General features: G+C 38.5%; 2 protein-coding genes across 3 annotated transcripts; one reads left to right on the forward strand and one right to left on the reverse strand.

The window, feature by feature from the left end:
• Window positions 1-6,529: 6,529 nt before the first annotated feature.
• Window positions 6,530-19,205, reverse strand: IDO1 (indoleamine 2,3-dioxygenase 1; the record flags this gene model as incomplete). 2 transcript variants are annotated; one of them, XM_081220760.1, is made up of 10 exons in its annotated part: window positions 6,530-7,594; window positions 8,549-8,697; window positions 9,137-9,188; window positions 10,231-10,348; window positions 10,899-10,998; window positions 13,120-13,134; window positions 13,792-13,910; window positions 14,373-14,492; window positions 14,604-14,699; window positions 19,107-19,205. In XM_081220760.1, 10 exons carry the CDS (start codon window positions 19,203-19,205, stop codon window positions 7,230-7,232), a joined length of 1,233 nt encoding a protein of 410 aa, XP_081076886.1. In that variant the 3' UTR covers window positions 6,530-7,229. The 2 variants fall into 2 exon arrangements, with proteins under 2 accessions (XP_081076886.1, XP_081076887.1); XM_081220761.1 differs by lacking the exon at window positions 19,107-19,205 and adding an exon at window positions 14,820-14,963.
• Window positions 19,206-40,398: 21,193 nt separating this feature from the next.
• Window positions 40,399-111,249, forward strand: LOC308608211 (A disintegrin and metallopeptidase domain 3-like). Its single transcript, XM_081220944.1, has 13 exons — window positions 40,399-40,466; window positions 41,004-41,086; window positions 44,776-44,831; window positions 51,223-51,301; window positions 63,041-63,117; window positions 63,583-63,760; window positions 73,058-73,120; window positions 81,460-81,626; window positions 82,727-82,808; window positions 92,444-92,583; window positions 99,475-99,660; window positions 108,514-108,707; window positions 111,166-111,249. The coding sequence occupies exons 1-13, from the start codon at window positions 40,409-40,411 to the stop codon at window positions 111,171-111,173; spliced, it is 1,371 nt and encodes a 456-aa protein (XP_081077070.1). The 5' UTR covers window positions 40,399-40,408; the 3' UTR covers window positions 111,174-111,249.
• Window positions 111,250-113,021: the final 1,772 nt, after the last annotated feature.

Raw genomic sequence — 113,021 nt, forward strand, 5'->3', positions numbered from 1 at the left:
CTGCACGTATTTGAACAGTGTGTTGTAAAGATTATTATCGCTTCGATTTACCTTAAGAAATATTATTGTTTTTGAAAGCTTCCATGACATTAAAGGAGAATATATACTTTTGTGAAATTTAACAAATGAGGTACAGCAGAGACTAATGAATTTGAGAAAAGCCTAACAGATCATTGGATTTAACCTTCTACTTTTTAAAAAAATATTTATTTATTTTTGGCTGTGTTGGGTCTTTGTCTCTGCGTAAGGGTTTTCTCCAGTTGCAGCGAGCAGGGGCCACTCTTCATGGCGGTGCACAGGCGGGCCTCTCACTTTCGCGGCCTCTCCTGTTGCGGAGCACAGGCTCCAGACGCTCAGGCTCAGTAGTTGTGGCTCACGGGCCCAGCCGCTCTGCGGCATGTGGGATCCTCCCAGACCAGGGCTCGAAACCGTGTCCCCTGCATTGGCAGGCAGACTCTCAACCACTGCGCCACCAGGGAAGCCCTAACCTTCTACTTTTATTAAACATCGTTTGAGAACTGACCACTAAAATGGGAGACTTTACCTATGAACCAGGTACAGATTAGTAAACTGAGGCATACGCATGTGAATAATCCCGTCCACTGTCACTCCACTAATTATGTACTAGAGCTGAGGTAGCTTGATCTCCAAGCCATTCCTTTGTTCACTCCATCAGGCTGCCAGGCTGTCTGTCAAAGGCGCCATCATGGTTTGAATTCACATCAATATGGGGCTCATTGATAAGTTCCCGGCCATAGATCTGCACTGTGAAAATTCCAAAGACTCTACCTTTTGCCCAGTCGGACCCTGAACTTAGGTCGTCAGGTTGTCATCAAATTTATTTGGAAGCTGATTTGTCTACACACATCTTCTCCTCCCTCCCCTTCTCTAAGGTAAGTATAAAAGCTAAAGCAGGAAGTGCTCTGATAACTCCTGTAACTGTTCCCATGGAGCATTCAACTTTGAAGGTAGTATGTCAAAAGTAACCTAATGGATTTATGGTTCATTAGACCCTAAGAGCCATCCTCAATTATCCACTTCCTCTTAGCCCAGTACCCAACCAGTTTTGAAGATTAGTTTCTTATGCCTCCTAAAGGCAGTTTGTCAAACTTAATTTGTTGAATCATCTTCTTGTTTTTTCCTTCAATCTCAAGTGAAAAGAAGGCACAGTTATTTTTGTTTCTGCTAGTCCTGTTATTTTTCATCCATTCCCTATGCAGCTCTTAAGAATTTACTGTAACGTTATAAGAGTGTGGCATCAAAATACCAAAACTAAAAAGAGCATGACAGAATAAGTGATCTAGTTCAATGCTCTCAGTAAAATACGAAAAACCTGAGGCTTATTCGAGTGAAATGACTTACCAAATGTCACCCTGGGTGTTACCATCAGAATTGGACTAGAATTTGGACTTCTCAGCCCAGAACTTTCCACTCAGCCTGCTCAGCTTGGCCTACCTGAGTGTGAATTTCTACTCCATCTCCTATTAGCTATGTGGCTTTTTAAACAAGTGGCTTAAAATTCTAAGCTTCTGTTTCCACATCTACAGGAAATAGTAGTGTTTATCCCAGTGAATAAATGAGGAACATTAAGTAAAGCATTTATCAAATAGGTAACAGTAAATACTATTTTTCTCATGTTCTTTTCCCCTCAATCTGGAAATACATTTTTAATATCTTATTTTTTCTGATACTATTCTGAATTCTGAATCATTCTGAATATATCTTTTCTGTTACAGTCACTGACTCCTTTCCCTACTTCAGACCTAAATATATAGATATTTGCAGCATTATTATAACCATTTCCCCACCTCAGTATTCTTATGTATTTCCACCTGATCTTAACCATCAATTCTATGCTCAGGTACCCAAGCCTGCATATTCAGCCTTGACTTTTCTTACTTCCAAGGTCGAGGTCCATGGAACTTGTGGGTCAGTGAACATCTCAGATTCTGCCACAAAATCATTAAGAACTCCTCCCTGTAAATTAAATAAAGTTCAAATTTCCCTGCCCTGACATTCAAGGATGTCCATCACCTGACCTCTAAACACCCTCTAGCTGTGCAAAATTCTTCTATCACCTTGAACCTGTTTTACATCGTGTTTCAAGTTCTACCTAGTTGACTGTTACTAACACTCAAACATTGTATTTATCTAATCTTTTCTCTTTTTTTAATAAATTTATTGATTGATTTTTGACTGCGTTGGATCTTTGTTGCTGTGCGCGGGCTTTTCTCTAGTTGCAGTGAGCGGGGCCTGCTCTTCGTTGCGGTGAGCAGGCTTCTCATTGTGGTGGCTTCTCTTGTTGCGGAACACAGGCTTCAGTAGTTGTGGCACGCAGGCTCAGTAGTTGTAGCTCGCGGGCTCTAGAGCACAGGCTCAGTAGTTGTGCATGGGTTAGTTGCTCCGTGGCCTGTGGGATCTCCCTGGACCAGGGCTCAAACCCATGTCCCCTGCATTGGCAGGCAGATTCTTAACCACTGCGCCACCAGGGAAGCCCCTCTAACCCTTTCTATTAGATTCTAAGTTCCTTGACGAACCCATATTTAATGCAACTTTGTATTTTCCTTTATCAGCAAATTCAGTGTCTGAAGTTCAATAAATGTTGGTTAAACGAATGATGTCTCTCAGCATCTCATTTTTAGATTTGGTGTCTTGATGCCAGGTAGAAGTTTGTGCTGTTCTCTGTTGCACCATTGTAGCCCTAGTCCCAGAGACATATTCTGAAGTAGGGAACACAGTGGTCTCATGAAGCTTTGCTTGGCATCTTTCTTATTTACCAAGAGGAAGTTGGTTAAACATAATTGTGCCCAAGAACTTCCTCTCCTAATAGTAATGTTTGTCATTTCAGAGTCCTGGGTTCTATAATCAGCTTTCCCATGGATTATTGTAGTTTCAGTATACAACAAAGGTTCCCCATCTCTTAAACTGGGCATTAGGGCCTTTTGGAAATGCACCAAGAAATATTCCAAAAAGAAAGAAAAACATTCACAATGGAAATTTTTCTGTGTGTGATTTCAGATATACTCAGCTTTAGTTTCAAATTGTTGAAGTCCCAAATCTGAATTGTCAAAAGCAATCAGCCCAGACAGCACTGGTACACTGAGGTTAATCTGGTACAGCTCATTAATTACACCTTTGTTCATAAATTCAATGGGAATTTCTAGTCCTTTCTAATTGTTCAAGCATCTGGCATTTTGCTTTTTTTTTAAACTCTCTTCTGTTTTTGACCTTTCCTATGACACGTATTCCTTCTGGTTGGACTATACTTAAAACTAGTAAGATAAAACTGATACTTAACACTCACTGATTTTTTTCCTCTGTGCCAAGTCCTACAGTAAGCATCTTCCATGGAGCAACTTAGCAACTTGTTTGTTTGTTTGTTTGTTTTGCGGTACGCGGGCCTCTCACTGTTGTGGCCCCTCTCGTTGCGGAGCACAGGCTCCGGACGGGCAGGCTCAGCGGCCATGGCTCATGGGCCCACCCGCTCCGCGGCATGTGGGATCTTCCTGGATCGGGGCATGAACCCGCGTCCCCTGCATCAGCAGGCGGACTCTCAACCACTGCGCCACCAGGGCAGCCCACAACTTAGCAACTTACTTAATGTTCACAACAGCCCTGTGAGTTAGGTGCTATTATTATCCCCATGATTCAACTGAGGAAACTGCAGCTTGGGAAAGTTAAGTAAGAGCCCAAGGTCATACTTTTTGTAAGTGGTAGAGTCAGGGCTGGAGCCATTTGACTTGAAAGTCATCACTTTTAACCACTAGAGGCATGGCTTCCCTTCTTTGGTTTTTCTCTCTCATTGTTCTGGTTACAGTTTACCATTGGTGCGCTCCCTAGTTCAGGTCCTGACTTCCCTCTCGCTGGGTGATTGCCTCTGTTCGAAGACTTTAGCCATCATCTCTAGGCTAAGGACTCCCAACATTTTGTTTGTAGTTGGGTCTCTCCTACCATCTACTAGACATCCTTACTCAACTGCTCTGTAGAGGCTTCATAAGAAAAACCTTAACACATCAGTCATAGACTAGACACCTTCCATTAAGACCAGGGCAAATGCTTACAAAACCTCCAGCAACTAGTTCAAGCTCTTGAGCAGAGAGCCCACTGCCAAGCAACAAATCCAAGGCTCCCTTATTACTTATTCTCTGATAACAAGAACCAAGTTCATCTCCCCCATCGATGCCGTGTCTTGGTGAATGGTATCTTTTCGGAACTGGCAATATAATTTGTGGGGCACAGAGAAGAATAAACATGTAAGAGCACTTGTTCAAACTTCTTCAGAATTTCAAGACTGTGACAATAGAGTATGAAGCCAAGTGTGGGCCCTTCTGCACGCAAGACCCTACCCGACAGCACGGGCTGGTCCTAGTAACTCTGTTGACGTCGCTGATCGTTAGAGACCTAAAAATCATCCCTTATCACATCCAACAGAACACCAGTCTTGCCACTCCTACTGCCATGATATTTCTTATGTTTCCATGATCTCCAATGCCACTGCCATTGTTTTCAATTCCTCACCATTTACTATTGGAAGAGTATATATTCCAATCCTAAACTGATCTCTTTGCCTCAAATCTAAGCCCATGATACTTTCCCATCGTCGCAGGCTTGGATTCCTTTTACAACCTCCCAACGCATCCCCCTGCCTTCATTATCACTCTCCATTTTATCCCACCCCTACTATTTTTTCCCCAAATACTACCAGTCATTTAAATGCATATGTCTTTACAATGGGCAATGCTTCATTTAAATATGATTCAAATATACGAATATAATAAAGTCATTTCTCTGCTTAAAAACATTCCCTCTGTTTTTAGGATAAATTGAAACTCCTTTATTGCATGACCCTTTTTATTCTTTAATGCTTCAGCCATATTGAGGTGTGTGTACTTCCTCAATAGACCTTGTTAAGCTGCTAGTCTTTGAACACCCTTCTTTCTCTTCCTGGGATTTTCTAGCCTTTGGTTTGCATATCGTACACTAATCACCCTTTAAAACTCATCTCATGTATTGCCTCATCTAGGAAAATCTATTCTTACCATGTACTTTTTTCAGGACCCTCCCCTTCCCTGTTTTGTCCATGGAAAGCCCCACCCCCTCTGCTGCCCTCTAGTCTGGGTTGGGGACTCTATACTTCTAAACTGTCTGCTTATGTTTATATAGTCCTTATTTCATTGTGTTGAAACAATCCATTTGTCCATTTCTCCACTAGTGAGCTCCTTGAAGGTAGGGTTGGTGCCCTTAATCTTTCTACTATCTAGCTCAAGAGGTAGCATCCTAGGTTTGCTTATTAAATGGTTATTGAACAAATGAGTCATTAGAGCAGAGATTCTGGTGCTTACAGGGTTAGGTCTAACCCGGTTAATGAAACAATACTTGAGTCAATGCAGTATTCATCTACAAATGATCCTTGAACAACATGGGTTTGGACTGCATGGGTCCACTTACACGTGGATTTTTTTCCATATTAAATACGGCAGTGCTACAGTGTTCCGCAGTTAGGGTTAGGATTAGGGTTAGGGTTAGGGTTGAATCCCAGGATGCGAATTTCAAATACTGAGGAACCACATATACGGAGGCCTGATCAAAAGTTATATGCGGATTTTTCACTGTGGGGAAGGTTGGTGTCCCTAACCCCCAAGTTGTTCAGGGGTCAAATGTATTTCTTCTCTTAACGGATGATATTTTAAGTACACTGCTAAGTGCTGTAATGTCAACATGAGAAAGCCATGGATCTTTTCTACAGGGAACTGACAAATTAGCAAGTGAACTAAGACACACACACACACACACAGCCATGATCACTACATAAGAGAAAAGCAACATGTACGAAAAGAGAATAAAACATCTGTGGGGACAGAGTTGAGAGAGAATTCCCTACCTTCAGGTGGTTTGGGTAATGGCCTGAACTAGTGGGTCTCTAATAGATATGGGTGGGAAGTGACTGTTTTGGCATGATCATTGGAGATCTTCCCAGGATCCATGAGGCTTTGACTATCCTTGGAGAATTAGACAGCCTGTCATGTGTACTCTTCAAATGACCCTCTCTTCAAAGGACAAGTTTTCCTGGTGTTGCCCTTTACTCACTCACCGTGCCTCCACCACGTTAGAAAACCACCAGCAAAAAATAAGAAACATAATTCCTGTTCTGACTTACCGACAGTGTTATAGACAGGGAAAAAAATGCCATGGAGGGAAAACCCGTTGTAAACTTTTAAAAATTATAGATATATAAAATAATTGTGACATCAAAATCATTGTCTTTATGGTCTGGAAGAAACAGAAGAGTTATTCTACGTTTGAACGCATGTTGTTTAAAATTTCCATAGATTCACGTAGCCTATCAATTGATTTTTTTTTGTGGATGAATTTGCAGATCACATACAGGATTGAATCATAGCTGGAAAGCATCTTAATCTATTTATCTCTGATTATTTTTAGATGTGTGAAAACAGACGAGAGAGGTTAAGTGAATTATTGAAGGCCACAGAGCAGTTTTCTTTTTAACAGACTTTATTTTTTTGGAGCAGTTTTAGTCCATAGCAAAATTGAACAGAAAGTACAGAGTCCCCATGTATCTTCTACCCAACACATGCACAGCTCTGCACACCAGAATGGTACCCTTGTTACAACTGATAAACCTACATTGACACAGGATGAGCATCCAAAGTTCACAATTTACATTAAGGCTCACTTCTGGTGGTGTACATTCTATGGGTTTTGGGAAATGTATGCCATGTATCCACCATTATACTCTCATACAGAATAGTTTCACTGCCCTAAACATCCTCTGTGCTTCTCCTGCTCATCACTCCCTCTGCCCTAACCCCTGGCAATCACTGATCCTTTTACTGCCTCCATGGTTTTACCTTTTTCCAGAATGTCACATAGTTAGAATCACACAGTCTGTAGCCTTTTCAGAGTGACGTCTTTCACTTGATAACATGCATGTCATGTTTCTGCAGGTCTTTACATGGCTTGATCACTCATTTCTTTTTAGCCCTGAATAATATTCTACTGTAAGGATAGGTACCTTGGTTTATTTCATGCTTCCAATTTTTGGCAATTATGAATCAAGTTGCTATAAACACTCATGTGCAGGGTTTTTTTTTAATGGACATTAGTTTTATTTTCCTCTCCTCAAGTTATGAATGTTAATGCTATTTCTGATATAATGAGCAGTGACATTACCACATGTGGTAGCAATATAAGCACTTTCTTGGATTACGTTAATCTTCCTTCAACAAGGAATTCTCAGTTGTACGTCTTACAGTCTTTAGAAAATCCATGATATCGGTGCCTCCAGTTCCTTTACTTTTTGGTTCTGAAGGCTCTTCCGAGGTTTGTTTTCTCTTGGATAGCTGGCTTTCAGGAATCACAATGTACTTAGCTACTATTTGCAAATGGTAGTTTCTCAGAGAGACCATAGCTTGCACACATTCATTATAAATGTCCTGCAGGGTAGCATCACCTTTTGAAAGGACAAACTTACGGACCGAGGGGCCTGACTCTAACCAGCGAAGAAAGTTCTGGTGAGCTGATGGCATATATGTTCTCATTTCCTGGAGGAATTTAGCAGCAGAGTCTGAAGGAACTAAAGACAAAGATGGATGAATAAGGAGGCCAAAGCATTCTCCAATCCAGGGAAGAAGGGCACAGTGAGGTCGGAGTGGGTGGCCATGAACTTACAACCATCTTGTTAGCATCCTAATAGTCTTGCTACTAGTAATGGTAATTATTGGAAAATATACTTAATTCTGAAAACCACATGAACCAAACTCATAATATTTTCATTTTGCTTCCTTTCTCACTTTCCTACTGGATTTGATCCTTCTAAGAAGGGCAGAGTATATGTACTATACGTGACAGATCATGATACTGAATCCAAGAGAATATAAGGGATCATTTTTAAAGAAGTGAATGAGCTCAGGAAAAAGCGTATTATCATGCAGCCCAAAGCTTTCCCCCTTTGACTCTTCAATAGAAGTTTAGGAAGACAAAGAAAAGTAGAAAGAAGTTCTTCCTGGAGCTTCTTCCTCTGCCCCCTTAATCCTCTAGAAGGAATATAATGAGTGTGGCTCATCTTTAAACTTTGGTGCAGGCATTGCCCCGGGACCCCCAAGGCAGTAGGACAGCAGAACTAGACAGTGCCAAGCCTCTTCACTCCCCAGTTTCAACTCATGGTCTTATCTCATTTGCAGGAGACTTTCTTTTTCTGAATCTGGTCTTACATTTTCAGAACATGTGATATTGGCTTCACCACAGTCCATCAGACCTCATAGACATGTTCAAAGGTCAAGATCAAGACAGTGTTGAACTTGGTCTAAGTTCTGGCTTCACTGCTTTCTAGCTCGTTAACAGGGAGCCTGGCTATTATCCTCTTTAAGTTTCTGCTTCTTCATCTGTGAAATGGGATGATTGCAATAAAGTCTCTACTATTCTCCTAAAAGCATCAGATAAGCTCAGATAAGATGCTCATGGGAAAGTACTTTTTAGATACTATTCTATTAGCATAAGAGATGATGATTATTTGTCATTTGCCACTCACCTCCACCAACAGTATGCTGAATGCCCAGCAGAATATCGAAGCACTGAAAGATGCTGCTTTGGGCTGCACTGCCCCCAGCAAACTTCTTTGGGGTGTCCCAGACACCTTCATACAGCAGACCCTCTGGCAGCAAAGAGTTGCCTTTCCAACTAAACCAGGAAGGAAAGAATAATTGTTATTTTATGAATTGCCAAATTTTCATATGTCAAATCTTGCAATAGAGGATGAATGGAAGGTGAAATGAGATAGATTTCATTATACTTCTTCCACATTCTCCCTTCTACTCATGTTCATGCATGAGAATAATAAATAATACGGTTCTGAACAAATCTGGCATAAGTATTCTATGCGTGAAACCTACCAAAGATTATTCTACTCTCTTTAAAATGGCTAGCTTCCCTGTCCATACTCCAGCGTATGCCTGGCCAAGTAATAACCCAGAGAATAGTCTATTGTTTCTTACAATGTGTATTTTAGGATATAAATGGATTCTTAAACTGGATTGATAGTAGAGACCATCAGTGCAAACGTGGTCTTCTTTATGTGAATTGTCTAAGAGAAAACAGATTCAAGCATAAGGCTACATACCCAGACAAGTATATGCGAAGAACATTGAAAAATAGGTTTGGGTCCACATATTCTGAAAAAAAGATGAGATATGTTTAATTAAGTAGCATCAGATAGATTGGGAAAAATCAAGGTGTTATAAACAACTGATCATGGATTTCAGCATAGGATATGAGAAAGGCGTTAGGTCAACCTGTGCAGAGAAATTCCCTGAGGACAAGCTCTCTCTCACCTGCCCATTCTCATCGCCTGTGTCCACTGAACGGGGTCTACCTTGGGGCTAACACACAGCTTGTACCAAAGAGCCTGGGCCCGCCCACCACTCATCCTCAGAATACCAATTCAGCTGCCAATATTTACTTAAGGCGACTTCATGTGTTTACTGATACAACAGATAAATTACTTACATAAAGGAAGCAACAAGCCGAAACCAAAAGAAGACTGAAAACAAAACCTCCAGGAGCCCTGTGGACAATGGGTGTCCCTCCCCAAAGGTTGCTAATGTCTTTGGTTTGAAGGTCAATCTTCTTGCCCAAGCCCAGCGATACACAGTCACATATTTGTTACGAGCATCCCAGTAGGGCACATTTCCTTTTGCAAATCCTTGTTTCCATACTCTTTTGGTTATTGTTGGTTTTTAGCTGTTAATTTGCAATAACTTTTGAGCTCAAAGGCTTTTCTATTTTTCTTTTTTTTTTTCATTTTTTATTTAGCTTGTGAAAAAGCAGAATTCGCACATGGTTCCTATCAAGCAAAAGCTAAGTTTTTCAGAACTTAAAACATCCTGTACTTTTGGTAAGTTTCTCCACGGTTTTTAGTGAGAGACAAGGATGTTCCTTAGAGGTAAATAGCCCTAGCTTGGAATTTGGCTTCACGATTTACTACTTATGTAATCTTGGGTCATTTATCTTATCCCTCCAAGTTTGGTTTCCCTTATAAGTAAAATGGACATAATAAAACCTGCCATATAGAAAGTATAATGATTTAGTGAGATAAAATAAAGCGCAAACACACCCACTATGTGAGAGTTGGTTTTGCTTCTATTTTCTCTACATCTTAGATAACTAGAAACATTTGACCATGGCCTGGCATGTTGTAAGGCATACAATACTTGCCATGAATTTGGTGAAACATTTCAAGGGCTCTGTGCAAACTAGAAGTTATATCAAGCAATGCCTTTTGCAAAGTGTGTGGGTCTTCACGTTGTATTGCATTAAATATAATGGGGATCACCTTTAAAAAAAAAAAAGAAAACAAACACTTAAGATTTCCTAACACTAAATATTGGCATAGAATAAAATTCTCCTAAATCTTAATCCTCCAATTAAATTTCATATTTCCCTTTCTTTCTTGGGCTGAGTACCCTTTGATTGTTTGACTAATTTCCATATATTTAATTAAGCTTGGATTTGTCTTTATTCACTTATCACTTAGAGATAAGTTTATATAATTCTATATATTTCTATTTCTGAGGGACAAAACCATTAGATTTATGTCACTGTGTGATAGAGTTCCAATGCCAAGTTGCATTGAAAATACTTCTCTCTTACTGGGTTTCAAATTTTATTCTAAATATATGGCTCCTACATTTTATCTTTTAGGTAATACACAAAACCAGATAAAGTATTTATTTCTTCCAGATGATCCCTTGTCTCCAATTCAGTCATCAAATGCTCTATTCAGTCAGGATAAAGTTATTTCATGCAGAATATAGTTCAGCTACTAAGTGATTGCTCTGCTTATGTGAATCAAGATACACATTTTCCAGGACGGACTGACATACTTTGATTGCAGAAGCAGCTGCTGTTTCCACCACCAGAGAGACCAGGAAGAACCCTTTACCACAGTCCCCGCCAGGAAACGAGAATAGGATGTCCATGTTCCTAAGAAAAGTAATCCAGGAAGTCAAGAATTTAGAAAAATATAAAACAGAAACACTGAAAAGAAAAGAATTTAACAAAAATATTTATATATTTGTTGAATATTTATTAGTTTTCAAGCCTTTTATTTATCCTACATTTTCAAAATAATCTTGTGAGATAAGTATGGCAGGTTTTACTATATCCATTATGTAGTTAGGAGTAGTAGTGTTAGGTCTATTGTCTAAGGTCATATAATTAACAGTAGATTAAGCTGAGACTTGAAATTCCTTTCTAGAACTTGAAACTAAAAACTTTAAGACTAGTTCTTTCTCTATTATCCCATCAATTTTTCACATGCACATGTATTACTGTATATATATACACACATACATATATATATATATAAGCTCAATGTTTATAGAGATATCTGTGAGGTATGGTTTTTAAAAGTAGAATTTTGGCTTAAATAAGTGTATTCATATCCATATTTTTATCTATGAGACTGATTCAATTTCTCAGTGATTTATCTGCCTAACAAGGGAATTGACTGGGAAATCCAAATAACTGATTACCCCCTATTTTCTTTTTCACTGAAGTTTTGCATTGATGCAAACATGGTCTCAGTATCTGTATATCTCTGAGTTTCATGGCAGTTAAATTTATGGTCTCAACCCAGACCACTTCCTTACTAGCTGTGTGACCTTGAATAAGATTATTTCATCAGTTTTAGCCTCATCTGTCAAATGGGAATGGTGATATCATTCTCCCACTTGAAAACCTTCCATAACTTCCCATTTAAGATACTGTTTAAACCCCATATCAGAGCCAAAGTCCTACATAATATTTTTAAGTTTATTTTTTCATCCGTTTCCTGTACTGTTACTTCCGTCATTTATTATTTATCAGCGACACTAGCCTTCCTTCGGTTCTGAAATGCATCAAGGTTTTTGTTACTTCAAAGCCCTCACTCTTGCTGTTTTCTCCACTGTGAACATGCTCAGCTTTTCCTTCTTCTAACTGATGCCTAGTCATTCTTCAGGACTCAGCTTCAATAACTTGCTATAAGGATTCTTCCCTCATGCCTTTTGTTTGGTTAGAACTCTTAGCATTTTACTTTCTTAATCCTTCTCTTAATCATATAGTAATTTACATAATTTTCATATATCTTCTTTCCTCCACATTAGCCCAGGTTCATCAGGGCAGGCTTATTCCAATGATACTGACTTTTGTTTCCTTAGCTCTTAGCCTCTATTTAGTACACAGGCCAAAAATAGTAAGAATTGAGTCAAAAAGAATAGATTTATATTTCTGGCCTCTGAAGTCATTGAGTCATAGATACATAGGTGTATGTGTATTTTGTATATATGCATATTAATTAAACTTATTGACAGATCTTCCTCAACTTATGATGGTGTTACATCTCAATAAACCCATCTTAAGGTGAAAATATTTTCAGTTGAAAATTCATTTAGTTCACCTAACCTACCAAACATCATAGCTTAGCCTAGCCCACCTTAAATGTGCTCAGCACACTTACATGAGCCTACAGTTGGGCAAAGTCATCTAACACAAAGCCTATTTTATAATGAAGTGTGGAATATCTCACATAATTTACTGAATAATGAAAGTGAAAAACAGAATGGTTGTCTGGGTGCAGAATGGTTGTAATTGTATCAGTTGTTTACCCTTGTGATCGCGGGGCTGCTGGGGAGCAGTGACCACTGCCCAGCATCACAAGAGACTATGTACTGCGTATCTATCTCAGGAAAAGATCAAAATTCAAAGTACGGTTTCTAGTGAATGCGTACTGCTTTTGCACCATCTTGAAGTCAAAAAAATCTTAAGTCAAACCATCCTTAAGTGGGGTATCATCTGCATATGCAAGTATATATATTAATAGCTATAATATCAAACAGACATAGTCTCATCACAGTCATAGTCCTTAATATGTATTATAGTCCTTAATATAGTCCTTAATATTTATTAAGGACCAGAACTACTTGCTTTTTCAACAATTATTTGAATTACTTTTTGCCTAAAATCATTTGGTGCTTCAAAAGAACACATTTGGAGGGTATTGATACACCTACGTTTACTCTGAGTAACAAATAATTCCTAGAATAAAAAAGATTGAATACTCACTCATAAGTCATGGGCCTTAGGAAAACAGCCATGAAGCAGTGGATCAATTGGAAGAGAGAAAGGAAACCAGGGTTAAAATTAAATGCTTTTGAGTTATTGTTATTCCATTTAATACTACAGATCTAGCAAAGGTAAAAACAATAGATAAAAAATAGAAAAAATATGTTTTCTGATATTTATCAAGTAGGCATCACAAACGCCTAACTTAGGACTTTTATAAGTGAAATAAAAAATTAAATATGCAAGGAGCACACGTGGAGAGTCAAAACTAGTTGTTACTCATAAGAAAGTTTTCTAGATCAAATAATTTCCTTTTGTGGTATTTCCCACATCTAGAATACTCCTCTGCAGATGCACACTGAGAGCCTCTGACCCTTAATTGCAGCGGGTTCCATTACTCAGTGCTTAGGAAGTGCCTAGTTTCAAGCAGGCTGCTTTGAAAGCCCAGACATTGCCATCTATCCAGCCAGTCAAATTAATCAAACTGAACACTTAAGATGTGTGCATTTCACTGTATGCTAATTAGACACCTCTCTCTCACATGCATATGCATTTTACACCCTAACAGCAGAAAAGAAAGCCCTGCTGCCAAAGATTAAATCAATGACTAACTCCCCTTGATTCAAATAGTGTGCACTCCTTTCATTGCTGTTATAATCACTGTTTACTTACCCACTGGGATCCTTTTTCTTCCAGTTTGCCAAGACACAATCTGCATAAACCAGAATAGGGGGCAGTCCTAGCTTCTCAGATACCTTGCAGTAAGGAACAGCAATATTGCTTGGCAAGACCTAATTAAAACACGATATTTAGTGTTCACATTTGAAACGTCTCACCTTTTCTTCTGCTTTCTGGGTGTCAAAACATTAACTGTTACACCTAAGGGCACAGTGAAACCAAACAAATGTCATTTTCTCTTCCTCATTTTGTAACTTAATCCCAGTACTTGTTAAACCCTTACGTTTTAGATTTGTGACGATGCAGACCTAATCTGGGCATAGAGAGAACAAAACAGTAGAGGGCGAGAGGAAACAAAGGCTGTGTCTTGATTTTCTAACGGCCTGTGAACCATTTGCTCATGCATCCATCCATCCCACAAATATTCGTTAGGCAACTCCTCTGTGCAAGGTACTCATTCTGTTTCCCAAGCTTCACAAAATGCAGTTACAATGCTTTTAGAATTTTTTACATTAACTGTAAACTGGATATAAATCTGTCGTGTTAGCATAAGAAATATGAGAAAATCTCCAAACCTTCCGGACATCTCCATCACCTTCACCCCACACGTACGCCATGGTGATATACCCCAGAACCAGATGTGCAAGGCGCTGTGACTTGTGTCCTTGGAGGCCGTCAGTGCTGAAGGTTGTTAACTGAGAATAAACAGAGAGGTTGACCCAACTCAAAATGCATGTTGTGATAGCTGCAAAACCGCGTTAACACTTTGAAGACGCTAAAACGGAAAATGTCATGTTTTTTCAAACCTTCTCAACTTCTGCACGTAGTTGGCCATTGTTAATCAGTTCAGGCAGATTTTTAGCAATGGAAATCCAGGCATCATAAGGGTGAGGTAGCTCCTCCTTGAAAAGAAGAAATAGGACTTTGATTTACTAGTGGAAGGTATCATAAAATAGTTTTGCCTCCGCTGATGGTCCGTCTTGCCTCTTTCTCAGTGCTGTGCGATGCTGACACTCTCTTACCTGTGGAGTGACACCAGCCCATGCATTGTCATCGGCACACTCAGGGCTCAGGACCTTCTCTGGGCTCTTCTTCTTCCTCTTATCTACTTCTTTTTCAAAGGTCGCTTCAAAAGTTTCACTGAAATCTTCCTGACTATTCCATTCTATTCTTATACCTCCAATGAGGAATCCTATGGATTATACGTTTTCACATTAAGTAATTTATTGCTCTCTGCTATTATTTTTTCTCTTCTCAGCTAGATTTTAAGGTTTTTTGAATGGAAGAGAAATGAGATTTATTAAATGTCAGTAGGAGACTAGGCAGTTTTACTCAGTAACTTCTCATTTAATTATAATAATGGCCCCAAAAGTTGATTGTTATCTCCATGTCATAAATAAGAAAAGCAAGTGTTGGGCAGTTTTTGTAACTTGTTTTGTACATACAGTTTATTGTGATTCAAACATGAGGGTTTCCAGCTTTTAAAAAATCTTGCTCTTTTTACATCTCACTACCTGATGGCAAGGATTTTATCATGCTTTTTTTTTTTTTTTTTTTTTTTGGTACGCGGGCCTCTCACTGTTGTGGCATCTCCCGTTGCGGAACACAGGCTCCGGACGTGCAGGCTCAGCGGCCATGGCTCACGGGCCCAGCCGCTCCGCGGCATGTGGGATCTTCCCGGACCAGGGCATGAATCCATGTCCCCTGCATCGGCAGGCGGACTCTCAACCACTGCGCCACCAGGGAAGCCCTTTATCATGCTTTTAATCCTATTTTTCTTAGCACAGTACTGGACATGTACGAGGTGCTGTATATGTACATGTATACATGTTGATTGCTTCCTTTGCTACTACAGGCTAATTTTTTGCCCAGTAAGTAAAAATGAAATCCAAATAAAAGAGTGTTAAAAACAAGACAACAGGCCCAAAATGGAGTAACTTAAGTCCCATGTCACCAAATCAAGACAATACTTATTACAGTTTCTGCCTCTCCCAAAATGGAATCCTAAACCAGTCAATCCAGAATTAACCTGGCCAATAAGTAGTGAGGTCATCTGCTCATAGGCCGCTGCTATTCCCTAAAGGAACATGACCTTGACACACCAATCCACTTTTTGCTGGTGTAACTTCCTTGTTCCTGCTCTCTTCTGCCTAGAGAAGTCTTTCATTGTTGCGCAGCTCCTGAGACCCCCTTTCTTTCTGCTAGTTGGGATGCTGCCTGATTCATGAATCCCTGAAGGAAGCCAATGACATCTTTAAAATTTACTCAGTTGGGTTTTGTCTTTTAACACGTGTCTCCCTGGATCTTATATTTATAATCACATCTCAAGGGAAAACATAAAAATCAAAGGCCTAGGCCACACCCTGAAATGAGATTCAGATCCCTGAACAACTCGCCTAGGCCTTCTTCATTCAGCTGCTTCCAGACATGCTCTTAGCAGCACCAATACTGAACTATGGGGACGGAGGACACATCAAGAGTTTACCTGAAACCAAGGTGAGTGAGGCTTTAAGCTTCAAAACCAAGTTAATATTATAAAGAAGCTATAAAACACGAAGACAAATGTAACATAAACTTCAAACATGTTCAGGGGCTGCAGATAATTGGCCAGACTTAATCTGTCAGGGCAGATTTTTAGGAATGAAAGATCCAGGCAGTATATTCACTAGATAGGCACCTTTCTTGTTTGCTCTGAATTTTTCTCCCTAACCACACAAATACTGTGCTCTGGTGTTTTTAGTAATACATATACATTTTCTTTGTTGTGTGTTTCACTGTGTAGTATGCCTGACTTTTAGATTATTGCTATTTCCCCAAAATAACAGAGATACTTTATTATGTGTCAAGATGAGTGTCTTATTGGACAGAACTTTCAATACATGTAAAATTCAATCAGTAACATCCTTCTGGTTCACAGGATGCCTAAATGACAGAATATAAATTAATAAAGAGTAACACAGAGGGCCATTCAACTCCTGCTAGATTAGAGAATGTATTTTGCATCTACATGGAATCAGAAGACATATTATTTTCCTTTAGAATAGGAAGCTGAGAGATTATAAGAGATGAAATAGAGTTTTTTTTTTTTTTTTTTTTGCAGTATGCGGGCCTCTCACTGTTGTGGCCTCTCCCGTTGTGGAGCACAGGCTACGGACGCGCAGGCTCAGCGGCCATGGCTCACTGGCCCAGCCGCTCCGCGGCACGTGGGATCTTCCCGAACCGGGGCACGAGCCCATGTGCCCTGCATCGGCAGGCGGACTCTCAACCACTGCGCCACCAGGGAAGCCCGAAATAGACATTTTTGAACACATAATTTCCAGGAAAGATCTTCAGTGAGGAAATAAAAGCAACCTCTTTTTTTTTTTTCATGCTGTTTCAGAATATTGAATCTAACTTCCTAAGCATCTCAAGTAGCAGCATTATTTTTTAAGTAGCTCAGGAAGAGTTTTGTTTTGTTTTCATTTTCAGGTTTTGCTTTAACGCTTGGGATCTGTTTTAGAGGTCTACATAATTACTGTGATTTTTTTATTTTCTGAAAGAACCAACTTTTTAGGAAAAAAAAAAGAATAAATTTGATATGAGGCTTTGCAGTTTCTGAAAAAGTTTTTTTTGGGGTACCATTGATAAATACATCCTTGAAATATCCAATCCTGGCACTGTGGCACTTGTGTGCTTGTATGAAGGGGAAGTAAGTCTGAATATTATTGATTTGCAAATATAAAGTAAACCAGTGCTTTTAGCAAAAAAATTAAAACATACTTCATTTTCTTCAATTAACTTAATTATGGGAAGAGGAAGATTAGATTGGGGAAAAAAAATTGTTTGAGATTTGCCTGAATTACCCAAAGTAGTTACAGGATGTGATTTCTAAGTACAGTTAGATTGGAATCTCTGACTGAATTATATATAGGCTGCCTTTAAAGTTTCCCTCTAGAGTGTGCACTCATCCATTTGAGCCACAAACAAATAGAGACATCCTGATATACAGCATTGTCACAACATGTAACTGGTTCCTAGAAATCCTCTCCTGGAATCTCATGTACCTTGCTAAACCCAAGAGTAGGGAAAAAAACCAACAAAACAATGCCTTGTGATCTCTCTTCCTCTTGAGTGAAGCTGTGTAGCATAATTAACGGTTTTAAGATCACAGGCTCTGCTGTCATACAGAGCTAAGTAAGTCAGAAAGAGAAAAACAAATACCGTACGCTAACACATATATATGGAATCTAAAAAAAAATGGTTCTGAAGAACCTAGGGGCAGGACAGGAATAAAGACGCAGACATAGAGGATGGACTTGAGAACACGGGGAGGGGGAAGGGCAAGCTGGGACGAAGTGAGAGAGTGGCACGGACATATATACACTACCAAACGTAAAACAGATAGCGAGTGGGAAGCAGCCGCATAGCACAGGGAGATCTCCTGTGACCACCTGGAGGGGTGGGATAGGGAGGGTGGGAGGGAGATGCAAGAGGGAGGAGATATGGGGATATATGTATGATTAGGCTCACATCTTATCTCTGCTCTTACTAGCTGTGTGTGTTTGGATAATTACTTAAATTCTTGCATTCTACATTTCTCATCAGGGAAACAAGATTAATAACGTACATACCTCTCAGGATGACTGTAAAGATGGAGTAAGTTAACATTTGTAAATTTGCTAAAAAAATGCAATGTTAGGTGTTTGATGATTACAATATTAATGATAAGATGCTTTTCCTGACACTCTTGGGGAGATAACTTAGGAAAATGTAGTTTTAAGGCACCCATTCACTCTAATGCTTGCCCTTTGTAGGCAAAACTTGTGGAAATAAAAAGGTAGCTCTAATTCTCTCTAAGCCTGAATCTTAGGCTCAGTTAACACCGAGCAATATTAATACAACACAAAGGTGCTTGGTGCCCCACCTCAAAAACATTATCAAAGCAGGAACACATACTTTATACAATCGAAGGTATATCAGCTGAGAAAGGGGGTTCTTTGACTCATGGGTCATTTATTACTTCTTTTTTTTTCAAAATACCCTCTGAAATGCAATTGCCTTAAACCAAAATACTTCTGTAGTCTCCTTAACTCATCACACTCTGTGCCTGTGTAAGATAAGTAAGAAGTGCCTCTAAGGCTAAGTTTCTAGGTAGAAAATTTTAAGAAAGTTGAGACCCCTTTTTTCAAGCTCTGCTTCCAATTTTGGTACTGCTTTATCCACTTGTTCAATAGAAATTACTGAACCACATTTGTTCAATTGAAGCTAACTTGTCCAGGTAAATCATGATAAGAAAATATTTTTGCCCAGATTTCAGTGCCCTCTCTTACCAATGGATTGGGCAGAGCAAAGCCCACATCTTCATCTATGTGGTATTCTTCAAAGATCTTCCAAGAATTTTCCACAGGAGATGACTTGTCAGGTGCCATTCTTATAGCCTGCTCCTCAGGTACTTCTCAGTCTCTTGAGTAGTTTCAGATCATCTATTTATTACAGAGGTTGCCATAGCCAATGACCACAACTCACCGCGTAGGCAGGAAGAAATGACTTCCACTTTTAGAATAGTTTCATTTTCTACTTTCTTTACTTGTACTCTGATGAAAAATAAAACTACAAAAGCCTCACTATTCATCATATGAAGAAACTGGAAGTTTATATTCCTGGCAAACATTTATTACTGGGAACATCTACTGACTTAAGGAAATCAGAAAGGGCCTGAAACAACAAAAACCATGAAAATAGGTGACGAGAAAGAACATTTTTATTTTATGGGAACTTTTGAAACTTTGAATTAAAATAATGAATTCAATCATGGCTAACATCCTAAACCATCACTTAGTTATTACAGTCACTGGCTTTCTTTAAACCCCCAGGGTTCTTTGAACATATTAGTGTCTTGTTTCAGTAGCCATGAAAGAAAATCTCTCGTACCCAGAGTCAGTGCCTCTGAAATAGAAAAAAAAAAAAGAAAAGAAAAAAGCAAGCACATGAAGAATTTAGAAACACAGCATCTCTTCACCCCCTAGCTCCATTTTTCTTACCGAGTATTTTGTGAATTCACAATGATACTGTCTTTCTTCTTCGTATTCCTAATGAGTCATTTTTAAGGAAGATTTTCCTGCATCTCTACTTTACCTGATCTCTAAGGGACTGATAAGGAAACAGTCCACATTTGGAGATTCTGGAATATGTTCATAGTTGAAAGAAAGGATAAAACACCTTGAAAATGGTTCTTTCAAAATGCAATTAAGATTGCATTTGGTAAAGGTTTTCAGGGTTTCTGCAGGTCTGTGGTCACTTATAGGCATCATGTGATCTTATAATCTCATACAAGAAGCTGAAGCAAGAGAAGAAGCCATGTTATTCCTTATGATGGTCAAAAGGAAAAGAAAGGAGTTAGTGTTCAGTATATTAAAAGACAATGCAGTGCTGCCATCCAGCTTGTCAGTACTTAAAATACATTTCAATAGTACATTATATTGGAATGACTACATTATAGAATGGTTTTCACACTATTCTTCCCTATTACATTATGGCTTTTTTTTTTTTTAAGATGTAGTTTTGCAAGAATAGGCTCCCTTTACGGTAAAGATAGAAGAAACTGAAACTAAAATTACACAACCAAGAGAACACAATGATGACGCTTTTTAAAATGAATTATTCATCCTCCTACACTGTTGGTGGGAATGTAAGTTGATACAGCTACTGTGGAAAACAGTATGCAGGTTCCTCAGAAGACTAAACATAGAATTACCATATGATTCAGTAATCCCACTTCTGGGCATATATCCAGACAAAACTCTAATTCAAAAAGATACATGCACCCCTATGTTCATAGAAGCACTATTCACAATAGCCAAGACATGGAAACAACCTAAATGTCCATTGACAGAGGAATGGATAAAGAAGATGTGGTACATATATAATGGAATACTACTCATCCATAAAGAAGAACAAAATAATGCCACTTGCAGCAACATGGATGCAACTAGAGATTATCATACTAAGTGAAGTCAGAAAGAGAAAGAAAAACACTATATGATATCACTTCCATGTGGAATCTAAAATATGACACAAATGAACCTATCTACAAAACAGAAACAGACTCACGGACATAGAGAACAGACTTGTGGTTGCCAAGGGAGAGTAGGTTGGGGGAGGGATGGAGTGGGAGGTTGGGATTAGCAGATGTAAGCTATTATATGTAGAATGGATAAACAACAAGGTTCTACTGTGCAGCACAGAGAACTATATTCAATATCCTATGATAAACCATAATGGAAAAGAATACAAAAAATGTGTGTGTGTGTGTATATATATATATATATATATATACACACACATACATACATATATATATAAAACTGAATCACTTTGCTTTACAGAAGAAATTAGTACAACATTGTAAACCGACTATAATTCAAAAAAAGATTAAAAAAAAATGAATGGTTCATGAGGCTAAAACTGCTGAAATCAGGCCCAAGGGAGAATACAAAAAATATGATGTTGGCCTATCCATATGGAAGCCAAAAATACCAGCAAATTTTTATTTATTTATTTAGATAGATACATGATAGATATAATTAAAATATGTCACAACAATAGCATGAATATGAGAATAGATATAAATGCTATTAAGATTCTTGCATTTTCTGGAACGATAAATGAGAACTAATTTATAAGGGTTTTGAAAAGTTACAGATGTTTGTTCTAATCTTTAGGGTAATCAGTAGGTAAATGCTGTTACAATTATAAGCAATAAGCCAATAGATGGAAAAACTGATTAATAAGTAAATCTTAATCAATACAAGAGAAGACATAAAAAGAGAAAAATGGATGCTAAACAGAGCTATCACAAAGAAAATAGTTCAATGGTAGATTTAAAATCATGTATATCAATAAATACATCATATGTAACTTGACTAAGCATTCCAATTTAAAACTACAAAGATTGTCAGACTGGGCTTTTAAAAACATCATATTTATATGTTATTTAAAATGTAAAAATCCAAAATATAAGGATGCAGAAATGTTGAAAAGTAAAATGATAAAAATATACATCACAGAAAACAAATATTTTTATTTGTAGCATAGCTACAAATAAGCATAGCTATAAGTAGCATAGCTGTGTAAATATTTAGTGTAGACTTTAAGGCAAAAAGTATCATTAGATACTGTGGTATGCTTCCATCTCATGATTTTGGAAAAATAAACACCACATTAAGCTCAAAGAATGTAAAAGGAAGAAAATAATGTAAGAGGAAGTAAATAAGTGAAGATATTAGTGGAATAGAAAAGTATATACCTATATTTGAAAACAAAAATTCTAAGCCCCTAATAAGACTAATAAAGAAAAAATAAAGGAGCAAATACCTAATGTCAAGAATGAAAACGGGCACATCACTGCAATGCTACAGTAATTACAAATATATTAATATTCCTGTGAGAGTCTGAGCCACTTTTTTGTTGTTGCAAGCTTTAACCAAAAAGAAGTGCAAGGTATTTAGAGTAAATATATTTTCCTTAATAACTACATTTCCCTAATTTGTCTTTGAAAGAATGCCACACACACCAAATAATTATCAACATTTTAATTATCAAACACTTAAATAGCATTTTACTAAACAATTTACAAATGTTAACCCATTCCTTTCTTGCACACATCCTAAAAGGTATATATGTTTTCCTTATTTTCCTTATGATAAATGTAAGACATGTAGAATTTAAGTAATTGTCCAATCTCACAGTTAGCAAGTGGGAAGACAGGATTTCAGCCTAAGCAGTCTGGTTCAAGAATCATGATCTTAAGATCATTATGATGGGCAGCCTTTCTTAAGAGATTAAAAAAGCACTGCTTTTTTTTTTTTTTCTTCTCTTTTTCTTTCTTTTACTCTTGGGTTTAACAAGGAACATGAGTTTCCGGAAGAGGATTTCTACAAACTAGTTACACATTGTGACAATTCTGTGAATTTTATGCTAGTATATCTTTATTTGTTTATAGTTCAGATAGTCCACACTCTACAGAGCACTTTCAAAATCAGCAAATAGATTTTTAGTCAAAGAACCCAACATAACTGTACTTAGAAATCTCAGCATATTACATAGCAAAAGGAAAGGTGAAAAGCAACATGCAATAAGAACAAAACAGGGAAAGAGAATAGGAACAAAGCACAAATGTGCTCAGGTCCCATAGTCAGCCTTCCACTTCTGTGGTTCTACATCTGCAGATTCAACCAACCAACCAACCAACATAGTTTAGTATTGTATGTATTTACTGAAAAAAAATCTGTGTATAAGTGGACCCATGCAGTTCAAACCTGTGTTGTTCACAGAAAAAGAAAACTACAGGACAATATTCTTGATTGAATATAGGTGCAGAAATCCTCAACAAAATACAAGCAAATCAAATTCAACAGCACATTAAAAACATCATAAACCATGACCAAGTGGGATTTATCCCAAGGATGCAAGGATGGTTTAATATATGAAATAAGCTAACATGATACACCACATTAAGAGAATGAAGAACAAAAATCAAATGATCAACTGAACTGATGCAGAAAAATAATTTGACAAACTTCAACACGTATTTCATTATAAAAAGACACAGCAAATTAGGAATTTCAGGAAATTATCTCAACAAAATAAAGGCACCGGTGAAAAGCTCACTGATGACATTATAGTCCATGGTATAAAACTGAAAGTACTTCCTCTAAGATCAAGAGCAAGGCAAAGTTGCCCACACTTGCCCCTTCTGTTCAATGTAGTACCAGAAGTCTAAGCCAGAGAAACTAGTTAAGAAAAAGATAAAAGGCATCCAAATAAGATATAAGGAAGCAAAATTTTTGCTCACAGATGACATGATTTTATACATAGAAAACCCTACAGATTCCACACACACACACACATACACACACACACACACACACACAAACCTGTCAGAAATAATAAATGAATTGACCAAAGTTTCACAATAGGATATCAATATACCAAAATCAGCTGAACTTCTATATATTCATAGAGAACAATCTAAAAAGGAAATTAAGGAAATAGTTTCATTTTTAATACATCAAAGAGAATAAAATACATAGAAATGAACTTAACTAGGGAGGTGAAAGTCTTATACATTGAAAACTACAAACATTGCTGTAGAGATTTTTAAAAGACACAAATGGAAAGATGTCCTGTTTTCATGATTAGAAGACTTAATATTGCTAAAATGTCTATAATACCCAAGCAATCTACAGATCCAATGCAATCCCTACAAAAATTTCAACAGCAGTTTTTACAGAAACAGAAAAAAAAACCCAACCCTAACATTTGTATGCAACCACAAAGGAATAGCCAAGAATGTTCTTGAAAAAGAAAAACAATTCTGGAGGCCTCACATTTCCTGCTTTCAAAACATATTACAAAGCTACAGTAATTAAAACAGTATGGTCCTGACATAAAGATAGACTTGTAGAGCAATAGAATGGAAGAAATAGCCTAGAAATAAATCCACACATATCACCTGATCTTGATAAGGATGCCAAAAATACAGAATGAGGAAAGGAAAACCTCTTCAACAAATGGTGTTTTGAAAACTGGATATCCACATGCAAAAGAATGAAATTCGGTGCTTATTTTACATTTTCTGTTTCTATTCATCCACAGATGGACATTTAGTTTGTTTCTGCCTCTAGTTATTGTGAATAATGCTGCAAAGAACGTGGGTGTGCATGTTCATGGGAGACCCTGATTTCCATTCTTTTGGCTAAATGCATGGAAGTGGGATTGCTAGATCATATAGTATTTTTTTAATTTTTTGAGCAACCTCCATACTATTTTCCATAGTGGCTGCCCCATTTTACATTCCCACCAACAGTTTACAAGCAGCTAATTAGCAGCTAATTCTCCAATGTTGAACCTCTAAAGACACAAGACATAGGTACAAACCTCTCCTGGCTGATCCACAAGTTTACAGACTGAATTAAACCCATTCCAGGCAATCCACAGTCACAGGAACTAGAAATGAAACATTGTTTCTGAGTTTTGGGTCTGTTTTGTGATATTATTGTAACAGCTCACTGATACATACACTATGACCCATCAAGTTAATTTCTTTGTACTTTCCCAAGAGAAATGCATGTAAATATCCAGCAAAAGACATGAATTAGAATGTCCACAGTGTCACTGGTTTCCATAGGAAACTACCCAAAAGTCCATAAATAGATAAATGGACAAATAAATGTTGAGCAAAAGATGCCAGATACAAAACGATAGATACATCATCGTCACATTACAAATGTAGCAACATAAGAAAAACTAATATATAGTGATAGAAGTGAAGTTAGTGGTTACTTCTGAGGGTAATGAATAGAAGTGAGCATTATGGTGGGATTCTAGGGGTGATGGCAATGTTCTATTTCTTTCTCTGAGCTCTATTTTTACAGCTAAGCTTTGTGAGTAAAAACTGATTGATAGTGATGTCAGCATAATGGCAGACTGACTAATTTTTTCTCTCCCCTTTGATTTACAGCTAAGTAAACATCCATAACCAAATCTAAGTACCTCTGTACATTACACCAGGAGGCCAAGGAAGTTTCAACTCCTCTGTGCATCTCAAGTGGGAAGACAGGACTTCAGTGGTGGCTGCAGAGCCAAGGGAGCTGGTGAGCCTGCCCCACCCCCACTTGCCATGATCAGAGGAAAAAGGAAACCTATAGAGAGCAAAACTGGGCAGATACCCACAGCCAATAGAGAATTTAGAGAATTTGTGGAGGTCCAGGTTGGCTGGACAGTGGGATCTGGCACACCATCAGAGTGGGATAGAAATGCATTTTGAGGCTGAAGAGGTGGAGGAGCCCTCCAAGTATGTCCCTGCTCCAGAGTGCCACTGCAAGGAGTGGGTTTGGGGTAGCATCAGAGGTGACCACGCCTGGCTGAGGAGGTGTAAGGTGAAAGTAGTGAGGGACCACTCAGCTGCCCAGTAGTGTGAGTTGCAGCTGCAGGGACCTGTTTCTCTCCAGCAGCACCCAGATTTCTGATGAGGGGCCTCAGTGACTGGTGGGGGGAGAAGAAACAGGAGGGGCACACAGGAATATCAATGGGCATTGATATTCCTAAACAGATTTCCTGCTGTCCACTTTGAGATTTCAGCAGGGGGCCCACCCACAAAGTGTCCCAATTGAAGTTCAAGCATCTCCAGAGCCTGAGGTGCTAGCCCAAACCTCCTCCCACTCTGATGACAGCTCCTTGTGCACAATCCCCAGTACATCCCAAAGAGACAGCTCCTGTAGGAGAAACCACAAACTTGACCTGCAGTGCCACCTCCTGGAATAAATAAAGAGTTCTAATTGCCAGTCTGTTGAATCTTGAGAAGCAAAGTAAACATAAATTCTTAATTAGGGAAGGTGTCAGGCTACATCAAATGAGGAAGGACAAGCTCATATCATCACACATTATGAAAAATCAAGGAAATATGGTATCACAAAAACGAATTAATAATTCTCCAGCAACTGAACTCAAAGACAATGGAATACTGTGATCTAGCTGATAAAGAATTGAAAAGAGCTGTCATGAAGAAATTCAGTGAGTTGCAAGAAAATTTAGAAAAACAACTTATTGAACTTAGGAATAAAATTAATGAAGAAAAGGAGTTATTTACTAAAAATTAAAATTATGAAAGAGGACCAAATGGAAATTCTCAAGCTGAAGAATTCAATAAATGAGATGAAGAATGCAATAGAGAGCATAGGTAACAGGGCAGATCACATGGAAGACAGAATAAGTAACTGGAAGAATAGAAACAGAGAAATAATGCAGTTAGAAGAGGGTAGAGAACTTAGATTTTTTAAAAAGTGAAGAAACCCTGTGAGAGCTGTTGGATCCAGTCAGAATGGCAGATACAAAAATAACTGGTGGGCTTCCCTGGTGGCGCAGTGGTTGAGAGTCTGTCTGCCGATGCAGGGGACACAGGTTCGTGCCCCGGTCCGGGAAGATCCCACATGCCGCGGAGCGGCTGGGCCCGTGAGCCATGGCCGCTGAGCCTGTGCGTCCGGAGCCTGTGCTCTGCAACTGGAGAGGTCACAACAGTGAGACGCCCACGTACCGCAAACAAACAAACAAACAAACAACTGGTGTACCAGAAGGGAAAAAAAAGGGGGAGAAGGGGGCAAATAGTTTATTTAAAGAAGGAAAAGCTGAAAACTCCCCAAATTTGAAATAGAAATTGGACATACAAGTCCATGAAGCTAATAAAACACGCTATTGTATCAATGCAAAAAGCCCTTCTCTAAGACTTATTGTATGAAACTGTCAAAAATCAATGATAAAGAATCTTAAATGCAGAAAAAAGTAAGCAACTTACAAAGAAACCCCAGTCAGGCTATAAGCAGATTTCTCAGCAGAAACTACAGACCTGGAGAGAGTGCAATGACATATTCAAAGGGTTGAAATATAAAAATTGCCAGTCAGTGTATTCAGCAAATTCCTCCCTCAGATATGAAGAAGAAATAAAGGCTTTCCCAGACAAATAAAAGCTAAAAAAGTTCATCACCATTAGACTGGCCTTGCAAGAAGTGCTACAAGAAGTTCAAGCTTAAATAAAAAGATGCTACTCAGTAACAACAAAGCATGTGAAAATACACAACACTCATTCATCTATTTTTCACCTTTTGAGACTCTAAATCTCAAAAATAAAGAGACTTAGAAAATGTAACTCTGTATTAAAATGGTGTGTCAACCACTTAACTATAGTATAAGGGTTAAAGGAAAAAAGTATTTAAAATAGGTATAGCTACAATATTTTGTTAAATAAAAAACAAATTGTGACATCAAAATATAAAAGGAAAGGAGTAAAAGGGTGGAGCCTTTATGGGTGAACAAAGATACGCTGCTATCAGCATAAAATGGACTGTCTTATCTATGAGGTGTTTTATGTAAGCCTCATGGTAACCACAAAGCAAAAATCTAGAGTGGATTCACGGAATATTAAAAAAAAAGGGGAGACTGATCATGTCACCAGATGCAATACTTTCTCTGTTTCTTTGAAGACCTTATGGATAATTTCTTTCTCTCCTTTCTTCCTTCAGCTCTGCAGATGGTCTTTCTTTCACTTAAGCTTCTTTTTTGTCTTGGTCTCTTTTTGTCATAATCAATGCTTTCCTCAGATGTCTTGTCATTCCTAATTGTCTGCTTGTGATAAAAAATGAGTCATTACAAATCTGCTTGGAAGCTCTGTTCACATAGTTGAAGCTTGCTAATTTGACACCTCACCATGGAGTAATTTTTCTGGATTCTTTCATTGGATAATCTCTGAAGTCTCTGTCTTAACATCTTTTCTCTTGGACTATAAAGTTAACAAAAGAACATTCTTTTCATATCTCACTTGAAAAGTAGATCTGGATGTAGTGTAGGGGAATAAGACATTTTAAAACTTAATTTCTGTGTTTTCGATATGATACTCTAGTCTTCAAGGGTCCCTGAGTCCTGAGAATCCTCATTTTCCCTTCCCAGAGAATGGTTCTCCAAGTGTTCATTTAGACCAAAGAAGGGGCATGTGTGTGTGTGTGTGTGTGTGTTGGTCGGAGGAGAGGGTATAACTACTTTTAAAACAGGTTTTCAAACAATCTTCTATTTTTAGTTCCACGTTTACTTCTACTTCCAATGTAATAAATGTTATCAAATCCCTTAACATTTCATGGTTCTCCAAGTTGTTTGACTGCTTCTACAGGCTCCTGATGCAAATTTTTGTATTTACTATATCATTCATCTATTTTTCACCTTTCAAATTTTGCTGCTTTTGTCTTCATCTTGGTTTTTTGTCCTTGTGAGGTTTTTGCTTTTATATAAATACCTTTGTCATCAAGAACATGAAAAGACATCTATAGAGTGGCAGAAAAAATATATACACATACTGTATTTATATAGTATACAGAATATACAAAAAACTTGCAATTCAACAACAAAAAACCCTACTAAAAATGTGTAAAGAACTTGAATAGACAATTTTCCAAAGAAGATATAAAAATGCCTAAATATGCACATGAAAAGATGCTCAGTATCTTACTCATTAGGGAAATGCTACTCAGAACCATATGAGGTACCAATTCACATCCACCAGAATAGCTATAATAAAAGAATAAAAGAAGCACGTGTTGGCCAGATTGGAACCCTCATACATTGCCATTGAGGATGTAAAATGGTTCAGTCACTGCGGAAAAGAGTTTGGGTGTTCCTGAAAAAGGTAAACATGGAATTACCATATGACCCAACAATTCCATTCGTAGGTATATACCCAAAAGAATTAAAAACAGGTCCTCAAACATATACATATAAACACATATTCATAGCAGCATTATTCTCAATAGCCAGAAGGTAGAAACAGTTCAAATGCCTATCAACGGACAAATGGATCAACAAATTATGGCATATATATGTGGTATAAGTGGAGCATTAATCAGTCATAAAAAATAAATGAAATTCTGATACATGTTATAAAGTGGGTGAACCTCTAAAACATTATGCTAAGTGAAAGAAACCAGACACAAAAGGTATTTTTAATTCTATTTTTATTACTTATCTGGAATAATTTTATTTATAGAAACAGAATGCAGATTAGTGGTTGCCAGGTGCTGGTGGGAGGATGAAAGGGGATGAGATTGTTTAATGGACATGGGGTTTTGTTTTTGGAGTGATGGAAAGGTTCTGGAACTTCGTAGAAGTAGTGCTTATACAGCATTGTGAATGTCCTAGATGCCACAGAATTGTTCACTTAGAAATGATTTTATGTTATATGACTTCCACCTTAACAAATAAAAAACAACAATTGAGTGTACAATTAGCCTCACATCTGTACAGCAGTCAGAACACTACTCTGAACTGGAACTGTAAGTAACAGATAGACCACATTTTATTGGTGTGATTTAGTGATTGGTACATATTTTCAAGGACCTATTCCTTTTTATCAGTAGCTACATTATTCTTTTCTTATGTTGTAACAGTATGACATCAACAATTAATCCTTTTAATCAGGAAAATTATATTTTGGAAATAAGTTGGTATAACTGTGTCACGAAAGTGTGTTGCATTTTGTCAAATGCTGTTTTTGCATCTTTGACGTGCTCATGTGGTTCTTTTCTTTCATTCTGTTCGTGTGGTGTACTACACTGATTGCTTTTGTATGTTGAACTTCATGATGGAATTTATATTTGCTACAAACTCTATAGGAAACAAACCAATAAAATATTTCTTTTAGTATCTGTCGTGGGCCAAGCGCAGGTTGGAAGAAGAATTTCCAGACACGAAGTATTTTAGAAAAAAGTGAGTTTATTGAGAGAGAACAAAGAGCAGAGTTAGTGAGGGGCACTGCGAATCCAGCGGGTCCACTTCCTGATAGACCAGGGAGAGCCGACCCCCTTTGTGTGCTACTAGCCAACTTTTTTTTTTTTTTTTTTTTGCGGTACACAGGCCTCTCACTGTTGTGGCCTCTCCCCTTGCGGAGCACAGGCTCCGGACGCACAGGCTCAGCGGCCATGGCTCACGGGCCCAGCCGCTCCGCGGCATGTGGGATTCTCCCGGACCGGGGCACGAACCCGTGTCCCCTGCATCGGCAGGCGGACTCTCAACCACTGCCCCACCAGGGAAGCCCTAGTAGCCAACTTTTATAGCCTCAAGACAAAGAAAATTCTTGCTGGCAGGATGGCATTAGGTGATTGGTCAGGATGCTTCAAGGTTACTACATGGTGATTATTTTGCCTAATATGGAGTCGGGGGGCTGTCCGGTTTAGGTCAGGAGAGCCCATGGCAACAGTTGCTATGGGAGCTCCGTTAATCCCAGGATTTTTGTCCTGTGTCCTTGATGTAGGGTGTCCTTGATGTAGGGCTCCACATCCCTCCCCCCTTTTTATTTATGGGCCAAATCTTTGGCCCCTTGACACCCTGCTCATGACTATCTGCCTATCCCCATCTCGGGCCATAGGAACCCAGGTCACTGCGGAAAGGGGCCATGATGGTTCCTAGCTTCTTCCTGCTGGACAGGGCAACGTGGCTCCCTGGGTCCCAATGCCCGCTCTCTGTCAGGGTGTATTTACGGAGGGAGATGAGAGCCTGTGGAATGGTAAGGCAGCTTGTTCCCACGTAGTCCCTGTGCCAACTGGCTGGTATCCTTGTTGTAGCACCATCTGGAATTGAATCTTTTGAACCTGCCGGGAGATGAACTTAGATAATGTGTTAATAATTCAGGAGCCAAGCACAAAACAAAGGCTATCAGGATTAATGGTCCCAACAAGGGCAATAGCCATGTCCATATCTGGATCCCCAGAGAGGAGAGGAGGCTGGAAATCCAGCTGGGGCCCTGTCTTGCTCTCTCTTTTAAATCTTCTATTAATTTGATGTTTTTCTTTAGAATCTGAACGTCTTCTTCATTGTGGGCGGAGGTATTAATATAGAAGCAGCATGTCTCATTTAGTAGGGCACAGACACCCCCCCCCCGTCTCAGCTGTTACAACATTAAGGGCCCTCCTATTTTGTAAAACCACTTCGGCCAGGGAGCCTAGGGCTGACTGCTGTTCCTCAGTCGCTACTACAGCAGCCTTCCAAGGTTCCTGGACCATGATGGTGAGACGAAGAACACTCCTCTTTAAAAGGGGTACGCCTGCAAACCACAAGAGCCCTCTAAAGACACTGTGTATTATTTTGGGGCCGATCAAGAATTGGGTTATCATAAGCATGTCCCCGCCAAACAGCAGTTCGTTTTTGTCTCTCCTGGACAGGTCTTAAGACCTCCTCGAGGAAGGACCTAAGGTTGGGAATGCCTCCTGAGGAAGCTAAATCCTTTGTAGTCTTAATGGTAGCCTCTGGGACCACAGCAATAAGTGTGCAGGAGCCCCTCCAAAGTGTGGGAAGATCCAGATAGACCCCGTTACCGCATAGAGATGAAAATCCGGTGCCCCTCAAGAATACCCCTGTGTGGGTCCCCAGAGCCAGGCCCTGACCTTTTGGGAGTTTTCCCCCTTGAAATAGACTGGGGTCCCATGACCTAGGATTATATTAGGGAGGCCAAGCTTCGAGGAAGTAATCATCTACACGTAAAGGGGAGAATCCAGGCTCTGACTGATGATGAGTGTGACGGGGGGAATTGGCATAACAAATTTCTGAATATTAGTTGAATTATGTTGTATTTTGGAGGAGAGTCTTGTCGGAGGTTAAACTAAGTAAGTGTCCAGTGGTCACACCAATTCCCACATATTTAGTTCCCAGGGCCGAGCTGTTTATGGGGATGTGGTCTTCATTAACATATTTCTTAGTCGCAGCATTTTTCCTTGAATTTCCCCAACGCAAAGTGAAATTATCTTCATGTACATCATATTCATCCTCCTTCGACCAGCGATCCCACTCCAGGCTAGTCTGATTAAAATTTAGGGTGTAGTTACAAAGAAAGTCATTTAGCCAGCCCCAAATGGATCCCCATCCATCCAGGTTGGAGACAGTCCTTTAAATTATGTCTCTTCCAGTATGCATAATCCTCATTGTAGGTCGTGGGTATCTGATCTTCATCTGAAAATAGATTACTAAGATTAGCTTTAGAAAAGAGTATCCTTTAATAATCGAATTAAACTTTTTAGCAATATAACATAACAGCAAGGAACTATCTGGGAAGTGAGTCTTGGTAACACAGACCTTAAATAACAAAACCAGAATTTAATATTCAGTGAAACGTAATTTTTTTTTTCATTGTGAGGGCATTAACCCTGTAGCCAGGGAAGCCTTATCCCATCAAATTAAAAAAATGAGCTTTGTCAGGGAGCCAGAAAAAGCCAAGTGGCCATCTTGGATTTCCCACAGCCCCGACTCTTAGATTTACAGCTATTGTTTACCCATTTTAAATTCCCTGATTTAGGAGTAGACTGTTGCCATGTTTTAAGGACATCAGGATGGCAAAAGTCTGGCAATGAGGGGTTAATTTTTGTAAAAGCAGAATGAACTTTATCTACATGCGCCATAATCTTCATAGATCATTGTGAAATACTACTTATTTACTCAACCAAAGTAACAAAAGGATTTTAAAAGCAAATATAAATCACTTAAATGCAAGGTAATTCACACAGTCTGTTATCAAAAGCAGCATTCCAAAAAAACTTTGTTCTCTTACCAGAGAGACAGAACCAAGTTCCAGTCTGGTACCAGCTTACTGTTAATAACAAAATTTATTTACCTAATTAATTTTAATTCAATCTTAGAAAGTCCTTTCTCTAAATCTTGAAGAGGTAGTATTTTTGCAAAGGCAGTTCAACATCTTAAGAAAACTTGTACCATGTATAAAACTCTTTTCTCGGGGTCCATTTTCCACAAAGCTTTTATATCACTTTCTGTATCCATCACTTTATTTTCCCATTCAGAAACAGCCACATGTAGGTCAGTCCTACTCTTCCTTTTTCCTTAATAAAATGCAATTCCATTCCTCATACTTTTTTTACTGAAAACATGCATCCTACTTTCCTTAAGCAACCATGAACTGTCCTTTATATCAGCACTCTGTAGATTGGTAAACGTACATCCAAATAATTTTTGAAGAATGTGCTTTCTTATAGAAAATATCTCAGTGTGGCACCAAACACATTTTTTAAATAGTTCCAAACCTTTTGTTTCTCTGTAAAAGGGAGCCAATGTTTAGTAATTAATGTTTCAGTATCTTATTTTATTTGGAAATGGACTAGTTATTTAATAAACTTCCATCCTCTAACTTAATTTAGCACAACTCTAAACGTTTTAAGTTGTTGAGTATCTGGAGAGATTATTCTTAAGTAGACATTCCTAAAACATAATTATTCCTAAAAAGTTCACCCAAAGCTCTTATCTCATTTGTATTTTCTTTTCTTAAAAGTTTCTTCACATTGAGTTGTTTTTATTGCAGACAAATTTGACAAATATAATAAGATCTTATTTAGTTTGTATTAAACCTAGGCACAATAAAAGTATTATACTTAATGTTGATGGCTCGAAAGACATGTCTATATTAATTAGATGAAGAAATGTAAACATTAACATAGGTATTAATTTAATATTGAATATTTCCCAGTTCACGTGAATCTGAAATTTATTTAGCTTAATTTTTCTTGTATTTAGAACTGTTTGATCTGTAAGCGCTTACTTTTCTGTTAAGCCAATTAAATAGAGCTCATTTACAAATTAGCCCCAGCAATATTATCCAAAGACAAAGACACATACTGAGACATAAACATATATCCAGACCGTCAGAGATCTCATAGTTTCCACCTGAGATTTAAAATGTCTCCTTGCCTCTTTTTTTTTTTTTTTTTCCCTTGGCTTGAAGTTCTACTGATTAATCCAAGGCTGAAGTCTCGGGCAAAGTGGGTTGTGTTTGTAGCTCAAGGACATGGTAAGAGTTAACTTCAAGCTTTCTCCTAGGCATATTTTTGTTCTCTCAGGGTCAGAATTCTGAAAAAGATATTTCAACAAGCTAGCTTTCTCTAATTGCATATGCAAAAAGAACCAGTTTTGCAATTTCAAAAAAATTTTTATCTTAACCAATTTTCTCTGGAGTCTAAAGAATATTGTGGCCATCCTGACTGGAGGAACCTAACTTATTTTGAATTTGGGAAACGTCAGACATGGGAAAGGGAATATGGACTCTAATAGTGCCCATGTCTCCATTTGCTACTTCCTGGCGTTGGGCAGTCCTCGATCTTGTGTGGGGAGGGGAGGGGGGCTTTCGCCCTGATAAGGAGGTACCTGTTGGAGAGCTGTGGGTTGAGGTGGGGTCGGGGGCTGAAGCAGGGGGTTCATGGGGAGGGGGACAGGAAAGGTCGTGTAGAGAGTCGCCTAGGAGATCTGATAGAGAGGGAGACAGAGAGGGTCTGGAGGATAAGGCGGCAACAGAAAGACACATGCGGCATGAGTCCCTCAGCTCCGGATTCTGACTAAGGGCCATAAAGGTCTGGACTTAAGGAACCTCTGAGTCCTTTCCTTGTTTCCGGCAAAAGAGATCAAGTTGGAGGATCGTGTTATAATTTAGTGTGCCATTAAGAGGCCACTGTTCTCGGTCCCTCAGTTTATACTGAGGCCAAGCTGTGTTACAAAAGAAAATAAGCCCCTTCTTTTTGAGATTTTCAGGGTCAAATTTTCCCAGTTCCTGAGGATACAGCCGAGGGGTGAGTCCGAGGGAGGCTCCCGAGACGAACCAGAACCCATTCTTAGCCTGTACGCCGTGGAATGGGCGTACTGAGAGTCGTCACCGGCTGACAGAGAGGCGTCCGTCCCCTTTGTCCCAGTGATCTCTCATTGCGACTAAGGCACAAAATGGGCCGACTGTCCCAACAATCGCGTCTGACCGTGAGAGGTGACCCCGAGCGTGCGACTGAGGCACCATGCGACTCGGGCAGGGAAAGAAAGAGAAGAGAGAGAGATTCCCTGGACCCACCGGGTGACTCACCGCTTGGCGATGCCCTGAAACGTGAAAGGCACTCCTGGGATGGCTCAGAGGCAACGCCTAGGCTCCTGTAAGTCAATCCGGACCGAGAAAAAGGTGAAAGTAACAGAGGAGAGAGGCTGAGGAATCGGCCTCGTAGTCCTGCCGGGAAGGTGGCGGCCAAGGGGAGGGGGCTCAGTGTTCTGCTTGAACCAGTGTGTGCCTCATGGTGCACGGAAGTTGCCTTGCTGGGGGCAGATGCTCTAACAGCCTGGTCCGTTCCGTGACCCCCTTATCCTTTCAGGGGAGTCTTCAGGCGGCAGGCGCCCTGATGGCCTTTTTTTTTTTTTTTTTTGCGGTACGCGGGCCTCTCACTGCCGTGGCCTCTCCCGTTGCGGAGCACAGGCTCCGGACGCGCAGGCTCAGCGGCCATGGCTCACGGGCCCAGCCGCTCCGCGGCATGTGGGATCTTCCCGGACCGGGGCACGAACCCGTGTCCCCTGCATCGGCAGGCGGACTCCCAACCACTGCGCCACCAGGGAAGCCCCCTGATGGCTTTTAAATGCCTGACCCGTGCCCACACGATACCAATCGGCCCAGTCTGCAGTCAGGAGGAAGACAGAGGGACCCTCACCCGTTCTGGGCGGCAGTTACTGAGGCAAAGCGAGCCGTGGAGCCTTCGGAACACACCAGGGTGTGTGTGTGTGTGTGTGGCCAGAGTCCTCTGTTGCTTCCCTGGCAGCTTGCCTGTGCACAGAGGGTCCCAAGAAATGAGGAGAGGAGGTCGGGGGAGGAGATCCCCCCGGAGATGTCCCCGTACGGGCCACCAAAATGTCGTGGTCCGAGCGCGGGTTGGAAGAAGAATTTCCGGACACGAAGTATTTTAGAAAAGAGTGAGTTTATTCAGAGCAAAGGGCAGAGTTAGTGAGGGGCGCTGCGAATCCAGCGGGCCCACTTCCTGATAAACCAGGGAGAGCCGACCCCCTTTGTGGGCTAGTAGCCAACTTTTATAGCCTCAAGACAAAGAAAATGTCTGCTGGCAGGATGGCATTAGGTGATTGGTCAGGATGCTTCAAGGTTACTGCATGGTGATTATTTTGCCTAATATGGAGTCGGGGAGGAGGGCTGTCCGGTATAGATTAGGAGAGCCCATGGCAACAGTTGCTATGGGGGCTCCGTTAATTCGTTAATTCTGGGATTTTTGTCCTGTGTCCTTGATGTAGGGTGTCCTTGATGTAGGGCCCCACAGTATCCTTCCCTTCCTTTATTCTATTGTTTGAGAGTAAAAATGTAGCGTTTGCCTTCCACATTCTGCATATCACATAATGGTACCACCATATACCATTATTTGAGGCAGACATGTGTTTCAACAACAAAATATACCTGTACCTTCTTGGTAAAAATGAAATGTAAAAAATATGTTCTTTGCATTATGGCTAAGCATTCTTTAAATTACCTCACAATATACTTATGAGCGAGGTATGGTTCTATTATACCCATTTTACAGTTAAGGAAACTGAAGAACTATTTTGGCACCGAGCTAGTGTGTGATGGAGACTTGGAAGCATCACCTCCCTCAACACCTTGCAGCTTTTTCATAAGTATTACAGTATTACACATACTAATCCATTTTTCAGTGCCCAGTTATCCTTTGTTAAACTTTCTAATTAATTCTGAGAATTTGTATGTAAAATTGTAGCAGGGAAGAACAAATCTGACTCTGATTTAGGTCTGTTTCTTGCTTTAGTCTTGGTGCTCTGTTGACTGTGCTTAGTTATGCTGGCTCTGTGCCTTTTGTAAAAGAATGTTGCCTGTAGCCTGAAATATACAGGAGAGCCTATTTTCAAGGCTCTGACCTTGAAGAGTCTATTCATAGAGAGAGAAAAAGTTGCAGAACAGAGAATAATATTTGTTTTGTTGGAGGTTTACAGGAGCATGTGACCTGACCTACGTGGACAGCTGCAAAGAGGTTTGTAACAACCAACCTCGCCCCTCCTTCATCTTGCCTTTAAAAGTGCTTTGCTGAAACCCTTCGAGGAGTTCAGGGTTTTTTTGGGCAGGAGCCACCTGTCTCCCTACAGGGCTCTGCAATAAACTTTTCTCTGCTCCAAACTCCTACGTTTTGGTTTGTTTGGCCTCACTGTGCGTTGGGCACAGGAACTTGTGTTCAGTAACAAAATGTCTCAAGCTTTCAATCTAAATAACAATACAATCTGCAAAAAAAACTAGCTGGTATATATATTACCTTTCAAATCTTATTGAGTTTATATTTATTTTTAAATTATGTTACAAAGTATAGTCAATCATCATTATTCAATTATTCCATACCTGCAAATTTGCCTATTTGCTCAGATTTATTTGTAAGCCCCGAAATCAATATTTGTAGCTCTTTTTGGATCATTTGAGCTTACGAAATGGCCAAAAATTCATTTGTAACAAGGCTCACACTCCCAGCTGAGATTGAACAGCTGATACTCTGCCTTCTTATTGCAGCTCTGCTGCAGAGACGACCAGAAGATGGAGTTGGCACTGTATTGAAGAAGCTTGGGTTCTGAGGCCAGTTGCAGGGTGTTTGAATCTCAGCTATGGTACCTATTGCTGACATGGCCCCAGGCAAGTCACTTTTCACTTCTCCTTTGTAAATTAGGGAAAATAGAATCTTCCAGGGTGAGATGTTTTCAGGATTTAAGATCACAATCTCTGTGAGATACATACATATTTCCCCTTGAAATGTTGATTCAGCAACAGCTAATTCAGCGTTTGGGGCTTTATAGAACATAGTTATCACAAGAATTAAATGTATTAGTATGATCTCACTAATATAAGAAGAAATATTAAAACTACATTTTTTTTTAGAGATAAAAGGTCCAGTATACTTTTTGTGAAATAGAAACTTGGTCAGTTATTTTTTTTCCCTGAGTCTGTAATTTAAAAATATGTGTGTGTGTGTATGTATGTTTATGTATGTTACAATATTTATGTATTGCTTGTGACATAACGAAAAAAATTAAATATTAAAACATTTGCTCTTATTCAGACAAAATGGCTATTTAACAAAATAAACACAAAAATAACTTTACAAATGATATGTATGAATTGATTTCGGCCATGTAGTCCAGAAAGAATAAAAAACCCATAAAACACAGAGAATGATTTCTTAATGACAGGAGCTTCTGAGACCTTTGTCCCAGTCTTCTGTGGCACTGTAATTTGTATAAGCGATGTTTCAGAATCTACAGTGAGCAAAACAGGTGTGAGCGTTCCCCAGCGCAGGGCAGCACCCTTATCCTTCTCTTATTTGTCCTCTCCTACCACATCACTCGTGGATCTTCCAAGCCCCAGCGCGCGCGCGCGCACACACACACACACACACACACACACACACACACAATCATCCTGCGCAGGGTTCCAGGAAGAGGCTCCTCTAGAAGCGGGAGTGTTACTACCCCACCACCGTCCAGAGACCCTCGGGGCTGGCTGACCTCAGCCCTGGGTAGGTGAAGAAGGGCTGCTCCCAGGACCCCATCCAGGTTCCCTCCTCCCCCCACCTCCCTGGAAGACAGGCGCCCCCTCCTGCGGTGCAGGGTCCCGGAGTGAGGGACAACTAACCCAGTCCTGCTCGGAACCCTCCGACCAGCGGGCCCGCCAGGACCCTGAAACTGGGCGGGCTCGGACCCGACGGCGGGCTCTCCCCAGCCTGGCCTGGGCTTCTGCAGCAAGGAGGGCGACGCCCCCCGCGCCAAGGGACCCTGCGACGACGGGCCACCCTCCTTTCCAGCAGGGTCCCCACTTACGATGGCCCACGGAGGTCAGCCGGCCCAGCCCTGAGAGGAGCAGCAAGAGAGACAGCATTGCGTGGCTGGCCGGCCTCGCCACCGCGATGGCGATTGACTGGAAACGGTGCAGCGAGCGCGCGGGGCCCTGCGCTCTAGGTCCTGTCGGGGAGGGGCGGGAGCGGAGGGGCGGGGAGGGAGGGCAGAGAGGGCGGAGGGGTGGGGCTGGGAGGGAGGGCAGAGCATAGGGGCGGGGCGGGGCGGGGCGGGGCGGGGCGGGGCGGGAGCGGAGGGGCGGGGAAGGATTGGAGCTGTCTGACCGGGCTGGAGGGCTATGTACTGTTCTATGTATAGTATGATGTCATTTGCAAAGTTATGTATTCAGTTCAAATTCTAGGGATCCAGACTTTTATTTCCAACAACCTGTTGAATACCTGAGAGTCCACAAATGCCTGAAATTCAACATATCTTCAACCAAACTTATTATCTCCCAACTCCTGTACAAATCTGCTTCTTGTAAATGTGTTGCCACTATAATTTCAGTTGCCTAGTCATTAACAATTTCAGTAACCTTCATATAAAGTAGTCAACAAACCTGTCTTTTCTATATCTATTATAAGGGTAAACACAAATCTATAAAATAAAACATTAATTTTCTCTGGTACCAGAAATGAAAAAGGATTCTTTCTCTCTCTCTCTCTCTCTCACACACACACACACACGCACAGGCACAGGCACACAGACACTCCCTTTTCTTAGACAACTTCCTTTAAAAACATGTAATTGTTAATCCTTTCTCTGTCTCTTGAAGGTGTAAATCTTTTTTTTTTTTTTTTTTTTTTTTTTTGCTGTACGCGGGCCTCTCACTGCTGTGGCCTCTCCCGTTGCGGAGCACAGGCTCCGGACACACAGGCTCCGCGGCCATGGCTCGCGGGCCCAGCCGCTCCGCGGCATGTGGGATCTTCCGGGATAGGGGCACGAACCCGTGTCCCCTGCATCGGCAGGCGGACTCTCAACCACTGCGCCACCAGGGAAGCCCTGTAAATCTTTTTGAAAATTAAGTGCGACTCTTGCCAGCTTTACATTCCAGGGATGTTTTTCTTAAGGACTTTGTAGTCATCTGTTGCAATCATAAGCATTATGGAAAATAACTCTCTGTATCCCTGGCACCTCGGGATTTAGTCTCCAGCCCGGCCCCTCAGCTCCCTCCCAGCCCCTCTGCTCCAGGCTTCCAGTCCCGCCCGCCCCGCCCCGCCCCGCCCTTCCCCTCCGCTCGGCCTTCCTTCCCCGCCCCGCCCCGCCCCGCCCCTCTGCTCTGCCCTCCCCCCCAGCCCCGCCGCTCCGCTCCCGCCCCTCCCCGACGGGACCTAGAGCGCAGGGCCTCGCGCGCTCGCTGCACCATTTCCAGTCAATCGCCATCGCGGTGGCGAGGCCGGCCAGCCACGCAATGCTGTCTCTCTTGCTGCTCCTCTCAGGGCTGGGCCGGCTGACCTCCGCGGGCCATCGTAAGTGAGTACCCTGCTGGATAGGAGGGTGGCCCGTCGTCGCAGGGTCCCTTGGCGCGGGGGGCTTCGCCCTCCTTGCTGCAGAAGCCCAGGCCAGGCTGGGGAGAGCCCGCCGTCGGGTCCGAGCCCGCCCAGTTTCAGGGTCCTGGCGGGCCCGCTGGTCGGAGGGCTCCGAGCAGGACTGGGATAGTTGTCCCTCACTCCGGGACCCTGCACCGCAGGAGGGGGCGCCTGTCTTCCAGGGAGGTGGGGGGAGGAGGGAACCTGGATGGGGTCCTGGGAGCAGCCCTTCTTCACCTACCCAGGGCTGAGGTCAGCCAGCCCCGAGGGTCTCTGGACGGTGGTGGGGTAGTAACACTCCCGCTTCTAGAGGAGCCTCTTCCTGGAACCCTGCGCAGGATGATTGCGTGCGTGCGTGCGTGCGCGCGCGCGCTGGGGCTTGGAAGATCCACGAGTGATGTGGTAGGAGAGGACAAGAGAAGGGTAAGGATGCAGCTGTGCGCTGGGGAAGGCTCACACCTGGTTTCCTTACTGCAGACACTGAAACATCACTTCTACAAATTACAGTGCCACAGAAGACTGGGACAAACACCAATGACGGCGGTGTTTCAGAAACGCATGTAAGTAAGAAATCACTTAAAACATATGAGTATTTTAGTTTTACTGGACTGCAAGACCCAAATCAATTCATGCATACCCCTTCATGAAATTATGTGTCCTAATGACAGTGTTCAAGAGACGTTTTGGTCTTGTCTGAGGGAGAGCAAGTGCTTTGTTTTCATTTCCCAAGTAATATATGAACGTTACGAAACAATTTAAAAACACAGACTCAGAGAAAAGAAATGCCCCGAATTCCTATCCCACAAAATGGCGTCTACAGTTTACTGTAGACTGTTTTCTAGAAAAGATGTACGTTTAAAAACACTTTCTGGGCTTCCCTGGTGGCGCAGTGTTTGGGAGTCCGCCTGCCGATGCAGGGGACGCGGGTTCGTGCCCCGGTCCGGGAGGATCCCGCGTGCCGCGGAGCGGCTGGGCCCGTGAGCCATGGCCGCTGAGCCTGCGCGTCCGGAGCCTGTGCTCCGCAACGGGAGAGGCCACGGCAGTGAGAGGCCCGCGTACCGCAAAAAACAAAAACAAAAACAAAAAAAAATAACTTTCTAAAAAATAAATTTAAAAAAATACTTTCTACATTTAAAATACCTTCTATGTAAGTGAGGCCATACTAATATTTAGCTTGTAGCATGATTTTAAAATGACAGTATATAAAGCGTATCTTCATGCCTGTATTTACATACATAGGCATATATAAAGCTTTGTAAAAAGTAAAAGTAATGTTATTTCTGATCTGCTTAGAATAGTAAAACGTGTACATTATGTACGTTATAAAATTAAATCTAGACAGTACAGAGACGTTAAGAAAGTTAATGGCTGCCTCACTTTCTAAAGGCAGTAAGTTTGAAGGAAATGAAGTTTTAGAGACATACATACACACATGCACATATACTTTTAATGATCATTTATGAGATTTGTAATTGGGTTTTTCATTTATGTGTAGAGTTAGGATTTATTTTTATGATAATAAATCCAGCCCTGTCACTATTTTTCCTAACTTCATGATAACTTATGTGTAACATCATATAGTATTTCAAATTTTATATATGCAGATAGTTTCATAAACCTTCCTGAATAGTCAATAGGACCAACAGGCAAGCCACTATAAAAAATTTTGATAAGCATTGCAAAATGTCTACCGGAAAAGTTGCATTATATTTGACTCCCATTAACAGAAATAGTGACGCCTATCTTCCTGAGGCCTCTCCAGGTCTCTTCAGTCTTCTCATCTTTGCTCTTGTGTACATCCTAGTGAATGCTTCACTTTTAACAGGTATTTTTTGGTTAAACCTTAACAAGAGATGTCTTTCTGTATATTGACTATTTGAATCATTTGGTTAGTTGTCAGTTTCTTTCTGGTTTTGACTTCTTTTTTAATAAGAATTAGTAGCTTTGGATAGGACACTTTGTTTTCAAGAAGGAAGAAGTGTTGATGTAAACACACACAGGGATGGGAGAGGAATCCATTGATTAGAACCTCAGTGGCAAGATCGGAGAGGAATGTCCTCAAATGCCAGCTGAAAAACTGTACTAGACACTGGGGCAGGTTTTATAGAGTGGTCTACTTCTGACTGGCTCACTTTGTGGTACCAAGAACCACCAGCGATTATGTATTTATAAAAGCTATCACACCCCCAAAATGAATATCTGGAGACGCTGAAATGTTTAGGAGAGTATAACGTACACTGGGAAGATGCTACCAAAAGAAAACATGAGGATCCATGATGATAGCAGGAAAAAGACAGTATTTGGTACACACACACACACACACACACACACACACCGACATTATGAGATAAGCATCGTTACATAATAATAATAAAATATTCAGTTCCCAGGGAACATGTAAAAATTCTAAATTTGTATGAATTTAATAAAATGTCCTCAGCATATATAAAATGAAAATAATAGCACAACAGGGAGACATTTTCAAATCCATTTCCATAGAGAGATCTTAAAATGTTTTTCTCAATTTTATGATTGACCATAAAATTCTTCATAAAGAGAAAGAAAATTTGAACAACAGAAGTAAACATTTTATTGATGGATAAAGTGAACCCAATGAAGTTTGTGTATTGTTTTCCCCTTTCTGTTCTATGTTAAGACTTGCTAGAGTCTAGGGATATCACACGTGAGGCTTTTAGTTAGTTAATGATAAAACCTCTGGTGCAGCAAGACAAAGCGAATTCAGGCAAATATCAGGAATCCAGGAAGCATCCGCAATGAGCTAGCTCTCCGTGAACGCAGCCTCCGTGCTCCCGGAACACACCGAGTCTCTGGCTTGAAATCACAAGATTTATGGAAGTTTGGCTTTGGGAGAGCTCCTCGCAAAGCTTTCAGTGACTTTTTAAGTAGCCAAGCCAGTCTTGTCAAACTAGTTAGGGAAACACAACAGAAGCTAACCTTGGCCAGGGGAGTTTTGAACCCTACACAGTGCATTATAAATCTCACTGCCCTCATCAGCCAAGAGTCAGAAACACCCAGACTTGTCGGTATCCCCAGAAATAGATAAGAGCTTTTCTAATCAAGCTGCGCTTAATGCTCTAACTGCATTGTAAATAATGCTTCTCAAGACTAGTTCTCATACTTTTCAAGAATATATAGCGCCATTCAACAGAATTGACCACAGCAAGGAAAATAAATAAATATATGGAACGCAAATACGAATAGTACAGAAATCATCATCTGGCAACAATACAATTAGATTAAAACTTAACAGAAGGGCTGAAAAATGTATTTAGACATTTAAAAATATACTTGTACGTAATTCACGGGTTGAAGGAGAAATCATAAATCACAATGGATATTAAATAATAAACAATGAATGAGAATGAAGAAATTACAAAGAAAAATTTGAATCCCACTCTGAAGATGGTATAGGAGCATAATTTATAACCACAAATAATTAGACAAGTGACAAAAAATGGTCAGCAACTTAAAATTAGAAAAATAATTATAACCTTAAAATTCTTAAAGATGCTACTTAAATTAAGTAGAATTAATGAAAGACAAAAGTAAGCTGAAGTGGCCTGGATTCACAATGTCAAAAGTTGATTTCTGAGAAGAATATAAAACAGAACTTTTGGTGAGATAGACTAAGGAAAACGAAAAGGAGAAGGAAAAGATGTACTGTTAGAAATGAGACATACACAAATGTCGATTGGCCAATTGGATATGAATTGCTAATATCATTCTTTAGGAATTGCCTTTTAACTTTCTTAATGGTGTCTTTAGGTGAACATCAGATTTTAGTTTAATTTTAGTTTACTCTTAAAGGGGGACTTGCTTTGTATTGTTTAATTTTCCATTTATTTGCTCTAGAAATTGCAAAGTAGAAAAAGAATAAAATTCAAGTGCCTTCAAAGGTTACTCAGCATTTCTAAATGTAACCATTTGAAGTTAAAAATTTGATTATGATAGTTAAATGCTAATGCTCTTACTTTTGAAATAGATTTAGACTCCTAGATTTTATGTAAGTTTGATTATGATTAATTCTGTCACACATTCCAAGATTGAAGAAAGATAACTGTAACTATAATTATATATATATATATATATATATATATAATTTTGATACACTCATGATACAATCCATGCTTATATGAAAGAGTACATATATTTTTAAAAATTAGGGCTTCTGACTTTTAAGGATTTGGAATATCTAATAATTACATTCTCTCTGACTACTTTGCTGTAGGTCACCTATGCCATCAAAATTGACAGGAAAACATACACTCTTCACCTTGAAAAACAGTAAGTGGCCATGCTTCTTTTCATACATTTGTTTTTAGTTTCTTACATTTTTACAATGACTACCTTAAATTGAGCCTAAATTTAGAGCCTAAATATTCAAGAGCATAAATGTTATATTTATTTAATATGTTAAGTCTTCTTGGTGATTCATGTCAGACTAGAATTTCGAGTCTTTATCTTTAGATTTTTAAATCTAATATTCAAACCCGACTGTAATTTAATAAGTATTAAAGTATATCAGACACATGAAAATCATTTTATGTAACTCCTTGAAGTATAATTACAATTGCAACTATCAAGGGAATAAGTTTATCTGTCCATGATTAATTTTATTTGTTTCATGTCATTTTACATAATTATATGATTTTTAAGCATTTTATTTGAGATTACACTCTAGGTTTGTCTCATTTTGCTATAGGATATATTTTTAATCTCTTCAGTTTTCTACTTCCACTCTGTGAGGAAACCAGTATCAATATCCTATGTGTATCATTCCATGATTTTCTATTTTAAATTTCATCTTTACCTGAAATAAAACATATAGAAACCTACCAAAAAAGGGTTTTTTTTGTTTTGTTTTGTTTTTTGCACAAATGGAAATAGTGTTCTGCAAGTGTCAGGTCTTATTTAATAATGGCACTTATTTTCTTGCTCTATGTATAAATTTTTACTCATTTTTAATGGATGAGATCCCATAGTATGTAATATTGATGGGTAATGAAGTTATTTCTAGGGATTGTCACTATAGAGTCCGACAATAAACATCTTTATCTGTGTATTCTTATGCAATAGGGATTTTGTTTCATAGTCTTGATATCAATAAATGGGCTTCTGGATCAAGTAGAATGAGGGCTGATAATAGTAGTAATAGTAATAATAATAAATAATAATAATGAAAACAACAAAAGCAACTGACATTTATTGAGCACGTACCATATTCCAGGTGTATTTCTAAGCAATTTTCAGGTAGTAACTGATTAATTTTCAGGTAGTAACTGATTAATTTTCACAACCGCCTCTAAGGTAGGCCTTGTTTATTACTCACATTTTATAGCATGTAAAGATTTTGAGAGATCTTGCCAGTTACTTTCTAAAAACTGTAGCAGTTTAGATTTCCAAAAGCATGCGTGATGTACTAAAATATTGTATCTCATCTTAATGTCAGGTTGTATTTCCCTAAATGATTTCTCTAAATAGTTATTGGCTAGTTCATTTTCCTGTATGGGGCTTGCCTATTCGCATAGTTTTCTCATTATTATTTCTTATCATTTTAATATACTTTATTTTTTTAGAACAGTTTTAGGTTCCCAACAAAAGTGAGTGGATGGCGGAGAGATTTCCCGTATATCCTCACACCCCACACGTGCATAGCTTCCTCCGTTATCAACATTCCCCACCAGAGTGATGTATTTGCTGTAACTGATGATCCTGCATTGACACATCATTCATTATCACCCAAAGTCTATGGTTTATATTAGCATGCTATTTTTTATATTGTTTTTCTCTATGAATGAATAAAAATAAAAAAGGAAAATTCTGAGATTAGTATAAACAATTAAGTTCTTACCATGAATGATGCACCTATAAGCATTTTTCCTACATATTAAAAAAAAGGGTACATGGCCATAATAATGAAATCTATTATTCCCATACCCAGACCTCTTCAATCGTCTCACTCCCCAGTGCCGGTTACCATTATGATATTGACACATATTCTTCTGCCATATTTTTAGGGTCTTTCATCCATATGTCTAAAGATCAATAAAAATCATGTTTTGATGCGTCCTTCAAATAGACATGAATGGCAAAAGAGTGTATAGTCCATTATACAATTTGTTATGGGGTATCAGAAGGGTAGGTAAGGGTGGACCTTAACATGGTGAATCACAAAAGTGACCCCAATTCTTTACCTTTCCCTGTATCTTCACTCTTTGCTGTATAACTTTGAGGTTCTCTCATCAAGAGGTGGAGTGTATACAACTCAACAACTACCTCACACTCATTCTTCATTGGTGTGAAGAGCCCCAGGTTAGAAGGGCTCTGTGCTTGGATTCATGCTCTTCTGATGCTATCCTGGGATTCTTAATACTTTTGAATGAGAGGCCCTGCATTTCCATTTTACTTTGGGGGCCCGGCAAATTACTAGCCCAGTTTGGGGCTATGTCACTTACTTTGGCCAGAGAGATGTTGGCTGCCTTGATTCCAACACAGGCTTGAAAAAGCTGTCACGCTTTTCTGCTTTCCATCTTGTTTGTCTGTCATCCCCATGAGAATATGCTTGGGCTTAGCTTGCTGGACAATTAAAGACATGTGGATCACAGCCAAGGTGCTCTATTTATCCCTACAGCAGCCAACATTCAGCTGAATCCCGTACCACTGAGCAAGCCTGGCCACAATTAGCAGAGCTGCCATGGCTACCCACACATGACCCAAAAGTGTGAGCAATAGGTACCTATTAGTGTTCGTTGTGCAACATTTTGCATAATATTATTTGTTGAGATTCATTCATAATGATGTGTGCAAAACGGGTTTGTTTTTTAAAATGCATATGTAGCCGTAAAATGAATATATTCCATTAATTATTTATCCTCCCATATTTACAACAAGAACAGCTCTATCATGGACATCCTTGACCATGACTTCCTGGGCCCCAGTGAACTTGATGGATTATAAATAAGAAATTTCTCAAGTGCTATATAATGCCAGTTTTTTTCCTCAAAAGCCTTATAACCAATTTTTACTCATGCCAATAGCTTAAAAGTATTTCTGTTCTCTACATTCTCGACAAAATGAATATCTTCACACACTTATTTTTGTTAATTAGTGGATGACAAATGCTGTTTTATTGTTGTTTTAATATGCACTTCACTGGTTATTAATAACACTTAGTATCTTTTCCAGTGTTAACTGACCGTTCTCATTGACTTGCTTTTCCTGAGATTTTGGTGGTTTTTTTTTTTTTTGCAGGGGGTGGGGTGGTCGTTATTTTTTATTCATTTGTTTTGAGTTATTTATTTTCAATCTATGGCTTTATCTTTCTGTTTTTCTGGTTTTTGTTCCATGATCTATCGTGGGAAGTTTTGTTTTCTGTAGATATTAACACTTTATCTCCTCTATATGTTGCAATTATGCCACCTACACTATTGATTGTCTTCTTCCTTTGTTTTTGGGATTTATTGCTATAGAAGTGAAATTTTCATATAATCATTATATTCATATTTTCTATCCTAGGTTCTCAGATTCCTCTCTTGTGTCTGTTAGAGGTGATAACATCACATTTGTATAGTATTTCTTAAAATCCTTTTTCCACTTAAGATGTAAATTCACTGCTTTCAGTTTTTTTAACAACAGTATTGCATTTTCCAACTTTCTTCAAAGCTTCTTTTTACTTTTTTCTTTTTATTGCAGCTTTATGCTGACTCAGGTATCGTTTAGTTAGAAATAACTTCAGATGATGTTCTTCAGATGGAATCTGCAGGTGGCATGCTTCCCGAATCCGTGCATGTCTGCAGATGTCTTTCTTGTTCTCATAACTGAATGACATTTGGCAATGTGTAGAATTTGTGAATCATATTTCTTTTCTATAAATTTTTGCAATTTGATATAGTCTGTGTGAAGTGAGTTTTCCAGTATGTTTTCTGTGTGTGGGTGAGTGTGAGTTTTCTGTGTGTGTGTGTGTGTATTACATTAATACTCCCTAATATATCCCAAGTCCCTAAATTTTTCATGTTAATTTTCAGTACCTACACATTTGTTTTTCCTCTATGGGAAATCAGTGCTTTCATCCTGGGTCTTATTTGTCTGTGCTTCATATCAGAGTTTTTTCTACAACTATGATCAAATCTTTATTTTTGACATGCATTTTACCAGAATTTGTTTTCTGTTGGCTAGGCCTATAATTCTGTTCACAGTAAGCAAATTCTCTTTGATACATTTATTGAGTTATTTAATATTAACTGTCATGTGTTTTAGTTTCAGAGTATCCTTTTTTTCTCTTGGAATGATCTCCTTGGAATGCTTATTAATTTCTCTTGAAATTAAGATTATTTTGTTCATCAATGCTACTTCATTCGGAACTAACTTTTAAGTTTTGCATGCTTTTTATTGTTCATTTTCCTTTCATTGGACATTGTTTTTCTTTCAGTGCTCATTTGTATTTTTGTTATGTCAATGATTAAGGCAGACTGTTTTGTTGTTTCATACAGAAGCCAAAAGTATGCCTTTGAAAAAGGGCCCAGGATGAATAAACTCGCAAAAACATTTTTATCCTTTTAATAATGCTTGTCAAATATCTGTTAAGGTTTTTAATCTCTAATTTCTTTTTCCTGGGAACTACTTCTGGATTCCCACTTCCACCACCTCCATTTAAATGCTTACAGTTATTAAAAGGTGGCTCTGCCCTTGTTTCAGAATTCACGTTCTAGATGCTTGCACCTAAACCAACCCAGTCCATGCAGAGTTTTTCCTTGAATACATGTGGAATATAAACTGACAGATACCAGTTTTTCTCCGGGAACCTCTCTGGTTTTGTTATTTGAATTGAAGAAAAGGAAAAGTTTTCAAGAAGGAGAGGAAATAGATTCTTACAGGATATTGAATATAGTTCCCTGTGCTGTACAGTAGGTCCTTGTTGTTTATCTGTTTTATATACAGTATTGTGTATCTGTTTAGTCCAAACTCCTAATTTATCCGTCTCCCCCCTTTCCCCTTTGGTAACCATAAGTTTGTTTTCTGTGTCTGTGAGTCTATTTCTGTTTTGTAAAGGAGATCATTTGTATCATTTTTTTTAGATTCTACATATAAGTGATATCATAGGATATTTGTCTGTCCAACTTACTTTTCTTAGTATGATAAAAGAATCTGAAAAAGAATATATATATATATATATATGTATGTGTGTGTGCATATATATATATATATATATATATATATATATATATATATATATATATATGGCTGAATCACTTTGCTGTACACCTGAAACTAACACAACATTGCAAATCAACTATACTTCACAAAATTTTTTAAAAAGAATGAGAGGACATGAAGGAGATAAGAAAAGTAGCGGTAAAAAAAAAAGTAGTGGTGAAAAAAGTACTCTGTTAACGCTCTAGTTTCTCTTCCATTCTGGCCTTCAAACCTTCTTGATGTTTGGAATCCATGAGAAATCCCAGTGTCACTGTTATGGACTAGGGTCCTTGGATTCTTTAATCAATAGAAATTGATAAGTGGCCAGAGAAGGAATTCAGGCAAGGCTTTGTTGAGGCTCGTGCTGCAGCAGGAGGGAGCGAAAACAAGTGACAGGTTCCCTGGCTCACTCTCCGAGGAAGGTGGGCTGGATCCTTAAATGGGGTGAAGGTCGGGGCGGATTGGTGGTCTGCCCACTCGCCTGGTGGTTCTGTGTGCAGGGATCATGCGCAGTAAGTACCCTGCTTTTGCTCCTGGCACCTCCGGAGTGGCAGTCGGTTTGTGGCCTTTGTGTGTCTTATTGTTCATAATTACCCAGACTGCACATGCAGGCAGTTAGTTTTAGTCCCTTAGAGTCCCTCTGTCTTCTGTTGCTCAAGGAGACGTGTGACCAGACCAAGCGCTCCAGTAAAGGGTCCCGGGTCCCAGCCTGTCTCATCCCTACAGTAAATAATGATGTTAGATTGTTCCATGATAATCACCATCCCCCTTGTAAGAAGATTTTAGTTCCATACCCTGTTTATGTCACGTTTTTCTATAGAAATGACGTATGAAATTTGAGCAAAAGACTAGAATCCCGCTTCTAAACAAAGGCTTTAAGATCTATCGTGTGCTTCTACAATTTTTCTCCTGCTACGAGAAAAGCATGTTCCGTAGAGGGACCACGCCGTTTCCTAGGGTCCAGAATGAAGGCAATGTGGAGCTGAATGTGCAGTAACCTTGTGAAGAATATTCATTGTAATTTTAAGGCACTGGGAATTTGGAGGATGCTTTGTAGCACAGCATAACTTCACGGAAACAAGCTAATGAAATAAGCATGTATTTTGTTTGTTTGTTTTTTATCAATCCATGGCTATTTATTAGCAAATTTTAACTAAGAGATTTATGCCATGAGATGTATTGATGGTTGAATCTATTAAAGAAAACTTTATTGAGGGAATCTGGAAGTCCTGGATTTTACTAGACAGCAATCTGTGTCATTCCAGTGCCCACACTGGTATCCGGTCATCTTGGTTCTTGCTTTCTCTTATATACATAATGCGCTATCAGAAAGAAAGCTAGATAACGGAGAGATGAGCCCATTTAATTTTTGCGTATTTGAGCTTATAAAATGAAATGTAGATTTGTTTAATTTCATGACTCTGGAAGTTACTTTTACTAATACTATTATTACAACAAAGTATTATTATTTTGGTTGAATTAGGTCATTTTTAGACTCTCATTTCCTGGTATATTCATACAACAAGTCAGGGATATTGCATCCAGATTCTTCATTTGTAAAGGTAAGTTTTACTTTATGTTGTGTAGATTTTTATTATTATGTGGTGAAGGTGCCATTGGTGGGAGGAAGAAGAATGCTTTATACTCGGCTGAATTACTGGGCAAACAGATTGATCACAAACCCAAACGTAATGTGGCAATTGCTCTGAAAGAATATAGAATAGAATGACTACCTTTAAAATTTGGAACTCAGGAATCACTTACCTGAAAAGGTCATTTACACTCTCTGGAAGTTGGAGTAGGAGTTTGAGAGGGGAAAAAAGTGGGGAAAGGAACTAAGAAGCCACTGAACACAGGGAGAAGTTTGGTTGGAGGTACCATAGGACCTGAGCAGTGGAGGGAACAGTGGAAACCACTTTACAGAAAGAGCACAGGAAAGTGAAGTTGCGAAAGCAATTTGGGTACAGAATCTGAAGAGGTTTACATGAAAAACACAGGAATTTGAATTCTATCCCAAAATGCAGGTAAGAGTCAAGAAATGCTTAAAAGTATGTGAGAAAGTTGGCTTTAGTCTAAGATACGTATTTTGCCAGAATAGATGATGGGGAGAGGGAAATGCTAGTGATTGGTCAGATTCTGTTGCTGTGTTGCAATTGAGAGAGAATGAAATTTAAAACATGGTAACTCGTACAACATTTGTCTTTCTCACCATCTACAAGTCGAAAGCAGGACAAAATCCATGAGACACTTGTTTTCAGACATTTGACAGTTAAAAAAAAACAATCAGGAAATCTCTCTCTGACAGAAGGAAAGCATGGAAGGCGAATCTCACACTGAAGTTGGCCCTCTGACTGGGAATAACGTCTTCACTATAGCACAAGGGTGCAAGCAAACAGGACTCTTTAAGAATTTGGATTTTAAGAGTTTGGGCTGCTGAAGCAGCTGGAACTTGCAGGACCCAGGACCAGAGATCAAAAGGGACTATGTGTTGATGTACATTTTTTCAGAGAAGGGGAGATGTCCTTTGTTCCCTGACTGAGGATTAGACAGCATGTGTGGTGGGTAAGACTCTACTGAAGGGTCGAGAGTGAAATGGGGATAATACCAACCGCCGGAACAGTGTTGGGAGACGTTGGATTTTCGGCGCAGGCAGTGTAGAGTGACCTTGCTAAAACCCCAGACGTTCGGCTGAGACAGAAAGGCTGAGTGTCTGAAGGAAGGATCAAGCTCTAGAGTAAGAGACAGTCTTTGTCACCCCCATTCCCCACCTCAAAGCCTAAAAACAGCGCGGAGACGATTGTGGAGGGTTACCATTAAAGTAATTGCCTTCTGACACAAACTGTGATGCCCTGTAAAGGGTTAAGCCATAGCTGAGGAAGGAAAGAACGCGATAAGTTCAGAAATCAATGAGAGGGAAAAAGGAGAAAGAATGGAAACATTAAAGCTCTGAATTTAGTTGTTTCAAAGGACTAATAAAATTAATAACCCCCAGTAAGACTTATCTAGATCAGAAACAAATTCCACCAATATTAGGGGTGAAAGGAGATACTGCTAGTCATACAGAAGATAAAATGATATCTTGGAGAATTATGACAGCTTTATGCCAATAAATTTGATGATTTAGATGAAATGGACAGCTTCCTTGAAAAGTACAACTTATCAAGATTGAGAGAATAGAAAATCTCAATCCCTTGAAATCTATTTTTAAAAGTTGAATTCCTCAGCAACCACTTTCCACAAAGAAACACCAGGTTGAGTTATTCTCATACTTCACCAACTGAGAGATAGTTTGGCTCTTCTGATCTTTAAGCAATTGAAAAGAATGCTTCTGTGAGCGTTCATGTACAATTGTTGTGTAGGTGTGCAGTTTTATTTCTTTGGGATACATACCCGGGAATACCATTGCCAGATCATATGGTGAGTGTATATTCATTTTTGACAGAAATTACCAGCCTTTTCTCCAGAGTGGCTGTACCATTTTAACTTTCTGCTGGCTGTGAATGAGAGAGAAAAGAGTATCTGCATTCTTGTCATTTTGTTTGCTATTTAAATTTTACAATTTTATTTTAGCCATTGTGATAGATGTGTACTTTATCTCATGTAATTTTGACTGGCATTTCTCTGATGACTAGTGATGTTGATTATAGTTTTGTGAGCTTGTTTGTCACTTTTTGTGAAATATCTGTTAATGTCTTTTGCCCATTTTCTCATTGGACTTTTCTCGTTGGTTGGTTTTTCACTACTGACCTTTGAGGAGTTTGTATATTCTAATTATAGGTCCTTTACCAGCTATGCGGTTTGCAGATGTTTGCTCCCAGTCTGTAATTTGTCCTTTCATCCTCATCATAAGGTCTCTGATCGAGCAGAATTTCTCCATTTTGATGAGAGTTAATTTATCAACTTTTCCTTTATGAATGGTAATTTGGCTCTCAAACCTAAGAAATCTGTGTTGCCCTAGAGTTCCTGAAGATTCTGTGTGTTTTTCTTTTCTAAAAGTATTATAGTTTTATTTACATTTAATGGAGTGTTCACCTGAGGTGATTTTGTATGAAGTGTGAGATTTGGATCAAGGTTCACTCACTTGACCAGGGATGTGGAATTGTTCCAACACTATTTCTAGAAAGGGTTGTTCTTCTGCATTCAGTTGCTTTTGCACCTTTGTCAAAAAGTCGGGGGCGGGGTCATATTGATGCGGATATATTCCTGGGTTCTTTATTCTGTGCAGTTCTTCCATGTGACTCTCCTTCTGCCAGTATCCTGCTGTCTTCTTCAGTTTGCCTGCATATTCAGCATTTATGTTGACTAGAGTGATTCCTCCCGCTTTATTCTTGTTCAAGATTTTTACACTATTCTAGATTTTTGTATGTTGATTTTGTACTCTGTAGCATTACTTAATTTACTAATTTTTCCTTTTTAACCTGTGTTGTAATTGCTTACAATTAATTGGGATGAATCCCACTTGGTTTTGGTTTACAATTTTTAAATTGATTGTTGGCTTCTATTTGCCAATATGTTACTGAGAATTTTTGCGTATATGCTCATGAGAGATATTGGTTTGTAGTTCTTTTCTTTCAATGTCATCGGATGTTTTGTTGTTAGAATAATACTGGCCCCACAGAATGAGTTAGAAGTGTTTCCTCTGTTTCCATATTTTGAAAGAATGTGTAGAGAATTGGTACACTTTGTTCCTTAAGTGTTTGGCAGAATTCAAAAATGAACCCAATCAGGGCCTGCTGCTTTCTGATTTGGAAGGTTATCAGTTTTATTCAACTTCTTTAATAGACACAGACATATTGAGATTGCCTGTTTCCTCTTCTGTGAGATTTGGCAGATGGTGTGTTCCAAGCAGTTGGACCATTTCATCTAGGATTTCAGATTTGTGGGCACAGAGTTGTTCATCACGTTCCTTTATTGTCCTTTTAATGGGCATGCGATGTGTACTTAAAACACTTCTTTTCTACTGGTGTTGGTAATTAGTATCCTCTCTCTTCACTTAACACGCTGAGCGAGAGGTTTATCAATTTTATTGATCTTATCAAAGAACCAACTTGGTTTTCATTGATTTTCTCTATCAATTTCCTGAGTTTTCAGTGTCATTGATTTCTACTTCAATTCTTATAATTCCTCTTCTGCTGCTTGCCTTGGATTTAATTTGCTCTTCTCTTTTTAGTTTCCCAAGGGGGAAACTTAAATTACTGATTTTAGATCTTTGTTCTTTTGTCATGTATGTGTTCAGTTCTATAAATTTCCCTCTAAGCACGACTTTTATTGTATCCTACAACATTTTGCAAATTTGTGTTTTCTTTTGCATGGAGTTAAAAATATTGTAAAATTTATTTTGAGATTTCTTTTCTGACCCATGTGTTCCTCTGAAGCATGTTTTTTAACCTTCATGTATTTTGGGATCTTCCAGCTGTCCTCCTGTTGACTTCTAGCTTAATTCTGTCATGGTCTGAGAACAGACATTGTATGATTTATTCTTTTAAGTTTGTTAAGTTTTGTTTTATGGCTCACAATGTCAATCCTGTTGAATGTTGCATATAAACTTGAGAAAATGTGTATTCTGCTGTTGTTGGATGATGTAGGCTATAGACATCAATTACATCCAGTTAATTGATGTTGCTGAGCTTAACTGTGCCCACTGTCAAATAACACTATGCCATGTTCTGGGTAGCGTGAGTCCCTTATAATAAACTGTCATCCCAGTTCCTCCCTCCCATTCCTTGTATCATTGCTGTCCTTCATTTCACTTGTACATAAGCAGATATATAATATTTATACAGACTATGTGTTATATATTTAATATACACAATAGGTACATAAGCATATGCAAATACATTGTTGCTATGATTTGAAGAAACTGTTCTATCAGTCAAGACTGTGAAAAATAAACATTGTTATTACCACTATTCCTTCTTCATTCGTCTGCCTCCTGCATGTAGATCCAAGTTTCTGACCTGTATCATTTTCCTTCTCTGGATAGAAATGTTTCAAATCATTTCTTACAAACAAATCTACTGGCAACAGATTTCCTCAGTTGTTGTTTGTCTCACAAAGTCTTTATATCTTTTTCACTTTTGTTTCTAATCGTTGCCTGATTCATCTTTAGTTCTTCTAGGTCCTTGTTAACTGTTTCTTGCATTTTGTCTATTCTATTTCCAAGATTTTGGATCATCTTTACTATCATTATTCTGAATTCTTTTTCAGGTAGACTGCCTATTTCCTCTTCATTTGTTAGGTCTGGTGGGTTTTTATCTTGCTCCTTGTCCTGCTGTGTGTTTTTCTGTCTTCTCATTGTGCTTATTTTACTGTGTTTGGGGTCTCCTTTTTGCAGGCTGCAGGTTCATAGTTCCCGTTGTTTTTGGTGTCTGTCCCCAGTGGCTAAGGTTGGTTCAGTGGGTTGTGTAGGCTTCCTGGTGGAGGGGACTAGTGCCTGTGTTCTGGTGGATGAGGCTGGATCTTGTCTTTCTGGTGGGCAGGTCCACGTCTGGTGGTGTGTTTTGGGGTGTCTGTGGGCTTTTTATGATTTTAGGCAGCCTCTCTGCTAATGGGTGGGGTTGTGTTCCTGTCTTGCTAGTTGCTTGGCATAGGGTGACCAGCACTGTAGCTTGCTGGTCGTTGACTGAAGCTGGGTGCTGGTGTTGAGATGGAGATCTCTGGAAGATTTTCGCCGTTTGATATTATGTGGAGCTGGGAGGTCTCTTGTGGACCAGTGTCCTGAAGTTGGCTCTCCCACCTCAGAGGCACAGCACTGACTCCTGGCTGCAGCACCAAGAACCTTTCATCCACACGGCTCCTCAATTTGGGATGATTCGTTGTCTATTCAGGTATTCCACAGATGCAGGGCACATCACGTTGATTGTGGAGCTTTAATCCGCTGCTCCTGAGGCTGCTGGGAGAGATTGCCCTTTCTCTTCTTTGTTCGCACAGCTCCAGGGCTTCAGCTTTGGATTTGGCCCCGCCTCAGCGTGTAGGTCGCCAGAACGCGTCTGCTCTTCGCTCAGACAGGACGGGGTTAAAGGAGCAGCCGCTTACGGGGCTCTGGCTCACTCAGGCCGGGGGTGGGGGGGGACGGGGAGGGGGAGGGGGGAGGGAGGGTCACGGAGGCGGGGCAAGCCTGCGGCGGCAGAGGGCAGCGTGACGTTGCACCAGCCCGAGGCGCGCCGTGCGTTCTCCCAGGGAAGCCGTCCCTGGATCGCGGGACCCCGGCAGTGACGGGCTGCACAGGCTCCCCGGAAGGGGGGGCGTGGACAGTGACCTGCGCTCACACACAGGCCTCTTGGCGGCGGCAGCAGCAGCCCCAGCGTCCCACGCCCAGTCTCTGGGGTCCGCGCTTTCAGCCGCGACTCGCGCCCGTCTCTGGAGCCCCTTTAAGCAGCGCTCTTAATCCCCTCTCCTCGCGCACCAGGAAACAAAGAGGGAAGAAATAGTCTCTTGCCTCTTCGGCAGGTCGACTTTTTCCCGGACTCCCTCCCTGCTAGCCGTGGTGCACTAACCCCTGCAGGCTGTGTTCACGCTGCCAACCCCACTCCTCTCCCTGCGCTCCGACCAAAGCCCGAGCCTCAGCTCCCAGCCCCGGCCGCCCCAGCGGCCGAGCAGACAAGCCTCTCGTGCTGGTGAGTGCCGGTCGGCACCGGTCCTCTGTGCGGGAATCTCTCCGCTTTGCCCTCCGCACCCCTGTTGCTGTGCTCTCCTCGGCTACTCCGAAGCTCCCCCCCTCCGCCACCCGCAGTCTCCGCCCGCGAAGGGGCTTCTAGTGTGTGGAAACCTTTCCTCCTTCACGGCTCCCTCCCACTGGTGCAGGTCCCGTCCCTATCCTTTTGTCTCTGTTTATTCTTTTTTCTCTTGCCCTACCCAGGTACGTGGGGGAGTTTCTTGCCTTTTGGGAGGTCTGAGGTCTTCTGCCAGCGTTCAGTAGGTGTTCTGTAGGAGTTGTTCCACGTGTAGCTGTATTTCTGGTGTATCTGTGGGGAGGAAGGTGATCTCCGCGTCTTACTCTTCCGCCATCTTCCCCGGAACTAGCTTCACTTTTGAACGATAATTTTGTAGGACAAAGAATTGCAGGTTGGTGATATTTTTTTCTCAACATTTTAAATATTTCATTACACTCCCTTTCTGCTGTTTGGGTGGTTTCTGAGGAGAAATCTGATGTATGTCTTATCTTTGTTCTTGTATAGGCAACTTTTCCCCTCTGTGGCTTCTTTCAGGATTCTTTCCTTTATCTTGGGTTTCTGTACTTCTTAAATGATATGCCAAGGTATAGTATTTTTAACTTGGAGTTTTTCCTTTGTTTGTTTATCTTACATGCATGCTGTTTCATGTTCTCTGAGCTTTCTGCATCTGTGGTTTAGTGTGTGATATTCATTTGGGAGAAATTCACAGTTATTGTTGTCCCCAATATTTCTTATATTCCTTTCTCTCTTTCTGCTTCTTTTGGAGTTCCCGTTACCTTTATGTCATACCTTTGTGGTCCCCCCATATTCCTTGTATATTCTCATCTTTTGTGGTGGTGGTGTTCTGTCTTGGTTTCTTTGCTTCCAGGTTTTGAAATGTCTATTGATATATCCCCACGTTGGGAGATTTTTTTCTCAGCCATGTCATCTACTGGTGAGCCCACCAAGGTCATTCTTCATTTCCACAACAGTTTTTTTCTTAAATCCCTAGCATTTTTTTTTTTTTCTGCCGTAGGATTTCTAGCTCTCTGACTGCATTGTTCATCTCTTCTTGCACGATGTCTGCTTTATCCATTGATCCCTTAGCATTGTAATCACACAGTTGTTTTAAATTCCCGGGCGCATCATACCGGCACCGCTGCCACGTCTGGTTCTAAGGCTTACCCTCTTTCTTGAAATCACGGTTTTTTGTTTTAACGTTTTGGTATTCTTGTAATGTTTTTCTTGATAGTTGAACATAATGCACCATGGAAAAGGAACTGCTGTAAATATGCCTTTAGTAGTGTGGTGGTGAGTGAGGTGTGGGGTGAGAGAAAGTGTTTTATAGTCCTATGATCAAGTCTCAGTTTTTTAGTGAGCCTATGCATCAGGGCTATGAACAACACAAGTGTTTCTTGGTGGTTTGTTTTTGTTTTTGTTTTCCGCAAGAGCGACAGAATGGCTAGAGTGGGCTGGATTTGGGTATTTCCTTTCCTGAGGTCAGTTAGGCTCTGATGGTACCTCAGCCAGTTCATCTCTATCTAGGTAGTTTCCCCTGAAGGCAGGCCCTGTAAAGAAGAACAGAGTGCACTGATGTATTTCAAATTGAGTCCTTTCCCCCTCCCCTTGCTGGAGGCATGAGGACTTTTTCTCTGTTATTAGCTGTGACATCTTGGTGGAACTCTTGAAGGTAAATCTCACAGTATTTGGGGGGTCCATTCATGGGTTCCCTGGAGTTTTTATTTCTCAGAATTGTCCGCACCGATCTTGCAGCCTTTCATCAATCACAGTCAGGTTTTCCTGCCCTGGCACTGGTTCCAGCAGCACTTTGCACTACTGATTCTCTGCTCCAGTGAGCTGTGCCTCCCCATGTGCCCCCTCTGCCTCTCTGATCCCGGGGGCCGCGCTTTGCACTGTGTCCTCCCTTCTTTTACACATCCAGGAAGAGCTGTTGAGTGTTAAGTCTGTCTTGCTGTCTCTTGTTGTCAGGATGGAATGGCAACGTCCAACCTTCCGACGTGGAGAACCAGAAACCAGAAGTCTCTTTTTCATTTCTGCAGTTTTGCAGTGTATAAGATATTTAGTCGACTTTTTTTTCCCCTCTCTCAACACTTCGAATATATCATCTCAATCTCTTCTGGCTTGCAAGGCTTCTGCTAAAAAATCCACTGAAAGTCTTAAGGGTGTTTCATTACACATAAGTCACTTTTCTTCTGTTGCTCTCAAAATTCCCTCTCTACTTTTGACTTTTGACATTTCGATTGCAATATATCTCAGTGTGGATGTCTTTAGGGTCATTTTATTTGGTGATTTTTGATCTTCTTGGCATGGATGTCAATTTCCTTCTGTAAGTTTGGAAAGTTTTCAGCCAATATGTATTGAAAGTGCTTCCTGTTTTTTTAACTGAAATACAGTCGACATATAACAGTGTATAGGTTTAAGGTGTACACTGTGTTGATTTGCTCCATTTACATATTACAATATGATTACTGTCATCGCGTTAGCTAACATCTCTACTGCCTCACATAATCATTCTTTCCTGCTCCCTCTTTTCCTTCTGGGACTCCCATACTTTGTGTATTGTTCCTTCTGTTTGTGTTCCATAGGTCCCGTAAGATTTTGTCACTTTTTCACTGTCTTCTTTTTTCTCCTTTGAACCGTCTTTGAGTTAGTTGAGTTAAGTCTTTCTCCTGCTTGATCTAATCTGCTGTTGAACGCTTCTGGTGAATTTTTTCAGTTCAGTTATTATTTGACAGTTCCACGATTTCTGTTTGGTACTTTTAATACTTTGTATCTCTTTTTTGAATTTCTCACTTGGTTCATGCTTTGTTCTCCCAACTTCATTGAGCATCTTTATGGGAGTTATTTTAAATTTTTCATTAGGCAGATTATTTCATGTCATTTCACTAGTGTCAGTTTCGGTCTATGTCTTGTTCCTTTGCTCAAAATATCTTTTCCTTATTCCTCATTTCACTCGACACTCTGTTTTGGTGTCTGCTCATTAGACAAAGCAGTCACATCCCCCAGTCTTCATGACTGGCCATGTGCAGAAGGAAACGCCCACAGATCAGCCTGGCCAGTGATTTGCAGTGACTTGGGGGTCCTCTACCAGCAGTTTCTCTCTCCAGGTAGAAGCAAGCCGCTGTGGTTTTTTCTGCTCTGTTTCTGCTGGGCAGGAGGGACGATCATTGTTGTCTGTCATCCCAAGCTGCCGCCTCTGTTCTCCATCCGACAGCTAGACTGTGGGTGAGCCATCAGTGCTCCAGGATTGGTGAGACAAGTGCTGGCTCTTGGGGCAGTACCGGTGATGTGGGAGCACTGCCTTCAGTCGATCCACCATTACCTCCCCAGGGGAAGCAGAGAGGTGGGATTTTTCATCCCCTCACTCTGTGCTGAGTGTGGGCAAGCTGGGGAGGGAATCAAGCCACCACTTCCACTGTGGTTTGGGTGGCTAGACTGCCCTGAACCAATCAGAGCCCTGGGTCTGGTGACGCTGTTCCTTGGGTGTTTGTTCCCCTCGGAAACACTGGGGCACTGGGTGCTTGAACAACACCCTCTCCTCCCCTGGGTGAATCTGGGAGCTATAGGGTCTCTTTGTGATCTTATGGCAGTACTCTGGGGTAGAGTCTCTGGTGAAAGGGGACCCCAAATCTCCCTCCTGGCTTTGGTGCATCTGATTTTGCATCCTCTAAAGGTGTGCATGAGCCTGTCAATTAATTCCTGATTTCTCACAAAGGAAATTGGTCCATGAATTGCTCCTCACTTGGTGTATTTGTTGGGAGATGGAAGGTCCAGGGTTTTCTAAACCAACTTCTTTCTGACCAGCATTCAGCCTTTATTTCTTTGAATTTTTTTCTGCTCTACATTCTTTCTGTTCTCCTTATTGGATTCTGACATGTATTTTAAAACTTTGGGGAATGTTCCACATGTCCTTGAGGCTCTATTCATTTTCTTAACTCATTTTTCTGGGTTTTATATATTGAGTGAATTCTATTGATCTTTCTCAAGTTCATTGATTCTATCCCTTGTCATCTCCACTCTACTTTTGAGCCTATCCAGTATGCATTGTTTTGTTTGTTTATTATATTTTTCACTTCTAATGTTTTTATTTGTTCTTTTGAATAGTTTCTATTTTCTGATATTTTCTGTTCTTTCAGTTGTTTCAGGGTAATTTTTGATTGTGCATTGAACCAGTATTATCACAGCTGCTTTAAAATCCATCCGATAGTTCCAGATACATGTGACTCATCTCAATATTGGCATCACTGGGTTGTCTTCTCCCATTATGTTGTAATATTCTTGGTTCTTGGTATAGTGTGTAGTTTTCTGTTGTATCTTTGACATTGAAATCTTCTATTGTTGAAGTCTGTCAGCCAGTTTAAGTTCAGATTTAGTGTGGTCTGTTGTTCCAGTGACCATTTAGCTTTCTTGGGGCTTTCAATATTATTCTGTTTTGTTTCATTCTTCTGGCTCTGCTGGAGCTCACTGGCTTTCTGCCGGTGCAACCCATAGCAGGAAAAGGTTCTTTCCTGGGCCACCTTGTATTGCTAGGTGTTGCTGGGTGATGAAGGACCCATGGAAGAGAGAGTATTTCCTCTGGCAGTTTCCCAGCCACTGGATATTGGTATGCTTCTCACTCTGCCTCTGCTAGTGCCCCTGAGTGGGGAAATTTTTTATCTCAGTCACTTTTTGCTGCTTAGAGTTGGGGGTTTTGAGAATTATCTTGTGAGGATCATTTTCTCTTATCAGGTACAAGGCCAGGAGCTGCAGAAACTGAGATGCTCTCTTCTGCTGGTTAAAGGGTTGGGACCTGGTTTGCATTCTACCTCTTTGTGAAGGCTTGTGGCATAGTTTGCTGGCACCAGTGAAGGCAGAAATGGCTACTGCTGCTGCCTGGTGTGGAGCAGGGTATGCTCTGCCGCTCTCCGTGGGTGGGAGATAGGAGGTAATCCTAGTATTGAGACGAGTGAATGGTTACTGATGGAGATGTAAGTCTGGGCGCTAATGACGTATAAACACTGTACAAGAGAATGTGATGATACTAATGTTTTCATAGCCCAGGATTAACAGAGGAACAGGACTGATTCTAGATATCAACAGATTTCTTAGGGAAGAGAGGGGAATATTCACTGAAAGAAAACATCTGGGGAGAAGCTGGGAAGACTAATGTTGTGAAAGTCCATTGAGAGGAGAGTTTGAACTAAGGATGATCAACATGGTGAAATATTAGAGAGAAAATAGTGAGGAAATGTCAGTTAAGATATTTTGGGCTAACTTAGAAAAAACAAACGAAATGTTCACAGTGGAAGTCAAAGTAATGCTGTTAATTACATTGAGGTAGCATTCATAGACTATATGTTCAAGAAATGGGGCTGAGAAAGACAAGATGCAGATCAGAAAGTTGTTTATCAAAAATTTAGAATTATAGCAAAAATCATTTGGGGGAGGATAGGAGTTGTGATTATTTATAGGCAGAAGAGGGTCAAGTGGAAAAGATTGTAGGTAGATAAGAAGGAAGTGGAATATCTGGTGAATAATACTATGGAATGCCTAATTGTGAATGTTTGACAATGTCCAGGAAGTAAGGATAAGACCAAACACTTTGTGTTCTAATCATTACAAATGTATCTTTATATTTCTCCTGTTTAGGGCCATTGCTTTTATCAAGGATATGCCACAGAGATTGCAAATTCGGTTGTGACACTTAGCACCTGCTCCGGACTCAGGTAATGGCATATTCCAGAGATGTACATGACTGAAATCTTGTGTACCCTTTTACTTTTAGAATCTTCTCGAAGGGTAGATGGAAGACACAGAAAATAGACACTTTCATTATGTGTCTTCTCATCTGCTATCTTGGCCTGCTTGTCTTATCATTTTCCCTATTCGCTTTGTCTCTCTCCCAGGCTTGCAGTTATAAAATTTATTCAGAAAAAGCTGCCACTAGTATAAGAAATATCCACATTACTGAGCCACACTAGAATTGCAATGACTCCTAAATGCTGTAATAGATAGAAGAAGGTAGAAAATTGGGTTTAAATGTTAATCCAAGGAAGATGGGATGATTCTTAGATATTAGACGACAAAGGCCACTATCAAATTTCTATATAATGTTTTCACTTAATATTGATTTATGTTTATCATTGAGAAATCTATGTTTTTAATTTCTTTTTATGTATTTAAATATTCAGGGGATTATTGCAGTTGGAGAATGTCAGTTATGGAATTCAACCATTGGAATCTTCAGCTACATATGAGCATATGCTTTATCAGATAAAGGATAATGAAATTGATTTTCCCCCCATAACAGAAAATAATTCTACAACCCAATTGGCAGATCAGTCCTACAAAATTCTTGTGAAATCAGAAGTAAGTAACCCCTTTTATGGGATCTTCATTTGTGCAACTTTTGATAAACATATTCATGTTGAAATTTGTTACATTTGGAAAACAAATTTAAACTGATGATGATAAATAAACCTTCTCTCGTAAGGTATTTATTTAAAGTATTTTCTGTTTAGTCATATAATATTTAAAAATGTAATAGATATAAACTTATAATCCAAAAATCAATATTCTCACGTATACCTAATTGCAAGTATTCTTATGCATATATGCACAGTTGCACTGTTACTGAATATGCAACCTAATAATATAATGCTACTCAAATTTGCTGATTCTGACTCTGTCAGCAGTTTTGCCAGTGCATTTTTTTCTTTGTAAAAAAGTGTTATTTTGATAGAAAAGGTAAAAGTAGAAAAGAGGCAAGAAATCATCTGAAATGTCATTGTCTAGATATAGTGCTGTTAGAACTTTGGAGTATTTGTTCTAATTCTTTTACTGTATCTAGTTATAAAGGTTTATTTATAAAAGAAGATTTATTTAACAAAAAATTATCTAATCATATATGCTTCTTTGAAATTTCTCCTTAAAATTGCTATTAAGAGGATAATGCACATTTTCTCTTATCATTAAATTATGTTACATTTACTATTATTTTAAATTAACATTAGTTAATGTTGATTTAAAATTAAATATATGCATAAGGAAAATAAGAAATGACCATAATACTGTTTTCTAGAGGAAATGTTGTGTGGAATTCAGGGCAATTATTTTGATTTGTACCCTTTCATGCTTTTTCATATACATACGTATATAAACTTAAAATATCTACTTTACAAAATTATGGCACATTCTGCATATTTGTATTTTTACTTTAATCCAGAAATGAACAGCAGTAATGTATCAAATTTTTGAGCATTCACACTTTTTTAAATAAATACCTGTATCTAAGAATAAGCATATTTCCAAAGTTTTGTAGATATATATACATACTAAATTCTTCCTTAAGAGTGATTGCACAACTTTACATTTTGCCATCAGTGGTTAAAGAAATGAATCTGTCCACATATTCTCATGAAAATTAGATATCCTGTTTAGAGAAGCAGAACAAAATTGTAACAGATGAAACTTGAATTTAATTTTTGATGATCTCCATCTCACTGTTGCTTTAATATGCTTTTATTTATTTTGCCAAAGATGTTGGTACAAATACGGATTAGTAAAATTGCCCTTTCAGAAAGTCATAAAAATGATAAAATATAATCATACATAGAAATGAAAATTTCTTTTTTTTTTTTTTTTTTCGGGTACGTGGGCCTCTCACTGCTGTGGCCTCTCCCGTCGCAGAGCACAGGCTCCAGACACGCAGGCCCAGCGGCCATGGCTCACGGGCCGAGCCGCCCCGCGGCACGTGGGATCCTCCCGGACCGGGGCACGAACCCGTGTCCCCTGCCTCGGCAGGCGGACTCCCAACCGCTGCGCCACCAGGGAAGCCTGAAAATTTCATTTTTAATGGAACTGAGATGTGACCCCTAACCCTATGCCATCTGCATATTGCAGTACAACACTGGACACTGTTGCAGACCATTTTCATAACTGAAATAGAGCACTGTCACATGAAGTAAATTGGATAACTTTAAAGGATTCCATGAATACTTTTCTGTGGCGGTGGGCAAACCTGAAGGGATTGACATGCTTTGGGAAAGACAAAGAGCACTGCACTGGAAGCCATCCCCCTCCAGTGAATCAGCAATAAGAGAGGGTTGGGAAGAGACAGAGATAGCATACAGTTCCAGCTGCCTCAGCTTGAAGTTCAAGTCGGTTAGGCTGTAGCCACAAGAATTTGGCCAAGTAACATCATTCTTCTGTGTTTAAATGTTCTCATCTGTAAAAATCCAATAATAAAAATAATCCCTAACTCACACAAATATTTTAAAGATTCCATAAATTTATAATTGAAAATGACTTAGCATAGTATGGGAAAAATAAGTGATCAATAAATATCGCTACTACTACTATTAACATTTGCTCTCTCTAGTTTCTAATGTAGTAAAGCAAGGTAACTGGAACTAATTATGGAAAGTTTGGATACAAAACAAAATGCAATAATGAAATAAAAGAGACTAAAAGTTCAGAACCTGGAGGAAGCCAGGGATATCACTGCAGGAATGAATGGAAAGACTGGGTACTGACATGTTTGTGAATTAAATGATTGCTTTTCACCCTGAATTTGACAGGCTTAAATCTGTAGCTTTAGAGAAGCATGTTTTCCCAAGCATGTTTTTACAAGCACAAATAGACAAAGTGAGTATCTTCAATATAACAGATATTTTAAAGAGAGAGAGAAAAATAAAATAAAATCTTATATTTTAGGCATGTTTTGACATTGATGAGAGGAAACACAACTAAACGCATAATCAAGGCGAATGCCTTCATGATAACCAGTGAAAAGTAGAATAAACAAAATACATAAAGGGCTTACCTGTTAAAAACATATTGGACACATGCATTTACCCTGCCCCTTCCTTAAACCCCCCTAAAGCGAAAAGGAGTTTTTAACATGGCATTAACATACACACACAAACAGAACAGAAGAATAGTAATAACATTGGAAGTTGAATAGCAGATAGACAGCTGATTTAGCCACTAAAAAGCTGAATCCTTAACTGGCAATTGGGATAGGCTACAGGAAACTTGATACACTACAGAACTACTCAAATGTTTTTGGAACTGCAAGTCCGAATACCTTAGGAAATGATATTAAGGGTGGGCCTAGGAAGAGAAATGGTTGAAAATAAGTTGTATAAATATGTATAAAACCTGATTTCCTCTCCTAATCGATTGTTTCTGTTGTAAATTAAACTTGGCACACTAGATATTGGGAAACAGGTTTACACAGTCCAAGATGTTCATTAGAATCCAGGAGGGAATGAAACCACCCAAAAGAATCAAAACTAACCATGTTGACAGCAGGGTTTTCCCAGCAAACAACCCAGACAATTTACTCTCTGTGAAGACAGCAGGCCATAAGCTCCGTATGTGGTCATAGATGTTGGAATAAGCTGTCAGATGCTCAATGTCTAATACGAAGGGGCACTAGACATAGGATGAAACAATTGAATATGGTAGATAGAGACATGGAAAAATTCCAAGTGCTAAAGCCTGAGGTACTAAGGAATGGAGAGAGTGAAGAAAACAAAATGACGGTATCCTCAGAGAGGTAGGAGAAACTATTTCACCACAAAATAAGAACAGTGCTATTTAAAAAAATAACACTCAGCAGATAACAGTTCTTGGAAGGTAAAAGCATGCTGAACCTATGTAAAAACTCAAAAGGAAGTTCACAAGATAAAATTCCATAAATGACACAAAAACTAAAATATAAACAAAAATGACAGGGAAATTTGAGAGATAAGAAATTCAATTAAAATAACAATATGGGTGATGCAGTCTGAGTTCTGGTACAAATAAACATAGAAAATTGAGTTGAATAAATCACAAAACAATCCAAGAAAAATTCTCAGAATGATTTAAGTGGAGGTTCTGGACCAATATTAAAAAAAAATCTGGTTTCTTACATATAAAGAAGATGCAGAATGGCATGGTCTTACCTAGTAGCAATATTGGAGGTTGAAAGGTAATACAACAGTTACTTAAATGGAGGAAAAGTGATTTCCAGCCTATAAATCTATACCCAGTCAGAACTATAAAATTGAGATTTTTTTTGGTTGAAGCCATTTCTTTCCTCCCTATTGTGAATATCCTTCCTAATGTGTGAAACAAACCACACTTTTAAAAAAAGAGACTCTAATCTCATCCCAAATGAAAATAATAGCCAGCCACAATCACAACCAAATCCATAAGGGGTAGTTGCCAAATACAGTGAACTTTCAATCAGATCAAAATATGGAACAACTATGTAAGCTTCCTCAAAGTGTATTCTTCTTGAGAACCACTATTAGGTCAAATACCACTAGATTTTGAAGCAACCAATTCCCGACTGTCAGTGGTTTAACATCACATATGTGCTTTGCTCAGGCAAAGACCAAGGTGGATGAAACTGCTGGTTGTTTCCCTTTCTAGCTTCAACACGGGGCCCCAAACTGTCCCCCACTAGTTTTTGAATCTAGACAGGAGTTAAGGGAAAAGAGTGTCTATATCATCCCCTCCTTGATGCTGCTGGCCCTGGACAGCCATCTCTCACAGACTTCTCTCTTGGAGAAGGAGCAAACATCATTCTTGGATAATTGGCCATTTCTTATAAAGCAAGTATAGCAACTGCCGGGCCATTACTGGTCCATGGCCTTTTAGGAATGGGGCCGCACAGCAGGAGGTGAGCAGCGAGTAAGCGAAGCTCCATCTGTATTTACAGCTGCTCCCCATCACTCACATTTCCGCCTGAGCTCCTCCTCCTGTCATATCAGTGGTGACATCAGATTCTCATAGGAGTGCGAACCCTACTTTGAACTGCACATGCGAGGGAGGGATCTAGATTGTATTCTCCTTATGAGAATCTGATGCCTGATGATCTGAGGTGGAGCTGAGGTGGTGATGCTAGTGCTGGGGAGCGGCTGCAAATACAGATTATCATTAGCAGAGAGGTTTGACTGCAGAGACCATGATAAATCAATTGCTTGTAGACTCATATCAAAACCCTGTCAGTGGGCTTCCCTGGTGGCGCAGTGGTTGAGAGTCTGCCTGCCGATGCAGGGGACACAGGTTCGTGCCCTGGTCCGGGAAGATCCCACATGCCGCGGAGCGGCTGGGCCCGTGAGCCATGGCTGCTGAGCCTGGGCGTCCGGAGCCTGTGCTCCGCAACGGGAGAGGCCACAACAGTGAGAGGCCTGCATACTGCAAAAAAAACCAAAAACAAATCCTATCAGGGAGTGTCAAGTGAAAACAAGCTCAGGGCTCCCACTGACTCTGCATTCTAGTGAGTTGTATGATTATTTCATTATATATTACAAAGGAATAATAACAGAAATAAAGTGCACAATAAATGCAATGTGCTTGAATCATCTGAAACCATCCCCACACCCCAGTCCATGGAAAGCTTGTCTTCCATGAAACCAGTCTCTGGTGCCAAAAAGGTTGGGGACTGCTGAATTATAGTATAAGTCACCTATCCCCACCATTTGTTCAACAAAAGTTTGACACAAAAGAAATGAATGTATTCTAAAAGAAGAAGACTCTAAAAGGAATAAACATGGGGCATAAGAATGAATATAAATATAACATATAAGACATATACAGGATCCAAAGTGAGTTAAAAAGCCATATTGATGTTGTTATATATTCATGGTCTGCCTCACAGGTGCCACCTATTCTAAGAGCTTTACAGTATACCCTGTCTTTCCAGTTCTTTCTACAGTTCTGAGAATGAGGACCATTGTCCCTCTCTTCAGATAGGAAGCAGAGACCTAGAGAGTTTAAATCATTATCCTAGGAAATCCTCCAGTAAGTTACAGCTTTAAAATTCTAACCTAAATAATACAACTCCAGAGATAACGTTCTTTAGCACTCACATGTCTACCCTTACACAGTCTGTTTAAAGATACTGGAAGTGCTCAAGAAATAAACGTAAGAGAAAAATAAAGCCATTTTTAAAATGAAAGACATTGACAATAGAAGAAGTAAATAACAGAATAGACACTGCTAAAACCGCAAGGTGATGTTATAGTCAGGGTTAAAGAAATAGAGAAAGCAATGACATAAAAATGATGGCAGAGAAAACCAAAACTGTGTAATGGTTAATTTTACGTATCAACTTCCCTGGGCCACAGTGCCCAGATGGTTAGTCAGATTTTCTGGGTGTTTCTGTGAGGGTGTTTTTGATAAGATTAAGAATGATATCAGTGGAGTTTGTGTAAAGCAGATGGTCCTCCATAATGTGGGTAGACCTCATGCAATAGGTTGAAGTCCTGAATATAAGAAAAGGATTTAACTTCCCTTGAGTAAGACAGGACTCTCTAGCCGACAGCTCTCCGACTGGAACTGGAGCATCAACTCTCTCCACGTCTCCATCCCACTAACCAGCCAGCCTCCATAACCATATGAGCCAATTCCTTGTAATACATCTAATTATAATAAGTATATGAAATGTGTAAATATACACACATATACTATTGGTTCTGTTTCTCTGGGGAACCCTGACTAATAGAGTGTGAAAGATTGCTAATGTAAACTCAGGATAATCAATATTGTCATTCATGAATAAAATCACAACCAAAGTATTCCAACTTATGAAGGAAGGAAACTGTTGAAATAAAGAAGTCTTGAACTTGAAAATTTTCAAATTACAAAAAATCCTTATCAAAACTGGTGATACCAAGATACAATGTATTGTGGACTTTATCAATAAGTAATGAATAATGCTATAGGCATCTTGGCCTCAAAGAAAGTCACCCACAAAGGTAGAAAAACTCAGACTGGAATTAGCCTTTGCCAAAATGTAGTGCTCGTAAGATAATCAAGAATGTCTAACTAGGGAGTAGAGAAAATGGCTTCTCCAGGGGGGTACACAATATCCCAGCAATTTGTTATCCAGTCAAGTTGCCATTATACTCCAAAAACGTGTGCTTTTTCAAAGACTTTGAGACAATATTACATGTCAGTAAAGAAAACAGGAATTGAATGAATTTAACAGATTTTGGTAGAAAACCACAGAATCATGGCAATAGTTTCAGAAATACCATTTGGCAACATTCAGTACACATTTATGGTAAATAGTAGGAATAGAAAACTTCCTTGATCTCATAAAGAGCATCTACTAGCATCCACAGCTAACGTAAAGAATGTAAATGACTGGATGCTTTGCTCCTGTTATGGACTGCAGGCTTGTGTTTCCCCAAAATTCATGTTTTGAAACCTTAACTTTCAATAGGACGGTATTAGGAGTTAAAGCCTTTGGAAAGTAATTAGGGTTAGATTATGTATGAGGGTGGGGCCCTCATGGTGGGTTTAATGCTCTTATACAAAAAGGAAGAGGCACAGGATCCCTCTCTCTGCTCTCCATCACATGAGCGTACAGGAGATCCGCAAAGTAGGAAGAGTGGTGTCACCAGCCATCACATCTCCTGGTGTCTTGATCTTGAAGTTTCCAGCCTCTAGAAATGTCAGAAATACATGTTTGTGGTTTAAGCCACCTAGTCTATGGTATAGTTGTTATAGCCCCAAACTGAAGAAAACCACCCCTGAGATTAGGGATAATGCAAGGTTGTTTGCCTTCACTACTTCCAGTCAACATTTTACTAGAGTTCTTAGGTAGTGCAATAGGAAAAAGAATAATAATAAAGGGTATAAATTTTTGAAAGGAAAAATAACCCTATTTCTTTAGTGATCTAACTCTCTACATAGAAAGTCCTAAAGAATCTCCATTAGGGCAATCCGGACTAATTAAGAGAGTCTGGCAAAGCCACAGGGAAAAAGAAAGATAAGATATTCATTTTCCCCAAATTGATCTGTAGATTCAGTGTAATCCCAATCAAAATTCCAGAAGACATTTTGTAGAAATTGATTCTCAAATTCATAAGGAGATGCAAATACCTAGTAGAGTCAAAGAGTTTTGAAAATTGAAAAAAAGAACAAGGTGAAGGACTTACATTGTTTTTTCTTAAGCGGCCAGATAGTAAATATGTCAGGCTTGTGGGGCATATGTTCTGTTGCAGCTACTTCACTCACCCTTTGCAGCGTGAAATCAGCATAGACAAACTATAAACAAATGGGGGTGGCTGTGTTCCAATAAAATATGTTTTTACAAACAGGTGGTTATACCATGGGCTGTCGTTTGCTGACCCCTGCTGTGGAGAAACATACCGTGTTTTTGGTATAAGGGTAGGCGTATAGGACAATGGAGCACAATAGATGAGAAGTAGACCCATGTGCTCTTGCCCAAATTATTATCCACAAAGGTGCTAAGGACTTTGAAAAGTAAAGAATGATCTCTTCATCAAATGATGCAAGAAGATTGGATTTCCACGTGGAATAAAATGGGAATTGACCCTTATTCCAAAAACATGAATTAGAGCATAGTCAAAGCTAAACATAAAATTTCTAGTAGGGGACTTGGAGAAACCACATTAATGAGCCACAAGCCTGTGAAGAGATGTTCAACATCATTAATCACCCAAGAACTGCGAATTAAAACCTCAGTGAGATCTCGGTACAGACTGACAAGAATGCATGCAATGCAAAAGATTGACAATACCAAATACAGGCAAGAAGGTGGAGCAATTGACATTCTTATTAGTTCTTGGAGAAAAAGCAGAATGATCAAACTACTTTAGAAAAGTAATCTGGAACTTTTGTACTACTTTACACATATACAAGTATCATGCAGATCAGGTTTTCCAATTCTAAGTAACCAAGAAAGAATGAAAGACTATAACTGCCCAAAGACCTGTACATGGATATTCATAGCCACTATATTTACAATAGCTAAGATGATTAAATAATCCAAAGGATCATCAACAGTCAAATGTATAAACAAACTGTTTTGTGTTTCTAAAATGACACACTTCGTAGCAATAAAACAAATGGATCACTAATAATCACAGCAACACAGATGTGTGCTGAGTGAAAGAAGCCAGATATAGAAGAAGACATGCAATATGATTCCATTTGTGTGAAATTCTAGGGTAAGTTATTGTAACCTATGGTCAGAGAAAGCAGATCACTGGTTGCCTTGAGACTTGTAGGCTATTCACTTGGAAGAGGGTGATGGAAACATTATTTATTTTAGTGATGGAAATGGTTGCATGGGTGTAAATATTGCTACCAGTTCATGTAACTGTATTCTTAAAATAGATGCATTTTATTGAGGGTAGGCCACAATAAAGTTAATATAAATAATTACAAGTACAAAAATGATGATAAAATAGAGAACGTTAGGGGGAAAGTTGATGGGAATTTGTTTAGCTTGAAGGTTGGGGTGAGGGACCAAGAGGAAGGTTTTCAGAGGAAGGAGCAAGGATTCTCCCTCATTTCAGTAACTTTTTTGAGGATTCTAATTCTGAAGAATATAAGGTGAAAGCTTCTGATTTGTTCCTAAAATTTTCATACAGAATCTCACCAGCTTATTTACTCAGTGAGCATCAATCCTCTTATTTCTCTAATATCTATAGCTTTATGTATTTGTATATGTATCTACCACCTAACTATCTATCTACCTATATCTCTCTATCTTTCTGTCTGTGTATCTATCTATAACTCTGTGTGTGTGTGTGTGTGTGTCTGTATGTATATAATTATATAATGTACATGATAATTACGAACAATGTAAAAATTTTTAAGTGTTTTATTTAATTCATGTTCTCTGTTTTGCAGAAAAATTCTGGTGTGCTGTTGAAAAGAGTTCTGAAAATACAAGTCATTATGGATAAAGCCTTGGTATGCATTATTGATATCTTTCATTGTATCTTTTTTGTATTTAAATTGAAAGGGGATATGTAAAAGAATCTTTATTTGCAATGCAGATATACGTCACTCTGTTCAAAATCTGTATCTCAGTATAGCAGTACATAAAAAATGGTGTCACTTGCCTTTCCATTGGCATGGGGGAATCAATACCAATATTTATTAGAAAGAATGTAAAACTTCATATATAAGGGAGGATTGTATTGCACTGTAATCTATTGGATTATAACTAGCTGCATATACTTCTGGATCCACCCAAAATTGTGGTGAAACTCTTCCTTAAATCAATTTCCATTTTAAAATAAGCTATTTCATTTATTACTCAATTGAAGATCCTTTTATTAAATATTATCTTTTTTTTTTTTTTTTTTTTTTTTTTTTTTTTTTTTTTTTTTTTGCCGTACGCGGGCCTCTCACTGCTGTGGCCTCTCCCGTTGCGGAGCACAGGCTCCGGACGCTCAGGCTCGGCGGCCATGGCTCACGGGCCCAGCCACTCCGCGGCACGTGGGATCCTCCCAGATCGGGGCACAAACCCGTGTCCCCTGAACCGGCAGGCGGACTCTCAACCACTGTGCCACCAGGGAAGCCCTAAATATTATCTTTTATAAGATTATTTTATGCTGTGTAATTGCTTGGGTTCTCTGTTGGAAATTCCATTTTTAAAAAATAGGAAGAATAATTCATAGGAACATATTTGATTATGGAACTTTTTGTTTATACAATTAGTTTTAGCAAAAACTTACGGGCAGGCAGCAAGTTAAAAAAAAAACTTGCTTTGTCCATTATCACTAGTAATTATGTCTCTCAATGAGTTTCATGATGTTCTAGATCTTTTGCATAAAAGGAAATATTCAGATCTTTAAATAATTTTTATAAAAGTATTAATAGGAAATAATGATACGACACTAGCTCTGGCACCCCTGGGCCCTGCAGCCAGACTCCAGGACCCAGCTCTGCCTACCAGTAGACTGGCAGGAACCCCAGGACTTTGCTTGACCCACCAGTGGGCGGGCTACAGCCCTAGTGTCTTCTGGACCTTGACTCCATACAGCAGTGAGCCAGCACTATCCCCAGAGCCCCCTGAAGTTTCACAGCCAGCTGCCTTGTGACCTGGTCCTGACAACCAGCAGCTGGCAGCCTGTGCCTGAGGCAGCACTGGCAACCACCTGAACCAGGGGCCAAGCAAGCCCACCCGACTTCCCACGTAGTCAGCCTGCCACAACAGGAAGACCCACACAGCCCACATTGGGGAACCACTAGAGTCTATACCACAGGTGAAGAGAGTGGTGAATGCTGCTAGAACACGCAGGAGGTCTCCTGCAAAAGGCCACTCTCCAGCATTAGGAAACACAACCAACTTATCAGGTACATAAACATACAAATACTAACTTAGGCAGAATGAGGCTACAGAGGAACACATTCCAGATGAAGGAACAAGATCAAAGCCCACAAGAAGATCTAAGTGAAGTGGAGATAGGCAACAGACTTGAGAAAGAGGTCAGGGTAGGGCTCGTAAAGATGATCAGAGAACTTGGCCGAAGAATGGATGCACAGAGCAAGATGCTAGAAATTTTAAGCAAAGAGTTAGAAAATATAAAGAATGACCAAACATAGATGAAGAATACAATAGCTGAAATGAAAAATACACTAGAAGGAATCAATAGTAGACTAAATGGTACAGAAGGATGGATCAATGAGCTGGAAGACAGAGTAATGGAAATTACAGATATGGAACAGAAAAAACAATGAAATGAGGACTGTTTAAGAGACCTCTGGGACAACGTCAAGCACACTAATACTTGCATTTTAGGGGTCCCAGAAGGAGAAGAGAGAGAGAGAGAAAGGAACTGAAAGCATATTTGAAGACATAATAGCTGAAAACTTCCCTCACATGGGAAATGAAACAGATATCCAGATCCAGGAAGCCCAGAAAGTCCATATAGGATTAACCCAAAGATGAACATACCAAAACATATAGTAATAAAAATGACAGAAATTGGGCTTCCCTGGTGGCGCAGTGGTTGAGAGTCCGCCTGCCAATGCAGGGGACATGGGTTCACGCCCCGGTCCGGGAGGATCCCACATGCCACAGAGCAGCTAGGCCCGTGAGCCATGGCCGCTGAGACTGCGCGTCAGGAGCCTGTGCTCTGCAACGGGAGAGGTCACAGCGGTGAGAGGCCCACGTAACGCAAAAAAAAAAAAAAAAAAAAGACAAAAAGATGAAAAGAGAATATTGAAAGCAGGAAAAGGAAGACAACAAATAACATAAAAAGGAATTCCCGTAAGGCTATCAGCTGACTTTTCAGCAGTGACTCTGCAGTCCAGAAGGGAGTGGCACAATATATTTAACGTGTTGACAGTGAAAAACCTACAACCGAGAATACAGTACGCAGCAAGGCTCTCATTCAGATTTGATACAAGGACCCAAATCTATTCAGACAAGCAAAACCTAAAAGAGTTCAGCAACACAAAACCAGTGTTACAAGAAATGTCAAAACAATTTTGCTAAGAAAAAAGCCAGGTCCAAAAACTGGAAACATAAAAATTATGAAAGAAAAAAGCTCACTAGTAAAAGCAAACATACAGTAAAAGTAGGATATCATCTCACATGCAAAGCTGGAAGGAAGGTTAAAAGACTTATGTCTTTTAACAAAATCGCCTATATCCAGAATAAGGAATAAGGAGATACATAAAGCAATTAGATGTAAAATAAGATATTAAAAACAGTGATTGTGAGGGGAGGAGAGTATTCATGCATGGTTGTTCAAATGTATTTGAAATTAAGAGATCAGCAACTTAAAACAGTCATTCATACCTATATATCTGTATCTTTATAAAAACCTCACAGTAACTGCAAACCAAAAACCTACACTAGATACACACACACAAAAGTAAAAGGAATCCAAACATAACACTAAAGATAGTCTTCAAATCACATGAAAAGGGAACAAAAGAAGAAAAGAACAAAAAAGACTGATAAAAACAAGTCCAAAACAATTAGCAAAATGGAAATGAGAATACGCATATCAATAATTACTTTACATGTAAATGGACTAAATGCTCCAATAAAAAAAGAAATAGAGTGGTTGAATGGATACAAAAACAAGACACGTATGGCCTGCAAGACTCTCACTCCAGATCTAAAGACACACAGGCTGAAAGGCAGGGGATGGAAAAAGGTATTCCATGCAAAAGGAAATCAAAAGAAAGGTTAGTCATACTTATATCTGACAAAATAGTTTTTAAAAAGGGACTGTTACAAGAGACAAAGAAGGACACTACATAATGATCAAGACATCAATCCAAAAAAAAGATACATCAGTTGTACATATACATGCACCCAGCATAGGAGCACCTCAATCTGTAAAGCAAATATTAATGGACATAAAGGGAGAAATTGACAGTAACACAATAACAGTAGGCAATTTAGCACCCCACTTGCATCAGTGAACAGATCATCCAGACAGAAAATCCGTAAGGAATTAAAGGCCTTAAGTGACACATTTGACCAAATGGATATATTGGTCATTCCATCCAAAAGCTGCAGGATGCACATTCTTTTCAACTGCACATGGCACGTTGTACAGGATAGATCACATGCTAGACTATAAAGCAAGCCTTGGTAAATCTGAGAAAATTGAATTCATATCAAGCATCTTTTCTGACCACAATGCTATGAGACTAGAAATGAACTACAAGAAAACTACTGCAAAAGACCCCCAGACACATGGAGGCTACACAATATGCTACTAAACAACCAATGGGTCACTGTAAAACCAAAGAGGAAATAAAAACTTCCTGGAGAAAAATGAAAAGCAAAACACAGTGATCCAAAAATCTGAGACACAGCAAAAGCAATTCTAAGAGGGAGGTTTATAGAACTAGCTTGTCTCAGGAAACAAGAAAAATCTCAAACAACCTAACCTTACAGCCAAGGGAATTAGTAAAAGAAGAACAAATAAAACTCAAAATTAGTAGAAGGAAAGAAAGCATAAGGAGAACGGAAGAGAAATAAATGAAATAGGTAAAAAAGAACAATAGAAAAGACCAATGAAACTAAGAGCTGAATCCTTGAAAAGATAAACAAAATTGATAAAACTTTAGGCAGACTCATCAAGGAAAAGGAGAGAGGGCCCACATCAGTACAATCAGAAATGAAAGAGGAGAAGTTACAACTGATACCACAGAAATACAAAAGATCATAAGAGACTATGTGAACAACTGTATGCCAATAAAATGTACAACCTAGAAGACATGGACAAATTCTTAAAAATGTTCAATCTCCCAAGACTGAACCAGGAAGAAATAGAAAATAGAAACAGAACAATTGCCAGTAATGAAATTGAATCAGTAATTTTAAAACTCGCAGCAAACAAAAGTCCAGGACCAGATGGCTTCACAGGTGAATTCTGCCAAACAATTAAGAGAAGAGTTAGCATCTATCCTGCTCAAAAGATTCCACAAAATTGGAGAGGAAGGAACCCTTCTGAACTTATTCTGTGAGAACAGCATCACCCTGGTATGAAAACCAGACAAAGATATCACAAAAAAGGAAAATTACAGGCCAATACCACTGATGGACATAGATGCAAAAGTCCTCAACAAAATATTAGCAAACCAATTCCAACAAGGCATTAAAAGGATCACACACCATGATTAAGTGGAATTTATCCCAGGGATGCAAGGATTTTTCAATATCCACAAAAAAATCAGTGTGTTACACCTACAGATAGCCAACAGCCACATAGAAAAACAGATGTTCATTTCAATAGATGCAGTAAAAGCTTTTGACAAAACACAACTTACATTTATGAGAAAAACTCTCCAGAAAGGGGGCATAGAGGGAACATACCTCAACATAATAGAGCTCATATAGCACAAACCCACAGCTAACATCATACTTAATGGTGAAAAGCTGAAAGCACTTCCTCTAAGATCAGGAACAAGACAAGCATGTCCTTGTTCACAACTTTTATTCCACATAGCATTAGAAGTCCTTGCAGCAGCAATCAGGCAAGAAAAAGAAATCAAATGAATCCAACTTGGATAAGAAGAAATAAAATAGTCACTTTGCAGATGACATGATACTGTGCATAGAAAATCCTAAAGACACCGTCAAAAACTAGGAGAGCTCATCAATGTATTTCATAAAGTTTCTGGATGCAAAATTAATATACAGAAATCAGTTGCATTTCTATAGACTAACAGTGAACTATCAGAAGGAAAAATTAAGAAAACTATCTCATTTTACCACTACATCGAAAAGAATACTCCCTAGGAATAAATCTAACTGAGGAGGTGAAAGACCTGTATACAAACAAATGGAAACATACACTGTTTCCATAGATTGGAGGAATTACTATTGTTAAAATGACCATACTACCCAAGGCAATCTACAGATTCAACGTAATCCCTATCAAAATACTAATGGCATTTTTCACAAAACTAGAACAAATAATTCTAAAGTTTGTATGGAAACACAAAAGACTGCGAATAGCCAAAGCAGTGCTGATGAAGAAGAACAGAGAAAGACATCACACTCCCTGACTGTAGACTATACCACAAATCTGCAGTAATCAACATAGTATGATACAGGAACAAAAACAGATGCATAGATCACAGGAAGAGAATAAAGAGCCCAGAAATAAACTCGTGCACTTATGGTCAATTAATCTACAACAAAAGAGACAAGAATATACAATGGAGAAAAAACAGTCTTTTCTATAAGTGGCGCTGGGAAAACAGGACAGCTACATGTAAAAGACTGAAATTAGAACACTTTCTCACACCATATAGAAAAATAAACTCACAATGGATTAAAGACTTCATGTAAGGCAGGAGAGCATAATACTCCTAGAAGAAAATATAGGCAGAACACTCTTTGTCGTAAATCATAGCAATGTTTTTTTGTTTTGTTTTTGTTTTGTTTTGTTTTGTTTTGTTTTGTTTTTTTGTGGTACGCGGGCCTCTCACTGCTGTGGCCTCTCCCATTGCGGAGCACAGGCTCCGGACGCGCAGGCTCAGCGGCCATGGCTCACGGGCCCAGCCGCTCCGCGGCACGTGGGATCTTCCCCAACCGGGGCACGAACCCGTGTCCCCTGCATCGGCAGGCGGACTCTCAACCACTGCGCCACCAGGGAAGCCCTGTTTTGTTTTTCTTTTGTTTTTTTGTGGTACACAGGCCTCTCACTGTTGTGGCCTCTGCCGTCGCGGGGCACAGGCTCCGGACGCGCAGGCCCAGCGGCCATGGCTCACGGGCCTAGCCGCTCTGCGGCATGTGGGATCTTCCCAGACCGGGGCACAAACCCGTGTCCCCTGCATCGGCAGGCGGACTCTCAACCACTGCGCCACCAGGGAAGCCCTTTTGTTTTGTTTTGTTTTGGTTTTTTTCATCTGTCTCCTAGGGCAAAGAAAACAAAAGAAAAAAATAAACAAATGGTCCCTAATTAAACTTAAAAGCTTTTGCCCACCAAAGGAAACCATAAACAAATGTAAAGTGAACCTACTGAATGGGAGAAAATAGTTGCAAATTATGTGACTGACTGATAAAGGGTTAACATCCAAAATATATAAATAGCTCATACAACTCAATATCAAAAAGCAACCCAATTAAAAAATGGGCAAAAGAACTGAATAGACATTTTTTCCCAAGAAGACCTGCAGATGGCCAACAGGCACATGAAAAGATACTCAACATCACTGATTATCAGAGAAATGAAAACCACAGTGAGATGTCACCTCACACCTATCAGAATGGCTATCACCAAAAAGGCCAGAAATAACAAATGTTGGCAAGGATATGGTTAAAAAGGAACCCTTGTACACCTGTTAGAGGGAATGTAAATTGATGTAACCACTGTGGAAAAGTGTGGCGGTTCCTCAAAAAATTAAAAATAGAACTAACATATGACGCAGCAATTATACTCCTGGGTATATACTGTTTCCCTTTATTATTTGTGCTGTCTCCATGTGAAATTAAGTTGTAAATTGCATTTGTAGCTTTTTCTTCAGTGTGCACTTACCTAGAATAAGATCACATATATCCACAATCAAGTTATCCATCTAAGTAAAAATAAGATCATTGAAATACTTTTTATCAACTTTACAATCAAGTTTACTTGATTGCATTGTGGTTGGACGATGTGAGCTAAGTGATACTGTGTTTTATATTCCAGTGTTTTATGGCCTAATATGAGTCAATTTATATAAAACTTTCAGGTACACTTTAAAAATATCCCTCTCATTTTTTATATAAGCTTGTATATCTGCATATTATATCAAAGCTTGCTCGAGTTTTTAAAATCTTTAATATTTTTGCTGTAAATTTGCTGCTTGCTATAAATTTGTCAGCTTGAGCTATTAATGATTATGAGAACTCTGTAAAAATCCCTCACTATGATTGTAATTTTCTATATCTAAATCTGTTAAATTATATATGTGTGTGTGTGTGTATGTATATATAGTTGCTCTACCATTAATTATAAGTAAGCTTAGAAATATGTGTGCACACAAAATTAGAAATGTTTCAGTGAAACTGTTATTATTTTTTTCCCTTGAATGAAGACATGTTCTTGAAATTGTTCACTATGTAGTGCTCAGAGCTCTGTGTTTAGAAAGTACATGTTTTTCTCCAGGATATATAGTCATGTTGTCTTATGGGAATGAAGACAAAAGATGGCAGCACAGTTGAGCAGGCAAAAAGACTTAGGGGTTTGGTTAGAGATTTGAGTCCTGGTTCTTACCCTTATTAGTTACGCAGTCTTGGAACCTTAACTTTTGATCCTAAATAACTACATGTGTAAAGAAGAAGATACTCATCACCATCACATTTTAATATGTAATGTCCCTAGGCTTAAATCTAGAACTTACTAAGCATCTGATAAGTCTTAATTCTGCTTTTGTCCTTTCACTTGAGCACTGCATTATTTTAACATTTTTATACCCATTGAAATGTGGTAGTTTAGTCATTTTTATTAGTGATTAAAAAACAAAATTTGTCGTTCAGTATGATTATTTGGGCTCTGAAGTGGCACTTGCATCTGAGAAAGTTGTCCATATCTTTAGTCTCATCAACACTGTGAGTATTTATGTTTCATATTTAAATAAGAAACATTCATATTAATACAGTAACATTGTTTGAATAAATAGTATATGCACTATTATAAACTATATAGTCCTACCAACTAGTTTCTTCCACCAATGGATTTCATCTCTAAAAATTAGTAAATCGAATATATTAGCATTACATAGAGAGATATAGTGTTATATTTATGATTACCTAAAACCGTATATCATGTATCTTCTGTTTTCAGATGTATTCTCAGCTTAAACTGTTGGTTACATTAACTTCTCTGGAGCTCTGGTCAGATCAAAATAAGATTTCAACTAATGGGGATGCTAATGAAGTTCTACAAAGATTTGTGTCATGGAGAGAAAAATTTTTATTTCAAAGGTCCCATGATATGGCATACTTATTAATGTAAGTGATTTATTTTCATTGGTATAAAGTTTATCAAATTACTTGTAAGTTAACCATCAAAATTATATACAAAATTTATTATTTATGATGACAAGACACCTCAAAAAAAGATTATGTGGGTACTGTGTTGGCAAAATGCAAGCTATAAAAATCTAATAAAATATAAGGCACGATAGCATGGTAGGCCATTATCCTCAGAGTGGGCTGCTTACCTATGGAAATTTAAAGAACTGATAATATGGAAAGCCTCGGGAAAACATAGGACCTCTATGGTTTTAAAGATTTTCTCAGAGGTAGATAATTGAAACCAGCAATTTAACATTAAAAAAAAACATATATTAGTTAACAGAATGCAATAATTGCATGTAAAGCTGGTTACACTGGAAAACATAAGTATGGTAATGTGGTGACCTAATGGTATTTCTATCCTGACCTAAGGTGTAGCTGTTTAACTGCTTGCACTGTAACTGTCACGAGTCTTTATATGGATTTTTATTTTACTAGTTTGATTATTTTAGATGGAAAAAACAGAAACACGATTCTGAAGATCTTAAGCAATATGGAATACATTTATAAATCTCTGGGTGTCTCTGTGGAATTTAAGGTCAGGTTTGGGGATGGAGGAGCAGCATTAACTAAGGACTGAAATGTGTGAGGACACTTAATACATCCCATCTCTCTCTTTCCTAGTGACTGTGCTGCATATTGTCTTTCTCATTTTGCCCTCCAATCCAACACTTTTCATGCAGTCTAAGGTTTTACAACCTGCAAATCATGGCAGTAATCTACCCTGACTTCTATGTCTTTGCATTATATCCATCCAGTGTTGACAGCAGTGGTGATTAATTTCTGGAAGGATTAGGCACTGCTGGATTTTAAGCTATGTATCATATGATGCTAAAGTTGCCTTTAGAACTTAATTTTGTAGGCACCGTGGGAGATTACCCAAATACAAAATGATTGAAAGCATTAGACATGGTATGTAATATTCATGTCTAAAAGAAAGCAGCAGCATTATTGAGGAATCCAATTCTTGAAAGATCATTAAGTTTTTAAAACTTTAAAGTGCATTTATCCACAAGAAAAATTTTATTATTTAGTTATAGGGACCATTCTAATTATGTAGGAGCAACATATCATGAAATGGCATGCGATCCAAAGTTTGCTGCAGAAATTGCTCTGGTATGCATTTTATTCCCATCTCTTCAGTAATTATATCACAGTTTGAAATTTAATATCCACTTCAAGGAACAGAAGTACATATAGTATATCTACCATTTTATTAAATTAATATTTTTTATAGTGCTTTATTTTATTTTATTTATTTATTTTTTTTGTGTGGTACGCGAGCCTCTCACTGTTGTGGCCTCTCCCGTTGCGGAGCACAGGCTCCGGATGTGCAGGCTCAGCGGCCATGGCTCACAGGCCCAGCCGCTCCGTGGCATGTGGGATCCTCCCAGACTGGGGCACAAGCCCGTGTCCCCTGCATCGGCAGGCGGACTCTCAACCACTGCGCCACCAGGGAAGCCCTATAGTGCTTTATTTTTTACTTTAATCCTCAAATGTTATCAGTTTTAAATGGTTTTTTTTATTGTGGTAAAATACATAACACATAAAACTGACCATCTTAACGATTATAAGTGCACTGTGCAGTAGTGTTCACTCTATTTACATTGTTGTGAAACAGATGTTTAGAACTTTCACCTTGCTTAAATGAAAGTCTGTACCCTTTGACCGAGGCCCCATTTTCCACACCTCTACCCCCTGGCAACCACCATTCTACTGCCTGCTTCTGTGAGTATGATATTTTTAGATCCCACATATAAGGTGGATCGTACAATATTTGTCTTTCTGTGTCTGGCTTATTTCTCTTAAAACAATACATCCAGGTTCATCCATATTTTTGAAATGGTGGGATTTCATTCTATGTATGGCTGAATAATATTTCATGCTATTTATATACATATATATTTATATGAATTATATACATAAATCCTATCATAGTATACATTTATCCATATATAGAAACATTCTCTTTATGCATTCATATGTCAATGACCACTTAGCCTGGTTCCATATCTTGGCTATTGTGAACAATGCTGCACTTTACATGGGAGATGGGAGTGCAGGTATCCCTCTGAGATAGAGTTCAGTTACTTTGTACATTTACCCAGAAGTGGGTTTGCTGGATCATGTGGTATTTCTATTTTAATATTATGAGGAATCATTATACTGATGTCCGTAGTGGTTGCACCATTTTATAATCCCACCAGCATTTCACAGAATATATTTTATTCATTACATCCTCACTAACAGTTGTTATTTTTGTTGTTGCTAGCTATCGTAATGGGTATGAGGTGATATCACATTGTGGTTTTGACTGTATTTTTATGATCACTAGTGATACTTAGCATCTTTTCATATGCTTTTTGGTGCTTTGTATATCATTGCTGGAGAAATATTTATTCAAGACCTTAGCCCATTTTTTAATTGGGTTATTTGATTTTCTTGTTGTTGAGCTATAGGAGTTCCTTTTTTTTGTAACTTTGCATTGCCTTCATCCAGTTCCCCCTCCTCTCAACCCCTGCTCCCAGTACCCACAAATCTAGTCTCTTTTGTATGAGTTTGTTTGTTTTGAATTATAATTGACCTACACTATGTTAGTTTCTTTAACACAACGTAGTAATTCAATATTTCTATACACTTCAAAATGATCACCACTATAACTCTAGAAATGACATGTCACCATACAAAGATATTACATAGTTATTGACTGTATTCCCCAAACTACATTTTGTACCCGTGATTCATTTATTTTGCAGTTGGAAGTTGTATCTCTTAAACTATTTCACCTTTTTCTTTCCTTCCCCAAACCCCTCCACTCTGGCTGCCACCTGTTTGTCCTCTGTATCTGTAACTCTGTTTCAGCAAATATTTTTATAATAATTCTTTTCTTTAAAAATATTTACTTATTTGGTTGCACTGGGTCTTAGTTGCGGCAGGCAGGCTACTTAGTTGTGGCCCCCAGGGTCCTTAGTTGCAGCTTGCCAGCTCCTTTGTTGTGGCACAAGGCTCCTTAGTTGCGGCATTCAAACTCTTAGTTGCAGCATGCATGTGGAATCTAGTTCCCTGACCAGAGATTGAACCGGGCCCCTTGCATTGGGAGCCCAAGATCTTATCCACTGTGCCACCAGGGAAGTCCCTGTTTCTGCTTTGTTATGCTTTTTCATTTGTTTTTAGATTCCACATATAAGTAAAATTGTACAGTATTTGTGTTTCTCTGTCTGACATGTTATACTTACTATTATATACTCTAGGTCCATCATGTTGTCTCAAATGGCAAGATGTCCTTTGTTATGGCTGTGTAGTATTCCATTGTGTGTGTGTGTGTGTGTTTGTGTATACACATATATTTATTCTTTATCCATTCTTTTATTGATGGACACTTAGGTTGCTTCCATACCTTGATTATCATAAATAATGCTGCAATGAACATAGGGGTGCATATATTTTTTCCTTTAGTGCTTTTGTTTTCTTATGGTGAATACCAAGGAGTGGAATTGTTGAATCATATGGTAACTTTATTTTTAATTTTTTGAGGAATCTCTGTACTGTTTTCCATAGTGGCAGCATGAACTGATATTCCCACAAGGAGTGCACAAGAGTTCCCTTTTCTCCACATCCTCGACAATAGTTGTGGGTTGTTGTTATTTGATAATGGCAGTTCTCTCACGTGTGAGATCATATCTCATTCTGGTTTTGATTTGCATTTCCCTGATGAATAGTGATGTTTAGGAATGTTTCATGTGCCTGTTGGCCATATGTATGTCTTCTCTGGAAAAACGTCTATTCGGATCCTCTGCTCATATTTTAATTAGGTTGGTTTTTTCAGTGCTGAGTTGTGTGTGTTCTTTGTGTAATTTTAATATTAACCCCTTATCAGCTATATCATTTGCAATTATCTTGTCCCATTCAGTAGGTGTCCTGTTAGTTTGGTTAATAGTTTTCTTTACTCTGCAGAAGCTTTTTAAGTGTGATGTAGTCCAATTTGTTTATTTTTCCCTTTTGTTTTTCTTGTCAAAGGAGACAAATACAAAAAGTTACTAAGATGTCAAAGAGCTTATTGCCTGTGTGTTCTTCCAGAAGTTTTATGTTTTCAGGTCTTACATTCAAGTCTTTAAACTGTTTTGAATTTATTTTTGTGCAGGATGTAAGAGAGTAGTCCAGTTTGATTCGTTTGCATGTAGCTGTCCAGTTTTCCCAACATTATTTCTTGAAGAGGCTGTCTTTTCCCTATTATACATTCTTGCCTCCTTTACCAGAGATTAATTGCCCATATAATTGTGGGTTCATTTCTGGGCTCTCTATTCTATTCTGTGCCAGTGAACTATGGGTCTGTTTTTGTCCCAGTACCATACTGTTTTGATTACTTTAGCTTTGTAGTAAAGTTTAAAATCAGGCAGTATGGTACCTCTAACTTTCTTCTTTCTCAAGTTTGTTTTGGCTATTCAGGCTCTTGTGTTTCCATAATCATTTTGGAATTGTTTACTCTGGTTCTGTAAAAAATGCCATTGGTATTTTGATAGGAATTGCAGTGAATCTGTACTGTCTTGTGCTGTATGGTTATTTTAACAATATTCATTCTTCAAATCTTTAAATACAGTATATAATTTCATCTATTTGAGCTGTATTCAGTTTCTTTCATCAGTGTCATGGTTTTTCAAGGATAGGTATTTTTTCTCCTTAGCTAGATTTATTCGTAGATATTTTAATCTTTGTGATGTGATTGTAAATGGGATTTTTTTCTTAATTTCTCTTTCAGATAGTTTGTTGTTAGTTTATAGAAATACAACATAGTTCTGTAAATTAATTTTTATCTGGCAACTTAAGCATATTCATTGGTGAGCTCTAGTAATTTTGGGGGTATGTCTTCAGGATTCTGTCTATATAGTATCATGTCGCCTGCAAACAGTGTGACCATTTTACTTCTTCCCTTCAAATTTGGATTTTTAAATTTCTTTTTCTTGTCTGACTGCTGTGGCAAGGATTTTCAATACTATGTTGAGTAAATGTAGTGAGAGTGGGCATCCTTATCCTGTTCCTGATCTTAAAGGAAATACTTCCAGCTTTTCACAACTGAGCTGTGGGCATGTCATATATGGCCTTTATTATGGTGAGGTATGGTCCCTCTATACCCACTTTGTGGTGAGTTTTTATCATAAATGGATGTTGAATTTTGTCAAAGGCTTTTTCTGCCTCTGTTGAGAGGATTGTACCATTTTTCTTTTTGAAATTTTTAAAGTGGTGTATCACATGGATTGATGTGTGGATACTGAACCATCCTTTCACCCCTGGGATAAATCCTACTTGATCGTGGTGTATGATTTTTTTAATGCATTGTTGAATTCAGTTTGCTAATCTTTGATAATACAGGAGTTCTTATACTTTGAATATTAACCCCTTATCAGATGAATGATTGGCAAAGATTTTCTTCCCTTCTGTAGATTGCCTTCACATTCTGTTGATTGTACCTTTTGAAGAACAAAGGTTTAAGTTTGGCTTAGTCCTGTTTGTCTATTTCTGCCCCTGAGGTCAGTGATTTTTGCATCTTATCCACAAAATCTTCATCAAACCCAATATTGTGAAGTTTTTCCCCATGTTTTCCTCCAGGAGTTTCACAGTTTGCTGTCTTACATTTAGATCTTTATACCGTTTTGAGTTAATTTTGTATATGGTGTAATATAAGGGTTCTACTCTTTCTTTTGTATGTTCATACTTAATTTTCCCATCACCATTTCTTGAAGAGACAGTCTTTTCTCCATTGAGTATTCTTGTTGAAGAAACTGTCCTTTTTCCCATTTTGTGGTCTTGGCACCCTTGTCATAGGTCATTTGACCATATACATGATGTTTTATTTATAGGCTCTCTATTGTATTCAATTTATATATCTTTATGCCAGTACCACACTCTTATGATTACTAGAGCTTTGTAATATGTTTTAAAATCAGGAAATCTGAGTCTTCCAACTTTGTTCTTCTTTTTCAAAAATGTATGTATATTCGTGTCCCTTGAGATTCCATATGAATTTTGAGATTATTTGTTTCTATTCTTGCCCCCCAAATGCTATTGGGATTGTGGTAGGGATTTCATTGAATCTACAGATTGCTTTGGGTGGTAATGACATCTTGACAATGTTAAGCCTTTCAATCCATGGTCGTGGAATATCTTTCCACTTATTTGTGTCTTCTGTACTTACTTTCAGCCATGTTTTGCAGTGTCTATGTGCAAGTATTTCATCTCATTAGATAGGTTCAATCCTAAGTGTTTTGCTCTTTTTAATGTTATTGTAACTGAAATCATTTTGTTATATTTTTTCAGATTGTTCATTATTAATGTATAGAAACAATCAGTTGTGTTGATTTTGTATCCTGCAGCTTTGCTGAATTCATTTATTAGTTCTCACAGTTTCTTTTATGTGGAATATTTGTGGATTTCTACATATAGGACCATATCATCTGCAAATGGAAATAATTTTACTTTTTTCTTTCCAAAATAGAAGGCTTTCATTTATTTTATTGCTTAATTGCTCTGGTTTGATCTTCCTATACTATATTAAACAGATGTGGCAAGAGTGAGTACCCTACCTTGCTCATAATATTAGAAGAAAAACATTCAGGATTTCACCATTGAGTGTAATGTTAGTTATGTTCTTTTCTCCATGCTCTGTGTTATGTGGAAGTTGTTTTCTTTTCTTTTAATTAATTAATTAATTAATTAATTAATTAAATTTTGGCTGCATTGGGTCTTCGTTGCTGTACGCAGGCTTCTCTAGTTGCAGCGAGCAGGGGTTACTCTTCATTGCGGTTTGCGGGCTTCTTGTTGCAGTGGCTTCTTTTGTTGCGGAGTACGGGCTCTAGGTGCACGGGCTTCAGCAGTTGTGACACACAGGCTCGTGGCTCGAGTTGTGGCTCGTGGGCTCCAGAGCGCAGGCTCAGTAGTTGTGGCAAATGGACTTATTTGTTCCGCAGCATGTGGGATCTTTCCGGGCCAGCACTCGAATCCTGGTCCCCTGCATTGGCAAGTGGATTCTTAACCACTGTGCCACCAGGGAAGTCCCGAGGTTGTTTTCTTACATTCCTAGTTTGTTGAGGACTTTTAATCATAAAAAGGGTATTGACTTTTCGTGTATGCTTTTTTGTTTTTTATTTTAGTCATGTGAGCCTTATCTCTTATTTTCTCAGTTAATCTAGCTAAGAGTTTGCCAATCATGCTGATGTTTTCAAAGAATCAACTTTTTATTACATTAATTTTTTTTCTCTTCTCTAATTCTATTTATCCCTGCTTTGAACTTTATTATTTCTTCCTTTCTGTCTGAATTTCTATCTTTCTGAGTTCAGTTTGTTCTTATTTTTCTAGTTCTCTGATGTGTAAACTCATGTTTTTTCATTTGAGATATTTCTTCTTTTTTAATGTACTTGTTTACTGCCATAAACTTCCCTCTTAACAGAGCTTTTACTGGATCCCATAAGTTTGGATATATTGTATTTTCATTTTCTTTTTTCTCAGTGTATTTTGTAACTTTGCTTTGTGATTTCTTCTTTGGAATTATTGGTGTTTAATAATGTGTTGTTGGAGTCCCACAAATTTGCAGATTTTCAAGTTCTCCTTTTCTTACTAATTTGTAGTTTCATTCCATCAGCATCAGAAAAATATACTTTGTATAAATTCAATATTTTAAAGTTGACAGACTTGTTCTGTAGCCTAACAAGTGGTCTACCTTAGAGACATTTCTGTGTGCACTTGAGAAGAACATGAGTTCTGCTGTTGTTGGATGGGATGTTCCACATGTCAGTTAAGACCAGTCAATCTATCCTGTTGTCAAGTCCATTATTTATGTAATATCTTTTGTCAGATTGTTCTGTCCACTATTCAAAGTGAAGTATTAAAGTCTATTATGTTGCTGTCCATTTAGCCTTTCAATTTGGTCAAGAGGTGCTTCGTATATTTAGTGCTGTAATGTTTGGTGCATAAATATTAAATGATGTATCTTCTTGGTGAAGTGACCCTTTTATCATTAGGAAATGTTCTTCCTGGTCTCTTTTAACAGTCTTGAATTTAAAGTATATTTTGTTTGATATTAGTATAGCCATGCCCAGCCCTCTTTTGGTTACTATTTGCATGGAGTATCTTTTTCATCCATAACCTTTCAACCTGTGTGAGTCTTCAGATCTCAAGTGACATAGTTGAATCCTGTTTTTTTAATCTGTTAAGCCTATACATGTCTTTTAATTGAGGAGTTTAATTCATTTACATTTAAATTAATTACTAATAGGAAGAACTTACTTTTGCCATTTTGTTAATTTTTTTCTTTATATCCTGTAGCTTTTTGTCCCTTTCATCTTCTCTTTCTGCCTTACTTTGTGTTACATTGATTTTTTTAATTGTGAAATGCATTGGTTCCCTTGTCTTTTCCTGTTGTGTATATTGTAGATATTTTGGTTATGGTTAATTATGCAATTACTAAGAATATCTCAATTTTATAATTTTAAACTGAAAAACTGATAACAACTTCACTTCAATTACATACATACACTCTATTCCTTTACAGTTCTATCCTTCTCTTTATGTTATTGCATAGATATTAGTTCTGCCATTTAAATTCTATACAGGAGTTAAAAGTGAATATATGCACCAAAATTTTGATGATATAAGTTAGTATATTTATCCATGTATTGACCTTCATTAGAGGATTTTATAATTTTCTTTTAGCCTTATGTTGCTATCGAGCATCCTTCCTTTTAACCTTGAAGACCACCCTTTCTCATTTCTTATACATCAGGTCAATTGGTAATAAACCCCCACAGCTTTCCTGGAAAAGTCTTCATTATTTTTTGAAGGACAGTTTTACTGTATACAGTATTGTTGATTGACAGATTCTTTCTTTCAGCACTTTGAATGTATTTTTCCCAATACCTCTGGGCTGTAATGTTTCAGCTAAGAAATCCGATGATAACCTTGAGACCTCCCTGACAACTGACAATTCATTTTCTCTTGTTGATTTCAAGATATATCCCTTTGTCTTTGACTTATAGTGGTTTTAGTACAATACTTTTCTCCATAGGTCTCTTTTGATTTTCCTAGTTAGGGGTCATTGAGTTTCTTGAATCTGCATGTCCTCAGATTTCTAAAGTTTGTGGCAATGATTTCCTCAAATAAGCCCTCTGTCTCTTTCTTTTCTCTCTTCTCTTTCTGAGACACCCATAATGCATGTATTGCTCTATTTGTTAGAGTCCATAAGCTCATCTCTTTTTCTACATTTTGTTTTTGTTTTTGGTTTTTGCTCCCGTGAAAAAGTGATTTCAAATGACCTGTCTTCATTTCTGACTTTTCTTCTGCTTGACCAAGTCTACTTTTGAAGACCTCCAGTAAATGTTTATTGATTTTACTGTACCACAGAGTTTCTTTTTATAATATTTTATATCTCCCTATTGATATTTATATCTGGAATTTTTCAGATATTTAGGGCTGGATAATCATGTAAAAATTAATTTAATTGATCCTATCAGTAAGCTAAAATGGAAAATATTTGATTATATCAATAGATGCAGAAAACACATTTGACAATTCCAATACAGTTTATGATTAAACTCACCAAAGTGTCAATAGAAGCAACTTCCTCAACTTCAGAAAGACTGTCTACAAAAACAATACAGCTTACATCAAACTTAATGTTTAGAAATGAAATGCTTCCTACTAAGATTTGGAACAAGGCAAGAATGTAACCTGCCATTCTTATTCAGCTTTGTACTCGCATGCAAAACTAATGATACCAAATATTGTGAGGATTTGGAGCAACAGGTAGTCTCATTCATGTCGATGGGAATACAAAATGGTACAGCCACTGTGATAGACAATTTGGCAATTCATTATAAACTTCAACATTGCTTTACCATATGATCCAGCAGTTGTCCTCTATACCATTTAGAAAAATTAGTTGGAAACTTACATCCACAGAATCCTCAGACATGATTATGTATAACGACTTTATTTATAATTGCCAAAAATTGAAATCACACAAGATGTCTGTTAATCAGTGAATGGATAGAGAAACTGGAGTTAATCCATAAAACGGAATATTATTCAGTATTTAAAAACTTAGCCATCATGCAATTAAAAGATGTGGAGGAATTTTAAAAGCAAAATGGTTAGTGAAAGAAGCCAATTTTAAAGGGCCACAGACTGTATTATCCCAACTCTGTGACATTCTGGAAAAGGCAAAACTATGGAGATAGTTAAAAACATCATTGATTACCAACCAGGGCTTTGTGTGTTACTTATATCACTACTTCTGAAGTTTTAGTTTTTTAATACAAGTATTCTGCCTTTAGGAAAAAAAATGTTTGATTTTCTCTCCTAAAACTATTTTTGACATCAAAACTGATTGTCAGTTAAACCCTTAAGAATCTGTGTATTTTTCAGAGTGTTAACATTAAAAGTGATATAGTTACTGAAACAATGATTAATCTTGCCAAAATATTTTTTAAGTTTATTAGAATTAAATCAGTAATGTGTCATGAAAACATATGATATGATTAATCTTATTTTGTTATTTTTCAATGCCATTTGGATTGAAAGTACTGTTACTCAAAAAGAATAACAAAATTTAACTTTGTAAAATGTTCTTAAGAAAGTCTTAAGATCTTTGGTATACTAGTTTATTAAATTAGTATTTGCATTTAGGTAATATGGCCACAATTATATGACCAAGGGTTAAAAAAATAACGTAAGCAACCATTCTGTTTTTCATTTCTATTTAGTATCCAAAGATGATAACCTTAGAGGCATTTTCAGTTGTTTTGGCACAGTTGCTTGGAATTAACCTGGGATTAACATATAATAATGACATCTACAATTGTTACTGTCCAGGAACTACATGCATAATGAATCCTGAAGCAATGTAAGATGTTATTTTTATCAAATCTTTGTCTTCTTTTGGGAGATGTTTCTTGCATTTCTTGATGACTAATTTCTCTCAATATAACTTGAATAAGAATATTTTTATTAAATACCTACAAGTTATTTTAAAGCTTATTAAAGGGAATGAGTATTGGATATTGTAGAAAATGTGCTTCATAGTTCTATATTCAGTGCTACAGTATCGAGTCGTTGATGATGACTTTGTGTGGAGTACTAGAATCTTGAGGTGAAATTCATTCATTCTGTCAAAAAAGTTTTAGAGAACGAAAAACGGAGCTGGAGGAATCAGGCTCCCTGACTTCAGACTATACTACAAAGCTACAGTAATTAAGACAGTGTGGTACTGGCATAAAAACAGAAAGATAGATCAGTGGATCAGGATAGAAAGCCCAGAGATAAACCCACGCACATATGGCCAACTTATCTTTGATAAAGGAGGCAGGAATGTACAGTGGAGAAAGGACAGCCTCTTCAATAAGTGGTGCTGGGAAAACTGGACAGGGACATGTAAAAGTTTGAGATTAGATCATTCCCTAGCACCATACACAAAAATAAGCTCAAAATGGATTAAAGACTTAAATGTAAGGCCAGAAACTATCAAACTCTTAGAGGAAAACATAGGTAGAACACTCTATGACATAAATCACAGCAAGATCCTTTTGGACCCACCTCCTAGAGAAATGGAAATAAAAACAAAGATAAACAAATGGGACCTAATGAAACTTCAAAGCTTTTGCACAGCAAAGGAAACCATAAAGAAGACCAAAAGACAACCCTCAGAATGGGAGAAAATATTTGCAAATGAAGCAACTGACAAAGGATTAATCTCCAAAATTTATAAACAGCTCATGCAGCTCAATAGCAAAAAAACAGACAACCCAATCCAAAAATGGGCAGAAGACTTAAATAGGCATTTCTCCAAAGAAGATATACAGACTGCCAACAAACACATGAAAGAATGCTCAACATCATTAATCATTAGAGAAATGCAAATCAAAACTACAATGAGATATCATCTCACACCAGTCAGAATGGCCATCATCAAGAAATCTAGAAACAATAAATGCTGGAGAGGGTGTGGAGAAAAGGGAACACTCTTGCACTGCTGGTGGGAATGTGAATTGGTACAGCCACTATGGAGAACGGTATGGAGGTTCCTTAAAAAACTACAAATAGAACTACCATATGACCCAGCAATCCCACTACTGGGCATATACCCTGAGAAAACCATAATTCAAAAAGAGACATGTACCAAAATGTTCATTGCAGCTCTATTCACAATAGCCCGGAGCTGGAAACAACCTAAGTGTCCATCATCGGATGAATGGATAAAGAAGATGTGGCACATATATACAATGGAATATTACTCAGCCATAAAAAGAAACGAAACTGAGCTATTTGTAATGAGGTGGATAGACCTAGAGTCTGTCATACAGAGTGAAGTTAGTCAGAAAGAGAAAGACAAATACCGTATGCTAACACATATATACGGAATTAAAAAAAAAAATGTCATGAAGAACCTAGGGGCAAAACGGGAATGAAGACGCAGACCTACTTGAGAATGGGCTTGAGGATATGGGGAGGGGGAAGGGTGGGCTGTGACAAGGCGAAAGAGAGGCATGGACGTGTATACACTACCAAACGTAAGGTAGATAGATAGTGGGAAGCAGCCGCAGAGCACAGGGAGATCAGCTCGGTGCTTTGTGACCGCCTGGAGGGGTGGGATGGGGAGGGTGGGAGGGAGGGAGATGCATGAGGGAAGGGATGTGGGAACAGATGTATATGTATGACTGATTCACTTTGTTATAAAGCAGAAACTAATTAAAAAAATAAATAAATAAACTTAAAAAAAAAAGGAAAAAAAAAAGTTTTAAAGTATGTACTGTGTCACAAGTATTGTGTTTGTCATATAAATGATTAGTGAGATAGAAAAAAGCTATATACCTTATATTAGTCCATCAGGGCAGAAACTTAAAAAGTTGAAATAAGAATAAACAAGATTTAAACAGCTTATGATAAAGTGCCAGGAGGGAAATAAATAGGGAATACATGGGGAAGAGAAACTTACTGATAAAGTGGTCTAGGAAGTTTTCTGTGAGGCAAAAGTTATGTTAGGACCTGCAAGAGAAGAAATAAATCTAGTCATGTGAAGAACTTGTTGAAAACTTTTCAGGGAAAGCAAGTGAAGTGATACTTGGATAGCAAAAAATTTTAAGAGCTCAAAGACTGGAAAAAAGGGCTTGGGGGAGGGATAAAACAAAGAAACAAAAGAAATGGCTGAAACTATAAGGAAGAATGTTAAAGGCATAGACATTAAAAAAAAAAAAAAAGGAAAGTAAAATACAAAGAGGCTAAGGAACCATGAGTCAGAGGAAGAAGTCCAGGAGGTAATAGGAAATGTAGGAAAGAGCCTGAGCAAGCAATCATGATGTCGAAATTGGGATTTTTATGATAAATTTTAAAAACCACATTTTAATTGATTTATGCAGTATGGATAATATAATATATTTTGTAAGATGAATGTTAAATATATCAGAAAGAACAGCCGTATAGTAATATTGTTACTGAATTCAGTCCTATAGACCCTAGGCTCTCTGCCTGGGCAGGGGAGAGTTCTTTTTTTGTTTTATTCAAGCAGCAGAGTAACGAAACCGAAGCTGAGATCCATCGACACAGCACAAGCTTTCCTCAGTGGGCAAGGAATGGAGAAGCAGGAACTAAGTTCACAGATCAACTTCTCACCTGTGTGGTGAGAGGGATTTACTTTTAGAGAGTAAGGACAAAGGTAGGAAGAGTGAGGCTGATGATGGGGAGGCATATGCGTTAGTCTACAAGGGTAGAGGCAGGGCTATTTTGAGGGAGTGGGGTGCCCCCTTTTATTAATCCTTCTTGTTCCTTAATGTCCATTTATGGGCCCTGGTAGGTGTGTCGTTTAATAAACTAATATAGTAAAATCAGTGTATAATGAGACTCAGGCTCTGTTGGAGGTCAGATTCCTCGCCATCTTGGTCCCAGCTGGTTCCATCTGTTTGTTTGTTTGTAGCTTCCTTTCTTATCTCTGGACCCTTTACCTTAAAGATTTATGTTGAGCTTCCCTGGTGGCGCAGTGGTTGAGAGTCCGCCTGCCGATGCAGGGGACACGGGTTCGTGCCCCGGTCTGGGAAGATCCCACATGCCGCGGAGCGGCTGGGCCCGTGAGCCATGGCCGCTGAGCCTGCGCGTCCGGAGCCTGTGCTCCGCAGCGGGAGAGGCCACAGCAGTGAGGGGCCCGCGTACCGCAAAAAAAAAAAAAAAAAGATTTATGTTAACTCCTGCTAAGTGTGCACATTGGCGGGTTTTGAGCAGAGACCTGGAGCACTTTGGCAACAGTATTTGGTAAATAATGATTCTCATAATAATCTACAGCAGTTTCATAAGACTGAGAGGAAGAGAGATGTCAAGAATTATTTATAGAGGTTCTGGTTCAAGATGGTGAGTTAGGAAGAACTTGAACTTCTGTCCGCCCTCAGACAAGCCAACTCTATGGCTATGCATGGAACAATTTCCTCAGAAAAAACCAAAAAGCTTGCTCAAGACACCTACACAGAGGGCAAACGAGAAGAAACCTGCATCGAAGAGGGTAGGAAAGGCTAAGAACCAATCTCACCATAATTCCTACCCCCAGCAAGGTGACCCGCAATCGGGAGGGAACTCAAACCTAGAGATTCTCTCTGAGGGGTGAAGGATTTGAACGCTTATTGGACACCCTAACCGGTAAGACCTGCAACTGAGAGACGAACCCCCAAACATCTAGCTGTGAAAGACAATTGGACTTGCACATATGAGCCAAATAAGGCTATAGTGAACCGAGAAAGAGATCTTAAAATTTTTGAACTCACTTGCCACCTCTGTGGCCTGTTGAGAGGCACCCAGTCTTTATGCCAAAGAGGCTTACTTTCTCATATTAACGTGCTGGCTGGAAGGTCAGGCATCTAATTGAACACACATCTAGAAGCCTGCTAAGGTACTCTCTGGGGATGGAGGCTGGTGGATGCCATCTTTGTGTTCTCCCTCCACCTCGCTACAGCTTGCTGGATTCTCCTGGAAAGGAGCTTGTACCATCCCCTGGCACCCCAGTTTTTGTGGTTGCCACCCACAGGTTGCCACCTCTAGATCACTGGGCTCTGGCGGCCAGCTGGGTTTAAGCTCACAGGTTCCACAAAACTGTAAACAAGATTTCTTAAACAGCTACGACCCCCAGGTCGCAGCAAGAGGCCACAGTCCTAGGAACCCAGTCTTTCTGTGAAAGAGGCCTATTAGCTTATCTTCATAGCTGTGGCCTGGGGGGCAGGCTTCTAATGAAACCCATGTCGAAAGTCCTACTGTAATCTTTTTCAGAGGCCTTGGAGGATGGGAACTGTCTTCCAGGCCTCCATCTGCCATGTTCCAGAGAACCAGTATCTCCAGGAGGGGAGTTTGTACAGGCTTCCGCTGCTTTAGTTTCTGTGGCTGCTGCCCAGGAGACACCCCTTGATGGCCCGGCTCTGGTGCCCAGAGGGACTTGCGTTCCTGGGTCCCCTGGGACTGTAACAGGACCGATTGGAGAGGTAGTTCACGGCGAGCTGTCACCCCAGGGCACTGCACAGGTAGCAGACTGAAACACACCCCAGATTTTCCGTGAAAGTGGCCCATTTACTTGTCCAGGAGCTTTTTTGCCTGAGGGGTGTGCTTACTGTTTGGCTCACATCTTGGGGCCAACGGTGATTCTCTCAACAAGCAGAGGCCAGTGGGCATAACTGTTCACCCTCCCCCTTCCTTGCTCCAGTTCCTCGGCGTCTCTCAGAAAGGACCTTACAACTTTGTCTGGCGCCCTGAATTTTGTTGCTGCTGCCGGGGAACATGTGTAGACCACCTGGCTCGGGTGGCCAGCAGGACTTATGCTTGTGGGTACCACAGGATGGTAACCCACGGAGAAAGTGTTTCAGCTGGTTGCCACCTGCATGGCACAGCAAACAGACGCTAGAACCAGAATTGCAGTCTTTCTGTGAAAGAAGTCTTTTCGCTTACCTTCATAATTGCTGCATGAGAATCAGGTTTCTAGTTAAACACAAATCCAACAACTGACTGTGATCCTTTCCAGAGACCGCAGAGAGTGAGTGCTATCACTGTTCTATCTGCTGTACCCTAGAGTGCCACTATCTTCCATAGAGGAGCTTCTGCAGGTGCCTGGTGCACTATTTTTTGTGGCTGCTGCCTTGGAGACACCTGTTGATCATGTAGCCCTAGTGGCAGGGGAGCTTGTGTTCCTGGGTTTCATGGAGCTATAACAAACAGGCAGTTCTTGAGAGCAAAAGACCCTGAATAGCCATAGCAATCTTGAGAAAGAAGAACAAAGTTGGAGACATCATATACCTGATTCCAGGACTAAGACACACAAAAGCAAACAAGCCTGGAACATTTGTGTCAGAGTATAAGGAGGCGTTCAAAGAATTATGGAGATTTGTCACAGGGACACAAAGCAGTTTGAAAGGGGCTCCCCATAGGCAAATCTGGGACAATTTGAAAGTCATTTGTAATGTTTGTAATGGACTATAACCCACTGAGTGTAACAGGAAGATATGATTCCATATTCATGTAAATAGATGAATGAATTGAAAATGTGATTAGAAATGAGATTTTACATAAAACTTCTCTCCAAATAATTATTAAGTGATAAGGAAGGAAAGAAATGTTAGAGTGAAGACTGGCAGACACACCTTAATCAACTGATCAAAGTGACTTTTACCAAAAATATAACAAGTTGAAATCATGTGCTGTCTGTTAGGATGCAATGGAGCAGACAAAGTCAGCAACACTTCTGTGATGAGGTTGCCCAGATGCATAACCTCAGTCTAACTATGGGGAAACATTTAATAAACCCAAATTGAGGGACCTTTTACCAAATAATCAGCCTGTAATTATAAAACTTTTCAATGTCATGAAATTCAACAAAAAATGTAATCAACTAAGCTAAGGAGACATGAGAACTAAATGCAATGGTTGATTTTGAACTGGATCCTTTTGCTATAAAGTGCCAATACTGTGATGAAGGGGAAATTTGAATGTGATGTGAGGATTAGATTTTAGCACCGTATCATTATTTCCTGATATTGAAGGTATGATTTCAGAGAATTCATTTCTATGTAAGAGTTATACATTAAAATATTTAGAGTAATCAGGATCTCCCGTTGGCAATTTACTCAACCATTTCAGGAAACAAAATTTGGTTTTCGTACTTTTGTATCATTTCTCTAATCTCATAGAGATTGTTACAAATTTAAACAAAAGCCCATTAAACAGTGCACTTAGAAATATATAAATATCAAAATAAAAAGAATCTAGGGTTTATACATTCTATATACTCAGTGTTGAGATATTTTAATTAATTAATTTTGTTACCAAAGTACAAATAATTCTGACTTTTAATTAACACAGTCCACCATTGTTTATTCCTTCATTTTTCCACATTATTCCTAGTATGTTTCATTTTCTTAATAATAATTAGTACTTTTTATAATAATTATTATAATTATGATGGTGTTGTCAATAATAATGAAAATAATAAATAGTAAGACATACTTAAACAGAGCTTTTCGTGTGCCAAGCACTGTTTTGTTTAATATATTCTAAATCATGTAACCTTAACATCTTCTAGTTATTAGATGTCTGTTATATTGAATTATAATAGAAATGAACTTATTCGTGCATTACTAATTGTATTAAAAATAAAGCACTCTCCCGTTTTGGCTATTCTCTGAGTGAAGTAGTACAGAATTCATAGTACGTTATTGAAGGAGTATTACTTTGATACTGATTTTATTCCTTTTAACTGAGGAATATAATTTAATTTTAGACATTCCTGTGGTGTAAAGTTTTTTAGCAGTTGCAGCATGGATCAATTCAAACGTACAGCTTCACAGCCTGAATTTGAATGTCTTCAAATAGAACAGTTTCAAAAGTGGTTCCACAAGGAAGAGTTTCAGTTTGTGGCAATGGAGTTTTGGAACCGCCAGAGCAATGTGACTGTGGTGGGCCAGAGGTTGGTGAGAAACATTAATAGCTTATCTAAAGATTTGTTTCTGTGTTCATCATGTAGTCTTATAAATATAGTTGTGATATAAGTGGGAGGACTTTTTTTTTAATGTTGCACCATTTTATCAAATAGCTAAGATGGGGAGATATAAGGCATGTGATAACTGGCTCATCCTGAATTTGAAACATTTGAAGAATTTAAGTTTGGGGTAAGTGCAGTGTGGTTAAAGAAGTAGATTTTCCTTGTTGTGTAAACATTACCCACCTTTCTGTATCATAAACATCAGTTCCAACAGTAGTATAATTATCACCTAAATCATCCCTGAATTCCTCCAAAGTGACTGAACTGGATCACTGAGTTCTTAAATGTATGCTGTTGTTCACCTCCTCATCTCCTAATTTCCGTTCTTGCATGTATAGAGCCTCTTTTATTTTAACTTCGTTTCACAGAATTGGATTGATCACAATCCTTGGTTTGTTGTTATATTTAGCTTTTTGCTTTTTGTCTTTTTGTTTTTCATTTGTGCTTGGTAAGATAGCTAATCATTGCATTTTCTTGTTGTTGCCTTCATATACTCATGTGTGGTGATTATTTTAATGTTTTATATTTGCTTGCTGAGATGTAAGCTCTAATTGTTAGGAGCTAAAATCTGTATAATCTGATGGCGTTATAATTTTTAAGTGAATGACTCAAATCTTCTGTATATTTTTTACTAATTTTGTTTGCCTGAACTCTCAGCACTTGGGAAATAATATTGATATCTCCAACTATACAGTTGGATTTGCCTAATTCCCATTATCATTTACTCAATTCATATTTTATATATTTTGTATTTCTTTTATATGGTGTAAATTTATTTACAATTGTTGTACCTTCCTAGAAATTTAATACTTTACCTTCAAATACTGAATCTCTTTATTTCTAATGTTGATTTCTGTTTTAATGTCTATTTGGTCTGGTATAATCTGTATATCTGTATACATATTTTATGTCTATATCTATGCACACACTAGCTTCCTTAAATTAGTATTTCCCTGATATTTCTCTATTCTCATTTAGGTTTTCTTTACTATTAAGCTCAGTATTTACCTTAGGTTGTAATTTATTATTCAATCTGTCTTTGATTTATAAGATTATCTCAAATATTATTGTGATTAATATTTTTAAATTAACTAAAGTCCATAGTTTATTCCGATTTCCTTTGTTTTTACCTAATGGCCTTTTTCTCTCCCAGGATCTTTTCCAGGATACCTCATTACATTTAATTTTCTTATGCTCCTCTAGGTTGCATATTTTTATAAATTTAGTTGTCTCAAAATTTTTGTATTTTCTATATTCAATTTGCCACATTTGTTCTTAGTTGAATTTTTGTTGAATCTGTTTATTTTGTTTTCCTTTCTTCCAGTATTTTTGTGATTTAGTCTATATGTACTGTTTATTTTCCTTTAGTGATTATCTTTGCATTTTTACCATAGATGTTTAATGGTAAACATCTATCTGGGCCACCTTCTTCCCAGATCACAGTGTTTACAACCCAGTTAACTTTCTTGTAAAATACTCTTGTAAAATATTTCATTTCTTTACATTAGAAAGTACTATGAAGAATTTATTCAGAAAGTAGTTGCTTTATTTTACCTTCCATTCCTTTTTATCAGTGTTTTTGTATGTCGAAGTTTCCTTCAGAAATAATCTCCCATTTAATTACAATTTTCTTTAAAATATATTTTAGTACAGTTCTCTCTGTAGTAAACTCTGCCCACTTTTGTTTAGCAGTAAATATTTATACCATTCCATTATTTCACTGTGATATATAATATATATGAAATATATACAGGAAATACAGATGAAGAGTGTAATACATAGATACTTAACAAGCACCTGAATACTTTGCACTAAGGTCAAAGCAGTCCTCACCTCTGCCAAAGAATTTCTTTGTGTGTCCACTCTCAATATACCTCCTTTTTCCAATCATCATTTAGAATTTAAAGATATCATTTCAGTACTTTCTTGTCATCATAGTTTTAGTTTTCCTCCTATTTTCCCATCTTTATACAATATAGTTTGATTAACTGTGTTCTACTATTATATAATTGGCAATCATATGATTTGTGTCATCTGTAACTTGGTCTTTCACCCAGTATTGTACTTGGAACATCCATCAACTTTTGAATGTAGCTATATTCCAATTGTTTTCATTGCTTTTAGTATTGAGTTTATGAAAATTTCAGTTTATTTATGCATTATTTGTGAAATGAAAACTTAAGTTTATTTCAGTTTATGACTGTAAAGACTCATTTATTTATGAATTTTCTTGCACATGTTTCCTGCTGCACATGTGCTTGCGTTTCACTAGGGTGTATGTGTACCAACAAGTGAATGTGCTGTGTCATGAGGTATACATGTATATATAACTTTGAGGATATCTTACTTACTTTGGGTTTTCCTATGGTTGAATGGTCTTTTCATGGCTTTTACACATTTGTCTGTCATTTCATTCGCATTCACTTGTATGAATTATCAGTAATTTATCACCAATATGCTGGAAGGCTAGGATGTATCCTGATGCTTCAGTAAACTAAGTTTTTTCGGCATGAGACAAGTCTTACAGAAAGGACCTTCAGTGACCTAGTAGTTTAGGTAAAGGAGTAGGTGGGCTATTTCTGTTTCTTATGGGTGTACAGCTTCCTGTTTGTGGACTTTACCAGTGTCAGAGGCCAATCTGTTTATAGTGGAACTTTCCCAGGAAAAGTTCTTCACTGAACCATGGGATAAAGTTCATTAGTTCCAAATTCCAGGAGCCAGTGAATATCAGGAAATTTAGGGCCATTGGATGAAATCAGCTGTGTAAGTGATCAGAGATGCCTGTGGTTGCAGGGGGTCCTAATCAGTTACAGTGCCCAGTGGCCGGGTTTTTTTCCCCTTTTATCCTGGACTGCTTTCAATGATTCTTCTGGCTGAGCTCCACCTACCCCCATTGAAATGTAACTGCTTGTTTTGTAAGTCAGTATAGATGGATTATTTGGATTGTAGAGTCTGTCTTTAGTCATATATGCTTAAATAGCATGGGATGCAAATTTTCTCAGTTGCAGACCATTATAAAAGTGTTATGATTTTGACAGAATACCTATACATTCAATAATATTTCACACTGGTATAATAATATTTCAGATTTGGTATAATCCTGAGATGACATATTATTGTGGGGAGGAGAGTAATGCGGTGCTCTAAGTCTTGCCTAATGAAATTGAAATGAACTTCATCAACTTCCCAGAATGGAAGTTTTTACTGCTAGTGAAAAGTACTAGCAGTATCCAGTGCTATATGCTAAAGGCCAGTAGTGGCAAAAATTATTTTAATTATTGTTGATTTGTTAATCACTCTGGGAACAATGGTTTCCACTTCTGTTTAAACCTCAGTACTATAATGTAAGGCTCTAATTACCTGTGGCTTCCTCTAGCCAGACAGTACTTTTTTTTTCTCGTTTGCAACATTTTACAACCTTGAAACGCTTTAGGAGTATAGGCAGTTCTTAGTTTATCACGAACATACATCACATCTGAGAACTGAGAACAAATTTATCCAATGATAAAGACTAACAAAAGAACAAAAATATATAAAAGGCATAAAACAAACTAATGGCCAGGTTAGTTCATTGTTTAATAAGCTCAGACATACACATTTGCAGAAAATTTAACTGGCTCTAAAGTTACTTGTAGCTGCTTGTGCATGATGTGGATCATAGAACGTCCATGGCCTGCCCCAGCTAATTGCACAGTACTGAGTATCCTTGGCTTTCAAGGTGGCACCATTGTCTGATGTGTAAATATCATCCATTTAGGAGTACTTGATTAGTATGGTTCATGTCTGCTGTGCAGAGGAATTGCTGTGTCATATCTGGAAAGGTGTCTATTGCAGTCAATGTCAAACAATACCCTTCAGAGGAGATTAGGGGCTAATATGCTGTATTTGTGAGGACTGGCCATGTCCATTGCCCTGGGCTGCGTGCCCTGGATTTCCTTTTCTCACTTGACTGTAGCTGGTAGAAAAGACACATTTGCCTGTCTTCCTTGGTCCCAAGTGCTGGAAACACTAGGTCTTGTTATGGAGCCCAGTCTTGGATTACAAGTGGATTGCAAGTGTCTCAGAACACATAGATGTGTTATAAATTGTTTTCAATATCTAAACTTGCAAGCTGATTTTGATCTTTTGGGTCTAGTGAGATACTGAAGAAAGATTTTACTATAATTTCCGCTACCACACACCAAGTGCCTTCGATCTGTAACTGTGCATCATGTCTGGAATTGCCATTGCTATTGGAGCCACTGCCATGTTTAGCTTACATAAGCCACCTTTTACTGGCCAGGCAGGGCTATTATAAGATGACAGATTTTCTTGAGTATCCCTGCATATGCTGTCTCCTTGATCAAGACAGTGATCTTCTGACCAGCTTCCTTTCCCCTTCCTATTCCTTTCTCCCCCTCTCCTTCCCACTGTATCTTGTGCCGCTTCACAATAACAATCTAGATAGGCCAGGACAGCTGTGTGGCTTCCAGTCATATACTCATCCCTACTTTCACTGTCTTAATCGTAGCATTTCCACATTGAGAACATCCCTTAAAATCAAGAGAACTGTTACATTTATGTAGAATATCTATCCCTATCATCTATTCAGCATAAATCTATTATTTATGACTGTTTGGGTATGTGTTAGCCCTAAAGAACCCACCAGAAATGTATGTGATTTGAGAGCATTTCCAAATCTAGTAAGAATATTCTTTCAACCTCACCCCTGGGGACTTCCTGGTACTATTATAGGCCTGTGCTCAGGATAGATGAAAGGCTTGACCACTTGGTTACCATCACTTCTCCATCCCATCTTGACCAGTATATATGGCTTTCATTTCATGTGGATGAAACCCTTTATTCTTGTCCTGTTTATTGTTGAAGGAGGTAAGATCTGTGTACTGAGTGGGTACCAAGCGTTTCGGGTGAATGCCAATCAAATGGTATCATGTCAGACAGGATAGTCTGCCAATAGTAAATACATGGTGTCCAGGAATAACTCCTGCTCACAGCCCAAACCTTAAAGTACCATGGCTGTTCTGTAGCCCAGTAGTGAGAGAGAATTTCTCCGAAGGGCAGACAAACAATTTCCTCATTAGATTCTCTCTGGCCTAATATCCATGTCTACATGAACATATGACTCAGACTTGAACCATTGATTTTTCTGTCCCTTGGCCTGCAGGAAATTACATTTAGCTTTTGCCAAGGTGTCCATTCTGGGTAGTTTATTGCCCAGTTCCTAAATAGTTTTTCAGAGATTATTCCTGCGATACAAGAGTACGTTCAGTTGTCTCTGATAGCCTGTTTGCACTGTGTGGATGAACTGATTAATCTGATTTGGGTCACTATTTCATCATCTGGGCACTCTCAAGTCTTCATTTAAAATCCAAGATGGAGTCACAGTGGACCTAAGGGAAGAGGTAGCTTGCCCCACTGGATTTCAAGGGTATGTATTGGAAAATGAGAATTCATCTTGGATAGGCCACTGTTTTATTATAGCTGTAAAGACTGTTAAAAGAAACAGGGGCATCACTGGTGGCACAGTGGTTGAGAATCTGCCTGCCAGTTGGCAGGGGACACAGGTTCGAGCCCTGGTCTGGGAAGATCCCACATGCCATGGAGCAACTGGGCCCGTGAGCCACAACTACTGAGCCTGTGCATCTGGAGCCTGTGCTCCACAACAAGAGAGGCTGTGATAGTGAGAGGCCTGCGTACCGCGATGAAGAGTGGCCCCCGCTTGCCGCAACTAGAGAAAGCCCTCGCACAGAAACGAAGACCCCACACAGCCAAAAATAAATAAATTAATGAATTTAAAATACAAACAAACAAACAAACAAAAAACGAAAACAAGACACCAGGCCCCAAATGGAGTCCGTTGCGCTAAACCTCACATCACCAAACTGAGAGATTTACCTTAACTACACTTCTGGCTCTTCCAGAAATGGAATCTTAAACCAGTCAATCAGGAATCATCTGGCCAGCACTAGTTAGGTAATCTGCCTGATAGACCTCTGCCAAACCCTAAAGGAAAGTAACTTTGCAATAATCAGCCCACCTTTTTGCCAGTATAACTTCCTTGTCCCCACTCCTTTCTGCCTATAAAAGTCTTCCATATTTTACAGCTCTTCAGAGTTTCTTTTTTTTTTTTTTTTTTACTTTTTTTTTCTTTTCTGGCCATGCCATGTGGCATGCAGGATCTTAGTCCCCTGACCAGGGATCAAACCCATGCCCCCTGCAGTGGAAGCACGGAGTCTTAACCACTGGACCACCAGGGAAGTGCCGTGGAGCTTCTTTCTAACTGTTAAATTGGATGCTGCCCAATTTGAATCAATTTTTGCTCAAATAAATTCTTAAAAGTTTTAATATGCCTCAGATTATCTTTTAACAAGACCTACTGCAGTAAGCCTTTACATTCTCTTTCTCCACATCCATGTCATTAGACAGTGTGTTCATTGACCAGTGGTACTTAGAGCATGAGGGTGGTTCTAAAAGTGAAGGAGGGACTTTGAAGCCTTCATATCCAGCAGAACTTACATCGATCCATAATATGCTATTTGGATGAGACTTTATGACTTCATCAGGCTTTTGCCTAAGCATATCTCTCATTTCTTTCTTTTCTTACTCATTGTAAGAACATATCTCAGTAAATTTTGGAGTGACTAAACCGGTCTTGATCACCAGGGATTTTTCTGTCTATAGTTATGGCCACCAGCAGAAGGGAAGTAGTTTTTATTTTCTTGAAAGTATAGGTGGGTGAACAGCAAGCCCAATAAACTTTGTTTTGTATTGCAAGACCATCACTTCCCACTGAGGGAACCTTTCAGGAGTCTCAACAACAGTGGTCAAAAACCATTTGCCCTCACTCTCACTGAAGACTTTACTGAACAAGTCTGCTTCTGCATACCATACCTGGCCAGATGATCCATGGGGCCTATCTGCGTTTATATCCACAAAGGCATTGTGACCTTGTCTTTTCTTGTCTGCACAGAGACTCATGATGTGTCTAGGTGGCCTTCATTATACTTATTTATATTTTCTTTCTGACTTGCTGAGTTTTTGAATTTGAGTGATGCTACACCTGATTAAATGTGGAAAATATGTAGAACGTTTACATTACCACAGACAGTTTTCCCTTACCAAATCCAAGTCAATCCCATAAATATCTAAACTTCTAATTTCTGTCACAACACATTCATTGTACTATTAAGTTTATAACAAAGTGTCAAAATGCTTTCCAAAACGGTTGTACTATTGTGCATTCCATCCATCTCTGTATAACAGTGGCGGTGGTTCTGAATCCTCACCACTTTTGTTACTGCCAGTCTTTTTCATTTTAGTCATTTCAGTTTGTGCTGGTATCTCATTGCAGTTTTAGTTTGTATTTTCCTGATGACTAATTATATGGGACAGTATTTCATGTGATTATTGGGCATTCATATGTTTCCTTTTTAAAATGTCTGTTCAAATATTTTGCAAAGTTTAATGGGGTTATTTGTCTTTTTATTATATACTTACAGGAATTCTTAATATAAACTATACACAAGCCTTCGCCAGGTTTTCTCCCAGTATGTGGCTTAGCTTTGTGTTTTCTTAATGACATCTTTCAAAGAGTCAAAGTTTTTAATTTGATGAAGTCCAGTTTATAATGTTCTTCTTTGATGTATTATGCTACTTGTAGCCTATCCTAAATTTGTGAAGCTTCCTTGTAAATGTTCTTCTAGAAGTCTACAAATTTTAGTTTTTATGTGTATGTGTATGATCCATTTTGAGTAATTTGTGGCACTTTGTAAGTTAAGGATCAAGGGATATTTTTCTCCATAAAGATATCCAATTGTTCTAGACCCATTTGTTGAAGAGACTGTCCTTCCCCCATTGAATTACCTTGGTACATTTACTGAAAAACAATTCATGACATACTTTGTGTTCAAATAATCTATGTATCTATCCAGTACCAGGTCTCCTTATCCTAATGCACAAAATCAGGTAAAATGTATCTTCGTGTTTGGTTACTTCTTTCTCAAGATAGATTTGGCTATTTTCAGTCTTTATATTTCTATATAAAAATTTAAATCAACTTTTCCATTTCTACCCACCCCCTAAAAAAAAAACCTCTTGAAATTTTTAAAAAAATCTAAAAATGAATTTATGGAGAATTGAATAGTATACATAATGTGATTTTCAAACCCCCTAAAAAAAAAACTCTTGAAATTTTTTTTAAAATCTAAAAATGAATTTATGGAGAATTGAATAGTATACATAATGTGATTTTCAAACCATGAACATGGTATATTGTTCCATTTATTTAGGTATCTGTAATTACTTAAATTTAACCCTAAGTAGTTCATGTTTTGAATATTATTGTAAATTGCATATTTTTTTTAAAAAAATTCAATTTTCAGTGCAATTTGCAAGTATATAGAAATAAAATTAAATAATGAAAGTTGTTGATCCCTCCTGTAGTCAGCTTAGCATTACTTTGAATGACTGGTTTATATTTTGGAAAATACCTGCAAAGTGCCTAAGTCAAAATTATCAAATAACCAATAAGTATCTGAAAAAGAGTATGCTTATGGTGTTTATTCCAGAAATAGAGAAATGTTTCAGTATTTTTCAACATATATCATTAAAGTAACAAAGAGATAAAAATTATAAGATATTAAATATTGAAGAAACATTTGATAAAATGTTATGCTCTGAACAACATTGTGAATCATCCTCATGTTTTGAACTGTTATTTAAACAATATATTGTGTCACTAAGTGACATATGGGTAATTTTTTCTGTGTTATATTACAGGGATATCTATTGTGGAAAGTTAGTTTGTCTCTGGACACGTACAGAAGTAGTGCCGTTTAAAAATTTTGATACTCAATATACTTTCCTTGGAGGCATTGTGTGTCTTAAGTGCACATCTAAGAAATTCGACACCAGTAACTTCCCGAGACGATTATACCTATGTAAAGAATGGCACTATGTGTGGTCCAAATCAGGTAAACACAAATTCTTCGTGATTCTATACATGGTCTGTGAGCGTCTTAGTGTCTGTGTATGTGTGTTTGTGTATGAGAGAGAGTGCACTTAAGATTTTTAGTTCTGTGCTGACTAGTTCTGTGGTTTGGGGCGCAGACTTCCACTGACAGTTCCACATTTTAGCCACCCTTTCCCATCTTGCCCTTTCAGCTCTTCTTCCTGTTTTTCCTTAGGACTCTGAGGCTGCAGCTCCTCTAAAGCAGTGTAAGGCTGATCAACTAGGCTCTCCCCTTTGCCACTGTGTTCCCTGTGGTTGCTTTCTCACTTCATCTCATCCAACAGTGACCTTCATTTTATTTCAAAATCCCAGGAAGTCCTTTACTCTCTCCCCTTCTAATTGTCTCTTTCTGATTTTCCTTTACTCTCATTTATTGGGAAAAGGGAGGCTATTGTGAGTGCCAAGTCTGTGAATTTGAGGCCACTGTGAGTGCCAAGTCTGTGAATTTGAATTGGAATCATTCTGTGGTTATTTTAAAAAGTCATCAAGGACATACTTTATGTTCATTTGTTATTCTACAGTGTTCAGTTGTTTTCAGAGAGGTTAGATAGTAAAGGCTTCTTTACCACATTCTCATCAAATGTGGGTCCTTTGTAAAAATCAGTCTATCAATTGATAGATAAGAAAAGAGAGAAAAAGAGATTTTATGTCTTATCTATCAACATAAAGAAGAGTATGTCTTCCTTGTCAATTATAAAAATTATAAATGTTATACTCCTAAATTTAATACTGTAATATATTAAGTGAATAATATATTACATGAAGATAGGCATTATTCCAGCAATGCAAGTTTGCCCAATATTGGTTGTGATAGAAGGCGTCTTTGAATTGTTTATTTAGAAGACAGAACAGGAGTTTATCAGACTGATTGTAGCTCATATAAGTAGGTGAGGGGTATTAAGCATATCTTATTAACATAATCATTTCAAACTTGAAGAAAATGTCTGGGGCATGTAATTTTCCAAAAAATAGTTAAGCTAATCAGTGACCGAATAAATAAAATTAACTGTCTTTTCCTTACCCATTCTTATGCGCAGAACTGTATGAAAACATGCTCACATAACCCAAGATTTTCTCCTCAGGAAATATTTTTTTAGTTATGTCAAGGATTTTTTTTTTGAACTGTGATGTGATTTCTTCTGGGACATGATTAGTGTTTCTTTTTTAAAGAGGGAAATCTTATGTGTTAGTTAATATTCAAAACACTGTCCCAACCACTGACCATGGCTAAGTATTTTCATAGTATCTTTTGCTTTTCCTGTCATTACAAAAGAGCCAGCTACAAATCGATCTGTTTAGTTGAAAGAAATTATATCAGAAGCATGGTTCTTAACTTTTCCTGGCTTATTTTTCTCCTAAAAACAAGCCAGGGAAGTGTGACTGGTATTGCCTCAATGACAAGAACACTAGAATGAAAAGAGTTTTGTGGACAGGTAATGCTGGTTTGTCCAACATTTTGTTATCCTTGCTGGCTTTATCAGAGCACTTTCAGTTAATGAACAAGCTGATATTTGTTCTTTCCTTAATTAGCAATGGTGATAGAAAATAATGATATTTTTAGACTATTCATCAGATAGGGGGTATTCTACCAGATACTTAAGAAAATCCATCAGATAGTAGATTCTCCCGAAGATAGTCAAATTAAATTGAAATTTGGATAGACAAATATTAACATAGAGTCTACATAGAAATCAGGTTAAATAAATAAATAATTAAGATAATATCCTATATTTAGTGAGCATTTACTGTGTGCCAAACACTGCTTTTGTTCCTTTGTCTGTAACAAGCTATTTCACCTTCATAACCTTGAGATAGTTATACTTATTATTCCAAATTCAAAGATGGATAAACTGAGGTAAAGAAGATTAAATAAATTTCTCAAGGTCACCTTTCCTAATGCAAAAGATATGGTCATTAAAGTTGGGAAAAAAATGTAAAAATGACAGGAACACTGGTATTGAGCGTTGATCATTGGGCTCTGCGAGTAAAATAGTTCTTGTACTGAATATTGGCTCTGTCAGTCAGTGGTGGTGTGGCCTTAAAAGTATACATTTAATTCTCATCAAATATAAAATGAGGATATAAAATATATATAGAAAGTGCAAAGACAGATCCTAGCTCATTACCAACAGTCAATACAAGTCAGCTATTTTTGTACTTATACCAATTAATATCGATAAATGCACAGTTCTGCTCCCTCAAGGGAAAAAATGGTTTCTGGTTCTCAAAATACGATATTTGATAAGGTAACAACACACCATTTGACTCCAAGTTCTTTTATTAGAATGAGCAGATCTGAAATCCAGATTCATCTGAGGTATATATATCTTGTGCATCTAATTTTCTTACCAAGTACAATTGTTCAACTCTTGACTTTAAATTTAAAATTTTTGTCATTGGTGGTTGTTTTCACATTTTAGTTTTGTAACAGAGGATCTTGCACAGACGTCACTGTCAGCTCAGACGCAACTTGTATCTCCAAAATAAAGTACAATGGACATGGGGTATGTATAATGGTTACTCTGTTTCTAAGTATAGTTATTTTGATCCATGTCAATAACATTTTTCAGTATAATAATGCTTAAAATTATTTGGGGTGTAGAAATGTATTGGGGAAATTGAAATCGAATAAGAAAAGCAGACTCCATTATTCATACGTATGTATGTGATTTATGTGTTCAATCAGATCATATAGGCTTCATGACCAAATAATTTGCTTTGAACTTTGTACTAAAATCCAATATGAAGCAATCTATTATTATAATGTTAGATTAAGATTATGAAATTTTGGAAATGAGCTCATTAAGGATTACACATATACATTTATACATACATAAAAATATTGCTTATAATTGAGTGTATGTGTACTGATAAATATTTAAACGCTCACACAATATATATTATACATATTACTTATAACCTCATATTTTTATGGGAGCAGACTTTCTTGTTCATTATGATCTGCTTCATCCTTGAACAGCTTCAATGTGTTTCCCTGCATGTCTCTTCCTTACTATATTTGAAAAGTTATCCACTGATGGACTTTCAGATAATGTTAAATTTTTACTTAACTATTGTAACTAATGGTACAGTGGACACTGTTGTACCTTCACCTTTGCACATTTATCTGACTTCTTAAATTGTTAGCAGTGAAATCTGATGAGCCAAATATATGTACCGTTTAAATTTTCATTAATATTATATTGTCTTCAAGAAATATTATACCAGTTTTTGGTCTCACCTGTCATGTATAAAAATGCATATTTCCGGGCTTCCCTGGTGGCGCAGTGGTTGAGAGTCCGCCTGCCGATGCAGGGGACACGGGTTCGTGCCCCGGTCCGGGAGGATCCCACATGCCGCGGAGCGGCTGGGCCCGTGAGCCATGGCCGCTGAGCCTGCGCGTCCGGAGCCTGTTCTCCCCAACGGGAGAGGCCACAACAGTGAGAGGCCCGCGTACCGCAAAAAAAAAAAAAAAAAAAAAAAATGCATTTTTCCTCATATTCTGGTCAGACTAGTTTCTCTGTCTTTTGAATTTCTTCAAACATGCTAAATCCATTGTTAACTTGCATTTCTTTAGTAATTAATTATACAGTCCTTAAGTATGTATGGTCGCATTTTCCATTTACATTTCTATTTGTCCATCCATTGTGAAATTATCTACCAGGTTATGGAAATTTTGTAAACTTTGTAAGTTTTTCCAAGCATGTCTTTGGCTTTAACTGTGTGGCTAGTGTCTCCTGCCATACTGATGCTTCCTATTTTATATAGTAATCCAGGAGAAAAGTGAGCTGTGTGTCTTTTAAAAATTTTTTCTCCCAGATCACTTACATGTGCTATTATTTACAGTTTCTTTTCTGTTTCTTTCCTCTCTTATTTAATTTTAATTAATTTCTTGTTAAGTTTTTCACGAACCTATTTCTAGATTCTCTATAATGTTTCTGGCCCTTCCTTCAATTCACCCACCAGATCACATTTATAGATATTTTCTAGCCTTCCTATTTCTAGCCAAATAAATTTTGCTATCTATGTCTGATAAAGAATACTTCTCCCTTTTGTTTTTCCCCATTTTTTTTTTTTTTTGGTAAAAATTGGCTCTTATCATGGCTAATTTTTTTTGAACTAGCACAATTCATAGTATATTTAAACTCCCACTATTTTATAATTTCTAGCTTCATAATTCCTATGCCTTTCTAGAATAAGGCATTTCAGTTGTATCAGAATATTATATACTTTTATTTAAAAGTACAAGAGATAAAAGAAAATCAATGGGACATTT

The sequence above is a fragment of the Mesoplodon bidens genome (genome assembly GCF_964165515.1).
Source record: "Mesoplodon bidens genome assembly, chromosome: 20".
In the NCBI taxonomy this organism is placed as follows: domain Eukaryota; kingdom Metazoa; phylum Chordata; class Mammalia; order Artiodactyla; family Ziphiidae; genus Mesoplodon; species Mesoplodon bidens.

Bases quoted from the DNA above. Each gene is read 5' to 3' on its own strand.
- LOC308608211 (XM_081220944.1), top strand. From the start codon at position 40,409: ATGCTGTCTCTCTTGCTGCTCCTCTCAGGGCTGGGCCGGCTGACCTCC. The intron at 51,302-63,040 runs GTAAGTTTTACT...TCTCCTGTTTAG, and splicing joins CAGATTCTTCATTTGTAAAG to GGCCATTGCTTTTATCAAGG. The intron at 99,661-108,513 runs GTTGGTGAGAAA...GTTATATTACAG, and splicing joins GTGACTGTGGTGGGCCAGAG to GGATATCTATTGTGGAAAGT.